The sequence below is a fragment of the Calidris pugnax genome, unplaced genomic scaffold (genome assembly GCF_001431845.1).
Source record: "Calidris pugnax isolate Ruff unplaced genomic scaffold, ASM143184v1 scaffold89, whole genome shotgun sequence".
In the NCBI taxonomy this organism is placed as follows: Eukaryota; Metazoa; Chordata; class Aves; order Charadriiformes; family Scolopacidae; genus Calidris; species Calidris pugnax.
Genome location: NW_015090865.1, coordinates 2,591,675 through 2,735,853, shown reverse-complemented (window position 1 = coordinate 2,735,853; position 144,179 = coordinate 2,591,675). Strand labels below are relative to the sequence as shown.

The 144,179-nt window shown below is 43.2% G+C and overlaps 1 protein-coding gene across 12 annotated transcripts; it reads left to right on the top strand.

The window, feature by feature from the left end:
• Positions 1 to 45,756: 45,756 nt before the first annotated feature.
• On the top strand, positions 45,757 to 136,627 carry FGFR2 (fibroblast growth factor receptor 2). Of its 12 annotated transcripts, none has more exons than XM_014945297.1 (18): positions 45,757 to 46,043; positions 50,869 to 51,122; positions 72,442 to 72,708; positions 73,387 to 73,461; positions 80,496 to 80,665; positions 87,180 to 87,303; positions 104,692 to 104,882; positions 105,812 to 105,959; positions 109,939 to 110,141; positions 118,907 to 119,058; positions 122,491 to 122,612; positions 123,224 to 123,334; positions 124,097 to 124,287; positions 127,737 to 127,859; positions 129,196 to 129,266; positions 131,506 to 131,643; positions 132,615 to 132,720; positions 136,411 to 136,627. In XM_014945297.1, the coding sequence occupies exons 2-18, from the start codon at positions 50,951 to 50,953 to the stop codon at positions 136,573 to 136,575; spliced, it is 2,529 nt and encodes an 842-aa protein (XP_014800783.1). In that variant the 5' UTR covers positions 45,757 to 46,043; positions 50,869 to 50,950; the 3' UTR covers positions 136,576 to 136,627. The 12 variants fall into 12 exon arrangements, with proteins under 12 accessions (XP_014800783.1, XP_014800785.1, XP_014800784.1 ...); XM_014945292.1 differs by having other exon boundaries at positions 45,924 to 46,043; positions 50,872 to 51,122; XM_014945291.1 differs by lacking the exon at positions 45,757 to 46,043 and adding an exon at positions 48,237 to 48,626.
• The last annotated feature ends 7,552 nt before the right edge of the window (positions 136,628 to 144,179 follow it).

Genomic DNA, 144,179 nt, shown 5'->3' with positions numbered 1-144,179 from the left:
GGTAACGGAAACTAAATGTGTCAGGCATCATCTTTCTAATCCAATGTGGGGTCTGTTTAATCTCTTTCAAAAGATGTCTTAAGAACTCCCAGCGTCTTCATTGAGCTCTGGGCTTTCTCCGCTGCCCCCGTGGGGGCTGGGGCTGATGCCTGGTGGGGCTCTGCCGGCCCTGGTGAGCTGCCCTAGATGGAGCTTTGCTTAATTAACACATAGGGCCACGTCTCTTGCTAACGCATCCTTCCCTCTTGCTTCAGCCAGGGCAGAAGCCTGATACGTGGTCTGGAGGAAGCGTCTGTAATCCTATAAGCAGCTCGTTGAGGGGCAGGAGGAGAGAACTGTGAGTTCCTTCTCTTTCTGTCTCAACTAGGAGAAACAGAAAAATCCATGGACCTGATACCACCAGGGCAGAAAGTGTGACACCATCCCAGCTCCAGTGATGCTGGCACTGAGCTCCAACACCTCGACACGTCTGTGTTTTCACAGGCACTGCCTCAGTTTACAAAAATTTAAGGCCTCAAGCTCTAGACTCATGATTCACTTTATGCTTTTTCCCATGCAAATGTCAGTCTCCCAAAACAGCTACAGAAAGCCATGGGAAAGTGGGACACTGCGGAGGGAGAAATGTGTGTTGAATAGTAATAATGAAGTCTTATGGCCCCAAAAGCTCTAGCAAGCCTGTAACTCCTGTTGGCTTCTGGAGGAGTAGCATTAGCATTAACTTCATGGAGTCATGTTCTGTTATGACGTTATGTTATATTATGTTGTGTGTTCTACTAGAACCTGGGGAGGAGAAAGTTCTGTGTTCTTGGAGGACTTACTGTGATATTAACCAGTAGTAAAATAAGAGCAACACACCAGGAAGAACATGGATGTGTTGAGCAAGCAGAAGTGGATGAAAACTGAAGAATTGGTACAGGCAGGCCCAACTTTTATCACTATTGACCTATACCTGCTTCTGTAGTTTCACCAGAGTAACTTTTGGCTAGTTTGGACAGCATAATGTGTGAGGAAAGAGTAAAAATAAGGATCACAGAGGCAGATAAAGACAGCCCAGAGTAACTTTTGGCTAGTTTGGACAGCAAAATGTGTGTGTGAGGAAAGAGCAAAAATAAGGATCATGGCGGCAGATAAAGACAGTGATGAATAAATCAAGTGACCTTTCTTTCTCTGTACTCAGTGATCATCTTTATTGTAAACCTCTGAGTGAGCCTAGGAAGAAAATCTGAATACTTAAAATCAGCAAAGGACACATAGTTCAGAGAAGAGTACACAGCTTGCGGTAATTAGGAGCTGGCTGTACTGGTTTTGACTCAGTTGAGCTACATTATGTCCATGTATAAAAAGCTGTAGACTTTGCAAAGACACAAAAGAAGGGGAGAGGTAGGAGAAAAATGCAGAATCCCTTTCTTTTAATCCTCCTTCCACTGTTTGGCTTAGCTGCAGTGTAAGTAATAACAAAAGAACACTGTGTATTTATTAACCGAACTCTAAAACTTGTATATAAACATCTATAGAAAGAAGAAAACCATAACACTTGTGAAACCAGTCAAGCTCTGTCTCTCCTTATTGGCACTGGGATCTTCAGATTTGTCCAATGGCTGGCTGACAGGTCTTCAGGTGTGCTCCTAGGACAAAGGAGCTACGTCTTTTGACCACCACCACCATCACCAATCTACATTCCCTCAGACAAAGCTTCTTGGTCTCAGTCCCTGTGGCCGTGCCCAGGGAAAACCCACCCCAGCTTCCGTGAGGATGGGCCCATCTCTGCATTCAGCCCAGAACAGAGATTGGAGCAGAGCCTTTGTGCATCATCAGTCTCAAATTGCCTTAACCATTGCACCTCCCACCTTCGTCGTTCAACTTTCAATAGCCAGAAAGTGCCTCTTCGTGTGGCCAGAGCCTGAAACATTGGAAGGGTTTCAGGGATGTCAATCAGCACGTGGGCCTTGATCTTCAAAAAACCTATGTGGAGTCTTAAGTTACTTTTTTAAGTGGTGTTTAGGGCGATGTGTGGAGTCTTAAGTTACTTTTTTAAGTGGTGCTTAGGGCGATGTGGTGGTAGATACACCAGGAATGCCCAGCAGAAAGAGGCTACAGCTGTTAATGTTGGAACCAGTGTGTCGATAAAGCTATATATCAATAACTATTTGAAGGTTGACACTTTGGGACAAATTCTGGACTTTAAATGTTCCAGTCAATGCGTTGGCACTGGTCTTCACCACTCGAGGGCAGAGGCCCCAGGGTTTACTAGCAGGGCTTTTAGTTTCAGTTGATGACAGACAACCGGAGCATACAACGTATTGCCCTTCTATATCTCTTCCGGCTGTTTCTGATGGTGTTCTGTGGCCAGAGCTGATGGAAAAGATTCAATTGCAGAAGAAAATGTGAAAATCCATTGAACATTTTTTAAAAATCCAGACTTTAATAAAAATGTAGCTATCTCTTCATTTATTTGTTTTAAATAGCTCTTTCATGTGTTGGGACAAAGGGACATTGTATTAATTGTGAAGTGTGAAATGTTTTTCTTGTTTGCTTGGGACAACAACTGGGAATACATGGATGTGCCTATTCACGCTTTATTGTTATGACAACATTTTTTCACAAAGTATTTGAAAGCCAGCTCTGTGAAAGGAGTAAAGTTGGCTATAAATCTGGAGGAGTTTCATGCTTTTGTTTTAAGCTTGCATGTATGAGCTTTGTCAAAGTTGTGAGTCTTTCATCCATGGTGTCTGTCTGATTCAAGGGTTCTTTTCTTGTTCAAATATCCTTTGGTAAAACCCATTTGACTGAAAGGCTGTGCAAACATGAGCTGGCTATGATAAGAGTCCTACACGAAATCTTTAACGTGCTTTGTCAGCATGAGTTTTTTTCAGCTGTGGGCCCTAGTAAACATTTATTTTTCCCCCTCTACAGTGAGTTCATTTTCTTGAAGTGCATTTCTTATTTATAATTGCTGTAATTTTGTGATGGATTTATGACAATTAGCCATTATGCTTTAGGTGAAATGTTAATCCACTGTGGATTAGTGTTACTTGAAAAATACTGCCCGAGTCCAAGCTGTGTTGCTAAAACAAGCTGCATCAGAATTTATGTCCCAGCCACCACTGAGTTTGCAACAGAACTATTTTCTAGGTCTCTCTTTCCGAAGTGAGCTGCCTTTCAGGCTCTCTTTAACACTGAAATGCTAAAAGACATCCCAAGGAACCTAATCCTGTGACTTTGCTAAGCACTGAAAAGGTGCTAGAAAAGAACACATTAATCAGCTTAATCAAAATTGAAAGACACATTTTTCTTTCAAACGGGGTCATCATATGCAAGGGCATCATCGCACAGGAGGGAACTGGGAACAGAAGGGTTCATTTAAATCCTGTCTCAGCTCTGTAACATCCAGGATAGCTGTTTTTTTTAAAAAAAATAGCCATTTGTCCTATAACAAACTATTTGTATCATGCAATATGCAACTTGTTTTCTCTAGCTAGTTTGGTTCTGCAACTGGTTTATAGGAGGAAAACTAAAACTTTTCTTTGAAAAATTCTTTGTTTTTCTGCTGTTAACTCCTGTGTTGCTGTTTTAAAATCTGAGCTTTTCCAACTCCTATTCATCTCCACTCACCTTTGCTTTTCTTGGTAAAAGTCTGCATTGGCATACAGCTCTAAGACAGGAAAAAAAGGGAAATTTCACCACATGTCTCTGCTAAACACTAACGAATAACATGCTGGATACTTTCCACTCCACCCAAGCTGCATAATTGTTCACTATATGAAATGAAGTTAATTCTGTGTAATGTTTTGATGAGTAATTTTAATCAGGGTTGAGGAGAAACTGCTCTCAAGTCTGGAAATGTAAGTGCTTCCTGTAGTAAACAAATCTTGTGGTTTTAGCATTTCAGTTACTTTGATTTTTTCAGGTGACAGAACACGTTCCTTCTCCTGCCCTATGGTCTTCAAGGCTTAGGAGCACTTTTGTAGCCCAATTTAATTTGTTCCTCCCTCAAACCAGTTAAAGGGGATAGAGAAAAAAGGTGGGTTTCATCCTTTGGCAAGTCAGGAGACACTCTTGATTGTGACTTCTTTCATTTTACCTGTCCTTCAGGCAAGTACATGAGTCTGCAGTGATGTCCTCTGAAAATAAGTGGTTTCTTTGCAAAGTCCACAGTAGATCAGTGTCTTGTTGGAAGAATCCGTGAGGAAATGGGTGAGTGTGAGTTGATTTGATGCTTTTCAGCACATGGCAATGACTGCAGACACCTGGAGCCAAATGGATCTACCAAGTGAATCTCTTCTGGCAGTGGCTGCCAGGATGAATGTGGTCCTTAGGTCTTAAGCAATCTTTACGGCATGTCCTGAGCTCCCTGGTGCTTTCAAGGCTCCTCAATACAGAAGCTCTGTCCCAGTCTAACATTTGAGAGCAGTAGGAAGTTGCAAAATGGGTGGCTGGTAAAAGTATTTCTGTTGCATAGCAGTTAACAAGGAGTTGCTTGTATTTGGGATGGAAGACCCTGGTCTGTTCTTTTCCTCAGCTGTCCCAGACAATCTGTGGCTAAAAAGGCCAAGGTATTTAGGTATTTATATAATTTCATTATATTTTAATGAAATTTATATCAATTAAATTTATCACAGGCAAATGAAATAGGTTGTAAGTTCTGTAAGAACCGTAAGAATACATTACGGAAAAAATACCCAGATTGTCTAGCTATTCATTTATTATAGCTTTATTACAGTTTCAGGCTCCCTATTCCTAATGGCTCCAGTGTGCCGCCAGGCAAGGTACCAAAGTGAAGGGGGAGCAGGGAAGAAGGGACCACAGATCTCTGTGGATGCAGTGTGTGTATTTGTGTCAACACCCGACACTGCTCACAAATATAACTCTTGGGAGCAGATTTCCTGAAAAAATGGGAATGGTTGCACATTAGGAATTCACATTTTCAAAAATGGGTTCCAACACTTCCATGTAATTCTTTATTTTTTATGAATTTTCCATTAATAATCTCATCTGCCAGAATGTTTCTGGAGAGGAAAGACAAGCAGGAAAGCCATGGTCATTTTAATATATATGTAAATAGGAAGGCAGTGTTGTGATGTGGTGGTTACTAACATTTAGAAATACTCCTCCATTTACTATCAGTAAGCACCATTTCACACCCCTGGTGGAAGTTTAAAGTACCAGTCCCATGAGCTATCCTGTCTCCCTCTTTTATTAAATTCTTTGTCATAGATTTGTCCTTTGCCAAACACATTACCTGCTGTTTTAAAACTGAGAATCTCCAGATGTTAATTTTTTTGCTAAGGCAGACTTAATGTTCCCCCTGAAAAATACCACGGCAAACAAGAGACGCATGCTGCTACAGAAATGACAGGTTTCTTTTTTTGGCAGGTATTCAGTCGGGTGGGAGTGCAGGGAGCGCCTGCTGAAGTTTATGATTCCCAAATTGCAAGAAGTGTCTTTTCATTCCACACTGCAGTAAGTAAGGATGTGTGGCTTTTGCTACCGTGCAGCATCCATGGTGCAGGCTTGGACCTGATGAGGGCAACGGGGGAGAAACTGTCCTACCTCCCCCTACAAACAGCCCTAGAAAAAATTACATGAAATCTCCTCAAGTCTTGAGTTTAATTCAGCCTTTATTTGCTAAGAAAACATCCGTGAACAGTTCACAGAATCATAGAATCACAGAATGCTATGGGGTTGGAAGGGACCTCTGGAGATCATCCAGTCCAACCCCCTGCCAGAGCAGGTCCACCCAGAGCAGGTTGCACAGAACATGTCCAAGTGGGTTTTGAATGTCTCCAGAGATGGAGACTCCACCACTTCTCTGGGCAGCCTGTTCCAGGGCTCTGCCACCCTCAAAGGAAAGAAGTTCCTCCTCATGTTTAGATGGAACTTCCTATGTTCCAGTTTGTGCCCATTTCCTCTTGTCCTGTCACTGGACACCACTGAAAAAAGGCTCATCCTCCTGACACCCACCAAGTATTTATAGGCATTGATCAGATCCCCCCCTCAGTCTTCTCCAGGCTAAAGACCCAAGTCCCTCAGCCTTTGCTCATAAGAGAGATGTTCTTGTCCCCTAATCATCTAATCATCTTTGTAGCCCTTTGACTTGCTGCATTGTGCTGTGACATCCAGCAGCCGTGTAGCCCCAAACGTCAGAACTGCTCCTCGTGGGGCAGGTCAGCTACGAGCAAATGTGTTAAAACACTGCCAGGCTTTAAAGGGCTTGAAACTTCTAGTCATTGGACTTCATACCTTCAAGCCCTTCTCTCTAGTAATCATTGTCCCTATTTGTGCAGCCTCTGCCACCTGATGACTTTCTTGCCGTTGCACCTCCCTCCATTTGGGAGGGAGAACTGCACTGCTCCCATTTTACAAAGACCTGAAAAGCAGAATTAAATGGCTTTGTTCAGTGTCTCAAAGAGGCAGAGGGGAATTTTGAACTTTGGTCTCCCAAGACCCTCACCAGCATCTAATTTCTTCTCTTGTTCCAAAGGTTACTGCTAAATCACCCCAAATGGACATAATCATCCTGGGATGGTTTGCAGCCTCTTCTGCTTGGCTTGGAAAACGCTGCTGACTGGTTGGGTGAGGTTTGAGAAGGTTTTCCAAAAGCCTGCTGTCCAGGCAGTGCTGGGTAGGGGTTTGTGTCACATCTGAAGCACTTGTCAAATGCTCAAGACAGTAAGTTGGGATGTGGAGATTGTGATAAGGTCATTGGGCTGAAAGGGAGTCCAGGGCATGCACACTGCCCAGGTGGAGTGTGCGTGAAACAGATATTTAACAGAAGAGTACAACACTCATTTTCTAGGACCTGGATGATTTCACAAATTATTTTGGCACTACCTTTTGTTACCTAAGCTGTTTAAGGAGATAACTGCGTGTCTGTTAAAAAAACCTTGTAGTGCAGCCTTCTCTTGTCCTTCACAGCATAAGCACATCCGAGCTGTACCCCTTTCCTCTCAAAAGCATCCTCCAATGCTGCCCTCCCCATGTGTTAACATGATTTCTCTCTTCCTACATGAAACACTGATTTTCTTGTCATTGGTGTTTTCTTTGGTTCTGTTAGAGCAAAACAGACGATTTGATAATATTTTAGTATATTGGTTTCTTAGACATTGAGGAACTCAAACCTGCATTTTCTACAGGCAAAGTAGGTTCTGGTTCTGTCTGCAACGTAGAGCTTTAACTTCGGTGAGGATGGGAGATGTGCCTTAACTGTGCCCTTTGGTCTCCTTCCTCTCCCTTCACAAGTGACCTTCAGAGCACATCTGCTGGTGGAGGGGCTCGGCTAGAGGACATGAGCCTGGCTGCTTCATTTGTGTGCAGAAGCACTGGATCAACACCTGCAGGACACAGCCAGGAACGGAGACCACATCTTGTAGCATTCGCTTCCCGGAGCTCCCCTGCCTACGTGGGGACAGAACAGATTGTCAGCTTCTGCTGCAGCCATCTAATAACCCACCATCTGTTCTTCATTTTTAATTTAGACACGAGCAGTAGACCTGAGTCAAAACCACGCTTCCAGGTCCCACGAGGGTTGCTAGAAATTCTTCTGAGTTTAATAATTAAATAAACAAAAAATTATTTAATCTCTCAGCAGAAATCCTCTGAGCTGTGCACGTGCCTGCCATGAGCAACTGCTCACTCATTACCTCATTCATTCCAGCCCCCGCGCTGTTAGGACTTGTTCCTTATCACATCGCAAGTCTGCACCATAATTTCTTCAGGGCAAGGACTGTGTATGTTTGCCTGGTAATGTATCTATGGGAATAACATAAAAATACTAATGGTATTAACAGCAAGTGTGAAAGGTAATTTGGAAACTGGATTAATTTTCAAGTTTGGCTCTTCATCTCGTGTAATCAGGCAGAAAACAAGGAGCAGAAAGAAACATCCTGCCCCAATGGAATTAAAACTAGGATTTGAAGTTAGAAATGACACCAAAGACATAATTGCCATCAAGGAAATGGCCAGTGAAATCAGCAGTTCATGCCTGCGCTCCTCATGAGCCCAGCTCAACACCCCTCAACGTGGACACCAGGACATCTGCTTCCTTTTGGTGTCTCAGGGCTACAAGCAAGGGTGATGTGACCGGGTGGGCATAGTGCAGATCCAACCAGGGATGTGGCAAACAGCTTAGGTAAGAAAGGAGGAGAGGTCGTGTTGGACTGCGGTGTTGTCTTTGGAGCCTGGTTTTGGGGATCAATCCGTCCTGCTGGGTGGAAGCAATGACTCAGAGGGACCGCTCCTCCTCTGGATTCCTCTCCTGTCCAGACGTGGTTCTCTCCCTACAGTCTCTGTCATCACCTTCTCCTCTTCAGCCCTGTTGATAGATTCCCAGCCTGCCTGCTGGCACCCCGGGTCAGAAAAACTGAAGGAGCATTGGTATAAGAGAATAATATTATCAAAATACAAGACTTGAGGGTGAGGCTTTCCAGGGACTGTGTCAAGCTACCAAGGACTGAAGGGTCATCAGGTCAAGCTTTAAAAAGGAGCTAGTTCCTAAAATACCTCTTCTGCTGCATAAAGTGGTAAAGCTAACAGGAGAAAGGGGAAAAATCTATGCTCCTGATGTACATCACTTGGAGATAAGAAAAAGCTGAACGAGCTCATGTCGCTCCATGGACTTTAATGGCATCAGGCTGCTTTACATAAACTAAAAATGATCTCCAGAGATACTGCTCTTCTGGTAAATGCTAGACTTCAGCTTCTGGATTGCTACCAGTGCCTCCAAATTTGTATAAAGTGAAACTATTTCAGATAGTTTCAAAATCAATCAGATTTTGATTCTAGAATTAATTGTGTTAACCTGGGCATTGCAGCACATAAACCTGGCAGATCTAAGGGCTCAATGATTCTAGAATTAATTGTGTTAACCTGGGCATTGCAGCACATAAACCTGGCAGATCTAAGGGCTGGGGCATCTTAGCTCAACTTCTGGGTTTCCAGAAGCCTGACATTCCCAGTGTCTCTTCTCCTGTGTCAAAATGAATGAAGGAGTTAATCGGTGGTGTCAGAGGGTCAAAAAGCATTTATGGGGTGAACAGGTGACATCCTCCTCAAGGGGGACAGTGAATGGCCCAGTCCTTGGGTCCCTAAGCATAATGCATGTATTGACTATTGCGGGTCTACAGTGCCCACAACAGCTCTGTCTCCAGTTTGGGGAACCAAGTGCTACCTTGGGATTCTCAGCAGCATCTCAGACAGCTGCCAGTCCTCAGTCAACACGTGGGTGTCATCAAACAGGGTAGACCTTCCAAAGGATGCCATTCCAGACATGGCTGCAGGGACTTCTCCTTTGGGCAGCGAACAGGGCAGAAACCAGACTTCATGGAGGGGAGCCAGGTCACAGGGGTGAAGCAGAGCTGGATTTGCTGCAAGGCCTTCACCTGAAGAACTGCCGGTGGGAGAAGTCGGCTGGAACTGCATGGCTAGATGTTGGCACAGCTTTGGGAGACATCTTTCTCTCTCTCTCTCTCTCCTTTTGGCATCATGAGTAGCTTTGTCTGTCTTGCCTCTCCCCTGACACACCAGCATGGAGAACAAGCTGACAGCGTGAGTCTAGTGCGAGTGCCAGCGGAGGAGACGGGGAGCGGAGCAGCAGAACCGCTGAGAGTCATGAGGAAATTATGTGGGGCTGGGACAGACTGCCCTCTGGGTCTGAGCTACGTTTTAAAACCTGGAATGTAGCCTCGGCGCTGATTAGAGGGAGCTTCTACCTTCCCCCAGCTCCAGCCGTGCCCAGGAGACAACATCTGAGCTGCTGAGCTGGAGGGACTATTGTCATCCCGGCGTCTCCGCTGTTATTTCCCCCCTTGGAAAACAAGCTCTGGGCATGGCGAGGGAGGATCTGAGCGTTGGATCTCTGAACGGAAAGACTGAGCTCTGCTCACCACCGAGAGAAGCTCCTTGCAGCTTTCTGCCCAGAAGCTGTCTCTGCTCTGCCAGCTCTCAGCCATGCCCGGCTTGCTCCCAGAACGTTGTGCAAACCCCCACCCTGACTCTCTGCTCCTAATTGCAAGCAGCTCAAAATGAGGAGTAGGATGTGTGGGTGCTGTCATGGTCCAGCTTTGGAAAAGCTGGTTGATAGGAGCACACCTCCAAAAATACCCTCCTGCAGAGGTCATCTCATGTGAAAGAAACAGCTTTTGTCTGAGTCTGCCAGACAAGAAACAAAAAGAGATTTTTTTTAATTTTTTTTTTTCGTTATTATTTAAACCATTTCAGCTTCTGCCTGACTGTTGCAACCGTCCTATTATTCGCTGCATCATTCTTCATCCTTCAGCGGGAGGGAGGGCAGCCCTGCTGTTTAATCACTTGCCTTTACTGCTCACTTGTGGCTAATGCCTGCTCCTCAGCATGGCCAGTGGAATGCAGTAGCACGGCTTTGCCTTACCGCCCTGGAGCCCAGAGCCAGGCCAATACCATCAAAATTCAAGGCATTCCTTTCCCAAACAGGGTTTAGAGGGAGAAGTACCCTTAACTCTCTCTAGCCCTGAACACCAGGACTCGTTACCTGCCAAGGATGCTGGGCCAGCTTTCAGCCCAGATAAATCACGAGGCAGCTGGGGAATGGGCGGTGGCTCTCCTTTCACCACTTGAAAGGCAACTTTTCAAAATGGGTTGGAATTCAGCCTTTAATTCTGCGCCCACAGATTTGAACCCGTAATCAGACGTGAGGCTGGATCTGCAGATCTCATCCGCTGCAGGACTAATGCCGTCGCCACGCACGTTGCCTGCCTCGTCCGAACAAACAGTTAGATAATTAAAAGTCTAAATGTCTTCAGGTTTTTTTTTTTTTCCCACCACTAGTTACAAACAGAGAATTAAAAGGCATTGGGTCCTGGTTCGGTGTCTGGAAGCTCTCCCTGCAGCTTTCCCATTTATCCTGCTTTCCTCCGACGCGCTACCCCCAAATGGAATTGTTTGTTTTAAAATTAAAAACAAAAACCCAAACCCACACGCTTCCGCAAACCAGACTTAATTTAGAGGGGATTCTTTAAAACGTGTTTATTTCCTTTCCTTTCCCAAATCCAGACTTCAGGAACGTTTCAAAGGCAGGGTTCACAGCTCGGGGCCGTGCCCGGGGGCAGCCGGAGCCTCGGCATCGCTTCCAGGGGAACGCTGCTCTGGGCAGCCCGGCAGAAAAATGTCATTTTTACTGGCATTTCTGCTGCAGCGGAATCTGGAGGAAGTCACGGAGGGGCTTTATGGCACAGCCTTGTTGTTCTTGTTGCCACCGTTGCGAAAAACCGGTTTAAATTAAAATCCTGCAGCCTCTGTTCTCCACTAACGATGGGAAAATGGTCCCTTGGTCTGCTTCCTGACTTGAAATGTCATTTCGCACCTGAAAGAAAAAGTAATGGAAGTAAAATGAAAAACAAGAAACATGTTTTTGCATTTCTTTCCTGAGTGTATGTAATATGTATGAAAGGGGAAGGTAGATTTTTGCTGGGACACTCTTTGAAGTAATCACTGAAATTTGCATTTGCTGCTGGATGATGTCATATTGAAACAACTTCATTCACAGAGTGAGGGACTTCACTTATAGAATGAAGTTGAATGGAGCAAAATAACTGGACTTACCTTGCAGTAAGTGATTCTCCCAAGTACTGTTTTATTTTACTAAGAAAAGATTAACATTTCTGCAGAGAAGCAACCGGCTCTTGGTGAGGTTTTGGATGTCTGCTCACCTCTTTTTTCCTGGGAGCATGATCTCAGTGATCTGGCTGATTTCCAGCTGGAAGTGAAGGTCGTCTGGGTGTGATTCCAGTGCCCAAACACACCAACCGTGGATGGTGGATAGAGACTTCTCCAGAGAGGCCAGCCCATGCCAGGAAGACATCACTTGCAATGAGGTCATTGGGTGGGAGTTGCATTTTGTTGTGAGGTCTCCGCTGCCTTTCTCAGTCTGGGTCATGATTAATTCTGTGTCCGGGCTAAAAATTCAGATTTTTTCATAACTGGACATTGAATTTGCTTCTTCTGTTTCCTGACTCATTTGAACCTGTGTCAGGCAAAGCCTTTTTCCTCCCCTGGAACACCTCTGTAAATCTCCTATCACACATCCTAAGCTTCTGATCTTCCTCTCCATCTTGCCTTTCACTCGGGAACTTGCAGCACACGTGTATTTGTAACAAACACATACTTCTTTCTGTGCCTTGAGATTAATTTTCTTCTTTCTGTCCTTCAGCTGCATTCATCATGTTGCTTTGTTGCAATTTAAGTTGTAAAATCTAAGGGGTAGAAATTTTACGTCTGTGTGCAAAACACTCCCACGGCAGTAAGCAAGCAACAATGCAGAAGACATATTTTTTATTTTCATGGGCTACCAGGTTGTTTTCAGCAAAAACATTTATTTTGCAGTTGGACAAACAGCACGGAAACCAACTGGAATTTGGATCTTTGTAATAAGCTCCCAGAGATTGATTACTTTGTGTTCTTTGTTGCGTTCAAACTACATGGAACACCAAGACAATATCAGATATCATACAGGTGGTAGGTAGGTGGAAGATCACTCACAAAAGCTCCAGGATTTGGATGTTCATACTCTTAAATTTAATGTTCATTAATTTGCTAGGAGCAATGAAGTGCTGGAGGTAGCCACCTCCCCGAGGAGCTGCTGCAACAGGACCCTGGTCGCTCGCAGCCCACCGAGGGATGCTCACTGCAGCCTCTTGGCCCATTTCCCAGTAAGGATAATTGGATTTTTTTAATTTTTTTTCCTACCTGCATTTCCACTGCTTGTTAAATGTCATACGTTTTTTACTCCACATTTTCTGGCCTTAACTGTTGGGCGGCGTTGCTGGATGCTGTTACCTGTCCCAGTGGTGGAAGTGGTGGGGGGTTTGTGAGGCTGTGCAGGCTCCTTCAAGATGAAAGACCCTGTCCTAGGGATATCGGGTTTTATTATTTATTTAAAGGATGTTTTCATGACACTGCAATTTCTAACCCAGCATGGTGAGGCCATAAAATAATAGCGGGCCTGTTTAGAAGAATGTGTTTTATTTGGCACATTTTGGGAATAGCAGTACAAAGGAAGAAAATAAAGTTGCAATGTTTATGGTAGCTGGGTTCTCTGTCCGTTGGTAACCACTTACCACAAATAACTGCTTGCTGGTGCCCACACATGATATTTTAAGATCCGAGCTCTTAAAAAGAAGCTCTTAAACATCAGCAATATTTAGTGCTGTACAGCCTTCTGGCCACCACATAATGACTGCAGTGTTTTTTATGAAAATGAAACTCATCACATTCTGGGCTTTGCTTTAAGACCTCACATCAATCACTCAACCCCAAGCTGTGCCTCACACCTTTTCAATTCCCACAGCCTTGTTCTTTCCGTTACATTAATGTCTCTTTTCTGCCTTCCTCCTTGCTGCCTGCTCCTTGAGGAAATATGCTCCCCCCAAAGCTGTTTGCTGAACAATCCTCTCACTGATCTGGAGGAGAGAGGGAAAGGTGGTCAAGTCTACAAGGCAGACACAACTAGAGCACAGTTATTGACTTTTTCTTACAATACAAAGAGCACAGGGAGTGAAAAGATCAAGCAGCAGGTAAGATAAGTAAAGGAAAAAAATACTTTGGTCCCACACAAAATTAACTGTGGGACTCATTGCCACGGGATATTGTGAAGAACAGAAATAGAAAGGCTTTAAATAATGAACTAAGCAGGTGACTGAAGGCTGGATTCATCACTCGTTATGAAACACAATGACTCAGATGAAACAAACCGCTGAGAAAGCCCCCGGGAGGCTGGTAGGAGCTGTGAGGACCAGGCACCCACTGCTATGGATGCCATCCCGCATCCGCTACGGGAAGTGGGATGGATCCAACACAGGCTCACTCTTATGTACTTTTCAATCATGCCACCCATGAGTAAAGCAATTGCAAAACATAAATACAAACTGTTACAAACTGTGTAAATGCAGTTAATTTAAGGTAAGGTTTTGCCTTACTAAGTGACCCAGTTCTTTAATTTTGTAATCCCTCAGTTTCCTCCTTTCTGCATAATGTTATCTTTCTCCTTCTGTGCCATGATGAGTTTTGTTTGTGTGCTCCTCAGGGCTCTGACTGTGTCTTTCTTTCCGTAAGGTTGTCTCATGCAACTAAAAAAAGTGCAGCAGCTTTTATTCATCCGCTCTTACTTTCTCTCATTCCTTGACAGCCCCCTGCACTATGGCTCTCCCTTGCTCCTTAGTCTCTTTTCTCTGAAAGAGCGGACCATAAATGCAGCACAAAGTCTTTCTATCAAGAGGGCAAATTCATTGAGCCTTTCCAACACGCTTGGTCCTGGCTTAGTCCCTTGTCACAGCCTCTCCTGGTGAAACTGGGGTTCAACAAGCAGGGTGCCTGAAAACTCTTCCCACCAGTTTGTTTTGCTTTGGAAACCTCCCACCCACTAGTTGCTTTGAGTGAGGGTTTTGGCCTGGGATCCCTGAATTACATGACATGGCATGAGAATATATATTGCAAACGGGACACAAAGCTGGTCTGTGGTTGTTCGTTGCAGGTGAGGTGCCTTAGTGTCACTCTATATGTTGTGGTTTGGGTAGTGCAGGCTGCAGTCAACTGAATGGACTTCTTGCACCAAGGCTGTGGTCCTTCCTCTCTGGGGTTACGATACCGCGAAGGAAACGAAAGGAAAGAGGAGCCTCCCCTCCAGAAAACCTCCTTTATCTGGTCCCTTCTCATCTGAGATGCTGCCACACAAAGAGATACTGATGGGCTTTGTTTCAGGGCCTGGCTGGGTGATGCTCAGTGCTGCTAGTCACCAGATGTCCCCACGCTGCCGAGCCCCACTGTGCCCTCAGTAAACAACCCAGGGACAATGGGGACCCTTAGGAGGAGGAATGGGTTTGTACCAGGGCTAGTGACTGTACCTGAAATAACAAAGGGGCGATTCAGCTCCTCGGGACGGCGCACTGCGGCCGCGGTGCAGGGAGAATGAATGAGGAGAGATTAGCAAGGCTTGGCTTGTGCGGGCTGGCACATGATAACGTTATTGGGTCTGTCATTTGATGCTGGGGGAAGAATGCAGAAAGAAAGTGCTTTTAGTCAGCTAAGCTAGCAGATGATGTTGGTAAGGTTGGTATTTTCTGCTCCGTCCCCCTTTTCTGTCCCCCGACTCATTCCACTTCTCCTTTCATCCCCTGGTATTCCTGGTTATCAGGCAGCAACAGGACGGCGGGATTCCTGGCATAGCAGAGTCAGTGCAGGGATCGATAGGCTCACAAATTCCTGGGGTGGCTTACCAGCAGCTCGGGCAGGCTTCAAACGGATCAAAAAGTGGGTGTCTGGCCTGGGGCATTCGTAGTGGAGGAAAAAAAGAAAAAAAAAAAAGAAAAAAAAAGATCCGATGGAGTTTTGTACTCTGAGGAACTGGATAGCTCTGCTTTAGGAGGGTGAGCACACGGTGAGAAACCCAACGTTTGGCATCTGGGCTTGAAGATGTTGGTTTGTACTCTCCGTGACATGCTTTGTAAAACAGAAATCTTAATGTAAATAGTAGCAGATAAAGGATTTTTTCAAATGGCCCACTGCCATGGAGAAAAGGAGTCGGGCAGGCAAACAAGCAAACGCAGCTGAGGGAATGAAGGTCCCATAACTCACGGTGCATTTGTTTACTTACTTTGGCATGAGACGCAGGTGTGAGTTGGTTCTTTGTTTCTCTCTGCAGGCTGGAAGAAAGCCTGCCTGCTCCTTGCCTTGCAGGTAAAATAACTCGAGTACTGAAGAATACTCTTTAAAGCCATGCTTTGCCACCTTTTTTTAATGAAAAGACACATGCCTCTTGCACAAAGAAGGCCAAGGACCAGCTAAAGTTAAATAAATAAAATCCACAAACTGTTTCATGCAAGGCTCTAACAATGATTTTCATTTATTCTCCTCACCTCTCCCTGAAATAAACTAAACTTTGAACGTCTATGGATTACTCTCCTCAGTTTTGCTTCCTGGCATGGATCTTTGCACATTTTCACCTCTCAGGTGTTGCAAATCCCTACGGTCCCCCGATCAGAGCCTGCAGACTCTTTATACACTCCCTTCTTGGTTATATTAGTCTTTTGTACTTTAAACCTTTTAAGAATGTTTTTATAAATGCTTTTTGATTTTGGCCACCTTAGACCCTAGACCTAGAGCTTAATGGTGTCTTCTCTGAGAGCACAGAGAGTTTGGGAGAGGGCAAAGAGCAGGAGAGGAGTGGGGATGGGTGAGCAGAGCCCAGGTAGGAGCTCCAGCTGCAGAGGAACTGGTTTTGGGGAGGGCCGGACACATGAAGCCTCAGAGCTTTAGTTTTCAGAACTAAACCCAGCTGTGGGCAAGTCCCTCCTGGAGCTTCAGGTGGGAGGAGGTGGGCTTCCAGGGCCATGCTGGACCATAAGAAGACTCAGGCCAGCTGTGTAACATCAATACCTCTCCGATGGGAGGGATAATGGGGAATAGAACTGGGAGATAGTAACCTGGGTGGGCTGGGAAGCAGTGTCTGGTGTGTGGAGACACTGAGGCTGGAGAGCCGGGAGAGAGGGGAAGAGCAGAAGCTGCTCTGTGGATGGCCCCTGTATTTGGCTAATGATGGTAATAAAACAGGATTAGCTGCTGGTCCTGGGTTGACGGCCATGGCAATTGCCAGACACTCTGCTTCCCTTCTGTGGTGGCACGTGGAAATTACTTTTTAGAGCTAATTAGCTGGGTGTTAAGTCTCATCAGACAGTTAACGTTTCAGGCAAGTACAACCTGGCTATAATTGCAGCCCCAGTAAATTTGTTTGCCCCATTAATACCTGTCACTATCAATTATTCAACTCCTCCTCAGCTGTTTGAATGCTTGTTTCAAACCAGGCTTTACGTGGCTTGATTAGTTTCTGGTGTTGCCAGAAGATATCAGGAGCTCTTCAAACCAGAAGGAGATGTGTTTCCTGCTTCATGGGCTCTGTGATCTGAAGGTAAGAGATTAAGAGGGGGATTGAGGGAGGATAGAGAGGAGGTTGTGCTTTGGTTTGATGCTACAAAATCTGTGGGACACTTCTAGGGTGAGGGCAAGCCTAGGTCTGGAAGTTTTGGTGTTTGGAGGACCTAGTAGAGGTCTCACAGATGTGACTTGGAGCTCCCACCAAAGAAAATGGAGCTCAAGTCACGCAGGAGACTCCTGCTCCTGTTTATACCAGCAACAGGAGAACCATAGCAGCAGGAAAACAAACTCTGGGAGAGAGGAGAGACAGAGGAGACAGCCCCTGGGAGCAGAGTGAGAAAGAGCTGGATAGGGAGGACGGAGGGGAGAGAGGGTCACCTGTCCTGGGGCACCAGGGAAGTGCAAGGGAGGTGAATTGTCCCTGCCAGCCTGATAGGGAAAATAATAATCAGCAAAAATCTTTATTAGAGCTGACTCAAACATTTTTGCCATATCTTAAATCGGAATGTTTGCTTTTACTACTGTTGATTTTTTTTTTTGCTGTGTTTTTTTTTTTTTTTTTATTCTGGCTGCTGTGTTGCTGCTGAAATTTTTGTGGCACAGATGGCTCCCTGGTAACTAGTGTGTACATCCTTTCAGGAATAATATGCTCCTCCAGGACAAACTTTTTTTTATTATTATTTTTTTTAAAGAGACACCTGTTTGATGCGAGTTTTAATTGGAGAGAGCAGTAACGAAGCGGGCTGACAGGTGAAAGCCCTTCTCTTGATCTCCCTGTGCTTATCTTTAATGCTTTTAAGCTTATAGCAGCAAAATAATTAATTGGGGCGGCGTTTCTGTGGTGGAAGGGAGAGTGCTCCTTTGGCTCGTGGCTCTTTGCAGCTGCTGGGCTGGTTCTGTGCAGTGTGGATGTGGCACGCTGCAGCCCTGGCCACCGAGCCTGGGAGTTTGTTTTGGAAACTGCTAATGGCTTTGTTTGCACGTTTATTCCCTGCGCTGAGAGAGGCTGCAAACTCTTACTGTGAGCTTTTTGTGTTCCTATGATAAGAAGCTGTTTTGGGGGGGGAACTCGGTCTGGTCTTTGGATGCTCAGGAGCCTCTGCAGAGGTTTTCAGCCCGTCCATGTGATGCTCTCTGCGGCTGGAATCTATAGGCTTGATGATATTTTCTGGGGTAAATATTTAGAATTTAGGCATAAAATTTTAGAAACGTAAAGAGGCTAATGTATATACTTACTCAAGACCCTGGATTGCTCATTTTGAGGGTGTAGTTATGGAGGCATCTCCAGGACTAGTTCAAGTTGGCTTCCAATGGGGCAGAGAGACACACGCGGAGGGGAAAGCGCCTTCCTCCCTTTCTCGCTGTGGAGCCCTGCGAAGCTGTCAAATGCCAAACGGGGGCTTTTTGGTTTCTAAAAAGGGAACTAGCAAACCACCAGAGCAGCAGCAGACCTCACAAAGTGTTCTTCTGTCTTCAGACCATCTCTTGAACATAGCTGCAAAAAATTAACACTTGAATTTCTTCTTTTTTTTTTTTATATGCGAAACAAACTATAAATTGTGCTTGTTCTTTATTTTGACGCTGGAGCTGCAAACGAGGCATGTCATATTGCCTTCATAAATTAACCCCAAACAATTAGTTCTAATTGATTTTTAAGTCTTGGTAACGTTAGTTTCCTTATATGTCCCCAACTTCTACAAGTAGGAAAAGTCTATTCACATGAATCACAATTTATGACAGGGAAAATGGAATTATGAAGACTTACTGAAAGTCCTGTGTGTTTTCATGTTGTGTTTTTTTTTTTTTTTCTCTTGGTTAAATAAGCAGCTTCAAACTATTCATTTCAAAAAGAAAGAGCAGTGCGTGTTGCTTCTGCAGTGTCCTTTTCAGATTGTGCATATAATAATATATAAACGGAGGCGTATTTCCATAGCTGCCATGAACAAAGCCTGTTATTAGATGTCTAGCCTGGTTTGTTTGATTTGAGCAGCAGGCAGAGGGATGAGTGCATGCTTGACATTTCTGCCGCAGTAAAATGTCTAAAGCAATGCCAGCCCAGCTCCATCATGGGAAACTAGTGAAATCCATTCAGCATGTTCATGAACAACAATTCTAACTTTTTCATAAACTTACAAAGTATATAACCGCTTTTGGCCGCATATGCTCCACTTCTCTACTTTTTGATGTTTAAAAAAAAAAAATAGTTTAGGTTTTCATAGATATGGAAAAAACCACTAGTAAAATCCATATTTGTTTTATGCAGCTGTTATGAGCCTGTTTATCTTGCCCATGCTAAGGATTATGTGCCCTCAAACGAGGGAGGGATCTTGTCCATAGCTGTTGTGGAGAGTCATTATTGTGAAAGATGATGGAGAAAAAATGAATAACTTTTTAAATGAATATATAAATAATGAGAATAGAAGAGATACCAGAAACAGTGTATTCAGCTCAGTTCCTTGAACCCTGGAAGTACTTTAAGCACATCCCTGAGCTGATCCCTGTTGAACAAATAACGTGAGCATATCTTTAACTTTTATTAGCTTCAGTGGGCTTACCCATGTGTAATGTACAATAAACGCTCTGCTGAACTGGGGCTCCAGGTCTGCTTTTTAAGCCATGGATAATGATATTTGTCCAGCCTGTCCTGATAGTTACAGATAAAACCACTCACTGTGTTCAAAGTAGTATTACCAATGCTTAAAAATGTTAAAGACATGGACAAAGTGTATTTCTCCCTCTCGGATTCCCTGGAGATGCCTGTCTCATTTGACCAATAGTTTGCCATCCTTGCTGGTGTTTCTCAGTGCGTCAACTTGAAGTATGGTGCTACTTAAAAGATCTCTGACTTGCCCTCTCTTTTAAGCCATAAGATCTCCACACCAAGGATGCTCTATTTCCAGCTCTCAGTCCAAGCTCCAGTAGGCAGTGGTATTTCATTAAGGTTGCTGAGAAGCCACCCAAAGGTGGATATTTTTTTGGTAAATAAAGTATGTGTGTAGCTTGCTTTACCTTGGTAAATAAAGCATGAGTATGTGCGTAAGATTGATGCTAGTGCAGAATTTGTGACTTTGAGAGGCTGGTCTGGCAGCTGGGGAGCCGCCACAACCTGGTTTTAGGGTTCCAGCCTTTGCAAGTAAAGGTGGCAGTAGTGATGCAATCAAGGCTGATGGAAGAGCACAACAACCATAGCGGACGTTAACAAGATCAGTGCAGAGAAGATAATAATGGATCAAAACCAAGTAGCCTATATATATGTGAGATCCAACTGGAAGAGGAATGGTGACCTATAAGGTGCCTTCCAACCTGACCTGTTCTATGATTCTATAAAAAGAGACATTTCCATGATGACCACACTAGCACATAAGCAAGCCTGGCACAGCAGGAACATATCATCCCAGCCTTCCCAGCACCCTGGTTAGGGATCTGCCTTCCCACCACAGGGTTCTTACCTGCAATGGCTTTTTCTAATCACTTCCCTCCTGATTAAGTGAGCCATTTTGGCCTAGCTCTGTAATGCAAATGTCTCAGCAAGAGCACTGATGTGATGGAAATCTTTCATGCACAGTCAACCCCTTGGTAGGTGGCAAGATCCCTGCCAGGCTGCTGAAGGATGATTCCAAATATGCCAAATAATAGGAATAATCAATAAAAACTCCAGTTGAGGAGAAGCAAACTGGTGGCAGAATGGCACTGCTGGATGATGTAATTAATCTGTGGTACTATGTGGCGAGTGCACCATAACAGCAAATCTCTACCTTTTCCTGAAATTCTGGAAGAAGTTGGGTAGATGGGAACATCTATGAAGCTGCTTTTGCATTTAAGTCTGGATCGTGAATACATAAAGTAATTGGGTTGGTTTCACTTAAGGAACGAGTCACAGATCACTGTAGCACATGCAGCAAATCGGGGCTCTTAGTCATCGTTGGTTGTTTTTCTGGTGGTTGGCAGATATCACTTGAATTTTCCTAACAAACTAGATTGAGCCCAAATCAATTAGTTATGGAGAAGAGACTGAGCTCTTCATGCATAAAGATGTTTTTTTAATCACTGTGAATTCATGTTTCCTTCATGATATCCCCACTTTGGGATGTCTGTGGTGTCTTTAAAGCATCTGTTTCAAAGCATTTATATAAAGGTTCAAGGTTAGTACTGCTAGTAGTAGTTTTCCTTAGCACTTCACATCAGACAGTGTAACTAACATTTTACATATTTATTGGTTTGCTGTCTAGGGGGAACTTTACTAATTTTTTTTTTCTGAAGATTAATCAGGTCATCCAAAACATGCATTAATATGAGGATGAAAACTTCTGTAAACAGAATTATGTTTAATGTTTTCACTTCCAAGTGGTTCTCAGCACTGTGGCATTTCTTAAATCCTCGCTGTGGACTTCTTAATGGTTCATGATGTTTTCGGTCTCTGCCATTTCTGCTGTCAGCTGCTAGTCTGTATTCACCGCTCCTTGAGTGCAATTAATTTTTGCATAAGGCTTCTGTTTTTCTGAAGATAAACTAATACAGTTTGTGTGCGCTTCCATTCTTTTTATAGACTTTTTTTTTGGTGCATTTTGATTGAGATAATCTGGCAAATAAGTGTGTGACGGGCAGTGACAAACCGACCCTTGTGCTGTCATTGATTCTTCTTGGGATCTTTTCAGTAGTGGTCTCACAGTGTTAAAGATGGAGATGAAGGAAGACAATATGGCCTCAATGAATCTAATTGGAAAAACTCCCATAAACTCCAGCAGAATCAGGATTTAATCCCTGCTATTTTACAGCAAAGCAAAGCTTCATGGGAGAGAACCCTTTAAAAAAAAATTATTAGAGAACAGTCATGATCTTGCATGTCAAATGTATTTAATTATAAGGATTTTTCCAGTATCTCTAGAGAATTTAGGGACATTCAGTGGGACCTTCTTTTCTATTTGGAAAATACTTTGCCCATTGTGGGCACTAGGAGAGGAAAAAATTGAAATAAGCTGTCTCCAATTGCAGTTGGAAATGTAATACAATGGGAGAGGGCTGGGACCCACAGGGAAGCCAGTGGCAGCACTCCCATTGACCTTAATGGGAGCTGGACCACGTCCCACATGGCCTCGGAGACATTTGTGGGAAAAAAAACCCCGTCTACTGTAAAACTGAAAGATGAGAATGAAGAAACGCATGAATTTCAAAACTTTGTGGCTCAAGTGGGGTCAGCGCCAAAACCCGCTGAAGCAAACACAAAGTCAACGGTCAGGCTGACTTTTTTTTGACTCACTTATGTCTGTCTTTTTGTTCTGTGGAAAACTTTGTCAGCTCATTAGCTTAGAAAATACCTGTTCGTTGAGCAGATGATATACGTTAGCAACATTTCTCCTTTGTGTAACTGAGACACTGGAATTTCTCCAAAATCATAAGAGAGAGGTCATTTGTGTGTTCACAGTCCTCAGTAACGAAGTCCATCAGGAGCTTCTGACCTCTGCTCTCCTGCAGTTCCCCACCTGGAGGTCCTTGGGGTTGTCTCCCATGGGATCAGGCAACATGTGATGTGATGAGACTGTGGGCAAGGGCTGGGTCACCTTGCAGACTGGGGGGAGGCTGACAAAAAGGGGTCCTACAATGAAGAGGTCTATATTAGTGCAAGGCAAGGTAGACCATGGTGGTCTACAAATGCTGCCATCTCATTGGTTTCAAAGACAGCAGCAAAATGAGGAGGAATTTTCATTAGAGAAAAAATATTTTCTGGGTTTGAATTGCAGCTGAGGAAAGGTTTAATGGTGAAAAGGCATTTGCTTCACGTAGAAGAAAAGGAATGCCTGAAGGACTGCAGAAAAGGGGTGAAAATGTCTCCTGTGTCAGCAGTTTAGGGCCAGCAAGCCCTCAAGCTCCGATTGTCTGCTTGCCATTTTGGCAACTTATGGGCAAAGGTCTCCACCTGGCTCGGTTCCCAGCAATCAGGTGTCTGATGTATGAGTGTGGGCAACAGAGAGCTGAAGACAGCATGAGCACAGAGCCTGAGGTACAGGGACTGATTTTGCTCTGTGTCTCTCTGAGTGTGAGAGCTGAAGACAGCATGAGCACAGAGCCTAAGCTGAGGTACAGGGACTGGCTTTGCTCTGTGTCTCTCCCAGTGTGTTCACAGAATCATAGAATGGTTTGGGTTGGAAGGGACCTTTAAGATCATTGAGTTCCACCCCCCTGCCCTGGGAGGGTTTTCTCCCACCAGACCAGGTTGCTCCAAGCCCCATCCAGCCTGGCCTTGAACCCCTCCAGGGATGGGGCAGCCACAGCTTCTCTGGGCAACCTGGCCCAGGCTCTCACCACCCTCAGAGTAAAGAATTTCTTCCTAATATCTGGTCTGAATCTCCCATCATTTGCTTTAAAATTTGGTGTTAATTCTCCAAACTACACAGACCAGTTTCATGAACTTTCAACAGGCTCAGTGACACCAGCTTTGTAGGAAATTAGGAGGGTCCTCACCCCAAAAGAGCACCGGGGTGGGCAAAGACTGAATCAGGCCCAGCAGCACGCAGGGAGAGCAGAGCTCCCAAGAAAAGGGTTGCTTGTGCTTTCCGAAGAACTTGCTAGAAGCTGCAACGCATCTTGGAAGGAACGAGGATCATGTTTCAGCCTTGGATTTTAGGCACACGTTGTGACAGCCCGCGGCAGACATGCCAGGAACTTCATTCCGTAAATCACATTTCTTGCAAAGGAGGCCTCTGTGCTCAGTAGTAGTAGCATTTGTTTCTTCTTTTTCTTGGCTGCTTTGCTTGGAAGTAGTGTAAAGACTTAACCCTGGTGAGAAGGACCTGCAGAGAAATAATGGAGTATGTGAGAGCTCCGGCTTTTGCCTTGTTAAATGAAACTTGGTCTATATAAACACCCTTGAAAAAACCCACTGGTAAATGCTGCAAACACAGGATTCAGCAGCGGGCTGTTTTCATTTAGCCTTTTGGCAGCATTTTTAACAAGACTGTGGGTTTTTTTTGTGACTTTCAAACCAGACACATCATCTTGGATGAACTATAATGGCAATAAAAGCATTGCAAATATCTCTATTTCTAACCCAGGTTTTGCTGGAAACATCTCGCTGCTCAGAGGAGAAATAGAGCCTTCATGTATTGAGCAAAGCACACACTCACTTCTAAGCAAGTTGTTAAAGAATGTTCCTGTCTCTGCTCACACCTTAGCTTTGCTCTTAAGGTTCCTCCTTTGGTTTGCTCGGTATCACCCCATCTTGCTATGGGTGGCTTTGGCTTTCATCTAGCCACGCTGCAGAAACTTCAGAAGACAGTGACCTTATGTACCTTGCCTCTTCCCTCTGAAGTATGTGATGTGTTTAGGGTGCTAGTGTTTCGTATACACAAAGGCTAGAATCTCCGTGAAGGATTTGTTTGTAGAGAAAAGTCTGGTTGGTTGGTTTGATGGTGAGGGTGAGGAAGATCTCTGCTGTCAGGCAAGAAGATGCTGCCTTCTGGAGCAAGGTCTGCTTTGAACCCTTCTGAGTAAATATTTTGCAAATAAATGTATATATGGAGCTATGATGTTCAACTTGACTATAGTGGTGTTCCTAAAAAAAAAAAGTAGAAAATATTAGTGGAGATAGTCATTGTGAATTTGTTTGTAGAGAAAAGTCTGGTTGGTTGGTTTGATGGTGAGGGTGAGGAAGATCTCTGCTGTCAGGCAAGAAGATGCTGCAGTTTGGAGCAAGGTCTGCTTTGAACCCTTCTGAGTAAATATTTTGCAAATAAATGTATATATGGAGCTATGATGTTCAACTTGACTATAGTGGTGTTCCTAAAAAAAAAAAGTAGAAAATATTAGTGGAGATAGTCATTGTGAAAAGGGTTTAATTAGCAAAAGCACAGGCAACGGGCACAAACTGGAACCCAGGAAATTCCATTTCAACACAGAGAAAAACTTTACTTTTGGGGTTTTGGAGCCCCAGAACAGGCTGTCTGAAAAGGGTTTAATTAGCAAAAGCACAGGCAATGGGCACAAACTGGAACCCAGCAAGTTCCATTTCAACGGAGGGAAAAACTTTACTTTCGGGACTTTGGAGCCCTGGAACAGGCTGCCTGGAGAGGCTGTAAAGTCTCCTTCTCTGGAGATATTCAAACCCCACCTGGATGGGTTCCTGTCCAACCTGTTCTTGGTGACCTTGCTCCGGAAGAGGGGTTGGACTAGATGATCCCCAAAGGTCCCTTCCAACCCTGACCATTCTGTGTGATTAGCAGAACAGATGTGAGCGGCTACGACTCTAAGTTCCTGCCTCTACCAGAAATACTGAACCCCATCATCAGCTCTCACAGGCAACCACCTCATGTAATCCTCTGCGTATCTGCTTAGCTCCAGACTAGGGTTAGGTAGGAATTTGTCCTCATCTGGAAAGATACTTCAGAATCTCTCTCAATAGCTAGGCACTTTCTAGCTTCCAGCTAACCTCCATGTCTTCTAGGAGCTATGATGTTCAACTTGACTATAGTGGTGTTCCTAAAAAAAAAAAGTAGAAAATATTAGTGGAGATAGTCATTGTGAAAAGGGTTTAATTAGCAAAAGCACAGGCAACGGGCACAAACTGGAACCCAGGAAATTCCATTTCAACACAGAGAAAAACTTTACTTTTGGGGTTTTGGAGCCCCAGAACAGGCTGTCTGGAGAGGCTGTGGAGTCTCCTTCTCCGGAGATATTCAAACCCCACCTGGATGGGTTCCTGTCCAACCTGTTCTTGGTGACCTTGCTCCGGAAGAGGGGTTGGACTAGATGATCCCCAAAGGTCCCTTCCAACCCTGACCATTCTGTGTGATTAGCAGAACAGATGTGAGCGGCTACGACTCTAAGTTCCTGCCTCTACCAGAAATACTGAACCCCATCATCAGCTCTCACAGGCAACCACCTCATGTAATCCTCTGCGTATCTGCTTAGCTCCAGACTAGGGTTAGGTAGGAATTTGTCCTCATCTGGAAAGATACTTCAGAATCTCTCTCAATAGCTAGGCACTTTCTAGCTTCCAGCTAACCTCCATGTCTTCTATGTTTTCTTGTCATTTTCAGCAGATAAGCTTGACATAAATTGTCACTATTAATCTTGAGCAGCACAGCTCTATTCACTGTACTAAAATTCACTTTACTTTTGTATTCTGGTCTGTTCTGATCCCATTCTCCCAGAATGGACGTTCCCATCTTACTCTATTTGACAGTCCTTCCCAATATTACATTATCAGCACAATTCATCAACATGCTCTTGTTTCTCGTGCCAAGAATATTAATGAAAATATCTAATATATTCAGCCCCAAGACCAAGCTTCTGGGAGCTCTCCTCTTTGACTCCCTCCATGCTGATGGCCCCCTTTCATTTTCAGATGACAATTCCAGCTTCTCTAAGAATTTGCCTTTGCCTCTCTGGTCAAGGAGTTGCTAGAAGTGCTGAGCTCTGCCTATTGTTCTGCTGAAAAGTTGGGGGAAGCCCCACCAGACCTGGGGTGAGACTGACAGCTTGCTGTGCCCCAACATGCTCCTCCATCACTCATACCTCATGCCTTGGCTGCTAGTTAAGTCTGGTGGGTCACCAGACTTAAAATGGTCGAGGGTTTGATTTGTGTTTTGATTATTTTGCTATACAAAATACTGTAGGGATGACAAGAAGCTCTAAAAAGTCATAATTTCCATAATGAGTGCTATTTTGGTACAGAAATGAGAAAAATAACTGACTGTTGACTCGAGAGGCTATGATGAAAACAAAATTGAAGGCAGTCTGGAAACAGGTAAATGGGGGAGTGGATGGGGAGATGACTTACGTGAGCTAAGTGCAGAGATGCTGCTGCATTTTATAGTCTCCTGAGGTGGCTGAAATATGCTGCAAGCCTCTTCCCCCCATTTGACATGCAAGAAACAGTCTCTGGCTCTGTAATGTAAAGCCAAGAAGTACATCTTTTTAAAATAAAGATGACTGGAAAATGCAGAACTCTTGAAGCTGGAGCTGTCTCAGAGCCAAAACACATTTGTTTGTTATCAGCCTTAGTACTGAAGAGCTGAGTGTGAAAATAAATGGCCTCTTCCACCAAAATGTTTGGTTTATAAGAACCGTGGGTAACGGGATGCTCGTCACCAAGAGCCCTCCAGTACCTTGATTAAAACACAGCCTTGCTGTCTATGATGGTATGTCATCAAACCAAAAGCTGCTTGTTACCAACGCAGCTTTTCTTCCTTGAAAATGTGGCATCTGCAACATCCCATGGTTTGGAGCAGAGCTTCCCTCTGAGGATGCCCATGGTGTGCACCCACAGCAACTGCAAATGTGGCCACCGTTGACCACAGCAGAAATCATCACCTCCCAACTCATCCCATGTGGAAAACCAGAGACCTTGTTGTGCCCAGAGCTGTGAGTTTCCTTGTTCATCTCTGTCCCCTTCACGCAGCAGGGAGAAAAGCTCTCCAATCCCAATGAATCACTGCGCCTTGCAGGATGTGTGAGCGTCACAGCCTGAAGGAGTAAGAGGGCAGTGTGTTGTGCCCATCATTATTGTACCTCGTGCAGGGTGCCACGAGGCACGCAGTGAGTTAACTTTGTGCTCTGCTCTCCCTTGGAGTTACGAGTCAGGCTCTTCAAGCTGCAACACGCCAGAGACACCAAGACACACCTATTGGAACGGTGCTTCGCCTCCCCCTTCGCCTTTCCTTGCTTTAGCCTTCAAAAGTTGCATGGAAAATAACAATCAGGTACTGTGTTGTTTATTTTGAAAGTTTTCTGTGCCAAACACAACAAACGTTCCCAGTGCTGTGAGGTGTAGATGGTCACAGAAACAGCCTCCTTGCTGGTTCTGATCCCATTCTCCCAGAATGGATGTTCCCATCTTACTCTATTTGACAGTCCTTCCCAATATTACATTATCAGCACAATTCATCAACATGCTCTTGTTTCTCGTGCCAAGAATATTAATGAAAATATCTAATATATTCAGCCCCAAGACCAAGCTTCTGGGAGCTCTCCTCTTTGACTCCCTCCATGCTGATGGCCCCCTTTCATTTTCAGATGACAATTCCAGCTTCTCTAAGAATTTGCCTTTGCCTCTCTGGTCAAGGAGTTGCTAGAAGTGCTGAGCTCTGCCTATTGTTCTGCTGAAAAGTTGGGGGAAGCCCCACCAGACCTGGGGTGAGACTGACAGCTTGCTGTGCCCCAACATGCTCCTCCATCACTCATACCTCATGCCTTGGCTGCTAGTTAAGTCTGGTGGGTCACCAGACTTAAAATGGTCGAGGGTTTGATTTGTGTTTTGATTATTTTGCTATACAAAATACTGTAGGGATGACAAGAAGCTCTAAAAAGTCATAATTTCCATAATGAGTGCTATTTTGGTACAGAAATGAGAAAAATAACTGACTGTTGACTCGAGAGGCTATGATGAAAACAAAATTGAAGGCAGTCTGGAAACAGGTAAATGGGGGAGTGGATGGGGAGATGACTTACGTGAGCTAAGTGCAGAGATGCTGCTGCATTTTATAGTCTCCTGAGGTGGCTGAAATATGCTGCAAGCCTCTTCCCCCCATTTGACATGCAAGAAACAGTCTCTGGCTCTGTAATGTAAAGCCAAGAAGTACATCTTTTTAAAATAAAGATGACTGGAAAATGCAGAACTCTTGAAGCTGGAGCTGTCTCAGAGCCAAAACACATTTGTTTGTTATCAGCCTTAGTACTGAAGAGCTGAGTGTGAAAATAAATGGCCTCTTCCACCAAAATGTTTGGTTTATAAGAACCGTGGGTAACGGGATGCTCGTCACCAAGAGCCCTCCAGTACCTTGATTAAAACACAGCCTTGCTGTCTATGATGGTATGTCATCAAACCAAAAGCTGCTTGTTACCAACGCAGCTTTTCTTCCTTGAAAATGTGGCATCTGCAACATCCCATGGTTTGGAGCAGAGCTTCCCTCTGAGGATGCCCATGGTGTGCACCCACAGCAACTGCAAATGTGGCCACCGTTGACCACAGCAGAAATCATCACCTCCCAACTCATCCCATGTGGAAAACCAGAGACCTTGTTGTGCCCAGAGCTGTGAGTTTCCTTGTTCATCTCTGTCCCCTTCACGCAGCAGGGAGAAAAGCTCTCCAATCCCAATGAATCACTGCGCCTTGCAGGATGTGTGAGCGTCACAGCCTGAAGGAGTAAGAGGGCAGTGTGTTGTGCCCATCATTATTGTACCTCGTGCAGGGTGCCACGAGGCACGCAGTGAGTTAACTTTGTGCTCTGCTCTCCCTTGGAGTTACGAGTCAGGCTCTTCAAGCTGCAACACGCCAGAGACACCAAGACACACCTATTGGAACGGTGCTTCGCCTCCCCCTTCGCCTTTCCTTGCTTTAGCCTTCAAAAGTTGCATGGAAAATAACAATCAGGTACTGTGTTGTTTATTTTGAAAGTTTTCTGTGCCAAACACAACAAACGTTCCCAGTGCTGTGAGGTGTAGATGGTCACAGAAACAGCCTCCTTGCTGTGCCTTTTCCTGCTGATCTGTGGCTGTGCATGGCCAAGGCTTTTTGCCCTTTGGGCTTGTGGTGACACTTGTGCCTTTTCCTGCTGATCTGTGGCTGTGCCTTTCAGGCTTGTGGTGACACCAGCAGCCACAGCCCTGTATATGCTTAATATTGCAGTTTAATGATATTTGATGCAGTTTGGTCTATTGTAACACGGGAGATGGGATGGGGGAGGCTCTCAGAGAGGCGCCCGTGCCCTCCTGCATGAGCTGTGATGGTCTCAGCACATCACGGGGGGCCAGGAACTGCTGAGACACAGCTTCACCCCAAGAAGAGATGCTGTAGCACTACTCTGTGTCTGCTTCCATAAGCCATTTGTTGCAAATCACCTCTCTCCTCTGGTCTGTTGAGATATTTAATTGAAAAAGAAAATGGTTGCAATAGGGCTATAGTTGTGCAACCCTAGGCTTTGCAGAGGGAGATGGACAGTGACACAGTGTGTGAGGGTAACCTCTGAGAACAGGGACTAAGAAAGACATTGAGGTGCTGGAGCGTGTCCAGAGTTGGGCAACAAAGCTGGTGAGGGGTCTGGTGAGGAGAGGCTGGGGGTGTTCAGCCTGGAGAAAAGAAGGCTGTGGAGGGACCTTCTCGCTCTCTACAACTGCGTGAAAGAAGGGTGTAGCAAGATGCGGGTTGGTCTCTTCTCCCAAGTAACAGGTGATGGAACAAGAGGAAATGGCCTCAAGTTGCACCAAGGGAGGTTTACACTAGATATTAGGAAAAACCTTTACACTGAAAGGGTTACCAAGCATTGGAGCAGGCTGCCCAGGGAAGTGGTGGAATCATCATTAAAAGCCAGGTAGACGTGGTGCTTAGTGATACGGTTTAGTGATGGTTTTTGTCAGTGTTAGGTTGATAGTTGGACTCGATGATCTTAAAAGTCCCTTCCAATTGAGACAATTCTATGGCTGTACAAGGAGCAGTTGGTGGTGGGAACAAGCCCCCCATGAGCACCGCCCTGTGTGGCGTGTGTGATCAAGGTTGGAGATGGCTGGGGCTGCATCTGGCCCTGGGATGGTGCCCTTGGCTGGAGTGTGGGGTCCAGGGAGGGAAACGGGAGCAGGAGTGACGTGTGGCCACGAGGGCTCTTTCCCACCTGGAGCCACCAGCAAACTTGGGATGTGCTGTTGGTCGTATGGCACAGCTGGAGCATCCTCCCACCGCACTGACCATGCTTCATTTTCTTTTAAATATTAAATCGGCCAAAATAAAAGATTGGATAACCAACCTTAATTGAGGTTACCTAGGAAATTCCTGTACAGTAAATTTACACTGGGTTTACTGGCTATTCCGTGCGAAGGCTCTCCAGCAGTGTGTGCATCATTCTTTGCTTCTCTTGTGGACAAACCATTAGTGTGAGAGTACTGGTGTGGGGAAAGGGCTCTTTAATGAAGCAAAGTTATAATGAGGTTCTGTGGCTGAAAGCTGAAGCTGAAGAATTCAGACCAGTAATAAGGTGTGCATTCTTGGCCACTGGAGAATTTAATATCTGAAACAATTTGCCTAGGGACATGATGAATTCTCTCTTTGAAAACTTAAATTAAGATGGGGTTATTTTTTTCTAAACAATCTGGTTCAACCAGAAGTTATGGGCTTGATGCTGGAGCTACTGGGAACAAGTATACGACCCGGGCGATGCAAGAGTTCAGACCAGACCCTGCAAGTCTCCACTTGGGTGAAATAAAATGTTTTGAATGTTATATTAAAGCATTGCTTACCTTCTTGTTTTGAATCTTAACCTCTCCTGCGTGAAAAAGTAGGGAAAAAGTGAGAACAAATGACATATTCTGAATTGTTTGTTCTGAGATTTATTTTTTTTTTAATCTATTCTTCCAATAATTTCTCACTGACATTAAATGTGCTTGACCTAAAAGGAGTCAGAGCACCTCTGTAGAGCTTCCTGTACCCTTTCTTGTCCTGGGGAAGGGGTTACTGCCTGCCTGTTAGAATACCAGCACTAAGGAATAATTCACCAGGAAATATCCCAGGCCAAGCAATGAGCTGCACAGTACAGCAGCCCTCTTTCTACTCATTTTCCTGGAAAAACAATCCCTGGGCTTAAATATTTAAGGAATGCAAAATAAAATGGTGGTAGTGACTGTGAGCTATTAAGTATATTTTTCTACTCTTCCCGTAGTATGCTGCTGTGTAGAGGGGAGCTTTACAAAAGGCCCTGTGTCTGGCAGAGCAGAGACCTCCCTGGCTGGAGCAGGACCTCTCCTTCTCCTGGTCCCTTGTAGAGGAGCTGTGGCTCCAACGCAGCAGCACCCAAACCACACCTACCTGCCCTGGTGGCCCCCCGATCCATGATCCCCTGCAGATGAGCTGGGATGAGTATGGGCATGGAAATGTTTCCTACACCGCTGGAAACACCTTGGCTGACAGGACCTAACAAGGCTGTTACCCAGGTTGTGCTGAGTGCTTAGTAACAGGTTTTTGATGAGAAGGAAGAAAAAGGCAAGTGAGAAGAAGATCTTTGATTGATATGATCCCATAGAAGCATCCCGCACAACCCAAGAGTACCCTCCATACTCTCAGCATTGTATAGATCTTCTAGATTAATCTGGTAATGATGATCTAGATGAATCCTTGTGCTTATTTCAGCTCTTCCTACACAGGAGCCTCGAAGAAAAAGGAACAGAAAGACCTATATATGAGGTCTACTTGACTATTCTGTGTCACTAATCATAGTGGTGAATGAGTGTATACAGGGAGTGCCAGACTTGTGTTGTATGTGAATAGTAAGTCTTCTCTTAATACTGTGGAATTAGTAGGTAAACAAGAAAGTGCTTTTCTGGGGGGAAATGAACATTGTGATTCTAGTATTTCCCATGATTTTACATTTAAATTTTTTCAGTCAGTTGGTTTGATTAGCCCTCAGACAGTGTCCCCACAGCTACATCAGTCAGACTCCCTTTCAGTCAGTTGGTTTGATTAGCCCTCAGACCGTGTCCCCACAACTATATCAGTCAGACTCCCTCTTGTGCTTTAGGAAACCGTTCTACTAAGTGTTGCTAGTTATTTTAACTTGTTATTTTGCTGTGAAAAGAGCAGGGCTAGAGGAGAGATGATTTGCTAATTTACTTCGTGTGAAGATCTTGTGAAAAGCAGGTAATGCCAAAGGGATAAAATACTGGAAAATAGTTCTTTGATTTGTTACTGTGCTAAAGTCAGAATCCATCCTTTTGCCAGTACTAAATTATTCCTCATTGTGTATAATGCAGCTTCACAAATTTGTGGGACTTTTTTGAGCTTATTGCCCAGTAGCTATTGAAACCAACAGAAAAATCAATGCTTTCGTTTCAAAAATGGCACACTGCTGGGAAAAAATCCTATAACTGACAAGTATTTTCATTTTTAGAAGGAAAAGTGCACTTTAGTTTTCAAAAATGGCACACTGCTGGGAAAAAAACCTATAACTTACAAGTATTTTCATTTTTAGAAGGAAAGAGCACTTTATTGAAGAGTGTCTTGGGGAAAAATACATATGTTTATCTCCCTGCGTTTACTGAAAATAAAGGAGAGAGAAGAATTTTCTTTCCAGAAGTTCCCTTTACTGGCAATGAGGCGTGGACCTGAAAAGCTCTGCTGGGTTGTGATCCCTGGTTGGCACTCGGGGCTGGCAGCTGGGAAAGCTCTTATGTTCTTCTGCCTTCATGGCTTTCGTCAGCAGAGACAGGCAGAGTGGCATTTTAAGGTTGTAGCTCGCCAGGAGACTATGTACTAAGTTGGGAAGAATACCCTCTAGACAAGCGAGGCTTTGAGATTTATACAAGGAGTTTCAAAGCACGCAATTGAGAACTGCGGGTAGGTAATTTTTGCTGGGCAGATGTTTCTTTATTGGCCTGAGACACACACTGCATTTTATAAATGCTTCGTGCTGTTTGGCCAGTAAATTATTTAATGGAACAAACAGTTAATCTTCAGTGTCCTAGCCTTGACTCTGGCTCTGCTCTTCAGGCTCGTACTTACTCTAGAGCAAATGTTTCTGCTGACAAATTCACAGTGATTTTTCATGTTGTTGGCATGGTCTGGCACTTTTCTTCAAGGAAAACAAATCTTGATATCAAAAGGGAAATATTCACCTAAGGAGAAACTGAATAAAGGCTGGATATCTGGGTGCAGAGAAAGAAAGAAGAAACTCATCCTTATGTTTAAATCTGGAAAGATTTTGTTGACTTCAAACAGAAAGAAAAAAAAAAAATCTAGTTAAAAAGAAAGAGCACACCATAAGCTCCTGATAAGTATGTAAAAGCCTGTGTATTTATGCCCCTTCACAGAGCAGAGCTAGAACCAAGCAATTAATAAAGACAATCGCTAAACTTCCAGTAGATGAGGCAGGTGTGCAATGACCAGAAACCCTAATCATTGACATACTAGATGATATTGCCAACTAGCTGCTTATGCCTTTCCTTTTTAATGTTATTGTCAGTTGTAGATGGCCTGGCATGCTGGATACATGCAAATATTGTATAAGAGACTCTCCTGATAAATGTGTAAAAGCCTGTGTATTTGTACCCCTTCACAGAGCAGAGCTAGAACCAAGCAATGAATAGAGACAATCACTAAACTTCCAGTAGATGAGGCATGTGTGCAATGGCCAGAAACCCTAATTATTGACATACTAGATGATATTGCCAACTAGCTGCTTGTGCCTTTCTTTTTTAATGTTATTGTCAGATGTAGATGGCCTGGCATGGATACATGCAAATATTGTATAAGAGACCGACCCATCTCCAATGAGTTTATAGTGTCCCCAGGACAGACAGCAACAGAGCTGGCACTAGACCCCAAGTCATGTCCAGACATTTTTGAGATTAGCACACAAATATTTCTTCCTCCTGCTGTTGAAAGGATTCCCTATTTCACGTTTTAGTCCAGCAGGTGGTAAAATATCCGTGTTCTAACTCGTGAGGAGTGCTGATGTGGGAAAGGTGGTCAGCTGGGTGATGAGGTGTGACTTGGGATGTGGGTTCCCCCGTGACTAAGACTCATGACCAGCACTGGTGCTGTCACCGTTCACGGTGATACTGTATGAATGAAGGGAGCCGTGCCCTGAGATGCTCCTGAGCAAGAGGGTCCACTCAGTAATAAATTGATGGGTGCAGCCATCACTGAGTGTGTGGAACTGAGCCTTCCCCCTGCACAATGGTGTGTTGAATGGAAAACTGATCTCAGGGAGATCAGTTGTATGAAAGCGATACCCTGCCCTCACACGGAAATAATTTCCATTGCTTATCTGGGAGCCCCTCTGCCGTGAGGGTGGATTGAAGTCAAATATTACACTTTAAAAGACAATTACGTGTCCTTCGCTTCCTCGAGCCCCTCGAAAGCCAAATAGTGCTATCTAATCTAAACCACCCCAGCTCTTCTCCATCCCCTCAGACACATGCTGTGCATTACGTTTCGGCAGAAATTCATTGCAGTCTGGTTCAGCAATCCCTTTGAAGTCCTCGGGAGCTTATCTGTACTCCGGCAAGCAAGGGTGTGTCTCCTGGCCAGCTTGCAGGCGACCATAAAGCAGAAATTTATCCCAGTGGCTGCAGGTGACTCTCTGGATGTCTTGTGTTTTTGTTTTTTTTTTTTTAATGAGTATCAAGAAATCTCCAGAATTCACCCCAGGATTAAGGGCTGCATCCTGAGGCGCTGCTGAGGGTGAGTGGGGATGTAACGTGGGAACGTATCACAGTGTCTTCTGGGCATGGTCCGTAAGAGCTTCAAAAAGAAACAAACAAAAAAGCTGTGAGGGTGAGTGGGGATGTAACGTGGGAACGCATCACAGCGTCTTCTGGGCATGGTCTGTAAGAGCTTCAAAAATAAACAAACAAAAAAAGCTTCAAGAAAGCACTGAAAATGGTCAAAGCTGCCTTTTTGGTACAACTGAGCAGGTAGAAACAAAGGGGAGCTGGCAGGATGTTGGCTCCCCACCAAATTCTGTCAAATCCTGGTATTTTGGAGCACCGTAACCCACCAGGTGCACCCACCAGCATCGACCTTTCCCTGCCCAGCTCCGCTCCTGCTCTCTGGAGGGTGTCCAGACTCCACTCCCCCTGCTTCTACCCCCAGGGTCCTACATCCATCACCATTCCCACCCCCTTTCCTGGCAATGCCTTCCCTAAAAAAAAGCTGGAAAATGGTTTTTACTGCCACAGGACAGAAGAAAAAAAAATAAAAATCTGACTTTAATCCTGAGATGAAAATGGCTGAGCAAGTATTTATGTTGATTTAAGGCTGTTCTTGTTACATTCTTGAAACTCCTGAGGTTATCTTGTAATCCATCTGAATTGCAGCTTGTGGCATTTTGAGCTAAATTTCAATTGTGCTGCATTTAACTATTACTCCTTCTGCCTCCCAGTATATGTGGAAAACAAAGGTACATTAGGTTTTGGAACCCAAAACCTATGGCCTCTGAGGCGTCTCTGCATCAGAAAATGGGGACAGGGCGTTCCTTGAGAAGGGAAATTTGGGGGGCTGCTGAGACTTTTGACTCTGCTGAAAGGGGACAGCTTTCCAGCGCTGGGTTTTGGCTGGAGGAAGGTTCGGTCGGGCAGCACTCTTTCTGTTTATTTTCTGAATGTTTTGAGTGAATGCACGTCTCTGTAGATGTTTAGAGAGCGGCAGCGCTGGAGATGAGGTTTATTTATTCACGAGATACGTATCATGCAAACAGCTGTGAACTGCTTCTCCTCACTGCTCCGCTGATGCAGTTCAGCTCCCACCCCAGCCCACCACCCGATCCGTCTGGAGGCTCCTGCCTCTTCCCCAGCACGTATCATCCTGGTGGGCTCATCACCTGCTGGACCTGGAGCTCTGCAGCAGGCTGAAAAGTGGATGAAAAGCTGGATATGAGATGACTTGTGCACTGGCGGTCCAGAAAACCAACCACATCCTGGGCTGCATCCCCAGCAGTGTGGCCAGCAGGGCAAGGGAGGGGATTCCACCCCTCTGCTTCACTTTGGTGAGACCCCATCTGGAGTTCTGCATCCAACTCTGGGGACACCAACATAAGAAGGACATGGACCTGTTGGAGCAGGTCCAGAGGAGGCCACAAAGATGCTCCTAGGGCTGGAGCACCTCTGCTATAAGGACAGGCTGAGAGAGTTGCGGCTCCTTTGCTTTTAGCTCGATTTTTCACCATTTGCTTCCCTCCCCACCCCTCCTCTTGGTTGTGCATTGGAGATCACAGTAGTTTCTGTTTAAAGTGTTTCAGCTTCTCTGTTTTCCAGAATTTAATTGGGAGCCTGTTGCTACACGCTGAGTAGGGTGGGACTGCCGAGTCTTTTTTTTTTTTTTTTTTCTTCCCCCCTCAGAAAGTAGATTGCTGAATGTAAGGCTTCAGGGAATAAAATTTACAGGAGAGAAATTGCCTCGTATGTTTTTACCGTAGAGCTACCTCACAGGCCAACACGGTATTTCACCCTTTGCGTGCCACGAGAGGCTCTTACTAGTGCTAAGACTTTCTATAACCAAGGTTTCAACGTTTCTCCAATCCCTGGCTCCTTACTACACTTTTTTCCTCGTCCTCTGTGGTGAAAATGAAACTTGTTGCTTTCAGATTTATTACTGGATTGCTCTTATTTGCATGTAATGGGGCTGAATACGCCAGTAGAAAAATTGGAGTCTCGTGTAAAAAGCTTCTTTTGGGAGATTTGTCATCTGTCACTTGTCATCATTACGGCCCTTTTCAAAGGATGTGCAATTTTTTGGGACCCATCCAGCCCGGGGAGATGAGGGGAGGAGATGGTTTGTAAGAGGCCACCTCTTGTGAAGCAGCCCCCTGTGGGGACACCCATGGGACGGGGTCCTGCGGGTCCCCAGCCAGGAGCCAGCACTGCCCGTCTGTGCCCAGAGCAAGGAGCGATAACGGTTGGAATTGGTGATCTTAAAGGTCTTTTCCAACCAAAATGATTCGATGATTCCATGACTCTACGACAGGGGACAGCACAGCTGGCCGCCCCCGTCCTCCCGCACACGCCGCTTCCTCGCAGGAAGCAAAGTGGGGGATCTGCTGGGATATTTTACCTTTTTTCCTTTTTGGGGTGGGATGAGCAGCGTGAGGGCTTCATGGGCATCTGGTCACATCCCCCAGCTGGGATGTGGCAATCTGGGACCCGGCCATCGCCTTTTCACAACAGAGTGCCACCGGGGGTCAGTTCTCCGTGGGGTTTTCTTGGTCTCCAGGCTTTTGTGCGCCTTGTTTGTGGTCTTTGCACCCAGGGTTATTTCAAACGGAAGGAGCAACAGCTCTAAGGCTTCCCAAACCTTGTTTATAACACTCCTCTTGCCCAAAGTGCTCAGGTTACCTGCTCATCAAATGCAAGGTGGTCAGATAATGAAGTCCTGTCGGCTCTCCTTGGCAAATCCAAGGAGCACTACCTGTAGCTAACATCAACCACCAGCATCCGCACAGACCTGCTGTATTTTCTATGATTCCATGATTCCTCCCACTAGAGGACAGTAGCTGGTGTGCGCAGCCCTCAGTAGCCTTTTACAACAGAAGCAAGGATAAAACAGCTCTACCCTTCCTGCAGAAACATGTTCCTTTCTAGTGGTTTTCACATAATGAATCCCAGTGAATATTTAACTAAGTCTCCCCTGTAATCAAGTTCCTGGCCTCCTCGCTTGTATCCACAATGTAAAACATTTCCTGATCCAGGGTGTTCAGCAGCCCTGGGACTCTCTGGCAGGGTCTGCTTCTCTGCTCAGTTGACATCAGAAGAGATGCATGATTTTTATTCCATTTTTCTCAGCCAGCAATCCCCAGTACGACCTTTGCTATCTTGTAAGAGACGGAAAGCACCTCAACCTGGCCACTTAAATCAAAACCAGCCCTGAAATGTTGCTGTATATTCATACATATATGAATATTCATTGGTACGTGTATGAATATTCAGTAATGCAAGTCTAGATTTCATGCAAACTGAGCTTCCCCGCAGCCCTCCCTTTGAAAGACGAAAGAATGAAAGAGAAAAGTGTGTTTCTGGGTCTGTGTGAGCTGGGAAAGAGGATGGTTTGGGTCTGCGTGGTGACTTGGGGAACCTTTCTATGATGAAACCTGATTTATTGAACATTGGAACGGGCTGCCTGGGGAAATGGTGGAGTCACCATCCCTGGAGGTATTTAAAAGCCGTGTAGATGTGGCACTTAGGGACATAGGTTAGTGGTGGACTGGTCAGTGTTAGGTTTACAGTTGGATTCGATGAACTTAAAGGTCTTTTCGAACCTAAACGATTCTATGATTTCATGATTCTATGACTTTTGTTTAAGGAACTCTGCGTGCCTCTATCAAATAGCAAATCCCTGTTTGTGTTTGGGCTTTACCTGCCTGACCTTTTTATCCCACTTTTGGACTGCAGCTTGTGAATGTGGTGACAGAGTTAACAAACAAGGGCTGTTAAACCTGGATGCACCTCTATTACCATGGAGGCTTTCTTGGGCAGGTCACTGGCTTCTCTCCAAGGCAATCCAGTTTCTCAAGTGAAATTGTGGGCACCTTAATCACCTGGCAAAGTGGAGGAGGAGGTCACCTTACAGTGGGGACTGGAGCTTATAAAAGACATGGCTTTCCCTGAGAGAGAGAGACACACAGGAAGAAGCAAATCCCTGTGAAAACTATGGTAGGAGATAGAGAAGTAAAATTACGTGCAAAGGATGGGGAGACGAGAAAGGTTATGAACTGCTTGGGGAATGCTGGCTTAAAGATGTTTGAGGGATGAGAAGAAGGAGGCAGGGAATCAGTCGGAGGCATTTAGTGCTTCATTAACCAGGGTTGTGGAAAGTAAAGAAAAGACATTTATTTCATCTTTTTTTTTAATTGCTACAGAGTGATTGTGCCTGGTTGTGTCTGCAGCTGGGTCTCTGAAAGAGTGAACTGGAAACGTGGAGCTTGGCACCGCAGCCAAGGATGTGGGAAGCAGAAGGGGTCTGCAGGGATTCGGTGGTGTGGGACGGCTGGGTCACAGCACCCTGCCCAGAAAGACCACTGTGGGTCCCTGCCATATAGTTTTCTGCCCCTTCCAGGGTTTAAACTTTACCAGGAACCCTGGTGTAAGCCTGACTTCACACCTTCTGCCCTGAGGTTGTGCCTGAAAGCTGGAGCAGGCTTGCTGAACCCTGTGGTGTCACCAGAGAAAAATCTGATCTGATGTAATGTTGCCTGGGGAAGCTGCCACAGCCACCAGTGGGTCTAGTCAGCCAACAGAGCTTCAGTAAAAGAAACCAGCATGTATTGATCAACTGGAAGCAAAAATAAGAAGCGCATGGGACAACCAGCCAAATATATCCAAGATCCGTAACAGAAAGACAAATTGTCTTTGCAGCCTTTGTCTTCTCATTTTTATAAGTCTGGCTCTGTCTCGCTGTGCCCTGCTCGGTGCTGAAAAGGGGTTTATTCACATGGTTTCTCTGAGGCCTGCTTTAGGGGAGCTCGCTGTTAAAAGATAGTCTCCAATGGATGCTGCTTTCCACTCTTTTAGAAAAGATGCTGTGCCCCGAGAGCCAGAGGTGCTCTACCAGGACAGCGTGTGACAAATTCTTTATGAGGGAATACATAATAAATTGAGGATTTTCTTTTATTTTGATTATTTAGTATTCAATATTTGCATTATGGAAGTGCCTGGAGGTTCCAGCTGAGATCAGTGTCCTATTGTTCTAAGCCATGCATAAAAACATGGTCAGAGATGAGGAGCTTACCATCTAAATAGATGAACTGGATAAAGGGTGGGAGACAGGAAGCGTCTATTATTCTCATTTCATAGCTGGAGAGCTTGGACACAGACAAATTAAGTGCCTTTCCCAGGGCTGCGTAGGAAAGGCGTCGTAGAAGGGCAGAAAACATCAGATGTCCCCAGTCCCAGCCTAATACCCTGCTCATAACACACCACATTTCCTGTTTAAATATATCTTGCAACAGCGTAATCATAACAACAAATATCTTTTCCTTAAGACACACAAAATGAGAGGAGCACCAGAAAGGTTACATGGCTACGAGGCACAACAGTCTGGAGGGAGCTTTGACACTCAAAATGCCATTACAAGACATTGACACGATAGCAGTGAAAATAATCTCTTTTTTTTTTTTTTCCAACTGCCTGAAGAAGTAGCTGCCAGAAGATTCTGCTGTGCATAATGCGGAGAGAGATAAAAAATTTATAGGCAAAAGTAGTTAATTTGCCACATTCTGTAGGTTAACCAAAATGAGAGGGTTTTTTGTTGCTGAACACCCAGTAAAACTATCCCTTTATGGGCTGGGAACTGCAGCCCCCTCCTTCCTGTATACATTTTGCTGCAGAAGACCTTGGTAGCCCATCTGCTTCACACTTTTATGGATAATTGTTGGATCCACTGGCGCTAAAATAAAGGCATTCTTATCTCAGTTTTTCAGTTTAGCAGCATCTTGAAGTAATACAGGGAGAGGACTAGTGATGGAAGTCTCTCAGTGGCAGTTTTTGTGTTAGAAAGGGTTCACTTTTAGATGAATATGAGGTGACTTTCCCCTAAGACACTGACAAACAGAGCAATTTCACCTATCTTTGAAAAGAAGATTTTCAGAAGTGGATTCCTATGATTTGCTTCTTTGGCACCCTAAAAAAAAAGTTCAAAGCTGCCAGGAAAGGGAGCCATAAATACTTTGGAAACCAGGTAAACACTTTAGCTGCCAGAGTTTGGGTTTAGGCACTTAGCTTTAGAAGAACTTTAAAATAAAATAAATCTTGGACAAGTATTTAATAGTATCGAGTGTGGGCAAGCAAAAATTTTGGACAGGACAGCTTGAATAACAGGGAAGGATTGTTGCTTCCCATTGTTTTCTGTGGAGAAGCTAAACCCTCAGCGATGGGCGTGGCTGAATGAGGACCTAGACGATGTCTAAAACTTTAAAGGTTTAGAAGTTCTCTAAAACTTTAACGTGCGGGTTTGCTTTTACAAATTTAGTTAGTTAGTTTTCTGCGTTACATTCCTATTTTTATCAGATAGAAACGTGACACGCTAGCAGGTCCAGCACCTGGAGAATAGATGAGTGCTGGAGAATTTGCTTGGCTCAGGCACCTGTGGCCTCCCTCACCATCTGCCCGTGATGAGGCAGGGGCTGGGGCTTGCTCCTCACTTGGCTGCCATGGAGGAGCTGGGTTCCGTGGGGCCCTGCCTACACTCACATCTCCAGCACTAGAAAGAAATGTCAGAAGCTCTGCAAGGATTAGAGATGAGAAGGGCTCAGATGTTCTGCGTTAGGTTTTGCTTCTAAGGTGACTTTTCCCACATTGCTCGGGGGCTGCCTGTCTCACCTCTCCTCTCCATAGACACAACTCCTTGGTCTTCTGCTTAACCTTCTGCCTTGGTCCCTCAGGGGCTGCCTTCGTCCCCTTGAGTTGGGCTCTTGCAGATGGAGCCCAGGAGCAGCCTGGCATCAGGCACAGCTTCCCCTTGCCCTGCCCAGGTGAAAGAGGTGCCAGGTGGAAATGAAATGAGAGGGGTCTGGAGAATAAGTCTTATGAGGAGAGGCTGAGGGAACTGGGGTTATTCAGCCTGGAGAAGAGGAGGCTGAGGGGAGACCTTATTGCTCTCTACAACTACCTGAAAGGAGGGTGTAGAGAGATGGGGGTCGGTCTCTTTTCTCAAGTCACAGGCGACAGGACAAGAGGAAATGGCCTCAAGTTGCGCCAAGGGAGGTTCAGGCTGGATATTAGGAAAAATTTTTTCACTGAAAGGGTTATCAGGCATTGGAATGGGCTGCCCAGGGAGGTGGTTGAGGCATCATCCCTGGAGGTGTTCAAAAGACGGGTTGATGTAGTGCTGGGAGGTCTGGTTTAGTGATGATGCTCCTTGTTTGTTGTGTGGGTGTCTATTTTTGTCAGTTAGGTTGACGATTGGACAAGATGATCTTTAAGGTCCCTTCCAACCTAGAAGATTCTGTGATTCTGTGAATTTGTCTCCTCACCTCTTTGGTTGAGCCCAGCTGTGCCCTCCCTGCAGCTGGAGCCCCTCTCTTCTCCCCTGCCCCTGTTGAACATTAACTGTATCCCCGCCTGCGTGCGGAGAGGGGGACCAGGGTCCAGCTGACAGCGGTGACAAAGAGCTGGCAGGGCTGAAAGATTCAATTTAACTTTCTTTCTCCTCCCCCCCTCTCCCATGTGCGAGGGGGGACAGCGCTGGTCCTGCTTTTGAAACTTGCGGTGCAAAGGAGCACATTGGTGTCCTCATTTTCCTTCCTCCCTATTGATGTATCATTGCCAGGATGAAAAAGGACGTCTCAAGAGCTTTTGAAAAAATGGGTGACTACTCAAGACATTTTATAAAGGAGGAAGAATGGGAAAGAAAATAGGACTCGGTAGGGGGTAGAAGGAGCCTGAATGTGTGCCTTGTCTGTCTATTCTTTCGCTTGAAACCTGGAGCTGTTGTTCCTATTTCAGTTCAAACTGTCACCTTTAGTTCATGATGGCTTTACTGCCCTTGCTCCTGAACCTCAACAGATTGGGGCTTATTTACCTATTCACACTCCGCTGTGGAACCTCATTAATAGGCTTATTAGCCACACCATTCACGTGCAGGAGGGCTCACAGAAAAGATCCCAGCCACTTTGAGAGGAGGAGGAAAAAACTGTAAAGAGATTATGCTCTCATTCAGCAGCCTAACTGCTATGAAAGGCTCCCTGGGCCCACTGAGATCTCTTGAAGCCTAAATATGATGACAGAATTGATCCCCCCCCTCGACCCCCCCCTTTTAATTCCAAACATGCTTCTGCTTTTCTCAGATTGAGGAGTTGGGCTGTTGTGGGCCACTTTAGGAGAATGTGGCTCATTTAAGAGAAAAGGCTGCTATTGATAGACTGCTATCTTTTCATCCCCAAAAAGAATAAATTCTGACAAGTGCTTCCAGACATTGGAAATAGGTGTTCTGATTTGTCATTTTTAGTGGAATGCTTCCTTTTCTTTCACAGTATGCAAAGATATGGATGAATGGGGAAAGGTATTGCAGTTTCCTGTGCCGGACAATAATTTATGTGAGAATGCACTAACAATGTTTTCAATGGGCGATGGACATGCTCGGAGCTGGGAAAATTGGATCTTGACTGTGACATCTCAGCTTCTCAATTAGAACATTCAGATGTCTGTTGCTTTAGGAGTGGGAAAAAAAAAAAAAAAAAAAAATTAAACCTGTGTTTCTAATCAATTACAAATTTGCCTGCCGGCCCTCATAAAGCCTGCATTACTGCTGGGGATGGTGGGAAAGTGCTTTCTGGGAGGTAAGTGCATATTCTACAGAAAACTTGTTTTCAAGTTTTCAGCGTCTGAAAGTATGTAAATAGAGAGTTACTCTGTGCCCAGCAGCCGCAGTCCTTGAAAATCCCCCTGGTCAATATCGCACACAACGTATCAAATGTACAGCAGGGCTGTGCTTAAACAAAGTAACATTAAATTGATCAACGCTGATTTAATTTGAGGCAACCGCCGCTTATTGATTGTGTTGTCCAGCTGATTGTACAAAGCAAGCATTACAGGGACTCAGCATTAGCAGCCTTCCTCTAATGGTGTCTAAAGCAAGTGTTTTATTAAGTATCAGCTTAATTTCTAGTGAATTTTGAGTATTATTATGCAGCTTTAAATCTGTGCGTGCAGGCAAATGATGTTTGGGACAACATTTGCACAACTGTTGGGCAGCTTCCCCTGCTTGGGCAGTGCACACTCAGTGCATACACCAGTGCACACCCAGCACACACACCAGTGCACACCCAGCACACACCAGTGCACACCCAGCACACACCAGTGCACACACCAGTGCACACCCAGCACACACCAGTGCATACCCAGCACACACACCAGTGCACACCCAGCACACACCAGTGCATACACCAGTGCATACCCAGCACACACACCAGTGCACACCCAGCACACACCAGTGCATACACCAGTGCATACCCAGCACACACACCAGTGCACACCCAGCACACACCAGTGCATACACCAGTGCATACCCAGCACACACACCAGTGCACACACCAGTGCACACCCAGTACACACACCAGTGCACGCACCAGTGCACACACCAGTGCACACCCAGCACGCACCAGTGCACGCACCAGTGCACACACCAGTGCATACACCACTGCACACCCAGCACACACCACTGCACACACCAGTGCACACCCAGCACACACCAGTGCATACACCAGTGCATAGACCAGTGCACGCCCAGCGCACACACCAGTGCATACCCAGCACACCCAGCACACACCAGTGCATACGCAGTGCACGCACCAGTGCACACACCAGTGCATACACCACTGCACACCCAGCACACACCACTGCACACACCAGTGCACACCCAGCGAACACGCAGCGCACACCCAACGCACGCACCAGTGCACACCCAACGCACACACCAGTGCACACCCAGAGCACACGCACCCAGCACACACCAGTGCACACACCAGTGCACGCCCAGTGCACACCCAGCACACACCAGCGCACACACCAGTGCACGCCCAGCGCACACACCAGCGCACACCCAGCACACACCAGTGCATACACCAGTGCACACCCAGCGAACACGCAGCGCACACCAGTGCACACACCAGTGCACACCCAACGCACATACCAGTGCACACCCGGCACACAAACCAGTGCACACACCAGTGCACCCTCAGCACACACCAGTGCACCCTCAGGCCAACTCCCCCGGCAGCTGAAATCGGGCTTTTCACTGAAAAGCTCCTAAACCGCGGGTGATTTTTTGGAGTGGGTGCTCTCTGCTCCCCCTCAAGCCGTAACGCGCCGTGATTTCTGAGCCAAAAATAAAACTTTTGGAGAGTTTTTTTTGGTTTTTGACTTGGGAGCGTGGGGGGGTGAAAATTGTTGAGCTTGTACCGGTTTTGGGATGCCGCCCTGACCATCGATGTGCGGGGGCGGGGGGGGCGGCCCCGACGCTCCGGGCTGAGCCGGGAGCGGGACCGGGGGTCTGGGCTGTGGGTTCCCCGCACCGAGCCGGGCCGGGCCGTGCGGGGGAAGGGTCTCCCCGCCGCCGCCGCCGCGATTGGCAGAGCCGAGCAGCGCCGTCCAGGAAACGGCTCGGATTGCAGCGGGGGGAGTGACCAGGGGAGGGAGGAAGGGAGCCGGAGGAGTGCGCCGAGAGAGGGAGAAGGAAAAAAAGGGGGGGGGAGGAAAGAGAGAGAGAGAGAGGGGGGGAAAAAAAAAAAAAAAAAAAAAAGAAAACCACCCACCCACCGGAGGGGGGTTGTCGGCTCGACAAAGCTCGGGGAGGGCGGCTGGATGGAGCGGAGCGGGACCCGCGGCGATGCCCGGGCGGGGGAGGAGGCTGCTGGCGCCGGGCACGGCGGGCTCGTCCCTCTGAGGCGGTAGCGGCTGCAGCCCAGCCCGGGGACGGGACGGACGGGACGGGACGGGACGGGAGCTCCGGGCCGGCTCCTCGCCTTCCTCATCTCTTCGTCTTCCTCTTCATCTCCTCGCTTTTCCCCTCCCGTTCGCTTTCCCGCGGGGGATGCGCCCCGCTGCGCCTCTGCGGGTTTCCCAACCCGCCCCCCCGGGGCCGCCCGCGGAGTGACCGCGGCCGCCGAGGATTTTCCGCCGTCCCTCAGCCCCGCCGGCGGCGGGGGGAGCCGGAGCCGGACCGCCGAGCGTCCTCACCGCAGGTAACGGCACCGCGGGGAAAGGGTAGCCCCCCCACTTCCCCCCCAAAAAAACCGGGGGCGGTTGGAAGGTGGTGGTGGTGTGGGGGGAGCACCGGGGCTTCGCTCCGGCTGCCCGCGGTGGGGCCTCGCACCTGGGGCGGGATGCGGGGGTAGGGTCCCTCCCGGTGCGGGGCTGGGTCACCCCCCGGGGAGAGCTGTGCCCGGTGCGGGGCTGGGGCACCCACTGGGGCGAGTTGTGCCCTGTGCGGGGCTCGGTCTCCCCCGCCACCGGTGCGGGATACGGTTCGGGGCTCGGTCTCCCAGCCCCCGATGCGGGATACGGTTCGGGGGTTGGTCTCCCCCCAACCCTGGCGCGGGATGCGGTGCGGGGCTCGGTCTCCCCCGCCACCGGTGCGGGATACGGTTCGGGGCTCGGTCTCCCAGCCCCCGATGCGGGATACGGTTCGGGGGTTGGTCTCCCCCCAACCCTGGCGCGGGATGCGGTGCGGGGCTCGGTCTCCCCCGCCCCCTGTGCGGGATGCGGTTCGGGGCTCAGTCTCCCCCTCTCCGCCCCCGGTGCGGGATACGGTTCGGGGTCCCCCCTCCGAGGCGGGATGCAGGGCTCTGTCTCTCCCCCAGTACGGTTTGCGGGGTTCCGGCACCCTGCGGGGCGAGATGCGGTGCGGGGCTCCTTTCACTCTCTGTCACTTGCTCCGCGGTGCGGGAAACGGCGCGGGGGGGGGGAAGCCTGAGCGACACGGTTACCCGCTGGGTCGCTGCCGGTCCCCCCCCCGCTACTCCCCATCTCCCGGTCGCGGGATGCAGGGATGTCGCGGGGGACGGTGGCCGGCGGTGACAGCGGGGGCTGAGGAAGGGAGGCTCAGCCTCCGGGGACCGACACTCCCCCGATCCGGAGACCGGCACCGCCTCGACGGGCCGCCCGGAGCCCGGGGAGCGGGAGGTCCCTGCCCGCCGGGGGGCCGGGGGAGCGGAGCCTGAGATCAGGGAGAAAAAGTAAAAATCCTCAATGAAATATATACATATATATATATATTTAAATGCAAAACGGCCCGTTCAAACAGGGACCCATTATGCGTTGGGTGTGAAACGCTATCAACATTTAAAACTTCATTGTCGCCTTTGTACCAAATCCCTGTAAATCTTCCACTAGCCTTTACTCATTTTCATCTGAAAAGCCTGTTTGGGCTGAATAGACAGCAATCAGCAGCCTCTGGACTTCTCTCTCTCTGTGGAATGTCAATTAAAATGCAGATTTTTTTTTTCTTTTTTTTTTTTTTCTCTTTCCCCCCCCTGATCTCTTGGTGGCAAAAGACTTGAGAAAAACAGGATAGTCCTGGAAAGCAAATGAAAGAAGTTCAAACAATGCAAAAGTACTGAAGTTGCCAGCCGGTTCCCATTAGTCCTCCAGAATTAATGTTTAATAGCTGTGATGCTCAGATTTGCTTGGAGATTGACATACGATGAAGAGTCTTGTTAGATATTTATGTGTGTGTATATATATATATATAGAGAGAGAGGCATATATATTTGTGTATACATACAAATATATTGTGTATATACAAATATATATATGTGTATACAAAGCTGTTAGCTTTAAAGCTTCACATACCTGGGTTTTTCTGATGAAGCTACTGGGCTTTTTAGGAGGCTTGAGATTTCCTTGGGGAGGGAAGATCCATGTTTCATTCAGATTTTGCTGTCCCCTGCCTAATGGAGAAAGATGCTGAGGAGTGGTACAATGAGCAATGTATTGATTGGGTTAACATACTCTACAAATTGTGCTCTCCCCGGGGAGTGATAAACATCTTATAAACAACAATGGAAGTAGATTAAAAAGAACACTGAGCATTGAATTTAATTAATGCCACTGCTGAACAAGTACTACTTGTTTGTGTGTGTGAGTGTGTTTAAACTGAAGGACGGCTTGGAGGAATTTGGTTGGGCTCCCAAACCAGTCTGCTTTCCCATGCTTGTCAGTTTGGCAAAGAAATTTGGGCAGGTATGTGACGAGGTGAAAATTGACTTGATGAGCGAGTGGCAAGGAGAGCCATCAATCATTGGAGGCTGACAACTCCTCCCCAAAGTGTAGGCTGAGAAGAGAGACAGAGTTCCCTTTCAAGGGGAAAAATAAACACTACGTGTGGCTTTCACTGAGTCTGAGACTCCAGGAGGGATTATGGTATTGTAGTCAGGAAGCCAGAATTGTGGAGGCCAAAAAGCATGCTGGGGCTGTGTTCCAAACATTGAGATAGAGGTACATAATTATCCAGCACAGGAGGTCTTTCCAGAGACTCGTCCCCCAGAAACTGTGGCGATTAAACTATGAAAAGAATTTGGTTTCGTTTCATCTTCCTTGGACTCTCCTTCTTCTGGGAAAGGGCCATCCTCGAAGGCTGGTCGCTGTCGTGGTGGTAGAAGGTGGTTTGGCTCCATGGATGGGACCAGAGCTCTGATTTTTGCTTTGCTGCCCCTTTGCAAGCCGCGGTTTTGAATTTTTTTCGGCTGTCCTGTGGATGAAGAGCCCCTTCTTTCTGCTGGCAGATGTTCAGGTGCAGAAGCTGGCAAAAATCTTCAGGTGAGAAGGTGCGTGGTGTGGTAGCCTTGTGTTGCACTTCAGGACTTAGGGGATAAGGGTAGGAACCACAAAAGTGCCGTCAGTGGCATTTAATATAGCCTGAAAATCTGAAACAGCTGAAATATAAGTGGAATTAATGATGGTAAAAAAGAATCTGGAATATATGGTGGCATTCTGGTATGTTTTCTTTTTTTTTTGGCAAAATTATGGTTAAACTTTGCAAACTTGCAAAATTGTGATAAACTAAAATCGGGGGTTTTACAGGATGATTTATGGCAATTAAATTAGCATTACATCCAGTCTGTTAATTAGCGTTTCTACCCGCTCTACAGCTGGATAAACTGAGCTGCGGAGCTGTGGCTCTTGGACAGAGCCGGGTGGTGACCTGGGCGGTGGGGTCCAGGAGGGCTCGCTCTGGTCCTTCACCCAATGTAAACCGGTCCCAGAGACAGAGCTCTCTTCAGGTCTCCACCTGGTTGTTTAGAGAAGTGCTTGGAAAGCTCTTTGCAAATGTTTTTGCAGTGGTCTGGTGGTGTTTTCACTGGAGATTTAATGGTAGTTGCTCGCTTGTGGTCTGGGATGCTCAGGCTGTGCTTACGTCTGTAAAGGAAGGACAGAGCTCTGAGCCGAGAGCAGCTGAGGGGAGTAAAGCTCACCCTGAAGTATCAGGGTTTCACCTGAAATACCGTGAATTAATTTTCCCCAAGTCCCTTCCCTATGTCATCTAAAATCTGTTTTTATGGACTTCAGAAGTCACTGTATGTCGTACCCAGGATAAAAGATGCCTCACGAGCGTTTCTGTCCCTGGCACTGTGAGCTTGGTTTGTATGTGCAGGTAGCAAAGGGCTAATAAAATCTGATTTTTGATGGTTGGCTTTAAAAAGGGAGAGTATTTGTGTGTGTTTCTGTGTACTGTATGCTGAGGTACCATATCCAAACGATGGGGAGTTTGGAGGAGTTTGCCTTTATGGCTACACTTTCCCCTCCCTCTTTTCTTGTTTGTTTGTTTGTTTTTAAAGAGGGAGGGCAGGAGGAAAAAAGAGGTTTCTATGTTATTTTTCCCTTCAAGATGAGTGCTCTCTAAGCATTAGTTGGGTTTCATCACATCTGAGGTGAATCATTGGCCAGATTAGAGCAACTGCTGCAGTTAGTTATTCTGTCTATTTACTGAGGTTTACCACCTTTTATTTTTGAAGCGGAAAATCAGGTCTAATTTTCCGGTTGAGCTGTTAAATCACCCTGTGAGGATGCTCTTCTGACCCTCACCTGGCATCTTAGTGTGGTGGCAACAGGGTCCCCTGAAGGGAGTTGCCAGTTCCTTCGTACCACTTCTGTCTTCCACCAGCCCATGCCTGGATTACCAGTTAACTCCATCCATTTAATAAATTAGTTTTACTGTGAATAAAATAGACTTTTTTACCTCCCCATCTGAAACAGTAGATATCAACAAGCATCGTTGAAAGAGAGAGAAATGTCTGTGAACACAGTTTAGCATATATGAATGGAAAACGATGCTGGGGAGGTCTCTTGTGAAATTATAGTCTGTACCAGACTCTAAACAGGTTTTAATTGCCTGTAATGCAGTGTAGCTAACCAGTATCCCTGCAAAGACTGGAGCCTTTCACCTGTACAGGACCCTCAGGCTTTAAGAGGACACTGAACTGAGTCAGAAGAAGGTACATCCACAGGGGAGCTGGAAGTCCTGAGGTGAAATAGAAGTTTTACAGGTTATCCAGGTCTAAAGAGTATTTTTCAGCTGTTTTTCTTCCTTTTTTTTCTTGTGGAAAATTCTTGCAAATTCAGCTGGCTGCAGAACTGCCTCGATGAAGGACTGAAAAACAAGGCAAACTTACATAAACCTTCAAACAATAACAAGAATATAATTTGTATAATTGTGGTAATTTTGTAACATTACAGGTTATGTGCCTGCACATGTGTGCACCTCTTGTGTGTTTTTTTTTTAAACTGTATATTTTTCTGTCAGTAAAATAGCTCTCTAAATATGTGCTGAGAAGTGATTTTGTGAAAACAAGGAGGACTTGGTTACGCCTCAGGTGATGATGGAAACTGCTAACAGAAAATGAAAAGTCACTCACTTTTCACATATTCTTGAAGCTGGAAAACTATTTTTCCCATCCTCCTCCTCCTCCCCCTCTCACCTCAGCTCAGTTCGGGGCTTTCTGAAGTTTTTCTTGGTCGGTGTTTTAAGATGTTTTCGCTGACGGTGTTAAATCTCTCTCCTCCCCACAGCAGCAGCCGTCGTTCCAAGGGAGGAGGCATTACCCTGGCCGAAGGCACTGCTTTCTCTCCATGCTTCTCTAGAGGTGTTCAGATGGGATTAAAGTCCACATGGAGATATGGAAATGGACCAGGAATTTACTCTAAAAAGATGGTCAGCTGGGATTCGGGTTGCCTTATCGGCCTGGTGGTGGTCACCATGGCTGGACTTTGCCTGGCTCGACCTTCGTTTAATTTAGTTGAAGATGCCACGCTGGAACCTGAAGGTAAATCACTCTAGAATCCTTAAATCCGCAAAATGAGTTAATTTTAAATGCCTGAACAGTTGAAAGAGAAGCCAACGTCTTTATGTGCTTTGGTAAATCTAAGGCAAGTAACAGATTAGCCCTCAAGAGTTATGTTTTTTGACTTTTCCTGCTCGTACCTGGGCTGTGTTCATGTGAGCGTGCCTTTATTTAATCTTATGCAAGTGAGTGGTGTCAGTGATTTCACTTGGGACTGTCATCACGTTGTACAATCAAAGAGTGTGGCTGAAAGTTTTCAGGAATGGGTCTTTAAGGAAACCAGTCCAGTGCTCTTACATATGTGTTACGTGTTGCTGTCCCGAGGAAGGACACGGCTGTTTGGCCGCGTGTCTCTATCATTGCCTTAACCTGAGAAGTTCAGGGAAAAAGAAATCCAATAGTTTTCATGTGGCCTGAATGTTTAATTTTGCCAGGCGCTCTGCGGAAAAACGGTGTTGCAGCTTTATTGGTGTTTGCACTCGGGATAAATTCCCCTTTTGCTGTTAATATCCAAGAACAATCGGTACAGTGTCTGGATTGCAAGTTCTGGAAGTGTAGATGTTGAGATCTGAATGGCAGGGATTGCAGTTCACTACTGTGAAAGCAGAGGTTAATTGAGCCCCTCGCACTGGAAGAGGTGTTTTGACAAAAATCTCCTATTTTGAGCCTGCACCTGTTGGTACGTTCTTCCAGCTATATCCCTTCCTCGAGCTTTGCAAAGTGGTTTTCTTCTCTAAGGAGCTAAGAAAGGACTGCTTTTTTTTTTTTTTTAATTGTCTGATTGTATTTAAGAATGATTTTACTGTATTGAGTAGGATCTGTCCTGCTCTCTGAGCACCTTAGGGGGAAAGCAGGGCGTCCTTCCTAAGGTTTTTATCTGTCCTTCGGAGGAGCGACTAAATTTCTAATAACTGAACTGTCAAACCAATAGAGCATTTCTCATCCAGCCAGCTCACTGGAGAGAATTTGGCCTTTACACGTTCTACTACTCATGTCCACGGATACAGCTTTGTTTTTATTTAATACATTTTCATGCAAAACTTATTTGTTTCTATCCACTGCCTCTAAAAATAGACGTCACCAGCTAACACATTTTTAGAATCCGTTCCAAGTACATTTTTATTGATGGCAGGGGATGAACTATTTAGAGACGATGAGCCCTCCTCCCTAGCAAGCATTCTTGAAAAAAAATTAACAAAGTATAGCAATATTGTCATCTGTCAGCCATAGATGTTGTTGATAGCAAAGATTTTTTTTGTTGTTGTTTTTCCTTTTGAAGGTAACTCGAGACTTAAAAAAGAAAGCCCAACTCTCATCACCACTTGCTGTATGATTTGTTAATTGCACATCTGGTGCCTTTTTGGCTTTTCAGAGGAATGACAAAATCATGAATAATTCTGGTTTCAGATTAGCTCTTTGTAGTGAGGTCCCCTAGTTTTAGGGTTACATCGGAAAGAATGTGGTTGCATGATTGGTGGAGTATTTTACAAGGAGAAGAGTAATATTTTTTGAATGATGCCTGATAGTTTTTCACATTTTCAGGGAAAGAATAGCTTCTATTATTTTAAAAAGCACAGTATAAAAATATGTTTCTTCCACCGTGAATATCCAGGGGGTAGAATCTGGGTTTTATCAAAGAGTAAATTGTTAAAGAGGTTTTAAAACTTCTTCCCTGGGCAGGAATGTTACTGACATGAAACAATTTTAGATGTGAGAACCCGAATGATTACCAGAAACGAGGAAAAAAAAAAAAAACCACCATGCTTCTAAGTTAATGGTATAATAAGAGCTTTTATGCTGCAGAATTGTGTGGGATTTATATCTGAGATTTGGGAAATAAAACCTCCTTTATGTACTTTGTTAAACCCCTTTAAAAAAAAAAAAACCTCAAGTTTTTACACAATCACCTTCTCTGGGTTCCATCACTGCCACCCACAAGCTCTCCAAGCTGAAAACAAAACAAAAAACCCTTCAAAAAATCTCTTCAAAGACAAAGCAGACTTCTTTTTTTAATTTAGTAGATGCCAAACATTTTGGCCACAGCTAATTTGGGGGGTCAGGTGCTCTAATAATGTACATTTTCGGTAGGGCTGCTGACTGTGCAGTCATTAGAGCTATGACATTTCATCCCAGCTGAGAAGGTCGACGGGGCCATGACCTTTGGTGACATGTGTTGATCTGTTCCTTAGTCTTTCTTCAGGGATATGCCCCAAATTTTGTCCTTTTTTTTTTTTTTTATGTTAGGTGCATTTATAGTTACTATTTATTATCTTAGTGACTCAGAATATTCAAAAAAACCGTATGCAATGTTAACAGGAATTGAGATTGTGGCTTTTCGTTCCTTTGATTGTAATGGAGAATATCCTCTTGTCCCTTGGCTAAACAGAACTTTAGGGACATTTGCAATCATATTCTTCAGAGCACCTGGTTAATTATGCAGTTTAGTACAAGCAGTACTTATTTAATAGGGTAATCAACTAGATGGGTGCATGCAAGAGGTTGTTGTGCATCGAGGTGCTTTGCTTTGGGTTACCTGCAGTCCATCTGATCTCTTTGGTGGCATGTTTTGCTTGGGTGCTTCTATAAAATGCTGGACTGGTTGAGCTCTGGATCTCTCCTGTGACCGTCAGATATTGCTCTGGTGCACATGGAAGTATTGACGCTGACGATGGGATGTTGAACCATTTTAATCTTGAAGTATTGATATCACAAGTGTTCACTGAGGGCTGGATCCCAGGTGTGGTGGTTACTGGTTGTGGTGCTTTCATCCTTGAGCTGTGTGAGCAGAAACAGGACCCGGAGGAGTTCGTTTGGGGACTGTCAACTATCAAATTAGAGCTTGCATCAAGTGTTTAGGTGTATGTTTTTTATCCTAGGGAGTATAAAGACTTTCTGCTTTTAAATATTTAGAAATAATTCTACCCCAGCGTGTACAAAGGAGCCATTCTCTTTCTGTGTACGTGGGCTACGAAGGCCTTTGATGATAGCCAACGTTTCAAAAGGGCTCTGACCGCACACATAGGTTGAAGGGTTACTTTGTGAACTGAATAATTAGTTTAGACATATATTTGATAAATAGCAAGCTCTCCCTTGACCTTCCCTTGCCCAGGCTGTGTGTTATCGTTCTGCTGGGTGGCTAATTTAGTCTCCACCCCACATGCGATGCCTTGACGCTGTCCTTGGAGCACCCACTCAGAGCCCTCGCCTGGTGCAGTGACAATGTGTTTCAGTTCTCTTAATTTAGGTCAAATTTCAAAGGACTAATTGAAGCTTTCCACAAGGGACAGCCTAATTCTGTGTCCTGTGAAAAAACACAGTAGTTCAAAATGGGCTTAAATGTGCATTTGGGAGGTTCCTAGGAGCAGCAGTGAAGGGAAGAGACCTTTTATAATGGGCAATGGGTGCTCATGGTGGGCTCTGACCTGAGTAAAGAGTTGTCATTTGGGTTTTAGCCCAGTCACAGCTATTTGGCACCCAACAACGTATAAATATAAACACGTTCAGTGCAGTACCCAGAGCAATACCTCCCTTTTGGTAAAAAATGTTGGCAGTGCTTAAAGGTTAACATCACCTGTGGTCACAGTGGTGAGCACAGTCCACTTGGAGATCCTTTATTAGCCACCGTGACCTGCGTGTGGAGGAGGGATGCTGTGGTGGTGGCATGACCTGAGTAAGGAGTTGACCCCATGGCTCTCTTCTGTGCCGGTGCCACCCTGCTGCAAGGTTGGGGGGCTGGTGGGACCCTGCATGGTGGTCATCTTCCTGGGGCAGAGGCAGAGGAGAAGCACCAGGATGCTGCTTCCGATTTGGTAGTAAAAATAAAGCAAAAGGTTCACCCAGGGTTCCATTGTTACCTTTTTATTTTTAATTTTTTTTAACAAGAGCAGTGGCTTTGCTATCTGCAAATTATGATTAACAATTCAAACCGAGTTAAATCAGAAAGACTTTTTTTTTTTTCCTTTTTGAAGGAAGGGCAATTATCACAGCCCATTATGGAAGAATGTGACATCCCCACAGCTTCGGGTGAGGGCTGGATGCCCTTTCAGGGATCCGGTTCAGTAAGTTATTTGGCCCGGTACAGGAATTGCTAGCTGAGATTCTGGGGAACTGTACAAGCAGCCAGATTAAATCAGTCTTAATGTGTCCATTCTGCGTTTAAAATCCCCAGTCCTTTAGCAGAGGCATGGTCTTGAGCTGCAGACTAATTGGGCATGGGTAGGGTTGTTATTTACAGTCGGTGTTGATGAGACACTGGGAGTTGGTAATGTGTCAGCGTGGCAACTATTTTGCAAAGTAGCACAAATAATTGCACATTTCAGGCTTATCTGCTGTATTTTACAATTGTAGCTTTTTAAAGAAAAAAAAAGGAGTTAACTTTTAGGAATTTGATTCCTTTAGTGAATTTTTTCTTTTTTTTTTTTTTTTTTTTTTTTTTTTTTTGAGCCAGAAGATTTTCAAAGATGCTGAGTTGTGGGGTTTTTCATTTTTTTAATCTTTTTTTTTTAAAACCACTCGTAGAGATAAAGCGCCAAACCAGCCACCAACTCCAATGGATACATAGTTTTCTAATCTTAAAATAGTTCTTCCTTGGCAGAGAACTTGCAACAAATTTCAGGCTATAGTAACTTTTTTTTTTTTTAACAGACAAGTTAAAAACCTTTGGAAGCAGAATTTACAATGAAAATGCTGACAACTCCAGTTATGCAAGGTTGTGTACGCATGAGACGATGGACTATTGTGGTGTTTTAATAATAACCATAGCATAGCTCTTAATGAGCATATTTCTATATCCAGCTTCCCAGCTTCATTAGAATTGATCACTTGCCTTTATACAAATACATTCAAAGATTAGTATTTTCTTGGAATAAATATTTAGTTCAGGAACAGATGGGAGTGTGAGAAAAACACTGAACTGTCCCTTTTTCTATCATTAATAGAGAAAAATTTAGTACTGGAAGGGTCAGATTTTTGCGTGTTAAACATTTGTGAGTCCTCAAGGTTGAAGGTTTAGAGTGAAAGGGGAGACTTCCTTCAAAGCAGCACTCCTTAGCGATATAAATCTGTGTTTTCAGAGAACCATCACCCACTTGGGCAAGTTAAGTCCTGTCTATTTGTAACAGTGCACCTGGTTTAACTAGAAGAGAAAATTTATTTCAGTGTAGTTAAACAAGTGAAAAACTCCTGCTGAAAAGACATCAGGAACCCAAAGCACATCTGAAATGGTGAAGAGATGGGAGTTTTGAAGCAGTGTGGCACTGAGGGTTTGGGACCTGGTCGCAGGGTGGGCTCCTCCGCTGCAGATGGGAGCATCTTCTGTGGAGATGATGTGGATGCACCAGTTTATGTTGGTGGTGGCTGTAGAAAAGTGGGCAGTACCTCATAGAATCCTGGAATACCAGGTTGGAAGGACCTCGAGGATCATCTGGTCCAACCTTTTTTGGCAAAAAGCACGGTCTAGACAAGATGGCCCAGCACCCTGTCCAGCCGAATCCTAAAAGCGTCCAGTGTTGGGTAAACTTCATCTGGCATGGAGCCTGCTGGGGCAAAGTTATCCTTACAGCAATTTGGGAACCAATCTGAAATTCAGACCTTTGAATTTAAGTTTGGGCTGTGTTTCTGTAGCGTTGCAAAGTTATCCTTACAGCAATTTGGGAACCGGTTTGAAATTCAGACCTTTGAATTTAAGTTCAGGCTGTATTTCTGTAGCAGTTTTTTTTTGAGAGGGATTTGGCACAGCGTGCCCCCAAAATCAGAGATGCTGTCTTGCAGTACCCGGGACTAAACTGGCTTTTAAACTGATTGAAAGAGAAGTTGGAGCAACTTTGAGTACAGGCAAATCTTAAATAAAGACCAGATTTGCAAGAGTGCAGCAGCCAACAGCTCCTGTTATAATTACGAAACGTGCGCTGGGGGCGCCGAGCTGTTCTGGAAGTTTGGCCCTTTGGGTTTCAGTCAGAGTGGAGACGTCAGCGAAACTGCGTCGGCATTTACTGCTCGGGGACTGCGCCTCTCAACAGGGACAGTTGCAAAATGAGATGTTCTGGGTACATATTTTGGTGGATTTTTTTTAAAAAAACCCCTTTTTAAAAACGGCTTGCAATTCATATACTAATCATGCACATCTCCAGGTTATACTTTCCCATCTCTTATCACTGCTGTGGGGTTTTTATTTCTTTTCTGTTTGTTTGTTTGTTTCTTTTTGGAAAAGAACCCTTTTTTTTTTTTTTTAGGGGTTTGATTTTCTTGGACCTACTTCTGAGAATCAGAGTAGTCAGCACCTGGTACAGAGATGTGTCTCATGGGTTTCACTTTCTGCTGGTTCAGGTCCTCTTGCTGCCTGTCACCACACAAATGACATTATCCATATCAAAGAGAGGGACATAAAGGCAAACCAAGCGCTAGCTGAATTCTACCCTGCCGCTTCCTTCGCTTGCCATGCTATTATTATTTTAATTGTATTTTTAAAATGACTGTAAGTGAAAGCATTTGGTGAACCTCAGCGAAGCCGAGGAGTTGTGAGATCTGACCTACTTTCATTCCCCTCCTCACATGCCGTTGCAAGTTGTGTGTAATTATTGCTTTTCCTCCCCCGCAAAAGAACTGGCTCATGGGTTTGGGACATTAACTGATGTGGAGCAGCCTCGCAACGCTTTGCCTTACGGTAGCAAAGCCACAAGAACTGAGAGGAGGGGAAAATTCCTTTGTAGCAAGGAAACGGGGCTTGTGTTCATGAGGGTTTACTGGGAAGGGCAATGTGCTGGGGACTGGAAGGGAGAAAAAGGATGAGAAGCTGGTTGGAGAGGAGAAAATCATCATTTGTTTGCATTTTATTTTATTTTTTCTCTTAGCTTTTCATGAGTTTCTGTTTAAAAAGGAGTTTTGTGTTGTGGTAGTTCCCACCTCAGGCTTTCTCCCAGGTGGCTGGTGGCTGTTTCTCAGTAGGGTTGGGAGTTGGGTGCTGGGGCTGGACATGCCTGACCCGGGATGGGTCTGTAGGAGGTTAAATTGCAGCCGGATGGAACAGAGCTTGACCCAAGCAACCATGCTGCAACTTAGTTTTGCACGTAATAAAATGTTGTGGGGTAGAAAAGCTACATCAGGTTCATGGTCCTCCTCCTTCAGGCCGGGCTGTGGGTGCACGGGGTGCAGGTGAGCTGGGCAGCAGGGCAGAGCCTGCTTTCGTGGGACTGGCTTTGCCAGTTGCTGAAGTGCCCTGCTCAGTGTCTCCGTGTCGCAATGTTTAATTTGTTTCAAGGAAAGCAATATGATTTACGGTTCTGAAAAGCCGCCCAACAGTTCTTAAAAATCATTTTGCAACCCCAGTTTAAGTTTTGAGCCATTTCTTGAGCTTGGTTCTATTAAACATAGTTTAATCATGAAAAATAATCCTGCTTAGATATTACAGAGTTGGAACGCACAGATTTATCTGATATTGTTTGCTCACAGGTATTTCAGCTGTGCAGGATTAACACAGAGGCTGTGTAATAAATCTGCAGCGCACCGCTGCCGGGTAATAGCCCTTCTCCCAACAATTCAGAAGCATTTGAACCATCTTCCATTAGCGTGGCAAAGTGCCCACAGCCACTGCTGCAGTGAGGAGTGATGGAGGTGTCAGCAAGTTAAAAATAACCCCTGCCATGTAAATGGTTGTGGGCCACCTGGAAGTGCAGATAGCCAGCCTAGTTTTTGACTTCAAGGCTTGTTCTGCCACTCCTTCCTTGTCCCCAGGTACCACCAGTGATGTTTCTTGGTGTGGAGCTGGAATTAAATGAGCTCTGATGCCTTTTGACTAGATGTTGCTCTCAGTTGGTCTGGTATGTCTTCAAGCTTTGAAGTATTTGGAGAATATCCACTGGTTGTGGATAAGACTTTCAAAAGTGCTGGGGGGATGTTCTGGGGGATATTGTTTCTAGTGCCTTTTTTTTCAAATCCCACTTTAGGAAGTGAGAGAAGATGAATTTCAAGGGAACAGGCAAGATGAGACTTCCAGATGAGCTGCTAAAATTAAGAGGATTTGTATAGTCAAGTAAAAATGGGACCGTGTACAAAAGAAACAACTGCTGACTTGCTTATAGAGAATCTGAATAGATGTTCTCTGCATCCAGAACTAACACTCGAACATGAAATTGTGCAATTTTTAACCTCACATTTTTAATTTATTTCTTTTGCTTGTTGAGTAGTAATAGTCCGGAGTATGGCCTTTGGCAAACCTGGAAGAAAAAGGTTGTGTTTTTATGTTTTGATTTATGCTATATTCTGCTATGTTTTCATGTTGCTCTTGAAATGCAAATAAAGAACCTGAAAAAGGCTACAGGTTGGAATAGATGCAAGGAAATACTAAAACCAAGAAAAATCCTTTGCGACTAAACATACATGCTTGTACTTTTCCCCAAGGCTGTATGTCTTAAATGGGGCCTTTCCCAAGCAGGCTTTAATGTGAAGTTGGACAATGGGAGTTGATTAAATTGCTCTGCCACTTGGTTATGTGCAGTCAGGAAGATTTGATGTTCTGCTGTTGCTGAAAGTAGAAAACAGTGAGAAAATGATCCCTGTCTTGGATTCTGCTTTTGAGAGAGAGAAGGTTAATTTTATTTTTTTTTTTTCAGCTTTTCATTTGAGGTTCTGGCAAAAGGTGATACATTTCCCCTTTGTATTGTATAATAGATTACATGAGAAGCTTTTTCTGTAATGAGATTGAAGAGTAGTTAATTATTTTTGAGATTGTGTTACATGTGTGTAAGGCTTATATTGTACTCCCCAGAACACTCAGCAGAGAGACTATCACTCTATTACTTTAGGCAGCTGATGGAGCTTACGGCTTGAACAGAAATGGTCAAGATTTGGTCCCTGGAACCAAAAGGTTCAAATGATAAAAGGCAGCACAATAATTTTGGGGGTTTTGGTGTAGCTACTCAGGTTGGGGGTGTTTTCTCCCTCCTTGGTTACCAAGTCTTTGTGCAGAAGAGGTACTGATGCTTTGCTGTTTCTTCCTCTGTCCTGTACCTGGCGATAAATCCTCTGGTGGCTGTTGTATAAAGAAGTCTTCATCCTGCAAGGAGCAGACCGTGAAGAATGGGGACAAACAGGAAGAAATTGCAGGGCAGTTCCCAGCAGCAGGAGGTGGCCTCGCTGGTCTCTCTGCTGTTTACTTTGAACTTGGCATGCTCCGAGTCTTCCCTGGCTTGGCTTCCAAAAGCATAAAGCACACAGCCAAGCCCATGAGCATGTGATACTTGGCATTTTTGATGCATGTTGCGTGGCCGTGCAGCCATAACTCAACGATCACAACTATAAAGACAGGTAGGAGCAAGCAGGCTACAAGTTGTAGGAATTTTTAATCTCTACATGGAGCCTAGACAAGTACAACTTCTTTTTTTTTTTTTTTTTTTTCTTTTGTCTGTTGAGAAGGAGTTGCTGTCTGTCTGTTAACCACAGGAGGAGACACATCAACCCATCTTCTTTGCAGCCATCAAAGCCATGCTGAAGTAGTTCATGCACCTCGCCCCATGGCAGCCAACACACCAACAAGGCAGGGGACCTCATGAGGTTTGCCCTCTTCTGCTGGGTGTGATGAGGCCTGTGTGTCTGTAGCCAGGGCTAAATGCAGCCTGGGGGTGGTTACCTCAAGGAGCTGCAGTTCCGTAATTGCTCCTCTGCCAAAGAGTGTTACACAAGGCAGATAGATGTGATCGGTGGGGATAACTTTGAGGTGCAGATGCAAAGCTTTTCTCTTGGCCAGGGGCTTCCACAAGCGGTGAAACTCTTTGCTGCTCACCAGAATTATTTATTTTTCTAAGTCTTCAAAGCTTAGGAAAACAAGTGAGTGCAGTGTAATATTTTCCCCTGCCCATGATGACATTGGCGAGTGCTTCAATTGGAGGAGGTTCACTTCTTTTTATGATCTTAGTATATGTAACGCTCAATAAGAGTTGACATGGTGCTGGAGGTCCATGCTCTAGCAAGTCAGCGTGGTTGGAAGCTACACGCTTGCTAGAGCACCAGGCATGTATGATGTGGCAGCACTTTGTTTTGCAAGTTTTCCCTTCCAGGGTAAAAGCATTCTTCCTGCTCCTTGGATTTTTATTTTCATTCTATTTTTGTCTCTCGTCCAGCCATCAGATGAGTAGGTCCTTATAGAATAAGGATAACAGGGTTAAAGAAGATGCCAGGAAAAAATACCTTGATTTATTTTAGAGAGTCTGCTGCTTAGCACTTTGTGAAAGTCACTGCTTTCATATAGAACAGCCCAGGAGCTTGTTTTAAAGGAACAAGTGAAGGTTTAGAATCTGCCATGTATTTATGGTTGTATCTATCAGGGATATCTCTTTGATGCTTTGAGTTTGATGAAACTTTTCTACAAGATCTTCATCTTTTGTTGTCGCGTTTGAGCTCTTAATGTTTTTATACATTGGAGAGAGGGGCGAAATGATTCCTGCTCTTTGGAGTGTTGTTCAGTGACAAAGCTTTTCTACAAGATCTTCATCTTTTGTTGTCACGTTTGAACACTTAATGTTTTTATACGTTGGAGAGAGCAGAGAATTGATTCTTACTCTTTGGAGTGTTGTTCAGTGGCAAAGGTTCGGGTTTTTTGTTTGTTTAGGGTTTTTTATTTTTTTATTTTTTTATTAATATTAAAATTATAGAAGGAACTGTAGTAACTTGGAAAGGAAAGTATTTTATCAGAACAGAGACTTCCTGATAATGCCTGGCGGAGGCAGAGCTGGGCAGAGCTGGCAGCTAGTGGACGGAAACGCAGTACAAATAAGTCAGCAGGAATCCAGAGACTTTGGAGAAACAGATGGATGAATTGCAAATGCTATTCTTTCCCCCTTTGTATAAGGAGACGTGCTCAGCCTCTGTGGCTTTGGTTTGCTGTTGGCTAATGGGAGTCACTGTGGCCAGGAAGGACTCTTAGCACGTTTAAACCGGTGGCTGTGTCTTTTGTAGGCTGAATTTATCATCCATCACCAGAAAAGAACATAGAGCTACTGTTAATAATAGCCTGCCAACTTCAGTTGAGGGAGAAGCCCATCAGCTTGTAGCTGGGAGGGAAGGTTGCAGACCTGAGTGATGATCCCTGGGCATCCTGATCCTGCAGAGGCTGCTTCCTGGAGCAAGGAGAAAGCCTTGGGTTCTGCTCCCAAAGCCGTGGGGCCCGTGGCTATTCTGCTTCAGGCATAGCTCTGCATCCCCATTCCGTGTGGCTCATCCAGTGTGGTCCTGCTGGATCTTCCTCAATGGCAGGACACACAGGAGAAGGGGTAGGAGAAGCAGGAGCAGTGGTAGTGGTTGGCAGCCTGGTGTTCCCCGTGGAGACATTCAGTTTTGCAATGAACCTCTTGGATTCTTGACGGGTCAGGTCTGTTGACCCTTCTGGGCACACTATGGTAAGTGTTTAGTTATTTACTAAAGCCTTTTGAAGGGAAAGTGGCTTGATGGGGTCTGAGGCTTTTGTGTTGTGGAGAGTTGTGTGAGAATCTTTGCTGGGGTTAGCTATTAGCTGATTGTTTAATTATTTGGCTCTGTAACTAAGTAACTAAATGCCTTGAGCCTTAAGATAAGCAGCTCTTTGTTAACATTTTAATAAATGGAGACAAATAATAATAATTTAAAACCTAAGGAAATGTAAATCTCCCGTTTCAGTGACCAAATCTTGAACGGCAGCATGATTTGGAATATAACTGCATATCTCATAATAACCTGAAATAGAGCATTCAGAATGTCCCCAGCCCTCAGTTGAGGCCATGGCTTTTGTACAAATGGTATTTACTCCGTTTGATGGCTGGATGGCATAAACCATGCTGCGAGACTGCATGAGCAGGCAAGGAAAAAGTTCACGTCTGTTTATTTAACAGCAGCTTGGTGTTCCATGGCTGTATTGTTCAATAGCTCCACCTATAAAGTTAAAATACATTGTGTGCACCGCTATTACAAATAAGGATGTAGCTGAGAGCAGACAATAGCAGAAGCAGCGTGTCCTCCCTTGTCCCCCAGTGTTTAAGAACACCACCAGGAATTTCATGCGTGCCTTTGTTGCTTGTTTGTTTTTTCAGAGGTGATGGACGGGTGTTATTCACAGCAGGTAATGCACCTTTGCAGCGGGAACTAATGCTACAATTATAGGATTTGCAGGAGAACCTGCTAAGAAAGGCATCTCGTGCCACCTTCCTGTGGCTGTGCAGAGCTCACCCAGCAAAGGGATGATGATGATGGCTGAGGGATGGAGTTTCAAGGCAGAGCTTCAGAGAGGGCTGGAGGAGCATGGCTGTGATAGCAGATCACAGAATTAAGAATCACATGGGGTTGGAAGGGACCTCTGGAGATCATCTAGTCCAACCCACCTGCCAAAACAGGTCCACCCAGAGCAGGTTGCACAGGAACTTGGCCAGGTGGGTTTTGAATGTCTTCAGAGAAGGAGACTCTACCACCTCTCTGGACAGCCTACTCCTGTGCTCTGCCACCCTCAAAGTAAAGAAGTTCCTCCTCATGTCAAGCCAAGATCATCAAGCCTTGCTTGGTGCTGCAGGCTTGACGGGGGGATTGTCCCCTTCTCCCATCCGTGTATTTGCACTGAGGGAAAATTCAAGAGGATGTGGGCGAAAACACCAGAGGATGGGTACGAGTGAGGGCTGAGCAAACTTTGCAGCCTTATTTCTCTAGTACACTCAAAAGACGTGGAAACAAGGAAAGAATGCTGATATCAGCCCCAGGGGAACCATTGGTATGATTGTACAGCGTTCCCAGGAGCTCAACACTTGTCCCTAAATTTCAGAGCAGTGTAAAAATCCTCGTGAGGTGTCCCGGAGAGAGAGTTAACTTTGCAGCATAGGTTGTTTATGTGGTGCCGGGAATTTTTTTTTAACAGTTTAAACTGGTTGATTTTTGCAGCGAAGCTGTTGGGCGGACTCATGCCTCAGAATCCCACCTGTTCTCTGTTTGCTTTTGGGCACCATTTCAAACCCACACTGGAAAAAGTTTATAGGCAAACATTATAAAAAGTGACAGTCTTAAGTGCTGCTACATTCTAGTTTGGCAACACAAAGGCTTACCTGAAATAACTTGCTATTTCCAAACATGACTTCATTATTTCATGACAACACTTTGTGCTGTATCTTTGCTGATACTCAAGAGAGAAAGAAATGGAGGAGGATAATATTTACCAAATGCTAATATCTATCTGAAAGTTGTTTTTCTTCAGTGTACTAGTAATTCTCCTTGTAAAAGGAATTTTTTTCTAATTTTGAAATAAATTGCTGTTCTTGAGTTTCAATTTAGATTTGTATTGAAAGACTCAGGGTAAATTTGGAGGTAATAGTTAAAAAGAACAGGATGGGAGGTTGAAAACTATTTCCCTTGTAATTGCATGAGAGCAACTGATCTGCCCGGGAGGAGGCTGTGACCATCCTGTGAGTTTCCTGGGGCTCCTCAGCAAAAGCCGCTAAAGCACTTAAAGGAAGGTTGGGTTATCTTCACCCTCAGTGGCTTTTAAAAGGTTAAACAAAGACATTTTTAAAGACTCCTGTACATTGTTGGCACAGCGTAAACTCTGTAAAAGAAATTTTCTTTGCAGGTAGAGCATTACAGAGAAGTCTTAAAAACTTCAAAGTAAATTAGCTAGCTGGCTTCAGCTACTTTTTTTTATTATATTACAGTGGAATCTGAATTGAAAAAAAATCTCAAGCAGACTCATATATACTCATTACTGTTACAAAATGTATGTAGAAAGGAGCCCTTGCTCCTTCTGGAAATTAGCAGCATAGTATATTGCTCAGTGAAACACCTGCAGTGCAAATCGTGCAGATCAGTGAGACTGAGTTAGTTTATAAGGAGTATGAGGCTGTATTGTATCTTGTCCTAGACTCTGAGGTGGAACTTTGCATACTAGAAAGTTGAGAGAACTTGTTATAAAATCTAAATCCAAGAATCTTTACAGTCTCCGTAACTGGTCTTGTTTAAATGGCTTTATGTACTTGTCCTGCCCACCTTCTTGATGTGATGCGTGTGTCAAATCTATTGTTTGAAAAACCATATTTGCCCTAAGGAAAAAGCCAGGAGGAGCTTTGCCAAGGGCACATCCCTGGACCTGTTCCCCCTTGGCTTCAGGCAAACTCCCACTGAACTCCCTGAAATGACATGATTCCAGGATGAGTGGGAGGAGAAATTGGGCACGCTGCTTTCAAGTGCATCCATATAACCCAATATTTAAGTGCATGAGTGTCCCCCTGTGGTGGCCACTTCTGGTGCTCATAGAATCATAGACTGTTCTTGAGTTGGAAGGGACTCGTAAAGATCATGAAAAGGTCACGGATTTGAGAAGCTGCGGCTGCCCCATCCCTGGAGGGGTTCAAGGCCAGGTTGGATGGGGTTTTGAGCAACCTGGTCTGGTGGGAGGGGTCCTTGCCCAGGGCAGGGGGTTGGAACTGGATCATCTTTAAGGTGCCTTCCAACCCAAACCATTCTATGATCCTTAAGTTCAACTCTCTCCTCTCTGAAGGACCACCTGAAGCTGAAGCAGAGCTTCAGCATTTCTTTCCAAACTCCTGCCCACAGGCTAGCTCAGATGTGATGCTTGTTTCAGACTTCTCTGTTGAAGGTGTGACGCAAGCAATGAGAACACTGTGCCCAAGGACAAGGAACACGGGTTTCAGGGTTTCAATATTCTTAGAAGCAAGGGTGGACACCGAGGAGTTGCCTGTTTGAATATTCCCTCAGACTCTCAAACAAACAGAAAGAGGTGTGTGTTTTATTTATATATGCCCAGAGGGGTGCACAGTTGGTGCCTGCGTGGGGAAGGATGTGTGCCGGGGAGCAGCTGTCTGTGTGATGTGACCCTCCTTCTGAGCAAACAGAAGATGCCTTCATGCTGCTCTCCCTTATTTACTTTTCATGGAAAGCCATGCTGAAGTAGTTCATGCACCTCGCCCCATGGCAGCCAACACACCAACAAGGCAGGGGACCTCATGAGGTTTGCCCTCTTCTGCTGGGTGTGATGAGGCCTGTGTGTCTGTAGCCAGGGCTAAATGCAGCCTGGGGGTGGTTACCTCAAGGAGCTGCAGTTCCGTAATTGCTCCTCTGCCAAAGAGTGTTACACAAGGCAGATAGATGTGATCGGTGGGGATAACTTTGAGGTGCAGATGCAAAGCTTTTCTCTTGGCCAGGGGCTTCCACAAGCGGTGAAACTCTTTGCTGCTCACCAGAATTATTTATTTTTCTAAGTCTTCAAAGCTTAGGAAAACAAGTGAGTGCAGTGTAATATTTTCCCCTGCCCATGATGACATTGGCGAGTGCTTCAATTGGAGGAGGTTCACTTCTTTTTATGATCTTAGTATATGTAACGCTCAATAAGAGTTGACATGGTGCTGGAGGTCCATGCTCTAGCAAGTCAGCGTGGTTGGAAGCTACACGCTTGCTAGAGCACCAGGCATGTATGATGTGGCAGCACTTTGTTTTGCAAGTTTTCCCTTCCAGGGTAAAAGCATTCTTCCTGCTCCTTGGATTTTTATTTTCATTCTATTTTTGTCTCTCGTCCAGCCATCAGATGAGTAGGTCCTTATAGAATAAGGATAACAGGGTTAAAGAAGATGCCAAGAAAAAATACCTTGATTTATTTTAGAGAGTCTGCTGCTTAGCACTTTGTGAAAGTCACTGCTTTCATATAGAACAGCCCAGGAGCTTGTTTTAAAGGAACAAGTGAAGGTTTAGAATCTGCCATGTATTTATGGTTGTATCTATCAGGGATATCTCTTTGATGCTTTGAGTTTGATGAAACTTTTCTACAAGATCTTCATCTTTTGTTGTCGCGTTTGAGCTCTTAATGTTTTTATACATTGGAGAGAGGGGCGAAATGATTCCTGCTCTTTGGAGTGTTGTTCAGTGACAAAGGTTTGGGTTTTTTGTTTGTTTGGGGTTTTTTATTTTTTTATTTTTTTTTAATATTAAAATTATAGAAGGAACTGTAGTAACTTGGAAAGGAAAGTATTTTATCAGAACAGAGACTTCCTGATAATGCCTGGCGGAGGCAGAGCTGGGCAGAGCTGGCAGCTAGTGGACGGAAACGCAGTACAAATAAGTCAGCAGGAATCCAGAGACTTTGGAGAAACAGATGGATGAATTGCAAATGCTATTCTTTCCCCCTTTGTATAAGGAGACGTGCTCAGCCTCTGTGGCTTTGGTTTGCTGTTGGCTAATGGGAGTCACTGTGGCCAGGAAGGACTCTTAGCACGTTTAAACCGGTGGCTGTGTCTTTTGTAGGCTGAATTTATCATCCATCACCAGAAAAGAACATAGAGCTACTGTTAATAATAGCCTGCCAACTTCAGTTGAGGGAGAAGCCCATTAGCTTGTAGCTGGGAGGGAAGGTTGCAGACCTGAGTGATGATCCCTGGGCATCCTGATCCTGCAGAGGCTGCTTCCTGGAGCAAGGAGAAAGCCTTGGGTTCTGCTCCCAAAGCTGTTGGGCCCGTGGCTATTCTGCTTCAGGCATAGCTCTGCATCCCCATTCCGTGTGGCTCATCCAGTGTGGTCCTGCTGGATCTTCCTCAATGGCAGGACACACAGGAGAAGGGGTAGGAGAAGCAGGAGCAGTGGTAGTGGTTGGCAGCCTGGTGTTCCCCGTGGAGACATTCAGTTTTGCAATGAACCTCTTGGATTCTTGACGGGTCAGGTCTGTTGACCCTTCTGGGCACACTATGGTAAGTGTTTAGTTATTTACTAAAGCCTTTTGAAGGGAAAGTGGCTTGATGGGGTCTGAGGCTTTTGTGTTGTGGAGAGTTGTGTGAGAATCTTTGCTGGGGTTAGCTATTAGCTGATTGTTTAATTATTTGGCTCTGTAACTAAGTAACTAAATGCCTTGAGCCTTAAGATAAGCAGCTCTTTGTTAACATTTTAATAAATGGAGACAAATAATAATAATTTAAAACCTAAGGAAATGTAAATCTCCCGTTTCAGTGACCAAATCTTGAACGGCAGCATGATTTGGAATATAACTGCATATCTCATAATAACCTGAAATAGAGCATTCAGAATGTCCCCAGCCCTCAGTTGAGGCCATGGCTTTTGTACAAATGGTATTTACTCCGTTTGATGGCTGGATGGCATAAACCATGCTGCAAGACTGCATGAGCAGGCAAGGAAAAAGTTCACGTCTGTTTATTTAACAGCAGCTTGGTGTTCCATGGCTGTATTGTTCAATAGCTCCACCTATAAAGTTAAAATACATTGTGTGCACCACTATTACAAATAAGGATGTAGCTGAGAGCAGACAATAGCAGAAGCAGCGTGTCCTCCCTTGTCCCCCAGTGTTTAAGAACACCACCAGGAATTTCATGCGTGCCTTTGTTGCTTGTTTGTTTTTTCAGAGGTGATGGACGGGTGTTATTCACAGCAGGTAATGCACCTTTGCAGCGGGAACTAATGCTACAATTATAGGATTTGCAGGAGAACCTGCTAAGAAAGGCATCTCGTGCCACCTTCCTGTGGCTGTGCAGAGCTCACCCAGCAAAGGGATGATGATGATGGCTGAGGGATGGAGTTTCAAGGCAGAGCTTCAGAGAGGGCTGGAGGAGCATGGCTGTGATAGCAGATCACAGAATTAAGAATCACATGGGGTTGGAAGGGACCTCTGGAGATCATCTAGTCCAACCCCCCTGCCAAAACAGGTCCACCCAGAGCAGGTTGCACAGGAACTTGGCCAGGTGGGTTTTGAATGTCTTCAGAGAAGGAGACTCTACCACCTCTCTGGACAGCCTACTCCTGTGCTCTGCCACCCTCAAAGTAAAGAAGTTCCTCCTCATGTCAAGCCAAGATCATCAAGCCTTGCTTGGTGTTGCAGGCTCGACAAGGGGATTTTCCCCTTCTCCCATCCGGGTATTTGCACTAAGGGAAAATTCAAGAGGATGTGGGTGAAAACACCAGAGGATGGGTACGAGTGAGGGCTGAGCAAACTTTGCAGCCTTATTTCTCTAGTACACTCAAAAGACGTGGAAACAAGGAAAGAATGCTGATATCAGCCCCAGGGGAACCATTGGTATGATTGTACAGCGTTCCCAGGAGCTCAACACTTGTCCCTAAATTTCAGAGCAGTGTAAAAATCCTCGTGAGGTGTCCCGGAGAGAGAGTTAACTTTGCAGCATAGGTTGTTTATGTGGTGCCGGGAATTTTTTTTTAACAGTTTAAACTGGTTGATTTTTGCAGCGAAGCTGTTGGGCGGACTCATGCCTCAGAATCCCACCTGTTCTCTGTTTGCTTTTGGGCACCATTTCAAACCCACACTGGAAAAAGTTTATAGGCAAACATTATAAAAAGTGACAGTCTTAAGTGCTGCTACATTCTAGTTTGGCAACACAAAGGCTTACCTGAAATAACTTGCTATTTCCAAACATGACTTCATTATTTCATGACAACACTTTGTGCTGTATCTTTGCTGATACTCAAGAGAGAAAGAAATGGAGGAGGATAATATTTACCAAATGCTAATATCTATCTGAAAGTTGTTTTTCTTCAGTGTACTAGTAATTCTCCTTGTAAAAGGAATTTTTTTCTAATTTTGAAATAAATTGCTGTTCTTGAGTTTCAATTTAGATTTGTATTGAAAGACTCAGTATAAATTTGGAGGTAATAGTTAAAAAGAGCAGGATGGGAGGTTGAAAACTATTTCCCTTGTAATTGCATGAGAGCAACTGATCTGCCCGGGAGGAGGCTGTGACCATCCTGTGAGTTTCCTGGGGCTCCTCAGCAAAAGCCGCTAAAGCACTTAAAGGAAGGTTGGGTTATCTTCACCCTCAGTGGCTTTTAAAAGGTTAAACAAAGACATTTTTAAAGACTCCTGTACATTGTTGGCACAGCGTAAACTCTGTAAAAGAAATTTTCTTTGCAGGTAGAGCATTACAGAGAAGTCTTAAAAACTTCAAAGTAAATTAGCTAGCTGGCTTCAGCTACTTTTTTTTATTATATTACAGTGGAATCTGAATTGAAAAAAAATCTCAAGCAGACTCATATATACTCATTACTGTTACAAAATGTATGTAGAAAGGAGCCCTTGCTCCTTCTGGAAATTAGCAGCATAGCATATTGCTCAGTGAAACACCTGCATTGCAGATCGTGCAGACGAGTGAGGCTGAATTAGTTTATAAGGAGTATGAGGCTGTATTGTATCTTGTCCTAGACTCTGAGGTGGAACTTTGCATGCTAGAAAGTTGAGAGAACTTGATATAAAATCTAAATCCAAGAATCTTTACAGTCTCCGTAACTGGTCTTGTTTAAATGGCTTTATGTACTTGTCCTGCCCACCTTCTTGATGTGATGCGTGTGTCAAATCTATTGTTTGAAAAACCATATTTGCCCTAAGGAAAAAGCCAGGAGGAGCTTTGCCAAGGGCACATCCCTGGACCTGTTCCCCCTTGGCTTCAGGCAAACTCCCACTGAACTCCCTGAAATGACATGATTCCAGGATGAGTGGGAGGAGAAATTGGGCACGCTGCTTTCAAGTGCATCCATATAACCCAATATTTAAGTGCATGAGTGTCCCCCTGTGGTGGCCACTTCTGGTGCTCATAGAATCATAGACTGTTCTTGAGTTGGAAGGGACTCGTAAAGATCATGAAAAGGTCACGGATTTGAGAAGCTGCGGCTGCCCCATCCCTGGAGGGGTTCAAGGCCAGGTTGGATGGGGTTTTGAGCAACCTGGTCTGGTGGGAGGGGTCCTTGCCCAGGGCAGGGGGTTGGAACTGGATCATCTTTAAGGTGCCTTCCAACCCAAACCATTCTATGATCCTTAAGTTCAACTCTCTCCTCTCTGAAGGACCACCTGAAGCTGAAGCAGAGCTTCAGCATTTCTTTCCAAACTCCTGCCCACAGGCTAGCTCAGATGTGATGCTTGTTTCAGACTTCTCTGTTGAAGGTGTGACGCAAGCAATGAGAACACTGTGCCCAAGGACAAGGAACACGGGTTTCAGGGTTTCAATATTCTTAGAAGCAAGGGTGGACACCGAGGAGTTGCCTGTTTGAATATTCCCTCAGACTCTCAAACAAACAGAAAGAGGTGTGTGTTTTATTTATATATGCCCAGAGGGGTGCACAGTTGGTGCCTGCGTGGGGAAGGATGTGTGCCGGGGAGCAGCTGTCTGTGTGATGTGACCCTCCTTCTGAGCAAACAGAAGATGCCTTCATGCTGCTCTCCCTTATTTACTTTTCATGGTGGCATTGGCCAGGCTAGGAGTCATGGGAGAGGGATATTGTGGTTGGAGGGAGAAACCAGTACAAAAGCAGTCCCTATACTGGGCACAGCTCGAGTGTGGTATAGGTGTGGTGTGGGGAGTCCCTCCACGCTGTGCCCAACCATCCTGGGTGCCCAGGGCCACGGTTCTCTTCTCCCTGCTCAGAGCTGGCCTTGGAAGGGGGTGGTGAAGCCCCAGTAACTACAGTCAGATGTAGTTTTCCAAGGATGTTTTTTTGGAAAAAGGCTGTGGTTTGACATTCTTCTCATTATTTAGTTACAAAAAGGAACTGATGGATGAGCCATTTTGTTTTGAACTTCTGTGTAAGCTGTGACTTTGAAAGCTTTGTTTGTGTTCCCGGGTTTCTGCTGTGTTCCTTCAGAAGAGGCTGCGAAATAAGAAATGAAAAAAAAAAATAAATTAAAGAAAAACGTTACTATCACTGGGACCAGAGTTGGCAGTGTAGAAGGCAAATATAGAGACTTTGGAAAAGGTGCAGGGAGGAAAAAAAAAAGGATATAATATATGCTGTGTTTAGGAAATCATGTTTATTAGCTTAGCTAGTGAAGGGTGTTTGGCCTTCATTTTTGTCTAACACAGCTCTTTTCTTTCTCTTTTTAAATTTTTTTTCTTTTAAAAAATCGGAAGGGGAAACATAAATGTTTGTTCAAATCATAGACACGGATACTAAGATATAAAACTGAATTTGCTTTCTGAACTCCTCCTGGCTCCTCCAAATCCGTTGAAGCCCCCGGGTTCAGCAGCACTCATCTCCCCAGGGTTGGCTCGCTGTGACCAGCGAGAAGGGTAGTGCCTTTGCGTGACACTTGGGACAAGGCACGTGCCAAGACACCAATGAAAAGAGACCGAGCTTTCTTTGTGGTGGACTTCTTGAAAATAAAGCCTATCCCATACCTGCATATGGTTCAGTTTTATGAGACAGGTAGCTGGGCTAATCTGGATGCAACTTTTTTTATTGAACGTAACTTGATTTCTGTGGATGAAAAGGGCCTTCACTGACTTTTGTTGGAAATTCTCTCCTTTCCCTTCTCTTTCTTCTTTTTCCTCCTTTCCTTCCACCTTCGCAGAGCCGCCAACCAAATACCAAATCTCTCAGCCAGATGTTTATTCAGCACTTCCAGGAGAACCGCTTGAGTTGCGCTGTCAATTGAAAGACGCCGTCATGATCAGTTGGACTAAGGATGGGCTCCCTTTGGGGCCCGACAATAGGACAGTGATTATTGGGGAGTACTTACAAATTAAGGATGCTACACCCAGAGATTCGGGCCTCTATGCTTGCACTGCTGTTAGGACCCTAGACAGTGATACTCTGTACTTCATTGTAAATGTTACAGGTGAGTGAGTTAAACATAGGTTTTTTGCATGTAGAAGCTGTAAAATGTGATATAAAGACACATTTTGATTTAACATGAAACAGTCCACTCGGGCACAGGGAAGTTGAGTTGAGTTCTGTAGTTAATTCAGGTATTTTCCCCCTTGTCCTGACCCTGAAAGGGACTCTGTATATATTCCTTTTACTTCACGGGATCTATAGTGATTAACAGCTGCTGAAGAGCACTCTGTTTTATGCCACTATGACAGGATTAAATTATACAGAGTCACTGTGATGATGATAAAGCCAGTAAAATGAACACAAGTTTAATCACCTCGCATCAGAAGAGGAACAGGGGTGTCCTACACCCTTTAAGTTGAGAGATAAATTGTTGTGGAGACGCTCAGTTCTGCTCAACTGAATGTCTTAAAGAAAAATAAAAATTGTAAGTGGAAAGATATTTTTTTGGAGTTAGCAAACTCCCTTTGGTAACCTTGTAGCATTTTGGGATTATTAGCTAGTTTTGTTAGCATTTTATAAGAATAACACACATTTTGTGGCTGGATTTTCTTCTTCTATAGCTTCTGCACAACTAACACAACATCCGTTCTCCTTGCTAGATAATCAAAGATGTAGCGTATTGGTTTATTTGTCTGGAAAAATAGGCTGGTTTAAAGACTTGATTATTTTTAATGTGCAGATGCTCTTTCTTCTGGGGATGATGAAGACGACAATGATGGGTCCGAGGACTTTGTGAATGACAGCAACCAGATGAGTAAGTAACAGCGAGCTGCCAGAAGTCACTGTAGCAAGATCCACGTGGAAAATAATGTCCCATCTCTCGCACTCCTGCCTTCAGAGCTTCTTGATTGTTAACTGCATGGGCTGTCAAATAGTGGCATCTTTGTCCTTCTCTGTTTCCTGTTTCACGTAGTCCATAACTTGGAAAAGAAAAAGAAAAATAAACTAATATTCTTCTAAACACACTTTACTGGTCTGTACTTTCTTTCTCCCTTCTTGCTAGCTTTTCTGTGGTTCCCTTTCTTCTTGTATTGAAGTTCAGTCTTTGGTTTAGCCTCTCTCTAACTTTCCCTGAACCTGAGCTGAAATTTAACAGGAGCAGCAAAGATCCAGCTCACTTTGTTAAAAGGTGGTATGGAAACTTTAAAAATAAAATTAAGTTGTAAAGAGGTAAATCCTTCGATCCTTAATCTTGGCAGAAATCTCCCCGGGGAGAATGAATTTGGAGACAATGAGGTTCTTTTGTCTGCGAAGAACCTCAAGGTTTTGTCACAAAGAAAGCAATCCAGCACTGAAACCACATTTTATGTTACTTATGCATGATGAAAATGGGCTAAAAGAGTCTTAAACCTATCTGAATGTTAAACTTCAGTCCCTTCAGAGAATTTGGAAAGCTATTAATAGGCTCTAAATAGAGCAGTTGCTAAGAAAAAAAATATGTAAAATTCATATTGGTTCCTTATGCCCCTGTGCACTGTTGCAAAATCCCCGTGGTGCCTGGTAGTTTGCTATCACTCGTGCTTCGTAAAGTCAATAACGGGCAGAACACAGAAATCCTTCATGCGAGATGTCAGGTACCTGCCGGACGCCGTAGCCAGGTAGTATATTTTCTCCTCAGCCTGATTAGTAATTAGCAGCTCTACTGTATGCTCGAAGCACTTGCTCAGATGATCAAGTTAGGAGCCCTTTCAGCTCCCCTAGTTAGTTACCGTTGTATACGACTGCCCCTGGTCTGAAGCTGTGAAACATTAGATGCTCTTTAAAATGATATAAGTTCTGAGCTGCCTGTTTGGCCCCTGCCATCTGTTAGTGTGATTAGCCCGGCCTGATTCACAGGTGCAGCTTGAAGTGGCTGAGATTAAGCAGCTGGAGGTTGCTCTGACAAAGGAATGTGGTGGCAAAGATAATTGGTGAGTTTGGGAAAGGGACACTGCTTTTAAAAGAACTTTTCTGGGCAAAGCCAACCGACCTGGGCAATGTCAGCGTTTTCCTCTGAAAGGGGACTCGTGGGTAGAAGTTCTTTTTAGGAAACATCCCTATGTCTGTTATGGCTTCAGAGCCGGTCAGAAAAAGGACTAGCAATATTTTTGGTGTGTTAGAGAAGACAATCATGCGTCTAATCCTGATGGCTTTGGAGATTCATGGTGAGTGCAAGTGGATTTTGGAAGCGCCTATAGCGAGAGAAAAAGGAAAAGGACCTGATCTCAAGGCATCTGCGCTCTGTGACATCGTGGTGAGGATCCCTGCCCTTCCACACAACGGGGAAGAACTACCCCGTGGTGTCCTCTGTAACGTGAGTGATGTCCTTGCTATGGGAGCTATCATTTTAAGCTACTGGTAATCAATCTTGATTCAGGAGCTGCTGAAAGGCCATTGACTGTTTCCGTCGGGCAGGGACGGGCTGTGTACTTTAGCAGGGGTCAGTCACACTTTCCCTGCTCAGAATGAAAGATGCCTCTAGAGCGTGAACGTTCAAACATCTCAGATGGTGGGGAGAGCACCAGCTCTTGTGGTGCGGAAGGGAGGAAACTACAAGAAGACAGATTGCTCCCGAGCGGAGCGTTGTACAAACAAATCCTCGTGAGTTTGCACTTATCGAGGTGCCCAGGAACTTCTCGCAAGCTTCAGAGGGACACGGGGAGCAGCACAGTCGTCCTTCTCGTTTCTGGGAGCTCAGCGGGAAGAACTGGAACCAGAGGAATGGTGGTGGCACCGCATCCCTACAAGCCATCTGTTTTCAATGAGAAGTTGCATCACAGCCACTTGATTGGATTAATACAATTTTGCTGAAAGAGAGTTGTGTTTTGGCAAGATCAGAGCGGCATGAAAGTTGGGATGGGACTGAAGCTTGCGTATCTAACGTCTCTTAAGCTTTTCCATCAGTATTATTTGGTATTCCTCTTCTAGATGTTTATATCTAGTTTAAGAAACTGTTGCAAGACAGAGTGAAGAGTGAATGAGGAGTTGAGGAATAGTGTCCCTGAGCCTGTCACGTGGCAGATGTGTAGTGGCCAAGTGCCCTTTACCGCCTTCTCCTGCCTGGGGAAGTCCAGGCTCTCAGAAGAGCCCCTGGTTGCTGCTCTGTAAGAGAAGAAGTCTTTAAGTGTTTCCTGAATCATGGTTTGAGCTTTGCAGATCTAAAACAATTTAACTGATAATTTACATACAAATTACAGCTGTGATCATTAAGGATAAGCAATGGAAATTGGCCTGGTTATGCCTTTACTGATGGAAACAAAAGGCCATAGTCTTCAAAGGTTGTTGCTTTTTGATGAAACAATTCTGATAAAGTCCAGCTGTCCTGGCATGTTAATTATGATGTGATGAGGCAGGAAATGGCTGTAGTGCCTTCCACAGGAAACTGAACCTTGGCATTCTCATTCCTGCATATTTAAAACTAAAGCGAACCTTTTAGAGCTGTTTTATTTACAATGGTAAGTATTCTTTTAAGCTTTTTTTTTTTATTTCCTTTGCCTCTGTTACAAATATATTTTCAGAGGCCAAGGTTTTCCAGTGCAGGCAGAGAGGCTGGTGAGGAAATCTAGCCTAATTTTCAAGGCTGCCCAGAAAAGATAACTGCACTTGAAGGCAACGGGGGCTGTAAGTGGCTCGGTAGCTGCGAGGAACAACTTGCTCTTGGGAGAGGAGGGCACTCGTGTGTACACGTGTGCGTTTGACCATTTGCCCTGTGTGTATTTTTAAGTAAAAGGCATGCATCGCAGATTTCACTCTGCGTTTGGTGTCCTTCTAGCTTGACAGATATTTTAACTGTCTGAAAAAACACTGTGGTAGATTTGTTCCAGACTGCATCCTGCATAGCTTTTTATTACTTCCAGCTTTTGTTGAAGGGATTAGTGCTTGTGGGGAAGGTGCAGGATTGGTTCCACTGCAAAATAGTCCTCTCTCTCCACAAAACGACTTTGTTGGCAGCTCAGTTTTTCCCTTCGTTGCCCTAAAGAGGGGCTTCAGCTTGGTTCTGGAGGGTCACCTCCAAGGACGTTGACCTGGGACTTCCTTTTACAAAGCCAAGGGCTGATCATGGTCAGTTCCTGCTGGCAGTGGTGGAAAACATATTGCTGGTGCTTGTTGCCTTGTCCTCATCGTGATTTTGAGAGGTAGCCCTAATTTAAGGGACTTCTATAATCCTGGCTTGGTGCTGGCAAGGCAACAGCTGTCGTGATGGTTGCACTGAGGTCCACGAATGTTAATTTAGTCTGGAGACCCCTGGGTAGCCCTGAAGATGTTGCTTTTCTGCCTTGAATTCTGGTCAGGTGACTGGAAGCTTTATGGCTTTTTTCCTTATCACCCTTTAAACAATTTCTTCTGGGCCAAGCAATGGTAAATTGGCACCGAGAACAAAAAGTATCTAAATGTAATCCACATGCTGTTCTTTTCATGCCTTGAAGAATTTCAGAAAGGATGAAACAAGGTTCAAATTCATCAAATCCTGTAGAGTGGAAACCCACTCAAGGGAGCAGCAAAAATTGGATGTTGCCTAGAAGTGTTTTTTAATTAAAGGTCAAATACAATAGTACTGAAAACCTTGGGAGGGGGTGTGTTGATGTGGTCATTTCGGTCGCGCTATTGTCTGCTCGAGGTGCTTGTCAGGCAGGCTTGGAGTTGTATGTCTTTGTATTAGATAAGTCCAAATAAAAATTGAGGAGTCCTGAAGTGAAGTGGTCCCCTGGGCTGCCTAATTTCAATTTCACATGCAGGAGATTTGCCTGATTAGATGTAATGTATTTGCAGTGGAGTGCAGTGTGGGTCAGCAGGATATTTTCTTCACTAATGAGAGCTCTAAAAAGCAATCAGGAATTCCCACCCGTTCCCCTGCTGCTCGTTACTGCTACGGGCCGGAGTCTGCCCTGTTGTTACTGTGATCTTTTAACAGTGGTGCTACCTTCTTCCACCTGTCCTGTTGGCAAAGAGGGGATGCCATGGACATTGTCTGTAAGAGGAGTCGGCACTTGGTGCTATCTACTTCTCAACCACGTTCCTTCTTGCTTTTAATCAATCTGGATGTTTTCCCTCTCAAGACAAACAGAAGCAGTAAAAGCTGCTTTTAGGTTTTGGCAATTTAATGGATAAAGAGAAATCAGTTAATCGAATTGTGCGTTAATCGAATCAGTTGCTGTACGAAAGCACAAAACGAGGGTGAGTGTTAGGGTTTGTGGATGTTGCTGCCTTTTTCTCTTTTCCCTTAAACATACTCAGGAGCTGCCAATATACGTTGCTACTGCCTAGTGAAAAATGATGGGATGGCTTGAAGCGTTTTCAACATGTGATGTCCGCATGTTTTTCTCCAAGCTCCCCTGTAATTCCGGAGCATTGCAGGTTACTCTGAGGGTTGTGTGAGGGGAAGCTTTCCAAGTAGAGCCCTTTTTCCCAGCCCAGGGAGTTTCCTTTCCCCTTCTCTCCGTGGCACAGAACTGAGCCACTTCTCTCCATTCTCTTCATTCCTCTCCATCCTCTTCTCTGCTCCCACCTCTTCCATAGAGCAAAGTCTTTCCTCCCTGTGCATTAGCTGTATATGAGGCTTATTAGAGCACTTGTTTTCCATGAGCAGAGTTGTTTTCTTTCAAGGGGTGTATGTTGATGAAAGAGGGAGGGTTACATGCAAGAAAACCAGAGGATGAGCTGCACCATAATGCAGTAGAAACCTGGCTGCACAAAGCAGCCTTGTTTGGGGAACTTGGTGGTTGGATCCTGACCCTGGTCCTGGGCTACACACTGATGGGAGCTTCTCTGGAGCTGGGTCCATCCAGCCTGTGCTCACCTGGGCAAGCTGAGGAGCCTGTGGTTCAGCAGTTGTGCTTGCTGGTGGCTGCTTCTATAGACATGAGAAGGCACATGTGGTGAATGTGATGAGAAGCGACCGTGCTGGCTGCAAAGTTGCTGGGTTGGCATTGCCCATTTGGGGTCAAATTAGGCACTCTGCTCCATTTGAGGTACCAATATAACTGGTTCAGATGGTTGATTGGCTTTGACCTGCCACAGTTTACTTTGACTTTGTGGGAATTGTGGGTAGGGCCGACTAGTGGTCACCTTATATTGCCTTGTGGAAGATGTTTAGCGATCCAGAGAAAATACCCTCTTAAAACATCAGTACCAACATATAATTCCGCCTTTGCCTGGTATACTTGTAACGTAATTTGGTCTTTGCGTGCAGTAGTTAATTCCTTTGGTTGGCTTTCTTTGAAGTCTTCTGTTATTTTAATGCAATCCTGGTTTTAGCAAATAATGTTAACAGTGATTTTCCTTGCATCCCTAATTCACTTTAGTCCATGTAACAATTTCTTAGTGTTGCAGTTAAATTTTCAATAGTTACCTGATTTTCTGTTTTGATTACATGCACAAATTTGCTTTGCTTTTCTACTTCATTAATTTTAACAGTAATTGCCACTTCGGGCAAAAAAAAAATATCACTTATCGGTCTTAGCATCATTATAAGGCTTGCTTTTGGAATGTTTTCTTTATACTGAGAGAGACGTTGTTAAAGGATTTATTCCTGTATTTTCTATCCAGCTGTATTTTTATTTAGAGAGGGGGGTGGCAGGATTTCTGAGTTTGCAGTGATTGTAAGAACTGCTATAAATATTTGAGGAACGGAAGAGTTTATTTATAGTGGAGTGTTAGGCTGCTAATGAAGGAAATGAAACAGGGCTGAGAGAAATGGAGTTATTTTTCTGGACCCCTCTAGTCCTAAAAATTCCACACTAATCTGATTTGCTTCAGGAAAACTCCATTGTAAAATAAATTAATGTTTCCTACTATTAAAAAGATCTTGAATCTTTAACTTTTTAAAAACTGTTATGGTGAGACAACTGAAGTGATGCCATGAAGACACTGTGTAATGTGGCCAAAGTGTTGTGTGGATCCAGAGCATGAAATAACCTTGTGCGTGGATCTGTCTTTCCAAATTTACTTCTTGGGGGGTAAAAACCGATGGGTAGTTGTATGGTTTTGTTCTGCTGTGTTTGCTATACTGGTATTTGACAAACTGTTGAGAACCTGGACAAGAGAGGGGTTTTCCAAGGGCTCCTCATGTGGGCATGGGAAGGAGTGAGTGACACCTTGCCAGGAGCCGGTAAAAGTGATTGCTCCAGTAAACATGGGCTCAGAGAGACACTCCTGTTTTATGCCATGGTGTTGGACATCAGTGAACATTTGGCCTTCAGCAGGCTCACAAGAGTGGGAAATCCCTGCAAAATGATCAGTGGTATGGCTGAGTTTTGCTGATCCTCCATTTGTAAATATATTGTAGTGGTTTCTGTGACAGTAACGGCACAGCTCCCATTGCCGTGGTACACTGTAGGGTTTAGCACACTCCTGGGCAGGTAGGTGTGTTTATCCCCTTTCTAACAGATGGGGCAAGGTTAAGGCTGACACTTCCAACAGGTCTTCTGGCTTGGTCTGAGTGGCTTCAGAGCTGGGGTCCAAGAATCCAAAGCTTGCCAAACGCACGTGGTAACTCAACTTGAGGTCTAAAGCGCCCGATTGTTTGAGTCTGCTGAAAACTCAGTACCTCTGTTGTACTTGACGTGCACAAACCAAAGGATATCTGTGGTTCATTAGTGGAATTTTTTCATAAATTATCCACTCAAGACTACAGACTTGCAAAAACTCTGGTCACCACTTGTGGCACGTGATTTCCAGTCGTGTACTCTTTCTAAACCCTGCTGTCTCTGCTAAAAGGAATGCACGCAGCACTTTGTGTCTTTGGAAAGGGCTGGAAAGGGAGCTTAGTTTCCAAGTACTGATATTTCTGGATGTATCTCTTTGAAACAGGGGCACCCTATTGGACACATACAGACAAAATGGAGAAGAGGCTACACGCGGTGCCAGCGGCAAACACGGTCAAGTTTCGTTGCCCAGCAATGGGGAACCCAACACCGACCATGCGATGGCTGAAAAATGGGAAAGAGTTTAAACAAGAGCATCGTATTGGTGGATACAAGGTATGTTCTCATGATATGATTTTGCAATTTCTGTTCTTGACCAAGCCTATGAAAAGGACAAACCAAAAAACAACTTGCTCAACTCAACAGAAATTCTTTTAATGGCCTTGGATCAAATGTAGAAGCAAAAATAAATAAATAATTGTTTTCTTCTGGGGAAGGGTGGGTGGTTTCTTTGGCGGTTACTGAGCACTAATTCTATATATATTTTTTTTTTTCTCAAATTCAAGTTTGTAGCATAGCAGTGGAGCTAAGGATTATTTATAGAGATTTATTTGGAAAACTAAAGACTGGCTTTGCAAAGTAGAGTAAGACTTTTGCTCTATTCACTTTCAGCCACATTGTTAAAAACATGGCCATCCACTCTGGTGATTGTAGACAGTTTAATAAAAGAAGGGTTGGAAGTCAAAAGTTATTATTTTCTGTGGAGTTTATGGTCTGTGAAACTGAAATGGGAAGCAGAATTTGAGGGAAAGTAACAGCAATTACTTACAAGGGTTTGTTTGAATTTTAAACAGCTTCAGATTAGATGGTTCCTTCTAAATTGGTGGTTACTGATTAAGAGAGAGTTTTAGGGAGGCCAGCTTGCTCTGGGGGTTAGTGCACAGACCTTTAACCTCCCGGTATCTGCCTAGGTCAGGTCAGAAGTCAGGGTTCGGTCATCTTATCCCACTCCTCACGGGGAATGGCAGTGTGTGACTTTGATGGGAAATTGCTGTTCAAGCACTACCTTCGCCATCCTGCGTTACCATAAACTCCTTTGTGGACCCTCTGTCAGTGGCTTCCTCCTTCCTCGCCCACCCAACACCTCAGCAACTTCAATCCAAAGATGAGAAATTTCCCAGTTAGTCACCTTGTGTCACGGTTGTAAGCCCCAGCCTAGAACATCTGCTGAGGAGCTCAGAGCAATTTGTAATGGTAATTAAGACAGAAGTTAACTGACTTTTCCAGACGACACAGTAAGCTCAAGAGTGAGTCCTGGGGGCTGCTTTACCCCAGTGATTACCCCAGTATTTTCAGGGTGCGGTGTTTTGCAATACCCCGATGGAGTCAGGGTGTATATTGCTTCATGGGCTGTTGACTCAGATCCTGCTTGGTACAAAAAAATATGTTTTCCAGTGCAGAGGAGGACAAGCCTTAGTCTCCTTTCCTCTCTAGTTAGATTTACTGTAGAAAGTGTCAAATTTTCCAACATTTGTGTTAGCAGAGAGCGAAGCCCAGAAAATCTCCCTGCATGAACGCTAATTATCTAAGTAGACTTTTCCATCTATGTTTGCTTACACCATAAATTACTGTTGCTTATGAGTCTACACCTGGCAACACCTTCTGCCTTTCATAACGCTGTGGAGTGTTAACGAATTGGCTACAATTCAGTGATTTTCACCTTTCTCAGCGTGTATTTAAAAACAAAACAAAAATGCCAATTAAAAATCCCCTGCAAACTAATCCAGACTTGGAAAATAATAGTAACTGTTTCAATACTAACTGAGACATTATTTGAACACTTTACATCTCATGAAGGAGAAATTCAGATGCCACTCTTGAAAACAGTGAAGGAAAACATGTGTCTTGCAAGGCAGGATGGAGGTACTTGGTGTCCTTGATGTACATGTAATTCTAGATCATAACTTACGTCTCTTTAGTCTAAAGGAAAAAGAAAGGGGGAACAGACATGGATTTTAGACTTTGTTGTTGCTCAGAAATACAGCAGACTGTAAATGATCTGATAGCTTTTATATATCGTTGTCATTCTGCTTACCAAACCCATGTAGAGTCCAGATTCTGTTGGTGTTTTGAATAACCATCTTTTTAAGGTGGAAAGCTTGCTTTTGGTGAATGGGTGTTAAAGAGCAAGGTCTCCAGAGCTTCTGGAGGCTGTGTCCTCTTCTTGTTAGAGGGGTAGGATGAGGTCACTGTGGGCTTAGTTCAAAATTATTTTGGAATAAAGAGAGGATTGTATTCTTTTGACATCTTTATACTGACAAACTCGTAATGAAGGAATCCTCAGAAAGGACTAAATCTTTCCTTGTTGGTCTGTTGTCAGCCAGATATCACAGCAAGTCATGGTAATTCTTGCACGCCAGCTTGTCTTCAATCTGGGCGTTACTATATGTAAAGCATTTCTGCCTGAGATCTTCATATTCGTAATACTTTGAGGGACTAGAATTGCTGGAACCAAACTTGGCCGTATCTGCTATCACCAGTTGATGTAACCCCATTCGTATCTTTCGGAAGAGACAATCATGCCTTGAAGACTTTAAGAACAAAGTAAAGGGAAGGAAAATGTGAAGCTTTACAGTAATCCTCCAGCCACCTCTCTCCTGCTGCCTTGAGCTCAGAAATCTCTTCTTTGTATTCTCTTTATCGCAATCAGATAGTGGCCTGTAGCACTTTGTCCAGCTGCCTGGGGAATGTCTTGAGTCAATTTGCACTCGGGCAGGCTAGCAGGAGGGTGTATATGCTGGCCAAGATAGCTTCCAGAGTGAAATTCCTCCACCATGACTAATTCTGGGTGGTGAATTTCAAAATCGAACCTTTGATGATTTTTCAAGGTATACCCAAAGTTCCTACAGCAAGGAGAAAGGAATCAGTTATTGAATGGCTAAACCCTGTTTAGTCTTGTTTATTTATTTATTTATTTATCCTTTTCTAAAGTGATGAGAGCTCTTGTCTTATTTATTTATTTATTTATTTATTTATCCATTTCTAAAGTGATGAGAGCTCGCTCTTGTGCATTTAAAGGCATTTTATAATTTCTTTGAGTGAACAATCTAAATCCTCTATGAGACACCACAGGAGCCTTTACTTTTCTGTACGCCACCCAGAAAGCAAATGTACTTCTATCAGTTATTACTGTTTAACAGGTGTGTGTTTTTACATGCATTTTGATAAGTTTCATCACTATGGTCATCTTATACACATTTAAAGACAGAGCAAAGACAGAGTTCTGACTCTATAGGAGCTGTAAAAGCCTATGGATTTTGCATGGATGTTCTGCACTTATTCTCTGCTGAGCAGTATATGTCTGAACAGTGTTGATTTTGTGGGGAATCCTTCCTTCACTTGAAATTGATTTACAATTGACCCCTTTAAATAATTTTTTGCTTGGTATTTTTCATGGTATACCTGTTCACTGAAGAGGTGTATTTTAAAATTAAACAGAACTGTCCACAATTTTTTGTATGATATTCCAAAAGCAAAACACTTCTGGGAAATGCTACTTGCTCTTTCCTAGTTTTCTGACCAATATTTCTTGGCATTTTGATTCCAGTTTAGATTTCCACCTCCAAGTTATATCTTAAGGGTGCAGTTGTATGCAGTTGATATTGATAATTTAATTTAAAAATTGAATTGTTTGGAGAGATTCTTTGGGAAGAATTAGTTAAAAATTTGATGGAGAAGATTGCCAAAGAAACTACCTCAGTAATTTGGTAGAAGTGTCCATAGCTGGTCAGGAAAAAAAAAATGTTGAGATTACTTTATTGAGATAATAAAAATATTATTTTTGAGTATGAAGGACAGATAAAATATGAAAATAGGTATTGCAAAGCAATAAAAACAAAAAAAAAAAGAGGGCAAAACCAGTTAAACTCTGTTGACAAAGTGTCTGAAGGGTCAAGCTGTGAATCAGGATATTTGGAATGTGTTTTTGTCCCTGAATTTCCCTGTCAAGAAACAGCAATGACAAATTGGAAGGGGTACCCTGAAGACCAGGTGATGAAGTAGGTGGGACTGGGGGGGTATTCTCTGGGATTTTGGAAGAACTCAATATGAAGTAAGGCTTCAGGGTAGAAATAGTCAAAATAACAGGATAATAGCTGTCAAGGAGCTAGTCAGGTTGGGGAGTTGGAGGAGTTTCCTACAACTGATAAATCTCTGGCTGTGGACACTTGTCCTTTGCTGGACCCCATGTGCCTGGTGAGGATGCTCCTGCTTGTTGCTGCCCTTGTGTTTTTTCCTAGTGGGTTGGTTCACATGAGCTCCCTAATATGTTCTGTCTGCCAGAGGAGCCATCTATTTAAACAGCTTCAAGGGACATAGTTGGCAAAATTTATTAGGCAATATTTGGAGAGCTGTACTGGGACTAGGGACTGACGACAGGTGACTTAAAAAGACCATGTTACCAAAGCCTGGCCAACCAGGGTGTTGTGAGCTTGCGTGGTTGTGGGGACGTGGCAGGACTGTTGCGTGTCTGAGAATGAAAGGTTCAATTTGGGAATCTTCAGCAGAAGATGCCGTCATCCCCAGCAAAGGGGAGCTTTTCTGGGCTTGGCGGTGCTGCACTTGTAACCAGAAAGCACCAAGCCAACAAGCTGAATCTAGTTGAATCCAGATCCATGACATAAATCCAGTTTCGTGACGATGTGTCATAAATGCTTTGGGCCTTTGCAGCAGTTGTTTAGCTTGAACTGAAGAGGCTTAAGCTGTTGTTTTATTATAAAGATATTATCTCTTCTCATTGGAGTTACAAAAAGGGAAATTGCGCAAATACTTTTTAATATTGCCATCCACTTGTGGCTATGAGTTAGTTGTGTTTTCTTATTGAATGCTAAACAATGTCTTGTGTTTTCCTATCAAATTAATTACTTACAGCTTGTTACCAATTTTTATTTTGTTTTAACTTCCGCAGAACCATGATCTGTTCTTCCTGTTTTGCAGTCAAATAGGTTAAAAATGCTTGCTCTGATTCTTAGAAGTGTGATGTAACTTGTAATGGCAAAAAGACAGGTCACTTTGACCAAGTCTCCCACAAAATAGCTCATAAAGAAGTAAAATATTCAGAATATGTAGCTGCTGTATGTGTTATTTACCAGCAGTTTATGGTAGTTATGCTTCCTGATCCAAACTTTGACTTTCAAGGTTGCTTAGCAGAATGATGAGACAATAAAATAACCCTGATAAACTCTATCTAGCTTTATAAACTTATCTTTTAGATCTTCATAGCGTGGAAAAAAAAAATCAATATATATTCCTTTGATATATACCATCAAGAAGTGGGGGCTGGGAAGAGGAGCTGTAAGTTTGGGCTGGAGATTTTGAGGTCATGTTGTCACATATTTCTGCAACACTTGGGTAGCATCCATGCCCTTCACCTGCTGCTGGAGTCTTGTCTACATTTCCTTTGCTTTTCAAAGCCCTCATGGCCATTCATTAGCTAAAATATAATATTTTATATTATATATAAAATAATAATTAGCCCATAACAGACATTACAATAATAGTAAAGTCTGGCTAATGAGCTAATTACTAGCTGGGAGGACTAGGAAATCCAGGAGCCCCTTTCAGAGAGGACTCTCTTCTTCCAAGCTTTGAACTGACAGCATTTTTACCTCCAGCAAGTGTGGGAGCTCAGCTCTTGGCACCGGGGCCAAAGCCCCGCACAGCCTTTTCCTGCTGGATAAGGACCTACGCAACCATCAGGCACGAAGCAGGATTTCAGACCTGTGGTTGTAATGGTCTTTTAAGAATGTATAGTTACTGGAAGTGTCACCGAATGGTCCATAAATTTTTCTGGTGTACAGCACTGAATTACCACTTTCCATTTGGCTGATTAAAATGACTGTACCAGATTGTATTTTTATTCCATTTGCTAAAATACGTACTTTGCAGTTTAGAATTTGTACGTTACAGCTACACAATGTTAAGATCTTTGAGCGCTTTGTCAAAAATGTAATGCTAAAACAAGGGATTAGTGGATAGCCAGCAAAAGGTCATTTTGGGAGCCAACTTATGATGCAGGAAATATATATGTGTACCGGATGACTCTATATCCTTCCAGTATTGGGCTGGATCCTATTTTCTGCAAGACCAATGCCAACGCGCCTTTTGAGTTCAAGTGGGAACAGAATCAGCACCTTTAATACATTCTGTCCGACCGGGATTGTAGGAAATAAATGTATATCCTTATGTGCTGTTTCCATGAGGATTTTCTTCAGGCGTTTTTCCTCAGGCAGCATCTTTGTTTCTGTCTTGTGGTACCCCAGAGCAGCAGGAGATGTGGCTGCTCTGTGTTATCTGTTGGAGAGATCCCAACCCTTGCCCTTCTGTACTTTGTTTTATCCAAAATGTGTGATTGAGCTATTAAAGAAAGACTTAGATGTTAGGGGGGGGTCATATCCATCACTTAATGTTGATGGGGTAGTTAATGTTATCAGATGATTGTTTGGAGACAGATGGGATTGAGAGGTAAAGCCTGGTAAGACAAACTGCTGCTGATTGGTGCCATCCTTGTGGGCATGATAGGACTGAGCATGCATCAACATCTGCAGTGCTCAGGTTGGTGACGAGGTAAATTTATAGCAGAACACCTGAAAATTTTCACTGCTGCAGCCATGCTGTTCTGCATCAGGTATAAATAGAGTATTTCTGTGTCCAGGACTGTCAAACGAGCACAGAAGTGGCTTTTAAACACGGATTACAAAAGGTTAACTCTTCAGAAAACAGTTCTTTTGGAGGGAGCGAGGGTGAAGCTGTGCTAGAGAAGTTTCCAACCTCTCTGGTTACAACCTTCCAGGTCCGCAACCAGCACTGGAGTCTCATCATGGAGAGCGTGGTCCCGTCTGACAAAGGAAATTATACATGCATAGTGGAAAACCAGTATGGATCCATCAATCACACGTACCACCTCGATGTTGTTGGTAAGTAAAACTCAGTCACGTGTAAGACTATGTTTTTAATGAATTAATTTCTCCTTTGAAACATTCAGAACTAAGCCGATGCATTTTGCATTAATTTTGAAGATGATTTCACAGTAGTCTAAAGATAAGATTTGACTACGTAACCAATTGCTATGTAACTTAATTTATTCATCTGTCTGACTCGTGCCTGTAGGACTAATCTACCCATGTCTTGGCAAAGATGTAGTATTCATGTGTGCAAGTGAGTTTGTGTTGCTGTGATACACCTACAAGCTTACCGTGCAGAACGAATAATAAATACTGATGCAATTTTAATCATTAGCATTACAATTTAATTATTACTTGTACCGTTGTGCTAACGCAAATTTTAATAACTGCAGTTATGGAACTGTCGAGTGATCCTTTAGATTGCTGTTATTATAGCGGAAACAATTTTATTGTTTTTAATGCAAAGCTAGATATTGACTTTGAAGCTAGTGGAGGTCTGGAGCTTCAGGAAAGGTGCTTTGCATTCACAGCAGTAGAACAGAGATGTGACTGTAGCCTGTTGTGTGAGCTCTGAGCAGTCCCTGAAACACAGATGACAAAAATTGTGAAGAAGTGTTTTACCTGAGGACAAATACTAAACAGTGTGTGGATTCTTAGTAGTAGCAAAGCTGTGATTCAGCAGGACTATTAAGCACATGCTTAATGTTAACTTAATAATACCAACCTAATAATACCAAAATCCTGTTGACTTTAATAAGGCTTACACATATTTAAGTGCTTAGCTAAATTAGGGCTTGAAATCTCAGAAACTAATTCCATTCACCCCCTACTCTTGCTGATTAGCCTGGATGGGCGTGAGCAGTTTTATTGACTCTGAAGGCATTGGTGTCCCAAAGAGATCAGTTTGGCTGATATAATAAGACCTGCTGGTAGTACCTTTGGGGATCTGAGCTGCAGCTTCTGAAGTATGTCTTGAGTGGGCTTTGCTCTCTCCAGGCTTGTGAGGTGACCTGAGAGTCACAAGCTCTTTGAGTAAAACTTCTGATTAATCAATCGAAAGCAAAAATGAATTTGATTGTTATAAACTATTTTTGTCTGACAGCCCTACTTACCTTCAGTGGAGACCCTTACTGTGAGTTTGGGTTTATATAATCAGAGCAGTGACAAAATTTTCATTTCCCTATTTCTTGATTGGTTTTAATATGAATAAAAATGCATCTCTCACGTTGTTTTGGATGCTCTTTAAAAGTAGCGTCTTATTTTGTCTGGGACCGTTTAAATCTGCGGAAGCTCCCAGATCCAAGTGCTCTCAGGCAGCAAGAAATGAAAACTTTCCCCATGAAAATGCCAGTGGGAGCCATTCTTCATGGAGCAGAGAACAACAGAAGGATTTTGTGGTGGGGATGTCATCAGACTGAAGTCCTACCACCAGCCCCATATGTTTAAGTTTTCAAAGGCAGTCAGTGAACCACCCAGCTCACCTCCACTTGGTTTTAAGTAGCCAACTCCGAAAGTGGTGAGGACTTCTATAGCCTTGGTCATATTTTTGTCATCCTTTATAGAGCAAGCTACAGGTATTGTTGAGGTGAACCGAGTGACTGTCAGAGCCATTTTTGTTTGAACACTTGGTGAAACAAAGTTTATGATGGGTGCAACAGCAACAGTTGCTGGAGATGGTAGTAAATCGTGTTCTGCACACCTTGGTCCTCTGGTGACCATCTTGCCAGAGGACGCGGGCTGCTCGCATGGGCTCACCAGGGATGAGGCTTGGCTTACAGAGCCTGGTCCAGGATGAATGCAAGGGAGATGGTAGTAAATTGTGTTCTGCACGCCTTGGTCCTCTGGTGACCATCTTGCCAGAGGACGCGGGCTGCTCGCATGGGCTCACCAGGGATGAGGCTTGGCTTACAGAGCCTGGTCCAGGAACAATGTAAGGGGTTGGTAAATTGTGGCTTTTTCTGAGTTTATTTCATTTTGATATATTTTTTTTCTTAATCCTCTAGGGAGCCTAGATTGATTCAACTTTGTTTTTACTTAGAACTGTGTTTTCATAGGCTACATGGGAGGGAAAAGCTACTTTTGGGATGCTGGGAGTTTTTCTTGCTGAAACAAAAATGGTTAAAAATTCCCCTTCCCTTCTCTGTCCCCTGCTCCTTTTCCTCCTTACCACCCCAGTCCCAATCTGGCATGTTTCATGTTGATCATAAATTTCTTCACCCATTTTTTTCTGGCAAATGTGTTCATAGATGATGCGGTCACTTGAGCAAATATTTGTCAGAAGTCCTCTCGCCTCCTTTCCCCCTCTGAGCCTTTTGAATGTCTTACATTGAGGAATATTATGCAGAAGTTTATTTTTCCTGGCAGTAAATTCTAGTGACCTGCATGAATGAATGGAATGGTAATAAGGATTATGTCATTTATTTAAATGTCTATTCCTTTCTTATAGAGAAGCAGAAAAGTAAATAATGAGGTTTTTCAAAAGTGAGTAGGGATTTGGGGTGCTAGGTACCCAGCTGGTGGGACCCATAGGAGCCCAGATTTTCCCTGGGCAAATATTCATTTCTGATGCTCAAACCCAATGAGAATAGCAAACCAGAAGTCCAAAAATTCCTTCTGCAAATCCCAGCCTGCATCTTGGAGTTCATCATACTTAATCATTTTACTACTTTTTATTTAACAAGTTAAAGGGTGCAATTGCTAGTTTACTTGGAAAACGTATGGGTGGGAACACTCACCTTAAGATACCTGTGTGGAATTTAGTGTGATTCTCTCAAGAGATGCTGCATTGGGAACTTAACCCAAAAGGGGGATTGATGTTAGAGAGCTCAGCCATTTCTGTGTTGCCAAAAGCTTGTAATAATTCTGGAGGCTGGGCATAAAGTTGCTGAAGCAGTAAATTAAGGCCGGCCAGAAGGGGAAACTCTGACAGTTTTTCTAGTTAAAACAGTCTTACAGAAGTTAATTTTGTGCCTTTTTTCTCCCCTGTTTTCATATGAATTTTCAGTTCCCACAGGGTTGTGGAGTTATGAATGTTTGTTTAGAGGCAATTGCGTTTGTAGACCACCTCTTAGAAATTTCAGTTTGTAATTTTAGATCAAGTTGTGTGTGGAAAACTGTCAGTTGAAAGCCTCTGAAATTGCTTTTCCTATATGGTTTAACTGGTTCCAGAGTTGATTAAGTGTAAGTAATAGCAAATGGTATTAAACATGGTAACATATTACACCAACATGAGCATCTGACTATATGGTGTAATGTAGAGAACCCTCTGATTATGTCACAGATTTGGGAGGTATCCCAGCAAAAATCATGCCAAGTAATGACACAATGCTAGTTAGGAATATCCAGTATTACTTGATGCCAATAACTTTCCAAACCTTGAACTCTTTTGACAATTAAAAGCCTGGAGCCAGCAGGGCTGAGTAGTTTTCAGTCAGAATGTAGGTGTGAAGTATTCTCGTTTTTACCTTGTAATTACTTGCAAGAACCCTCTTAAAATAGTCAACTCAGCTCAGATGGTCTCATTCAAATTTACAAACCTGGCAAAACTGTTGCACTGAATTTTTTTTTTTTTATTTTTTTACAATGGGAGTAGAAAATACTGAAGCAAAAAGCAGCAAGTCATTGGCAGCCCCTCTGTATCGCGCAGGAGACTTGTACACATTGACAGTGAGAGCGGAGAATCGTCCAGTTGAGTTGGCCAAGGATATTCCGGGTTGGGCAATGCTATTCTTTAAATGTTTGGGATACCCCAATCGATTGTTTTTTCCTCTCTCCTCCATTTCAAAACAAGGACTTAGGCTGCTTGCAGGGCTTTGCTCGGGGATACAAGCGTGTTGGATTGCAGTAGCGGCAAATGGTGGCGATACAAAACTCCGTTAGGACCCAGTGAAAAGAGACAAGTTGGTTTTTGCTTTTTATTGGAGTACTACCCAGAGGCTTCAATTAATATCGGATACTTATTGTCCGAGGCAACATGCCAGCGCACAGTAATTGCTTACAACCGAAATGCAGAGAGACCGGGAGAAGGAAATGTCACTGTCCATTTTATAGATGAAAAACCGAGCTGTGGAGCGATGAAATTTCTTGCCCTGGGTCACACAGGAAGCTTGGTGGCAGAGCCAAAAAGTAAAGCTGGTACTCGAATCCTAATCCAGTACCTTAATTAAAAGAATGTTCTTTCCCTTGTACAGTTTAGCCCATCAGCTGGTTTTTACATGCAGTTGAAGTGCCTTTCTGTTCTTTTGTATTTAACAGTAGGTAGAAACTCGCATTTTTATAGTAAGCTTACTAATAGACTAACGCCGTTCTCATTAAACGTATGTAAAGTCATGCAGTCTTAAGGGAGAATGAATGAAAACGATGTGGTTTTCACTTATGAGTTGTATTGTAGTGAATCCGGGTTGTAGGAAGCAACGTGGGAATGCAGCCACTGAGACTTGTATATAATTAGATCACTCTTGGATTGCAATTATCGCTAGAGTACAATTTCAGCAGCAGCAGTTCTGTTTAAGCATGGAAGTAACTAATTGAATTTGTGTTTTAATGGCAAAAAAAAAGGTTAGTCTTTGAACACTTCTAGTGCAGGTAGCCATGTCTGTCCTATTTAATGTCATCATCCAGGGAAACAAAAGATGGTTTGATTTCAGTTGAAGTTCGGCACATTACCTCATTTACTGGGTTTTATAAGCAGCTGCTATAGCACGACACATCTTCCAAGAATGTGTAAGAGGACCCTGCTGTTTACTATAAAAATGAACATAACTTGTCACAAATATATATTTTTTTAAACAGCCCTTTTGCAGCCAGTTTAGCTGTGCTTTGACCAGTGTCTAATTTGCCTAATAGCCGTACCTTTGGTTCTTGTTACTGAGGAGTGAACTCCAGAGGTGGGAGAGTACCACGCTGTTGCCCCTTAACAGTAATTCCTATTTTCATATGAAAACAGTGTGAGAATAACTTCTCATCCAGGAAGCATTTTAAATGGCTCAGTTTAAAGCTTGTGCCCCAGAAATCTCATGTATGAGTGGTTTTACTGATGGGTGTGCAGAAAAGTGCTTTTATTCTGAACTCTTGGAGGTTTTAGAGGGCTTGAAGATGAATTTTACTCTTGCTTTTTACAGCACATTATTAAAAAATATACGATTAAAATGGAATCAATGTTTTGCTATTGGTACTTCACTGTTTATATTTCCCGTAGTTTAGGCAGAGGAAAAAACGTTGCCTTTGTTTCTAGTCAGTTTTATTTTTGGATCTTCATGTGCTCTCAGAGTCTCTAGCTGTGAACATGGCACGGACACACATATATATTTTTTTTTAAAAGACATGTTTCCATTTTGTCATTCCCGCATTCACAAAAACACATGCATTGTTATTTGCTCTTTGCCAAGGTTTCTTTTGTCGACATAAAGGTCAGAATTAGTTTGACTGAACTATAGTACTTTCCTTAATTTCCAAAGAATTGTTTTTAGGATTCGGGTTACGTACGAAAAAGGAACTGACACCAGCTAAATACATGCCTTGGGCGTTGCATCACTAATGTCTGGCAGGAGTTAAGTGTAGGTATTACAACCAAGCCTAAACTTGCCTTGCTGGCAGATGTGCTCGTGGTTGTTGACGGGCTCTTTACATGGACAAGCTTTGGCTTGACGTCTTCACCCAAGCGCTCGCGGCGCGGGACATGATGAGACAGGGGCTGGAAGAAGCATGAAGGAATCCACACTGATGCTTGCCCTCAGGTGTTTGGTTAGGCCGAGAGGGAAGAAGATTTTATTTAATGTGCTGATAAGCCCGAGTGTGGACTTTACACCTGGCACTAGGCTTTTGGCAAGGTGTGTGCATCTGAGAAGAAATTACTCAAATTGTTCAGTGCTGGAGGCTGTGAGCTTCACTCCTGAAAACAAAGACCACAGTGTGATGGTTCAGCTAAGGGGAAAATGAAAACTTATGGGGTTTTTATCCCCTTTCTTAATAAGGTAAAAATATTCCAACCCCCTAGTTTTATAGTGTTAAAGCTTCTGATTTCATTGGTGTAGTCTGGCTAAATTACATTTTTATGGACAAATACTAGTGTCATTACTTCATCTGCTGGGTGAACAGTGAATTTGTCATGTTTGGAATGTTTCCTGCAGAGTCTGCTGGGGGAGGACTGGTCTCCCTGTCCCACTTTCTGTCTTATTACAGCCCCAAGGCAGGTATTTCTCTCTCTTTTGATGAATGATGAACAGGATATTGTTTCAGCTCTGTTATTATCATTTTTAATCGTGCCTTCTAATTCGTGCCGAATCCTACTCATGGAAATGCAAGTAGGAATTTGCAGGAGTTGTCTGAAGATGCTAACAAGACTGTTGCCTTGTTAAATGTGCTATTGGCATGTGTCGAAAGCCGTGTCTGTGCCTAATCAGAGGAGCTTTTTGACCTGGGCTGGTCTCTTCTCAACTGTTACTGAAAAATTTGGCAGTGTATTTGGCAGTAAATTGGTAAAGTTACATCCTCTTATAAACAAAAACAAAATAAAAGAGGAAAAAGAAAAGCTTGAATTATCACAAATACAGAAAAATCATAAATGAACCGTGATACAGACTGGATGAATAAACTCCAGAGGAGTTTACACCTGCACTTCTTCATGTTGTCCCCAAGTGTGGGAGGAAACATAGGGGTGGGACAACCCCATGGGGTAGCTGCCTGTAACAGGTGAGACGGATCTGAATTGAGACCACCACACAAGTGATTTTGGAATTAAACTGACATTAAAAGAGAGGTAGCAGAGGTGGAAATGGATGGAGATGGCACTCGGCAATAGGCATCAGGGGTTGTACATGATTGTAATGAGCCCAGGCTGGGGTTGATGGCACTGGGAAGATAAAAGAGTGAAAAGGTGTATGATGGTCTATCCATTGTGGTTTATAATGCAGGAGAGAAAAAACCTCATGGGATGGGTACGGGGGTAAGATAGGTGAGGAGGTGTGAGATCTTGGCAGTACCAAAGTGTGGACAAATCAGTAAAACGTGAAATTCTGTGGCTGTTATAGAAAAGGTTGCACTTACAACCTTTGTGTTGGTGTCCCCTCCTCTCGTTGCCCTGCAAACTGCTTTGTGACTTGAAATCCAGTGGTGGCTGTATTTTACAGGTTTTCAGGATTGTAAGTCATTAGATCATCTTTGGATTACTACCATTCCCACGATGCAGCTTCAACAGCAGTTGCTTCATTTAAACATGAAAATAAAGTAAAATCTAATTTAATTATAATTTAAAAGCCACATTCAAAGTCATAGTTTGTTGAGCTCTTGAATACCGAACTGCTCTGTAAATATAAAATATTAGGATTATTTTTTCAGGTTGCTCTTTAAAAAGGCTGCATGGATTTGTTGAAATATTTAACTGTTCATGAAAGAAAAACACTGATACTGTCAGAACTTCAGCTGAGTGAAGAACTCGACATGACAGTATTAGTTGGAATAATGTTAGTTGTTACCATTTTGACAAGATGCTTCTGAAAGGAAAACATTATATACATTTGGGGATTTTTAACCACAGTCATAAATTAGGTGATCACAACAGTTGCTATTAGGTTGTATTCTGCCTTTACAAGTGAATATGCGTGTGTTGGTTGATGTTTCATTTGTTATTTACTAGGGAGTTACGGCAGTAATTCTTCCTGATCCAAACGTTGATTTTGAGGTTGCTTAGCAGAATGAACAGACAACATCCAATGGTTTGTGTGTCACAGCAGTGAGCATGGTCCTGACGGAGGGACATCTCCCCTCCTGGCATGGGATCACACGTGATGACAAACTCCATCACTGGGCGAGGTGGGCCAGAAGGCTGAGTGAGGTCCAACAGAGATGTGACCTGAGGCTGATGGTCCAGCACAGAGCATTGAAACTCTGGGAGCAGGAGCATCTCTGCTACCCTGAGAGCCTGTGCATGGGTATGGGCAGTCAGCTGTGTCTGGCAGGGGAGGCAGAACGCCATGGTCCTTCCAATAACTCCACACCTGCATTCCTCAGCAGAGTGAGCGTGCTGTGTAAGGAAAGGGGGAGAAGTGTAGAAAGGTAAGAGGGTTTTTAAAGGTTGACATAATCTTTTCCATTTTACTTTAAAGGCAGAGCTGTTCTCAGCAAAGGAAATTTGGGGGATGAAAGACATGCAGTCAGGTCACAATAACAACAGCAGTAATAACTCCCACTGTGTGCTTTATGGCATGGCTGGGTGCGCTGGTGAGTTAAAGCCACCGCAGCTGGGAGAGGACATCATCCCTGTGGGAGAGGTGCTTTCTGCCAGGCGTACGGCAAACCCTTGGCAGAGCCTACTGGAGAGCCCAGGCCAAGGGTGCTGGACCATTGTCTCTGGGTATTGTGAAGCAGCCGAGTGGTGGGAGCTGTGCACAGTGCAAAGGGTGATGTCTCTGGGCGTGAAAATTGATGCAGTCTCTGGAAATGGCCAGAACAATAAAAAATTTACCACTTGTCTGTGAGAAGTCTCAAGCTGTTTTTCACATGCTCTTGGAGCCTCGTTCTTTTAGGGCACGCTGAAGAGAATTTCAGCAAAAATTTGAGCTCCTCATTGTTCTGTTTCCCGGTGTGTTTTTCAAACCAAAATAAGGCCTCTCCTCTCTTTGTTCAGACACGCACGAAGCTTTTGCTTACGCCTGCACTGTGTGAGGAACACTGCAAGCGAAATCCAAGATTGATGTTGTACAACTCTGGCTGCTCTGACTTTTTCTGCTCCGTGGGGCTGATGAAACCCACGCTGTGTCAGCCTGACAACAGGCTTTGCTTTAAAGACAAACTGGTCTTAAAGCCCTGTTGATAATTTCATGTTTTAAAACAAGAGTGTTCATGTTGCCTGCCTTAGCCCTGGGCTTGCTGGATGTTCCTGTCTCTTTTAACCCTCTGATAGAAGTGTGATTTGAAAGGATAGATTTTAACTGCTTCTGATTGTGATTGTTTTGGGTTTTTTTCCCCCTACTGTTTTCACTGATATCAGTGGGCTTTGTATCAAGCCAAATAAGCCAGTCTTGCTTGCTTTCTTTTCCCCGGCTTGCTGCCATATGAGGAAGGAGTGTGCAGATGAGTTTACGCTGTAGAGGTGTTGTGTGAAGATGAATTTTAGCTAAAATGCAGATTGGACAGAAGCTGAAGCTATGCTGTAGAGCTATCCAAAGAAACAGATGGGATAACATCAGTGGGAGCTTTGCCTGCCGGAGAAACTGTGCCATTACTTCAAATCAGAGGTGAAGGTGGTGAAGCCAAGGACAAAGAGTTTGAATAGACCTGATTAGTTCCTCTAAAGATTTTAAAAAGACGTTGCCTTTTACTTTTTACTACTTGCTGGTCTTGGTAAGTAGGAGGGCTTGGGTGGTAAAGGCTTTGCTGTGGGTAGGAGGCTGCCTGATTCTGGTATCTGTGTCAAAGTTTCAACCTTTAGAACAGAAATTCGTGAATAGCCAGTATTAAATGTTTAATTTTATGAGAAAGCATTCAGGGACAGCAGGGAACATATGGAGTCTGGTTCCCTGCTGTCTCACTGTATGCTGGTTGCTGATACTGGTCCACAAACCAAAGCAGAGGTGGATGTTTGGGCCCATCAGTTTGCAGTGATGAAGCATGTGACACAGCAGCAGAAAGAAATGCCTCAAGTTTATATAAAAGGCTTCTAAATTTGAGGATGGATGGAGTTTAGAAAGTGGCTGTGGAGGTTAGTCCCTCACTCTCGTCTGCGTGAGCAGATCCCTGTGGACTCTGTTCACTTGTGAGGGCCAGGAGCTCCAGCTGCCCTTTGAGCTCTTGGCCAGTGAGATGACTTCTTCAAGTAGCATTGGGCTGATAGGAAATGCTATACATGGAGACTCCTGCTGTACAGGAGCATTGAATAATATGAAGGTTTGTTGGCTAATGCCTACTGATAAAAGATGCCAAAATTTGTAAGGCATGAGTTCATCAGCACCGGTAATGCTGGTCTGGTCCATAAGCTATTCTGCTACTCTGCCTGAAAGGCTCCTGTTCTTTATCAAGCGTCCTTGCCAGGGATGGTCTTTATCTCTTAGTGTTTAATGAAGTGATCCTTGTAGCCTTAAAACGTTTTCTCATTTGGCAGAGTTTGGGACGAGGGCATTGTCCCCAACTTGCTGTGGGTGCTACCTTGGCGTGTATAAATAATCTAACAAGCGGTGATTTGAGGGGTGTGTACGTATGTACGTATAAATGGAACATGACAGTTCAGCAGCACTCCTGAATTGGCTATAAACAACATGCAGTGCTTCATATTATGCAGAAAGGAAACCAAACTGACGTGCAGCTGGTAGAAGCTGCTCAGCTCCTGGCTCACATATATATAGTGTATGACATTAATTAGTAGAGGCGTTTTGCCTACACCTGCTCAGTTGTTTCTGATCTTTTGAAAGAGCAGCCAGCACTCAACCCTTACTCCTCCACGCCATGGAGAAAATCGTGGAATTAGCAGTGTTTTCCTTCCAGCATTTCATGGACCCATAAGCAATTGCTTATTGCTGGAGAAAGGAAGTGAAGGTTTGGCTTGGCCCGGGTGTAGAAAGCTACCTTGAAGGAGGAAATTCCTGTGGGGACTCTGACATCTGTTTGGTTAGACCCCTCCTACACCACTCCACCTAGGGGTATGGAGACCAAGCGTAGTTTCAAATCGAGTCCTTTGTATGAACTTGGATAATGCTGGATTTATAGGGAAACCTGAATTGCAATTCCTCATGGCTTGGCTGCTCCTGGAACTCTCCTCAAAAGAGCTCTCTAATTCAGAGAGCAATAATTAATCCAGCCTCTGAGTGCTCGTGAACTGAGGCCAGATTTGCAGCTTGTGTAGGTGGGATCTTTCATGAAGGACAGTGATCCTTGTGTCTCTCCTTCCAAATGGCTTCCTTTGCTGTCAGCTAGAGCAGGATAGAAACTTGAAAGGCCTTCATTCACTGGAGGGTGAGAGATTGATAAGGATTTAATCTTTCTTTTAATGGTTGATATTTAGCCCAAATAGGTAGTGATCAGAGATTGATATCCCGTGGTTGGCCCAGTGGCTTTAGTAAGTGCCTTCACCCGGTGGTAGGTATCCAACACCACCAAAAAACATCATCAGAGCCAGCAATAATGGTATGCATGTGTACAGTCTCAACAGGGGTGCCAAAAATTGAGTGCAGAAACAGAGCAGCTTGCACGGGTAGAGTTATTTCCTCAAGCTGTGGGTGAAATGGCCGTCAGTGCCACTTCTGAGAAGAAACTGTATTTCAGCTTTGAGGTGGCACGGGGTGTGCTGGGCCCTGTGGGAAGCTGGAGATGTACCTGACAGGTTTCACCGCCCAGTCTGCTCCAGGCAGTGGTTAAGTCACCTTAGAAGCTACCACATTTTCTGTTGAGGCAGTTTTGGTAATTCCATGAAGGAGGGTCTGAGGAGTGTGAGGGGGCTCTGGGTGTCCCAGGGATGGGTGACACCACACAAGACTTGCCTGTGGATCAGTTGGTGGTGTGAGGTACGGTCACCTTAGAAGCTACCACATTTTCTGTTGGAGCAGTTTTGTCCCAGGGATGGGTGACACCGCACAAAACTTGCCTGTGGGTCAGTTGGTGGTGTGAGGTACATGCTGGGCAGACATGCATCTGTGTGAAAAGTACCTGCCAGGGATATCCTCAGACATGACACGTTGGATGGGATACATGCAGTTAATTTGGGGACGGAGCCATGTAGAAACACATTTTTCCATCAGCAGCGCTGCTCCCTCAGCTTGGTGGCCATCAGGGACCTCCTGTGTCAGGCACATGGCTCAGTGGAAATGGTGGGAGAGCACTGTGTGCTGAAATACAGGGAGAAATATTTCATTCCAAGTGTATGATGAAAAGGCCGTGATTGATGAGAGTCAGTCTTGCAAGTTTGGGACGCTAAGCCAAAGACAAGGCAAGAGCCTGTGATTACAGTCTGGCCTAAAACGCTGTAGGATGCTTTTGAGACCCATAATTTACAGGATAATCAGCATTTGCCAAAGGAACAGATGTTGCACGATCAGAAAGAAGGTGGTTGGGAATGGGCAGTGTTTTCACCCAATGGGGTCCAGCTTGCTGCTGAAGGCTTCCCACGCTCGGAAATAAGGCAAAATAAGCAACTAGAGCTGAACGTGCTGTGCTGACCAGGGCAAGCAAAGAAGGCATGGCAGGTCTGTGTTTTCAGTTAAGCAGAGAGACAGCTGGAGCTGCTTCATTTTTTATTCAGGGATGACTGAATACACAGAACCTCTACCAGGGACTATTGATCCAGAACGGTTACTGGTGCCCTGAGAGGCATTGGTTGAAGGACCCCTCTGTAGCTTCACAGTGGCAGCCATCAAGACGATTCCACAGGAGTCAGTAACATTTCAAAACTGCTATTAAAGACTCTGATAAATGTGTCTAATTAAAAATTGTGGAAAAGAATTGGGTAACTTTTTCTTCCCTCTCCTCCTCTCCCCGCTTTATTGAGCATCTCTCCCCGTTGTCCCCAGAACTCGTGTTTGGTCCTGCATTTGCTATTCAGCTTTTATTTTCCTGGGCTGCACTTGAATCATACATTTGCAAGGAGAGGAAACAAGCACATTCAAAAGGAGAAAATAAGAGTAGTTTTCATTTTTTTGGAAATGAATCGAATGCCTTATCCAAAGCCCATTGAATTCCATGTGAGTTTCCCCCCTGACTTCAATGGGCTTTGGTTCTGGCTTTTAGCTCTCATGAAAGGTCCTGAACTGTCTGTGCTGGGGTGACAAGGAGGCTTGGATAGACAATTACCAGAGCTCTTCTCGGCCCCTGGCACAGCCAGGTTGCTAAGGAGACTTGGCCTCAGGATGGGCCCCCGAGTTCACCCCTTCCGGGGTTATTGTCTCCTCTCCCTGCCAAGGCACTCCAGTAGCGGCAGAGCCACTCTTTCCGTCACAATACGCTCTACTTTGGCCTCTGGCAGCAGCAAATCCTGCCCTACATCTTCCCTGTTCTTGGCGAGCAGTCCTCTCTTCCCGCAGTTTTTCCATCCCTGCACCCCCTGCACTAGGGCCCGAGTGGTGGGATTGCGTTTTCTGGGTTCTGCTGGCTTGCTTTTTCAGTCCCTGTTGACCACATCTTCACCTTGTGCATTGGTCTCATGACTTTCCTGTCTCTCTCATCTCAGAGCTCCCTCTGTTTCGGCTGCAACTGCTCAACAAAAAAGAGATTGGAGGAGATAAAGCCAGGGATGGGAGAGGGATGAGTCCCTTTTGTAGCAACTGCCTGTCCAGGGACTTAAACTTCCAAAGGAGGAGTCTTAGGACCCTTGTGAAGTATGCAGACCCAGTAGTCATTTCCAGAAAGTTCTTCCAGTCTCTTCTCCCTCCATCATCTGTGGCAGGATGGCCTCCCACCCATCTCTAGGTGTCCTCCAGGGCTGGGAGCTTCCTGGGCAGCTCCTTCCATTGTGCCAGTTTTTCAGAAACTTGGAATTTTCCAGCTTTCCTGGATTCTTTGCAATTTTCTCTCTTGGAGAAAGGTATTCTGAAGTTTTAACATTAACAGGCTAAATGACAGTTTCTTCTAAGCCATTGGACAGGTCTCTTTGTCAGTCGTCTTCAGATAGCAAGTCTGTTTGCCTATAGATAAGGAACCAGAATTGCTCAAGCAATTCTGAATTCTGCTCAAGCAAAACGCTCAATCCCTGGGCACTTTTATGGTGGTGTAAAATTTAGATGTTTGTAGCCTTGAGTATGATATTCCTCACGTGAGCAATCATTTTCACTCTGCCTTTGTAGATAATTGACTCCTCAAACAGGGTTGATGTTGGGTTTGTATCTAAACAGCAAGTTGGAGAAAGAAAGCTGGTGTCTGTCTCTTAAGGTGGGATCCAGCATTAAACGTGCCTTGTCTTTAAAATTAGAAAGTTAGACTTTGAGAAGAACTAGAATAAAAATGAAAGATAACAGGTGGGGGTTTACATGTAATTATAAGTTTGGCTCAATTACTTTTAGATCAATATACAGAAAAAAATTTAAAAATTTTCTAAACATCCATTACATTTGCTTTTAAACTTCTATTACGCTTCAGTTGACCCAGGAAGGTCTGTTAAAATAAGCAGGGCATATCTATGAAAAACCTTGTAGATCTGTATGTAGTTCACTGAGTAACTAATATTTATGGTAATAAAATTAGTATCTACTACTTTATATGGTCCTTATGATGTAGTGTTTGGTACACTTGAGGACAGCTAATCTACAGGGAGATTTTCTGTATTATAGCATATGCTGTTGACTTGTTTTTGAATCATGTTAGGAATGAGAGTGAAACACTAGCATTTCAGTGGTCAAGTAGTAAAGATTTATTTCTTGAGGTTCTGATTCAATTCAATATTAATGAGCAAGGGGAATATTGAAATCAGTAAGTCTATGGAGCTATGAGATTGGTTGCCAACTTGTTTTGTACAAAGATATTTTTTGTCTGAGTTAAATAACTAGAGATGTATGTGATCACTATAGGTTAGTGATGATCCTGGTTGTTAGGTTATCTAAGGCTCTTTTTTAAAGGTAACTTTTGGCTTTTGCTAGTCTTTAGTAAAAAAGAACACACCGTTTCCATCTAATATTAGTGTAGCCAGTTGTTTGAGTGATGATTTCTGCTTACAAATGCACGGCTTGTATTTTAAATGCTAAATAGTGACATGAGATTTATGAACATGATTTTGACAGTACCTTATGCTTAAGTGGAATTCTTAGGTGTGGTTTGCAGGGATAGACAGGAAAACATCCTGAAATTACTATTTCCAAGAAATGATACTGTGCAGAATTATACTTGGTCACTTGTAATTAGTGGAAGTTTCTTCATGTTTGGTTATTTTCCCCATAATGAGTGTATTTCTTGTGGTCCTTGGACTCCAGGATTGTGATGAAGCCCCAGTGAATTTGCATCATGATGGTTACGTTGCTCTGTGCTGTTTGCCTGCCTGGGTGTAGGAATACTCCCTTCTGCCTCTAGCGGGTCCACCCCTAACCTGTATATACTCCCTTTTGCTGGAGTCAGGGAGCTGATGAACACTAACCATAACTCCATATGTTGGAGGGCAAATAGAGTTTGTTTTTTAACACATTTACCCTTAGAGAAGAAATTTCACAAATGGCTATACATACACACCTATGCATATGCACGTGCTTTATTTAATATTTTTTTAAAAGGAATTTGTGACCAAGAATGTAATAACTTTGCTTTTACTTCTTTGCTCTGCCTACTCTTTTTTGGTAGAGGAAACGTTTGACAGTCATCAATAAAAGATTAAATCATTGATGGCTATCGGGATAAACTAAACACATTTCGTGTGTTGATGCTGGCATAGTAGGAACTTTTCCAAGATGTTTCAGGCCTCATTCTCTGGTTTGTTTAAGGGCAGAGAATAAGGTCACAAAGGAAATCAAACCCTGATGTGGAGAAATGAAACATGAGGCCTACTGACTTCTAAAAACCATTTTAAATAACATTCTCTAAGGTTTCATTTTATACTGAAGGCAGCTGTAATAAGTTTTGGAAGATGGTGTAAGGTTTCTATTAAAGAGAGATTTTTTGCTTGCTGTTTTTGTACCCAAATGAAGGAGGGAGAGAGATGGAATTAGAGCTTATTTAGCATAAGGTGAGAAACTAAAAGTTCTCTCCAGAACTGTAAAAGAGTAATTTATATGTTCTACTGTAATTTACAAATTAAAAAATATTAAACTGTTCCTAGATCTTTGAAAATGACACACGTAGCCATGGAATAATTTAATAAGTGCAACACAAACGCACTTTTGCCACAAGTAAAATAAGACTGCTGCTTTGTAGTATGCTGCCAGCGTAGCCTCAGCAAGTAAATTCCCAGTAGATGTTTGCCGCATGCCAAATATATTGGACTGTATAAAGATCCCATTGTTCCATGGGCAGCATTATTTGCTATTACACTCGCAATGTTTGCTTGTGAAACAATTTATTGGAAACGAGTATGTTTAAGAAGGAACGCTTGATTTGAAATTCAGTTGATTTGGCTCATAACGTCAAAGCTTTTACAGCGTACAGCCTCTAAAAATAAATATTTAGGTCTGCTGGTTTTTGACTTATCTTCAAAAGAATTCCTGGAGCAGGGGAGAATGGACAGCTTGAGCTGGGGATGGGCAATGGGCTTTTTCACTTCTAATTCATATGTTGAAAGTATATGTAGGTCAGTATTAACTTTACATTCTTATAAAGAGAAAGGGGCAGAGTTAAGTTGGCACGAGGAGGGCGGTGAGTTCCCAGCCAGGCTGATGAAACTGCAGCTCTCAGAAGGTTTTCTGGGGAGGGTGGTATTGTCCACCCTGCTCACTGGATAATAAAGAAATTTGGTAACCAGGGTTGTCATTTTGAGGGCTTTCTCTTTTGTGATGTTTGAATGAAAAGTTTGTATGCTTTGCCCACTTGCCTTTTCCAGCAAAAACTAGGCTGTTGGTGGCCCAGGAGGCTGGGGAGCTGGGCTCGTGCCCTGCCCACCACTCAGAAGATGTCAACAGCTTTTAGTCAGGCTTAGTGAGGGTGGTGGAAGGCCACCCTGCTGTCACAGCCGAGGGCAAGGCCCCCATCGATGCTCTGCCCAAAGGCTCTGCATACTGCAGAAAATTTGGCTTTCTGGGTACCCAGAGGGTACAGGGTGCAGTCAGTGTTTCTGGTGATCTAAGTTTGACCACGAACATTTGGTAAGTGCTGAAGCAAGTCCATTGGTTGACATTAAATACTTTGCAGTTTTCTGGAGAACCCTCTATTTCCTGTGTCTTGCTCAGAATAAGAAAGAACTGGTATTTCTGCTGCTGTGTCTGGGTGAAGTAGAGAGGATCTATCATGGTAGTACTGGACAGAGTGCTTTGAAAGGTCAAGCCCTCTGGTATGGGCATCCTGCGTGGGGTGTTTCAGTGCTGAGGCTTCTGCTGCTAGTTTTGAAAAATTACTTTTGGTTTACTTTAATATGTTAATCAATTTTAAAAATTAATCAATAGTCTTTCTTCCTATTTTGTGGTGGTTTAGTCCAGTCGGAATGTTTCAAAACTCAGACATACTTATTACAATAGCTTAAAAAAAAAGAAAAAAAGATATTCTATCTAATTCTTTCTATGGACTATGAAAAATGCTTAAAGTTTTTAAGCAAGGTTTCTCCCCTCCCCCCCCCCAAATAGGGATTCTTTATCTTACAAGTGTAGTGCTCAAGTCGTCTCCTTTGAACTGCAGTTTTTGTTATACGTTTTGGCTGCAGTGTTATTTCGGAGGAGTCAGCCAACAGGCTTACAGGGCTTTTTGGCTGGAGTTCACTTACAGTTTTCTTGGCAGCTCTGCTTATTTATGCATCTTTATTCCTCTTTCTCTCTCTCTCGTGCTCTTTCTCGCTCCCCCTCCCCACCCGACCAGAGCGATCCCCGCACAGACCCATCCTCCAGGCTGGCCTCCCAGCAAACGCCTCTGCAGTCGTCGGAGGTGACGTCGAGTTTGTCTGCAAAGTCTACAGTGATGCTCAACCTCACATCCAGTGGATAAAACATGTAGAGAAGAATGGCAGTAAATACGGACCAGATGGACTGCCCTATCTCCAGGTTTTAAAGGTGAGGCTTTACAGATGCCGGCGATGGTGATGACTTCTTTAAAGCCTCCAATTTATTTGATGTAAATCCAAGAACTTTGAGAACTGAACTTCTTTTGAGAATGGAAGTGTTTATGTTACAAATGAAATAATGAGTTAGATAAACATTTGATTCTCTAATGCTAATTGTGCAGCTTATAAACACTTTTGCTCTTTTTTTTACTTCAGTGAAGTCCTTTATCTCTAAATGTTTCAGGCGTGACTTATTCAGAAAAAATGAAAACCCTCTCAAAGAACATCATTGACATTTACATTTTGATAGAGCACATCCAAAACATACCTGGGAGAATCTACTCCATTTCTTTCACATTTCTTTATTTCGAAGTAACATGGCACCTGCTGCCAAAGCCTGTTGGCAGGGTTGGATTTGCTGGATGCTGAGCCTGCAGAGATGTCAATTTTTTTGCTGGTGTGTGGTGGTGTATAGGTGGTGTCATTCCCACTGGCAGGCGTTTTGACCAAGCCTGACCAAGGAAACCCCAAAACTTTCCAAGCTCAGCATGTTGGCAGGCAGCTTTATACCATCATGTTCCATGCAGCTGGTACACCAGCCCAGGTGCTTTTCTTTTTTAAACTTTCCAAGCTCAGCATGTTGGCAGGCATCTTTATACCATCATGTTCCACGCAGCTGGTGCACCAGCCCAGGTGCTTTTTTTTTTTTTCCCCCCTGATGATGCTGTTTTCTAACTCATCATGTGATGCTTCGTCTTTAAAAAAAACACCTAACAAAGACCCCAAACAACCCCCAAACCCTCAATGTTTTGACACTGATACCTGTATGAAGTGGAAGGCATATTCTTTTGTCGTGTTGGTGGTGGGACCGTAGACAGATCGGTGTCCGTTTTGGGCAGCAGTGACGTTGTTCTCCTGTGTTATTGGTCTCTATTCTAGCATTCGGGGATAAATAGTTCCAATGCTGAAGTGCTGACACTGTACAATGTGACAGAGGCGGACGCTGGAGAATATATTTGTAAGGTCTCCAATTATATAGGGGAGGCCAACCAGTCTGCCTGGCTCTCTGTTCTGCCGAGTAAACAAGGTAACAATGTTTTTTAAAGCAAGCTGGATGTAGAAGCTGGAAAAAATGGTGCTTTGGGAGACTGCAGGCAGCTTGTAGGATAACTCTTTGGCCTTGTGGTATATGTGTAATCCTCCTTCGGTGATGCAACTGGTATTACACCAGCAGCCATGGAAAAATTCCCACAGTATTCCCTGTGTACCATAAGCACTGATTTCTGATGCTGATCTTTCCATTTTCTCTTGTGTTTGATGTCTTTGTGTCTGTGTGTTTACGTCTAGTTTTGTTGTTAATTCTGCATACTTTGCAGTTCATATATAGCATACGCATTGAATAATGCAATTACGACCTAATTAGTGTATATTTATATATATACATATGTATATATATACAAAAAGCTCACATATGTACTCACTGAAGCATAAGTCAGGTCAGTTTAGTCTTCTGTAACTTCCCTCATCACCTGTGACTGTGCAGGGTGGGAGGGTTTTCTGTTGCTGTTCACCCCTTATTAACTGGTAATAACCCATCAATAGCAATAAAAACTGGCAACAATGTGACTACAGCTCACAACTAAATTTACTTTAAAATGACCCAGTAAAAAATGTGTTTATGCCCTCATCGTGTATTTCAAAGTAACATTTTTGAATGGAAAAAGAGACAAAAAGCAGCAAACGATGGATGATTTCTCTAAATCTCCGTCATCAAGACCTTGATGCTGGTGTCCTGCTGCACCCATCTTGGGACAGCTGGAAAGTTGCAGCTCTAAGATTTACTCTGTTTGTATGAGTTTAGATAATCACTGATACGCTGATTGGTTTGGTGCATAATGACTTGTCAAGCCAGAGATTTAGCAGGTCTGGAAGGAGAACAGAATAAAAACCTTCCAGATTATTAATTTTTTTTAACTCTCTAAAATTTAGAAAAATGTATTTTATTTTCATCTCCTGGTTTTTTCAACTTTTGAGGTCCAGTTTTTCTCCACATCTCTGAGCTGCAAATGATCTATTTTGAACAAGTCCTGAGCTACCATCCTACTCTCTCCACTGTGCTTCTAAGCAAGGCACCGAATATTACCAGACTTCAGATTAAACTGAAGTTTGGCAACACTGCCCAATGTATGATATTTGACTGCAGTGCAGTGAAGGATGTAAGGACCATACACTGCTTAAGACAGCTACCAAGTTGTGTCTTTTGGAGCAGAATTTGGTCCTTTTTCTTTTTTAACCTTTGAGAGCATATTTTCATAGTAAATTCTTCCCTCTGAAACAGGTAACTACATGTGAAGGAGGCTGCATTCTGTCCTACTTTGTTTTCTCTTTGTGTTTCTTTCAACTTCCTTTTATTAAAAAAGAAGAAGAAAAAAAAAAAAAAGCCTTGTGGGTTAATTTTTCCATGTCATTTGATTGCATGCATGTTTAGGTGGTGAGTTTAGGTCTGGTGAAGGGTGTTGATTACTTTCTGAGGTGAGCTGGGACCTGTTGGTAAACGCCTTTTAGATGAGGGATTGTGGATGGGGAAGGAGCTTTGCATCTCTACACCTCTGCCTTTACAAAGTGCAAAGCCCTGTGGCTCCATCTCCCTATCCACAAGAATTCTCTCAATGTCTAGCTTTTTTTCTCTTGCTTCCCTCTTTTGTTTTTTTCTAGGCTGCCGGTGTTAACACCACGGACAAAGAAATTGAGGTTCTCTATATACGGAATGTAACTTTTGAGGATGCTGGGGAGTATACATGCTTGGCGGGTAATTCTATTGGGATATCCTTTCACACTGCATGGTTGACAGTTCTGCCAGGTATACACTGCTCTCTTTCTGTGGTTTTTCCTCTTTTTATTTTCCCCTTTGTTGATTGCTGCAGAATTAGCACGGCTTCTGTCTCAGAAAAGGATTTTTACAATGATTTACTTTAAACATGGTTGTCTCAAGCCAATGAATTGTCTTGTCATGTATTTGCAACTCCAAAAACCTAACAACAAAAAAAGGTGGGGGGAATGCCTATTGAATTCAATTGAAATATTTTTACACAACAAAAAAAGGTGGGGGGAATGCCTATTGCACTCAATTGAAATATTTTTACATCTGTTAAATGTTCACCAGAAATGCTAAGGAGCTGCATTTCCTTAGCACTTCAGTGAGAAGTCAGCACAATAATCATTGTAAACTTTTTCAAGAGGAGGAAATTCAAAGTTTCTTATGAAGCTTTGGGACTAATTTGGCCACAATTATGTACTGGCTCATCAGAATCCCTGAGCTATTTAGTGTGCTTAAATTCACATTTACCTAGTGTCCAAATCCATCCTGGAAATTCTAATTGTGATGCCAACAGACCGTGTACAGAAGCAGTGCCTTCCATATCTTGGGAATCGGCTCCGTGCATCTTTAAACATTGCATGCTCTGAGAAAACAGGTAGTCGTTTGCTTTTACTGCAAAGCATGTCTCGCTGTTCTGGGGTTGATGATGTTTCTGTCCTTAAAAGAAACAAACATCAATGCGCTTTATTGCCTGAAAATTGTTATCAGCTGTTAGAAGATGTAACTGTAGTTGGTTTTGACACTAGTCAAATTTTCTCATTTATAACTGTTGGCAGCTGCCTTAGGAGTTCCTTTGAAAAAAAAACGTGAACCACCTGAGGTTTGCTGGGTCATCTTGTGCTTACCATTTATTAATTGTTAATCCTAAGTAAAAGGTACAAAACCTGCATGTGCATATTGCTGAGGTTCACATTGTGGGAGTGAAGCGTTCCCACTTTCTGCAGATAATTTCTTACCCTTTATTAAAAAATGCTGAACGAGGCAACTTTATTACATCTCCCTCTTATGTGAACACTGAGCCTGCGTGGTCTGTCACTGAGCAGGCAAAACGAGCTTGCTTCTGCTAGCAGTGGTTGCATTTTGCAAGTGCTTGAATGGCATTTTTTATTATTTTTTTTTTAACCAATTTTCTTGAATGAGATATTTTTACAAGCCTAGAATGAGGCACAATAAAATTTTGGCTTGACCGTGCATTGCTTGCGGAGTGACCGCTGATTGCTGTGGAATGCTGTTTATCCCAGGGGGGGTTGAGTCCCAGATAAGGGATTAGGGACAGTGTTTGCACATATAACTGTCTTGAAGATAATTTCAAAAGGGTTTCAATCAGAGCAGCAGCTCTGGAGAACCACTCCCACTAAAATCTAACCTCTTAGACTGGTAACCGCGGATGAGGTTGCTTGACATAGGCAGTCCTCGCAGAAGAGGACTCATTAATTAATGTAATGCTACCAATTCAACTTTTGCTTGCCTTATGCTTTTTAATCTGATGCTGGGCTCTTCAAAGGACCTCAGGGGAGTCGGGCACCCGGCATGAACCACAGCGAGTTAAGCATCCGGGTCCTCAAAACGCTTGAAATCCCTACCCTGAATTTAGAAACATGATGAGGGACCCGTTCATCCTGCCCTCCCTCTGTATTTTGAGATCCCAGTGAAAAATTTGGATAAACAGGCAATGCAGACTCAAGCCCAAACATCTTTTTGCAAATTTAGACACTTTTCTTTTAGGCTAGTTAATTCAATATTTTATCTTTAGATATGTCTTTATGTGGTTAAAAAGAATTACAGTGCTTTTGAAGTTTGACTTGAGCAACAAAATGAACCTGATCCTAGTTTGGACACCTCAGATTTTTCTTTTCCCCTCATGTTATGCTTGATCACCCAATATTTCAAAGTATATGTATGTACCTATCTAGGCAGGCACATGTATATGTCTGTATATGTATACATGCATGCACAAACTCTCACTCAGTGGCAAACTGAGAAGTCAAAGCAGTGATCTAGAGAGAGGAATTACTCTCAGATTGCAAGATGGCCTAAACACCCACAGTATTCTGTATGTCATGCAGCCACCTTGAGAATTGTGGATATTTTACCATTTTATGTTGTTCCAAGCACTGTACTGAACTATGCTTGTACCGTGTGCTAAATCTGTGGCATGATTGTTCCCTCCTAAAAACTTCCAATCCAGCTCCTGAGAAAGAAAAAGAATACCCGACGTCTCCAGACTACGTGGAAATAGCAATTTACTGCATAGGGGTCTTCTTAATTATCTGCATGGTGCTGACTGTCATCCTGTGTCGCATGAAGAACACCACCAAGAAGCCGGATTTCAGCAGCCAGCCCGCTGTCCATAAGCTGACAAAACGAATCCCTCTGCGCAGACAGGTAACAGAAAGTAGATAAAGAGTTAAAAAAACCTTTTACCAAACCACCAAGCCAGCCCGTCCTTCCCCTGAATGCTTTGGCAAGGGGAATAAATAAGCATTAAACCAAATAGCAGTAGGGGTGGGATTTAATCCGGCACCTGGGGAGACCGGCATGGGAGGAAGAAAGTGCGTCTTGACACAGCAGTGTGTGTCTAGAGGCAAGGAAATTAGGGCAGGGATTTCAGAGGAGAAATGTGAAAAATGGAATATGGTCTGTATAGGGGGGAAAAAAAAAATGTATTTGAAGTATTTTGGGGCCTGATCCCACAGCTCGTTGAAGTCAATGGAAAAATTTTTACTGACTTAATGGACTTTGGAAAGGAATCCTATTTAATTGCGTATTTATAATGTTTCTAAGGTGACTATTATTGCAGTAACTAAGTACCAGATACAGAGAGGTATTTTCCAGGAAGAATTTTGAAGACTGAGGGGAGGGAATTTCATAGCCAAGCATCCTGAACCACCCCAAAATAGAAAAAAGACTGTAATAAAGTAAAAATAGGGGAGATACTACATCAGGTCTTGAACAGTTTGATTAAGATGCTGATGCTTTTGAGTGAGGAACAAAAGCAAATGCCAGATTTAGAATGCACACAACAGCATCACATAAAATATATTTCACAATAGCTTGTGGCTGGCAACGGGTGTTTCTGGAGAGGGCAATACCACAAGCAGCAAACCAGTTGAACATGTAACAGGCCTTTGGCTTTGTCAGAGGCCATCGCTTGCCAAAATAACCTTCATTCCCACATACTACCCTCTCCTGAAAGACTTGTTTCTTTTGAAGCTGGAGTTTAACATGTTGTGATTTTTTTTTTTTTTTTTTCCTTGCAGTAGGTCTTCAGGGTAGACCTCTAAATCCATCAAATTCCTCCCCCCATCCAGGTTTCAGCCCAGGGAGGTGGAGGGGTGTTGGCATCTGAGGCTTTGGTTCACCTTGTTATTCACAATTGGGACCATCTGCAGGGGTTGGATCCAGGGGTTTGGATCTGAGGGTTTAGATCAGGTTCCATCTGCACCACGAACAGGTTTCACAGAACTTCTGCAGGTTGTTTCTACAACCTGTCCAGAATATTATAACTACCAGTGATACACGTAGCTTAAAAATCGTTCTTCGGTGTAAGTGAAATTTTAGAGGTGCAATCGATCAGAGTTAGGGTAGGGCTTGGTCTTGGGATTTGGGGCATTATTACTTTTTTCTGAACCCTTTTTTCAGGGTTTGTGAATCTCCTTGGTTAGAAATGCTGCAGAGAAATCCCCCTGGTAATGCTTTAGCCATCTTCCTCTAAAGTGCAGTATTTTACAAAATCTTGAGGTGGGGGGGCGTGAACTCTGATCTGAAAAATACTCGGTTTGTTTTATGAACAAAAATGTTAATTCTTATTCTGTCTGACTTGGCTAATTCTGGGGGGCTTTGTTGTAATTTTATGATTTTATTCATTTGTTTGAAGAGCACTGGGAAAGAGAGGGACTTTTAACTCAGTATATGAGAGAGACTGATGAGAAGCCCTCAGTTCAATTTACACATCACTGTGGCTAAAATTCTGTGCAGCTTTCTAGACAAAGAAAATGCTTTTCAAGTGTTGTGTACCAAACCAGAGAGAGATACATATCAGCTGCTTAGATAAAAGACATCTATTAGATTTCTGCCTGAATATAAAAACATCGTAATGACTCAGAGATAAGTTGACGGCATAAAAAATACCTAAGGTTTGGTGTGAGCTCAGTTGTGTCAGTTGGAAATGGCTCCTCAGGAGGACAGTGTTATTTCATTGCGTGTGACAGCAGTGCCAACCACTGCCCTCAGTTCAGTTATTTATCATTAAATGATGCAATATGGACCTTCTCCAAAGCTATTGTTTTCACAGAGGGGAAAAAAAAAAAATCTCTGTCTTATAACATGCTTGTCAGATCAGGTTTTATCAGTTTATTTTAGTTTTCTACCCTAGATTTTCTTAGCAAAAATAGCATTTTGCTTTTAAAAGTGGGGAATAATTTTTTGAAAAACAGTATATATTTAAAAGTGTGAATCCTGTTTCAACCCTGAAGCAAAAATTCCACTACTTTCCAGTCTCTCGAGTGCTTTTTTTATTAACAGGATTTTCTCACTGAAGGGCTCTCTGCTTTCATACCTTCATAGACGAGAGTATAACTAATATAAGTGTTAAAAGAAATTTATATTTCTGTTTTGATGACTTCACTGGTCATTTCAGTAATTGTTTGTAGTAGCTTGCAAGGCAGGATGACATGAGTGGTCCCTGAAGACTTGCTCATACACAGTGAAGATTCCTTAATTTTTCAGTTGGCATCTCCTTGGTCTTTAAGGCTGCAGCAGTTGTCCAGTTTCTGCAGCTTTTAAAGCTGGTTTTGGATTTCAGAATCATTGTTGCAAATCAAGAATCAAAAAATAAGTCAGGAGGTGTTTTATTTAATGGGTGTGTGTTTCTGGATTATTCGACTCTGTTTTGTTCTACCGCCAGGCTTACCTTTGTGTTTCAGTTTATTTGTATGTCAGAGGACTGTATTTAAAGCCTGGTGGGGTTTTGTCACTAAACTTCTATTTATCTGTTGAATGAAGATTCTCCCTTGACTTTGTGCTGTGCATGGGAGGAATAAAGACAGTGGCCAAGTTGTGGAGAGGATGGGTGAGAGCGGGCAGGGGAGATGCTCATGGCAGGTATAGACTGTGAGAGCCAGGCAGGGATCTGGGGCTGGGTGCTGGGATTTGTTGGAATTCCAGAGGAATGAGGCCATAGATTGGGGAATTCTTGATATTGTTTTCGAAGCTCTCTGCTGCTGGGTCAAGCTCCCTAAGGATCTGGAGATGAAAATAATCCTGGTTTACGAAGAGGCATTTGCATGGCTGTGATGCCATCTTGTCTGAGCAGGATAAGAGTCTTGCTGAGTAACATATGGTTTGGTTTGCAGGCCTGGATCCTCCTACACTATTTAGTCTGAGCTACTACAGGATTTTATCATTCCCCACATGCAGGCATTTTTTTCCTGCCAAAATGCGGTTCTTTTCACATTCGTAGGAAGGGTCATGACGAAGTCAGGAATTATCAGTTCCCTCCCCCTACAATCCTCAGCCTCACTAGGATCTGGTACCAGGTTTTGGAAATGGAAACTGCTTACAGGGAAATCCAGCAAACGGCTCCCCTTCTTAACATAAAAGCAGAGCCCTGCAGTGCTCTGTAGGTATTAGCCATGTTCTGCGTGGCAGCCCCAGCTCACAAGGGAGGGGGAAGAAGTATTTGTAGGATTGACCATCACAAACCAATTTGCAGCGTAGGCTTTAGGTGACAGGTTCACTGAATCAAAAGGTAAAGAGTAGCCTTTGATAGGATATTGCATCTGTTTTGTAGAACCTTTGTTTTTCTTTTAACAGGCAAAAAGACAGTGCTGCTCTAGTGATTATAGGAGGTCTCATCTCTTGTGACTTGCCCAGTCAAATTCGTGTACAAGTTTTTTTCATCACTACAGCATTTCATTAGGGCTACCACAGTTAATGTATCAAATTTGGACCCCCTCACCTTGGATGTATATATGTGTTTTAAATCAGGGAGGGCTGATTTCTTATGCTTAGTATTTTAAATACATTCCCATTATTTTATATCTGCTGTTTATATACTTTAATAAGTATTTTAGTTTCTTGTGTTATCCTTGAATTTCTGTAGATGGAATCTGTTGACTTCCCTAGTAGGATTTGTTTGCTATTTTGTTGTATAAGTGTTTCAAAAGGAGCACTTTTCTTGAAGGAGCTGTGCTTGTGTTTAAAACGCCAGTACTTATGTTAGGAATCCCCAGTTTCATGTATTTAACCATGCATTTATTTATCATATTTATCATATTTTCCTAGATCCAGTCACTCAGAAGGACCGTTTCTATCAACAGCTAATAGCATTACTTACTTATTATATTTATATACACATATGCATATGACTTCAAATTAACTTTTATAGCAGAGCCTTCAAAAAGACTGACAAATCACTGCGTGGCTGCTAAAATCTCGCAGCATGAGTGCCAGAACTGACAGATCTAGGCTTTGGGATATGGTATAAATCATCAGTGGAGGAAAACACCCTTCATAATCAATTACAGACAATTACACACTGCTCTGCAGCTGATTCTGCCACATGGCATTTAAAGATTCCAGCAAAGATTTGCTTGTTTTAAATGTTCCACTGCTTAGAAATGCTTGCAAAGCATTATCTCAGAGCTGATTAAATACAGTGTTGGCCAAAGGAAAAACATGTTGTTAAAATGGGGATATAATAATGCATTGGTGCATGAAGTTTGAGCACAGTGGGCTTTTTTCCTTCTGAAGTGCAAATATGGAGCTAAAGTTCTACCTGAGGCTGGTACTTTTCCTTGGTTATGGCCTCCTAAAAGCAGAAAAGAAGCACAAAAAAATATTTTATGGTAGGGATCTACCGTCCTGTTGAGGTTAAATTATATCACAATAGTCCTTTTGGTCTTCTGCTCAAGTCAAGCTGACTTCTGCCTTCCTGGCTTTAATTAAACACTCAAAGTGCCTCCTTAGTGTCATGTCATCATTGAAAATAGGCATCACCAACACAGTGAGTAGACCTTGAAGATTTACAATTCACGTACATCAGGTGCCCTCCCTTGTGTCTCTGTCCTGACTCTATTTTGTTACTTTATCTCTCAGAAGCCCACGTTGGTGAGTTGGGTGATTGCCCAAGAAGCTCATGTATTTTGACAAGGTGTCCAGCTGCTGCTTCTTGGCACCTGGTAAACCCAAAAGTGGCCCTGAAGTCTGTATATTGGCCATGTGCACTTACAAGCTTGCTGCAAAAACTCAACCTGGCCTCTGTTATGCCTGTGTTCTATGTACCTTGAATGTTTGCATAACTGAAAGCAAAAAGAGCATCCACGTACTTGAAAGCAGCTCCACATGCTGAAATATAGGGTCCACGGCAGGAGTGTCACTGGTTCTTGAACCTGCATGGTAACAGGTTGGAGAGAGCAAGGCTGCAAGTAGCAAACTGGAAAAAGGCTTTCTATATGCTGTTACTTAAATGTATACATGTAGATTAAAGTTGACCATGTCTACTGACCTTGAAGTAGGTAGGGTTTTCCTCATTGTTTTATAGTGCACTCTAAGGCAATAAAAAAAGATGCTTAAGGGATGAGTTCAAAGGTTAATTCTTTACTATTGCAGAAAAGGTGAAAGGCCATTTTGAAACAGAAGTTCTCCTCCAACCATGGGCCAGCCTGGGTTGGCTTCATCTTTTCTGGACCAGATTTTTATAGCCCTTGAGCTCTTGTAACTCCTTGTGCTGCTCAAGTTAATCAATCAGAAGAATATTCCCTGGGAGTACAGTCCATTTTTCTTCTCCCAGACACTGAGTAGTTCCTCTGGATTTCTCATCATTCCTATCCTCGTTAATGCGCTTTGGTTACTTATGGCATCTCTGGCCAATCATCCAGTTATCGTGTGAAGTAAACATGTGCAATTGTGTTAAAAGGGAAATTGGCAGAGTCTTTCATCTGCTTTTTCTATGCATTATTACTATTTAACTTCAGTGTTTGAAATGCATCACCAGAGTATTTCAGTTTATTGCCAGTTTACATTTATAGGTTTGAACCATGCTAAGACTGCTGAATTGTGAGTGTAAGAGCTAGTGAGAAGATGGAACTCTGGCAGAGATCTGAACAGTATCTAATGCAAATATGGTATTAGTTGGGGGGAAAAAAAAAGTCCCTTATGTTTCAGAAATATTCCAAAATGTTCTGGGGTCTATCTAAATTTTGCAGCTTCACTTCTATGGCTTCTTGCTATCCCAAGAAAACAATGGCTATAATGACAAAGAAAAATGAGAAAGTAAAGGCAACATGAATAAATAAATTGATAAATAAATCAGGACTTGAATAAAGATCTTGGTGGAATGGTTGGTGGGTGGATTTTGGAAAAGACCTTAAGATCATTGAGTCCAGCTGTTAACCTAGCATTGCCAAGTCCACTGCTAAACCATGTATTTAAGCTTCTACATGTCTTAAGATCATTGAGTCCAGCTGTTAACCTAGCATTGCCAAGTCCAAGGGGGGACCATGTATTTAAGCTTCTACATGTCTTCTACAAGTCTTCTAAATACCTCCAGGGATGGTGACTCCACCACTTCACTGGGCAGCCTGTTCCAAGGCTTTTCAACCCTTTTGGTGAAATTTTTTTCCTAATATCCATCCTAAACCTCCCCTGGCACAACTTGAGGCCATTTCCTCTTGTCCTATCGCCTGTTACTTGGGAGAAGAAACCGACCCTGCCTCGCTGCACCCTCCTTTCAGGGAGTTGTAGAGAGTGAGAAAGTCTCCCCTCAGCCTCCTTCTCTCCAGGCTGAACACCCCCAGCTCCCTCAGCCGCTCCTCATAAGACTTATGCTCCAGACTCCTCACCAGATTTGTTGCTCGTCTCTGGACTTGCTCCAGCACCTCAACATCTTTCTTGTAGTGAGAGCTCTGTAGTATGTCTTAATAGTAGTTTTCTGTTTATATCCCAAGTGGTCACCATATTTATTAGGCTAGAGGAATGTGCCAGGTACTTATATGTGCTGAAAGTAAATATAAACATTAACAACGGTTGGATGGACAAGGAGGAAAACAGTCTCCCTCTCTTATTTGAACAAGTAGCCCTATTTGTGCAGTTATACCCTCTTGTTCCACAGATGCTACACCTCCAACGCAGAAGCTGGAGCTTCTGATGCTGAGAAAGGTTTGTTAGTCAGCTGCAAAACCAATTACTAAGATTATTTTTTTGATAGCAGTCCTTAACGTTTTCTTCCTTATGAAACCTCTTTCCAGTCTTTATCTCTGGTCCTAGAAAAATGTGTTGAGAAGCCAACTCAAAGATGAGATGGGTTTGAGGATGTCGACCTGCAAAAAGACCTCTCAAACAAAACAGGTTGTCAGAATCATGATGAGAAATTCATTTGAGCACCTTAGTATTGTCATATCAAAATACGTTGTGTAAGAGCATGACGTGGCTGCAAAAGCCTTTCAGCCCCATTCTGATGAGCTCAAGTAATTCCGAGGGCTGGGACACTGTAATTGTTAATTGGACTTGAAATAAGGGAGCACTAAGTTGCACTTAACAGGTGTCAGAGGGACAAGAGGATTTTGTGTTCATATCCCTGTATGTTGCTGATTTGCACTCTAATGCTATTAGGATATATTTGCTTTTAATTGCTTTTTTTATCTAGTTGTAAAAAGTCTGGAACAAAAGTGTACCCTGGTGGTACTTTACATAAGCAAACTTGGTGTCAAAGTTAACTCAAGGTGATGAGGACAAAGGCCAAGAGTGGTAGTTACTCTACTCGGATGCTCTAGGCTTTCAGCGTGGGGATGGTTGTAAAAAGTCTGGAACAAAAGTGTACCCTGGTGGTACTTTACATAAGCAAACTTGGTGTCAAAGTTAACTCAAGGTGATGAGGACAAAGGCCAAGAGTGGTAGTTACTGGGATGTTCTAGGCTTTCAGCGTGGGGATGCGTTAACTCCAGGTGATGAGGACAAAGGCCAAGAGTGGTAGTTACTCTACTCGGATGCTCTAGGCTTTCAGCGTGGGGATGGTCCGAACAATGCTGGCCAAGAAGAATCTCCTGCCACCTGATGTGAGGACAGGTACCAGCGATGGCATTGTGAAAGAACCTTCATCCTGCCTTGGCCACCAGATTTGGGCTTGGCCAGCACTGTGACAGCCTGAATAGAAGAGGATTCACATTTAAAGGAGGAGACAGAGTGGCAATACAAGGGGTTTTGTTTGGTGTTGCTATTCACTTAAAACTCCGAGGTCAGCAGAGAAGCAGGCTGCTGCTTGCAGGTTTGAGGAAAGAGCCTTATGGAAGATGCACCGTTCACACCAAGACAAGTTTTGTAACGTGGATGGAGTGTGTTTTGGTGTTGAGGCTGATGAGAAATCATACTCCAAAGTAAATTACATTTCAAAGCATTGGACATGAAATAATTTTTATGAGCTCTTCTCCACATTACCTGTGAAATCTTTAATTAAGAATGTAGTTAACTGAAAACTTTAATATCCCCCAATTATTGTCACACTTTTTTGATGCTTTCAATATTGAATGCTTAGAAAATACGTGAGAAAATCCAGCATTTCCTACACAGTAATAGGCATGTGACCTTGATCATTGGTGCTGATGAAAAGTATGTGAGCTATTGAAAAATTAACATTTTTCAATTAAAAATTAAAGATTTCAATTTAATAGTAGCACCAAAAAATAATAAATTGTCTGCTGATTTGGGAAAAGAAGTGGTAACATGGACAACTAGAAATGAGTGGAAAAAGAGAGCTTATTGGTAACCTCTGCTCATGGTATAAGCTGCCCACACAGGTATCTGAGTGTGGTGATATAAATACTCTCAGTTGATTTAAAAAAAAATATTAATTTGATATAGAAGAAGAGGGGAAAGTTTATTTAATTTATCTTCTGAGTGAAGGTATTTTAAAACTTAAATGGTTTTTCACCTATGGAACAGACTTACAGCCTTGGCAGCAATCAGAGTCAGTGTTGTGTTTAAAGGGAGGGTAACTGGGTGAGAACAGTGCACTAGAAACAGGACCCACTTTTTCCTAATACCACTGTTCTGAGCTGGCTTGGTTAGCAGGACCTGCTGTTTTTCGGTTATTGGGTCAAGATTACATCTCTGTCTTTTTTTTCTTCTTTCCTTTTCTGCATCTTGCATTGCAAAACCAGGTGTCAGCCGACTCGAGCTCCTCCATGAATTCCAACACGCCGCTGGTGAGGATAACGACTCGCCTCTCCTCCACCGCCGATGCCCCCATGCTGGCTGGAGTCTCAGAGTACGAATTGCCAGAAGACCCCAAATGGGAATTTCCAAGAGATAAGTATGTATCCTGTTTCCCTTAGCACTACCTACCCGTGTCTGAAAAACATGGCATAGTATGAGAGAAAACATCTTTCCCAGTGTCTCCCAGTTTCTTTACTTAAACGAAACCCTCAATTCTGTGAAACTCTGAAGATGAAGATCCAATTCGATTATCTGAAATCAGTTTTTTTTTTAAATAGAAGCTGCCTGTCACTCTGGTTTTATGTTCAGATTTCGGGTATATTTTCAGACACCCTGCTGAAAAGCAACTCCTCCATAATGGAAGGAGTGAATCTGAAATGTTATTTCAAAATAGATATGATTTATCCTGGGAGAGATGTTCACATACAAATATTGTTGAGGGGCATTTGAGATTTCCCCAAGTAATACCTCTGAACTTTAAACCATGTTTTTTAGTTGAAATATTAAACTTGATTGTTTAATATTTATAAAATAGGTAATAAAATATCATGTAGAAGATAGAGAAAGTCTAGAATATTGTATTAGACAATCTCTTCTTTCTGTCAGGACCTTCTGGGTAGGATTTTATGTTGGTTTTATAGCAGCCTGTATTAATGGAGATTATGGGTTTTGAGTTAGTGGTACATTTTGCATATTGTGTACATATATATGCAACTTGTGTGGCTTAAAAGTATTAGGTTTCAAGCAGAGCGTATTGAATCTTGATATATGTAAATTCATATGGCTACATAATATTTTCTTCAAAGCCTGTTGACTAATGTACAAAATGAGCTGCTGAATAGTCTAATTAAAACTGTAACTATATTTATATTTCTTAATATAAAAAAGACATGTAAAAGACAGAGAATATTAACACAGGTAGAACCATGATTATATATATTAAAGTTAGCACTAACTCTAAGAAGTCTTCAGGTGGCCTTGAGAAAATAACACCTTTTATCATGAACAGTTCTTTTAAAGTTCAGCGTCGAAACTTTTGGATAGAGGAGCTGTAATTTTGAACTTTCTGACAACTGTTCTGGAAATTATTTTAATGATGTAGCTGAAAACTAGTGCAAAATGCTGTAATTGCCACCTGCAGTATTCTAGTCAACAGTGGGGGCCTGTATATGTACTTCTGTCAGCCCGTACCCTGGGGGGATACACTAAATGCGGAAAATTTTAGTGCGCTAAACATTTAAACCCAGCATTCAGCACAAATGTAGGTGGAGCAGATTTGCAATGAAAGGAGGCTATTTAGAGGCGGTTTATTAGGTTGGGGGGCAGGAGGCACACAATGAGGGGTTTGTTACTCTAGTCCTAGCAGGGCAATAGCACATAAATTAACCGGTTTCCAATGCAAATGTTTGTTCTCTGCCAAGATCCTAAATTCAATTTTAGTTCTGGAGAAAACGCAGGATGACCTCAGCATAGCGTACGCTGCCCTTCAGTCTTTGCACCTTTTTAAACTCGCCTTTGCTTTAGAAACCAATCCCAAACAGCTCGAGGAATTCTCACCCAGGCAAAGACCGCGTTTGACAAGGACTCTGCCCTCAGGAGGAGCCACCTCTCGCTTCTGGCTTGTGCCTGAGCAGATCAGCGGGGTTTTCAAACTGCTCAGCCCTGGGCTGACACTCTTCTCTTGATGATATGACAACCTCTCCCTGTATTTCACGCTGGAAGACACAAGTCCGTGCTTTGAAGAACAAGTCCCTGCATATATCTTATCTGTGAATCCTGCTTTTTGACCATGGAAAGCTTGCTTATGAAAATGCTTGTCTGAATCTGGCCCCTACACTGGGTAACATTAACAACATCAAAGTCGCTGAAAACCCTCCCTGATTTCTTCCATGGCACTGCTTCTGGACATTAGATGATGTTCTCTGCCAGTAAAGGAGCCCAAATCTGGCCCTGGAGTGCGCTGAGGTTGGAACCAGAAAGATTTTGCTCACAGACATTCCTTTTTTATTTTCTCTCTTTATCCTCCTAAAGTTGAGATAGACATCTCTGTGTCCGGCTGTTATAGATGAGCAGTTTTGCAACCAGGTGCTTGCCCCAAAAAATGTACTTTGCACAGCCCATTTAACAACTCCTCTTTTTAAAAGGTTTCTTACATTGATGCTGTTACTACAACGGAGTTTTAGTTTCCCCCCCTCTCCGAGCAGAGCCCGGGTGCTGCAGACAGGAGGCATCTGCTGTGACCCTCACACATGACACTTGTGGCAGCCAAGAGCCCCTAGCCAAGAGTCAGCATCTGTGCTAGACCCAGCTGGGGGTAAATAAGGCGTCCCGTCTCGCCCCTTGAAGGATCAAAGAGCCAAGGAATGTATGGGGATGTCAGAAGAACGAGGCTGTGGAAGAAGGTGGCTGGCAGGGGATGCTGAGCCCGCCAACTGCTGTGTCCCATGGGGGTGATGCCTTTGTGCTGCTGCTGGTCGAGCATTGCCTTGGCTGAGCCACATCGGATCAAGCAGCAGAAATGTGGGGCTGGTGGCCGTGGTGGCTCCTGGCCACCATCCCCGGTGCCTTCACCCAGGCTTTTGCAGCAATAAACCCTCCTTTCCCCTCCCTTTCTCTCTAATTCATCCTCTCTTCTCTCCCCCCCAAGAAGGCGGCTGTCTGGCCGCCTCATCAGCCACGCAAAAAGAGAAATGGGTGTGATAATTACCCACAGCTGCACCCAAACGGTGTCTACTGACTTGCCGGCTCTGTCCTGTCTAATCCCTTCGGCACAAGAGAACATTAGGCAAATGTTCACAGCCCACAGCCCCAGACAGAAAGCAAGAATATGAATTTTGAGCTACAATTAAGCTGCCGGAGAGCACATTCGATTTCCCTTTCTGTTTGCACTGTGCCGTTATATCACGGGAGTTAATAACATTTAAAACATCCCCCTGCTCTTAATACCACTCGGATTATGGGCTGCTTGAAAGCGACCACAGGGCAGCACACGGAAAGAAACTTTTCTTTCATCCCCTCGCAATCAAGGTGGAAATGATGATGACCGTCTGTGTTACAGTGACAGGAGAAGCTTGTGTCTTGCTGGCTGCTCCCGAATTTCAGCCCCACTCTGACGTTTTTGGAAAGCTCTGCCCCTCCAGGCTGTGTCTCACCTCTAGCCATCGGGTATGGCCTCTTGTTACAAGGAGGTGGAGAGCTTAAAAGCTGGATTTAGCAGCAGATCTGCCCTTCTGATACTTGCTATACCATCCCTAAGAAAGCACGCTGCGGCGTGCGTGAAAACCGTGGATTTAGCAGCAGATCTGCCCTTCTGATACTTGCTATACCATCCCTAAGAAAACACGCTGAGCGTGCGTGAAAACCAATGCGCGCCCAGAGTCTCATTAGTTCCATGTGATAAACGCTTCGTGCTACAGCGAGTTGTTGAAAGCTTTTTTTTTTAATATATAATATTTAGCCCTGGAATTTCACTGGCTGCATCCATCCCTTCACCAGATGCTGTGTGTTAATCTCCTGTTTACACCTCCAGGCTGACGCTGGGTAAACCCCTGGGAGAAGGTTGCTTTGGGCAAGTCGTCATGGCCGAAGCGGTGGGGATTGACAAAGACAGGCCAAAAGAAGCGGTGACCGTGGCGGTGAAGATGTTGAAAGGTAAGAAAATTGGGTGATTAGGGATCAGAATGGGCGATATGGCAGTTCTTATCCACGAAAAGTTTATTTTGTGGCATCTGAACTCTGTCATCGTTGGAGGGGTCAAAGAGCACATAGCTGACCTCAGCCTTCAGCAGTTTGGGGTGTAAATCTGTGCCCTTGACAGCCTGTTTATCTTGAGCTATGAGTATTTAAGAGCCAGGAGACGTATTAGCATCGTGTGGGTCTCTCTGCTTTTAGTTTACTTCATGTCAGAGGCTGTCCATGTGTAGATCCTAGCCCATTCAGTCCAGGTGGTTGGTGCCTATTTATTTTGAATTTAATTGTAAGGCTAGTTTGTAGGAAAGGCACAGTTATTGGAGGTTTGATAGCTGAGGACAGCATTTTTATGTCTGATATTACTGTGTTGCCTCTTACAAATAAGACTGAAGAGATGGTCAGTCTATCAAAGAGGTTGGAGACTATTTTTTGTTAGGGCATAACATATGGCTTTGTATAAACATGCAGTGTATACTGGAAAGGAAATCCCATATTCTGCCTTTTGAAGCATGTTTTAGTGAAGTTTGGGCTGGCATGCTAGAAAATGTGACCTGAACTTGTGTCTTGTACAGATGATGCTACAGAAAAAGATCTATCCGACCTGGTGTCGGAGATGGAGATGATGAAGATGATTGGGAAGCATAAAAATATCATCAATCTTCTGGGAGCCTGTACCCAGGATGGTGAGTAGAGAAAAGAACGTAAACCAGGACTTTCCAACAGGTCTCTGAAAGTCTCATTAATCATGATTTTTTCAAGAGTTTTTAAGGAAGCAGTCATGCCGTGATGGGATTTTTAGATATTTCCCTAGCTTAGCAGCAATATTTTAGCTTCTGTCTCTCATTATACTTGCAGCTTTAATATGAGAAAGGGTACTATATCATACGAAAACTCTCTAATCCCTTGCTGTAGAGAAAAAAAGACATTTTAAAGGGGCTTTACCCATGCCTGTTGTTCTGAATTGTCAGTCCTGCTTTAGCGGAACCTGTATCCCATGAAATTGAAATAAGCACTTTACCCTCTAAAGACCACAGTGTTTTTATTAAAAGCTAATTATGTCATGTAAAGTGATGCAGAATGGCATAAACCTCTGGAAATTAAAAATCTTAAGAAGCACTTTGCCCTTGTTTGAGATCTTATGGCATTTTTTGATGGAAAGTGCTTGCTTCTCAGTAAATGGCGTGGAGGGAATAGGCACTGGGTCAGGGTTTAGGTCCTTTCAGCCATTAATTGTAGCTCTGCCACTATCCTGCTGGGGAGCTTTGGGACAGTCACTTTGCCAAGTCCAGACCTCTTTTTCTTTCAAGTTGCGCTTACTGGTTTCACAGTTAAACATTTATTAATTCAGTTCATTTATTATAGAACACTGAAAGCCTCTTTATATCAAAACATTTTCCCTTTCGACCTTATTCCAGTTTTCACATGATGGTTCTGTTTATCCAAAGGTCCTTTGTACGTGATAGTGGAATATGCTTCCAAAGGAAACCTGCGTGAGTACCTGCGAGCACGCCGCCCCCCGGGGATGGAGTATTCCTTTGATATTAACAGGGTACCAGAGGAGCAGATGACATTCAAGGACTTGGTGTCATGCACATACCAGCTGGCAAGAGGCATGGAGTACCTGGCTTCACAAAAAGTAGGTAGAACTCAGCAAATACTGCACAAAGCACATGCTGCCTGTTTGTTTTGCTCTTTTTTTGGTTTAGTTTTGTTCTCATCTTGTTTGCGTTCAAGAATTTGGGAGAAGGACCTTTCCCACACGGGTTGCATAATCCATACTCTTGAAAATCGGTGGGAAAATTCATAAAGTTTTTAATCACCATTTAATGACATTGCTAAAATGAGGCCCAGAATGGATCATTTAAAGTAAATATTGAATTCATAAGCACAGGTGGTCACTTGATTACACAAGTCACATTACTCCACCCATGAGACAGCAGGCACCGTTTGCCTTCTGTTTCCAGTCAAATCGACCAAATCAGCTCACGTAGTGATGAGAAATAATTTGATTCTGTTAGCGAAAGGATTTACGGAATGATAACAGGCAGAGTGGAGAAGACCACAAGATGCCAGGGCAAAAATTTTAAACAGAAAAGGCAAAAATAAGTGGAGTGAATTAGTCACTGTAAAATTATGCACTTCACTTAAAACTGGTGTTTGTCAGAAGACCAAGCTTGTTGAAAGAATTTATTTATCCTCCCCTGTCCCTGGACACTTACTTCTTCAACTTTTCTTCAAATATTTTTTTAAAACCAGTAATTTGATTAAATTACAGTTATGAAACCTTAAATAGCCCTGTGTAACTAAGCCTGTAAACACGCTGTGGCTTGGTGGACAAAGGATCATGAATACCCTGGGTGGTGTTTGGCCCCGATGGCTAAACCAGAGCACCCGATATTGATAAGCATTTCCTGCAAGGTGTGGTGTGGTTCGTGGGATTTATACTGATTTCCAGTTGTGTCCACTCCCAAATATGGAGCTTGTTTTTAACCAAAGAGCAGAGCTGAGTGTAAACCTCCACTCCTTTTTCACAGAGTCATGATTCTTTTATAGCTTTTCTGGACTTCTAGAGGTTGGCGGGGGAATAGAGGTCTAATTTTGCTTTTATTCTTTTGTTTTGAAACAGTAATTCTTACCATAGTAGAGTGTGACATGCATGACACCAAGACAAAATCTTCCTAATGGAGTATGCATGAGTATTGTATTAGGTAAAGCACCTTAGGATATCTCTTTCTAAGATTAATGAAACATTTGCCTGGCAAGGAGCCGTGTCCCAAGAAATAGAACTGTTGTGAAAGGAAAAAAAAAAAAAAAGAAATCTTTTGGTTGGCAAACCTTGAGAACCAGTGTCCGCCTGAGAAGCTCTGAGCTCTGAAGCTCTTGACACTGCCAAGAAGGTGTGTGAGCTCACACAACACGGCAGAGCCATTTCATCCATGATCCAGGTCCTTCGCAAAAACACTGGGTCAGCGCTGCGCTGAACTTGACAGAGAGTGAGGCGTTGCACAAGGCAGAGGGAAAACAAAGGCAGCACATAGTAAAACTGCGCATTCCGGTTCTTCAGATATCCCACCATTTCTGTTTGTATTTCACTACTACTTTTCCCCTTAGGGATCCGTTTATTGAGCTGGAATAATAAGAGAGCTGGGCTTCTCATGGTATTTCCATCGTGCAGGAACTGTGAGAAGGCCAGTGTTCTTGTTATTTCAATCCAATTAATGGCTCACTGAGACCTCAAAAAAGAAAGAAAAAAAAAAAGAATTACGTAAAGAAGATTTTGGGCATCTATTTTTTGCCTTACATGAAGTTTTTGCCTTACAAGCAACTGTGTATTGGAAATGGGATGTTGTTTCTAAGTTGGATGGATGCTTTTCAAAATTCTGTTGGCGTGTCCTCTCCATTGCTCCAGTACTGTGCAAGAACCTCAGGGGAGCTGCAGATACGAGGACTGGCCCAGATCACTCCAAAGAGACCAGAGGGCTGGCTCTGAAACCTGTCACAGAGGGAAATCAGTAATGGCAGCATTTTGAAGATGGGAAGAGTCTCAGTTGTAAAACTGTAGGGTATGAGAAAACAGAAATATGCTGCCAGAAGGTGCCAGGGTTTGAATCACTTGGTGTATTCACCCAGAAGTGTTACATGCTGTTTGAGATGCTCTGTGGTACCCCCAGCCTGCTGCTCTGGAAAGGCTTGGATCTGCTGTAGGTCCTGCATTGTCCCTGGTAGTTTCATCCAGACACCTTAGATATCACAGCACATCTCAGATGACAACGTGTACTTCTGTTTGGGCAACTGAATTGAGTTCCTGATGTCTCGGAGGATGTTCTTTGCAGGGTTTGAGCACAGGGACAGGGAAGCAGGAAGGTTGGCCTATGTTGCTTCTGCTACCATAGCTGTGCTGATGCTGAATTAAAAGACTGATTTGATGCTGAAAGCATGTGCTGTTGTCTGGTCCCGCGCACATGAAGGCATTGCTGGAGCAGGTTTTTCCTGGCAGTTCCCCATGACTAACCCAGTGAGAAGCAGAAGCTTTGTAGGCTCATTTTGCCCTTGCAGGATAAGAGATCTCAGAAAATTGCTGGGGCAAGTTATAATGCAAGAAAGAAATTGGCTGTTGTACAGTTTTTTTGTAGTGGTTCAGTCCAGCATGTCTATGCACATGCTGAAATAAAGAGGACAACATAAAGAGTAACCCAAAATTAAGAAGAGGGGAAAAAAACCCAAGGATATTTAACTTGAAAAGAAGTAGAATATCCTGGGCGGATTCCAAATGCAGTGTTTCTTACCATGTCCCTGCTGCCATCAACCCCATAAGGCTGCTTAAACTCAGGAATATTATCCAGAGCAATCACAACGTCCTCTCAGTGTCAAGAATCAGTTGCAAGTTCTCAGGATAGTGCTGGCACGAAGTAAAAATCTCTGAGGAGATAACATTTTTAGCCTTAGTATCAAAGCTGTTTAAGAAGGCAACAGCCCAGCCCAGATTGAGTTGGTTTGGTGGTTTTTTGCTTTATTTTTTTTAAATTAAAATGTTATACTCTCATGGTTGAAGTAAATACAGACACCCTAGACATCTAGTTTCAAATTATATACTGTGGATATATCTCGTATTCAGATCTTTTATATTAAAAATGGTTGCACTGATCCAGACTGTCAGGTTTTAGCTCTGCTGAGGTGATGCAATTTGAGAGAAGCAACTTGATTAAATGCTCATTAAGAGTATTTGCAATGAAAGTGCTGCAACAGCTGTACCTGGGCACGTGTAACGGAGGGTGAATCACAAACAGCTCGGCACAGTTTGGGTCACCACCCAAGCTTTCAGCCTTAGCAAAATATAAGTCTTAAATAAACCAGGCTTTTCTAAAAGGCTTCTTAGGGCTGTTGTTCACCTTGGAAACACCAGCGGAGGGGATGGATTGCAGTAATTAAGACAATCATATTTCACAGGCTTGTAGTAAATGTGTAGCTCTCCCACCTTGTGATTTAGGTTAAAATTTGTAAAGGAGACTTATGGGCTAAGAGTAATTTCACTTTTACAGCCGTTTATTTCAGTGTTCCTTTTTTTTTCTTTTCTTCTCCATCTAGTGTATCCATCGAGACTTGGCTGCAAGAAATGTTTTGGTAACTGAAAATAATGTCATGAAAATAGCAGACTTTGGTTTAGCCAGAGACATCAACAATATAGATTATTATAAAAAGACTACTAATGTAAGTGGATGGTTTTCTTTTCTCTGAAAACAAGTATTTCTTGTAATGATTCACTTCAAAACTATGGAGTTAAACTTAATGGGTTCCTTGTACAGCAGCCTCACTTCATCGCAGACAGAAAACAGGGGTAAAGGACATAAGCATTTCTGTCCCCTCTTACAGTGACAGTTAGTTAAGAAGGTAACCAAAGAGGCTGTATATTTTCTGATTTATTAGAAATGCTAAAATACAAGAATTGTTTTCTGTGTGTCCCTGAATATACTGAAATACTGAAAGTATTCCTGTTGATTCCAGCCCTAGGATCTTGAAAAACACTGTATAAACAGAGCTAGCAAATAACCACAATAAAAATCCTGGTTATGTGTGGTAACACCACATACAGCTCTGTGCCTTCTGCCTCTACTTGGCTTGTTCTGTGCAAGTTATGGCGGTAGTTTCAAAGTGGGGCTAAAGGTTGAGAAAATGGATTTTTACTCCCTGCTCTGTCACCGTGTTTCTGTTTAACCTGCACCAAATCAAGAAGATAAAACGTTTCAGATGGAGTTACTGATGCCTGGCTTGAACAGCTTACACTTACACCTCCTCCTTGGGCTGTCTCTTCAGATCCTGATGAACTATACTGGGGTTTTGATGGGAACTTTGCAGAGCTCATTCAGTTCTGCAGAATTTAATATTTTGTGTAAATATTAATTATTGATAACTATCATGTTAAGTGGCTTATCTAGGAAAATAGAGCACTAAGTGATTAATGGCATTTTAATGGAAATATTGCAGAAGATGGAGTAACCAGTTACAGGTCCATCAGTACTGGAGGGAATTGAACCATCAAAAGTTCTGCCATTCCTGGGCTCTGAGCAGTCCAGACCTTGTGTGCAAAGCAACCAGCAGTTGTGACACTGAGTTTTGGGTCACTGCGAAAGGTGGAACAGGAAAACAAATTCTTGGGTTTAGCTATCAGCTTATTTTTGCAGGCAGGTCTATTTTTAAGGTGATTATTGATTGGAGATTTTTTGCTTTAAAGAGCTGTAGTGGAATGATCTTTTTGATTTTGATCTGCTTATCTTATCATTCTCTTCACAAGCAGTCTGGGAACTTTTGGGGGACCATCAATGCTTTTAATTTTATCCTCAATCTTTTTATCCATTCCTCTTAATGGCTTCCCTACTTTGACTCATTATCTTTTTCCCAAAAAACTTTAAAGGTAGATTTTGTGCTGGTTTACATTAGCAGGCTGTTTTCTGAGAATCATTTAGTACTTTTAAAAAAACTGGTGTTGAAATCATCCTGTAAATTGCTACCATTTTGATTTTCCTTCCTTTCCCCTCCAAAATTCCAGGGACGGCTTCCAGTAAAGTGGATGGCTCCAGAAGCTCTGTTTGACAGAGTTTACACGCACCAAAGTGATGTGTAAGTGGCCTTACTTGAATGGGGGTTTTTTGGAGGGTGGGAAGGAAGGTTGTTTTGGTTGGTATTTGTTAAAGTTTGGGATATTTTAAATGTGTTTTTCTGTTGTCCTTTACCTTTAAGTGTTTTCATTTTGTTTCACGTATTAATAGATGGAACAGGACTTGCCCTTAGAAAGTGAGGATTTTATGGTAGACTGCTAACCAGTGCTCTGTTACTAATCTGCCCAGCTTCAAAGCACATGAAAGGTGGAAAATGCTAACCTCCTTCTGTCAGTGCGGAAGTTTCCCCCCTTGAACTTATTTACGGATGTGCAGCTACAAAGAGTCTATCTAATTTGCTTGGCTTTTGACATACTCTGGACTTCCTTCAAGTTTTGTTTTGTTTTTTTTTTAAAGAAAAAGAAAGGGAAAGAGAAAAGAGAGAAAGAAAATAAAGTTCCTGAAAACTGCTTCTAAAAATTTGTGCTAAGATTAGGTATGATAAAGCATAGAATGGGTATACTGGAAAAGTTTTCTCTGATTTTTAGCAGCGTTATGGCTTCCCAGCAGTACTTCACATGTAGTAGGAAATCATTGGACTCTGACACTTCAAAATCTTTTAATGTGTGCGCAGAGTTGCTGGCTGATGCAACCGCTCAGGATTTATTCTGCTTCCTATTACAGTTTCCTAGACCCATCTACGGTGCTCGCGTGCGTTCTGTTTGAAGAAGACATGTATTTTTTATGCAGTGCAGATGAATTGCTTATGGTTTTTATTTCTCCAAGAGAAGCTGTTAACTGTAAAGGGCTGGATGCTTCCCAGCGCAGGTGTAAAAGGTTATGTTTGTCAGTGCAGGGTTAAAAAGAAAAAGGGCAGGGTGGAGAAAATAAGAGGTGTCTCATTCTATACCCTGGGTGCGCTTCCTGAGCCGCTCTCTCCTTAAGAAAAGCATTTGCTGAGGCTTTTCCTGCAATCTTTACGTTATTTACAAAGGAAGTTATATACACAGGTTAAGGATGGATTAAAATTTTATTTTAAAATAACATCTTGGCAAACATTTAAGTGAACGTGAAGTAAACTACTCCACTGGTTCAGGACTGGAAGTCAGGCCAAGCTCCTCAGCAGCCACGGAGCACCGAGGGTTTCAGTGCTGGACCTTGGAGGCCCTCGGCCCCGTGGTGGCTTTGGAGATGGCTAAAGATAATATTATTGTAAGTTTGTGCAAACAGTTTACTAAAATGCATTGCTGCATGGCCAAGAGAGCTGCAGAGAGGCTCAGAAGCCAGGGCAAGCTGTGTGCTGTTGCTCACCTGGCAATGCCGCCTGCCAAAGAGCCCTGGGTTGCCAACAAGGCGTGATGAGGTAGGCTCTGGAGGAGGTGACAAGCAGGCAGGAAAGCTGGCTTAAAACTATCCTCCTTCACTTCGTAGCAAAAATTAATAAAAATATAAAAAAAAAAAAGAAAGAGCAGAATGATGCAAAATATTTTTGTTTTGAACAGTCTGTTTTTCCCAAAATATTCCGCCACATAATTGCAATCAGCTTGGCTGTGAGTGTTCTGTAAATAATCAAGCTGTGAAGATGCAGTTCTTTGCAGTAGCCCTGGAAACTTGGGTGCTCAGAGCACCTCAGACAAAGTCAAAGGGTGTGTTTGAGAACATGTTGAGGTCTGTCCCTATTCCATATGCTGCCCGTGCACCTGATGGACTTCATAGATTGATCTCCCACTCAGGGCGGTTGGAGTTGGGCAGATACTGGTTTAATCATCTCCTAAGATCATAGAATCATAGAATGGTTTGGGTTGGAAGGGACCTTAAAGATCATCAAGTTCCAACCCCCTGCCCTGGGCAGGGACACCTCCCACCAGACCAGGTTGCTCCAAGCCCCATCCAGCCTGGCCTTGAACCCCTCCAGGGATGGGGCAGCCACAACTTCTCTGGACAACCTGGGCCAGGCTCTCACCATTCTCACAGGAAAGAATTTCTTCCTGAGATCTCATCTAAATCTCCCTTCTTTCATTTTAAAACCATCCCCCCTCATCCCATCGCTCTACTCTCCGATCAAGAGTCCCTCCTAAATCTCCCTTCTTTCATTTTAAAACCATTCCCCTCATCCCATTGTTCTACTCCCTGATCAGGAGTCCCTCGCCATCTCCTGTAGACCCCCTTCAGATGGATTTGCAACTGTTGCTGCAGACATGTCTCTTTCTTTTTTGGTAATAAGACAGATCTTCTAATGGCTCTTTCTCCTTGATTCGTAGTTGGTCATTTGGTGTGTTAATGTGGGAGATCTTCACGTTAGGAGGATCGCCTTACCCAGGAATCCCAGTGGAGGAACTTTTTAAGCTGCTTAAAGAAGGGCACCGAATGGATAAACCTGCCAACTGCACCAATGAGCTGTAAGGACCCTTACTTGTTGTACCAGGGTGGAAGGGCACAAACTGTACTGCATTCGTGTGGATAATGCTTCCCCTGAGAGAATCAAACATTTTCAGAATTGCTTGACTCTAAAAATTTTGCATAAATGTGTGCGTATAGATATGTAAAGAAAGGGTGTGAAAACATCTTCAGGAAATGTTTGACAGAGAGTACTTCTCTACACTCCCTGGTGTGATCCCATTGAAAAAAGAAAAGATCATCTTCAAGCCAGTCTTGGTCAGAGTTTTTACACCCATATTTGCTTAATTTCATTAACATGAAAATTCCTAAATGGCAAATACACCACTAATCATGTGTATGCTACATCAGGCTGGTTTTGTACACAATAAAACACATCTGGGAACTTCTGCATTAGCACAGCACTATCTCCTGGTGATGAGGGGAGAGCGTTTTCCCTTTCTGATATTTCTGTTTAATCCTGACACATCTGGGAACTTCTGCATTAGCACAGCACTATCTCCTGGTGATGAGGGGAGAGCGTTTTCCCTTTTGATATTTCTGTTTAATTATTTTTAATTTTTTTCCCCATTTTAATTTCTTCACGAAGACTGCAATCCATAACATGCAAAAATATTTAGTATTTTATGATGTTTTTAATACCTTCTGGGGCAGAATTCCCCATTTTAATTTCTTCACAAAGACTGCAATCCATAAGATGCAAAAATATTTAGTATTTTATGATGTTTTCAATACCTTCTGGGACAGGCGGCTACAGAATTGGGTCCACAAAAAGGTAATTTAGACATTGAGCAAGAGAGATGCAGGAGTAGAAATGCACCTTTGAGGGTAGTAGTGCAGAATTTGGGTAAAGTCAGTGGTGCATGTGTAGGGCTGTGGGTGCTCACTGCTTTCCTTGTGATGAAGAACATTGAGTACGTATGAAAAGGACGCGTGATTTTAATTAAGCCAAGAAAATGTGCATTTCTTACAGCTATATGATGATGAGAGATTGCTGGCATGCTGTGCCTTCACAGAGACCGACTTTTAAACAGTTGGTAGAAGACTTGGATCGGATTCTCACTCTCACAACTAATGAGGTAGGTAAATTGTTACCCTCCATAAGCTGCTGATCTGGACAACTGGTTCAGGAGACAGATGGAATTTATTCAATTATGAAATCCTGCTCAAGTTCTCTTCTTGTTCTGTTTGTCGTTGTCCTCTGAGGTTACACGCAGCTAAACTATGTATCCTATGAAATCCTTGGTTTCTTGCCATTTATGTAACTAAACAGAAACACATCTTTAAAGTGTTTTTGTTTATTTCTCATTGCATCTTTTGATGTTTTTAGCATAGCAGTATCGAGTACACGTGGCAGGTCGAGAGGCAGTGTTTATGTTTCAACACGAATCTCGTGTGAGGGAGAGATTCATGGTGTTTTTCATTTATGAACTCAGTTTGATTCCCAGCCATGATATCTAGGTCAGAAGAGGAGAAATCGTCAATGGTAGATTTCAGAATATATGTCTGAGAGTGAATTAGGTTCAGTGAAATAGCTCTCTGTGGAGAGAACGAGGACCCACGGGGAACATGCAAACAGCCATCCAATTATCCAAAGGTCCTGCCTAACACTGCTTCAGGTTGGCATATTTGAATGGAAAAGGTTTTCTTTGAAGTGCATTCTTTTAGAGGCCCGAGATATTATTAGTTTCAGCAAGGAACACGCTGATTAGGGTATTCACACAGGGATCGGTTCTCTTATCACTGAATCACATGCACCTTTGATGAAGATCACAGGTGAGGGAAATGTTGATTCTTTTGGTGGAAACTTCTTTTGAGAGAAAATGCTTGGTTGTTACAGAAACATTTTACAAGTTCTTGTAATTTCTGAGATATTACATGTAAAATGGAAGAGGGAAAAAAAAAAAGAACAAAACCCTTAGAAAGGAAAGTTGCAACAACTTGTTTTGACCATTTAAAAATATGTTTTTCGGATTTTTCTATAATTATAGCACTTGTTGATATGTGGGGGAGAGGTAGAAAAAAATGATTTGGATCGCTTTATATTGGTGCTCAACATTACTTTGTAAATTTTAAGAATTGTTGGAGAAATAAAAAATGGATTATTAAGCAGCATTAGGAAAGGCTGCATGCAATAGAAGAGACAGGAGAACCTGAGTAAAGAATTGCCATTTTTTATGATCATTATCAATAGAGCCAGTTGAAAAAGATTCTTTGGCTTCAGTAGCAATTATAAATTTATTTGGATTCTGGTTGTAAGGTTTACTCTAAAAAAAAATGGTACCTTTGAAGGTGGGGCAGGAATCTGTGCTCCCTACAGAGTCGGTGTCACAGCTCTGCATACTGTTACCTTTTTCCCCTCATCCAATCCTGACTGCATCTTTTCCTGCCTAATTTATATATGATTTCACAAGAGCAGTTGGAGGTGGGCTGGCTGCCATTGTAGAGTGCTGGGTGGCTTGGACTGGATATGCCTTTGCAAACTGAAGAGGGAGGTGTTCTGGGCTTGTGTGTGTGTGTGTGCGTGTGTGTAACCATCTTGCCTTCCCCATTCTGTACTGCTCATGGACCTGGAATGAGTTCAAAGGTAACCTGAAAAGGCCTTTAAGGTTATGTAAATTACTTTAGACTAGAATCATAGGAAAAACGGCTGGAAAAAGCTCAGGAACACATCCAGTCCATCTGATGGGCCTGTGGCAGGACACACTATACGTTTGTCATTCCTGACACATGTTTATGTAATTTGTCCTTAAAGATCTCCACTGCTGTGTTTCTGCATCGCCCCTTGACAGTCCATTGCTTTGTTTCATTAGCCCGACTTCTGGAAAGATTTCCCTAATCTCTCTAATCTTTCAACATAAGATAATGCTTTTGTCCTATTTACCCTGGACAAAGAAAGGAAATTATTTCACTTGTCTTTGCGGCGTATCTTATGTTCCTGAAAACTCCTCGTGTTCTTGCTCAGTGTCTGCTGAGAACTCCAGTGTGTCTCATTTTCCTCCATATATTTGGAGACCTCTGATTTTGTGCAATCTGCCCAGTTTTCCCACAGTGCAGGCCCTTTGGGCATCAGTGTGTCAATACTTCTGCTTATCCTTTCCACAGTGGCCCTTTCCCTTTTCCCCCAGACAGGGTGAGCTTGATTCACCCAACAACTCAAAAAATTGCTAGGGCAGTCAATAATATCATCCTCTGCACTTGTGCAAGTAATTATTTCTGGTTAAATGGTCGTGTCTTGCTCCTCTCCGTGTTGAATCGTCACCTGTTGGGGTTTTTTTAGTGGTGTTTTGCATTTTGAGGGTTTTTTTTGAAGTTTTTTCCCTCCAAAGGCCCTATTTCCCCAGTTTCCCAGAGCAACGTACAATGATTCCCTGCTCCACGTGAGCAGAAGTCACCAAGAGTCAGCCTCATCTCCGTGTCATTATATCAGGAACCATCCTGACACTGGAAACTTCTTCTGCCTCTTTCTGTGTCTCTGGCCCTTGACATGGGATCAGGAGGCTGGAGAAGGTATAAGGATCCCACCTTGATTAAGGAATTCAGAACTGAATTTTATCAAGCCTTTTATATGACGAGCCGTGTCTGATACCCCACAAGAAAGCCCTGTTTCTTCAAATACTGGACTGCTTTCCTCTTCTGTCTGCCTAGAAAGTGGTTGATTATTTCTGGTCACGTAGGACTGGTTTGCTTATATATAAATAAGGGTGAAGATTGTCCTCATGGATCTTTTAAAAGCCTGGGCAGCGAGATAGGCAGTCATCATAGATCCAAACTGCCTTCTCCTGCTCCCTACGGTATTTGTTGGCATTTTAAAACTTACCTTTTCCCCCGTCTCTTTTAAAATGGTGACCATTTTTTAACTATAATATGGTAATGATTGAATTTCTGACTTTAAAAAAATATGTTAACCAAAGAACTAAATCGCCCCAAACCCAAGCACAGCAGCATAAAATACTGACTGAGGTGGAAGACTTGTCTCGTCAGTACGATCATAACTTGTGGTTTAGCAAATGAAGAGATTGCATTTAAATGAATGCAGCTGCCTTTAGAAGTTGAAAGAGAAGGAACATTTCAAGGGGAAAAATAACTTTATTCTCCTGCCAAAACTGTTGTTTCTAGCAAAAGAGCCTTAACCCAAAACTTGGATTCAGCAGATATTATTTCCTTTTTTAATGACTGCTTTGGTTATGGCTACTCTGGGACACACAGGCACACACACACACATGAATATGTAGTGTAAAAACCCAAATCTAGTGAATTTCATATTGTTTTCCTTTCAGTTCTCTTTTTGCATGTATGCCACTGCATGTTTAAACACAAACTTAATATCACAGAATATAAAACAGATATTCAAAGTGACCAAAGGAATATAAAGTTGGAAGTATCTTTCCCTCTCCAAATCATTACCATGTGCTAAAGAAAAATGGTTCTATTTAGGATGAAATTTCATTTTTATCATTGCGAGTGAAAAGTCCTCTTTTGATGTGGTTGGCATGTTTATTTCCACTGACGCGGCGAATGCTGGTGATGTTGGACGTCAGAAAAGTACCGTGTTATTGCTTTGGTTTTTCTTTCTCTATTTAAGCTTCTTGTTTTATGAGATGTTTACGCAACAGGCAGTTTTTAGTGCAATTGTGTTACAGGAATGAGTGTCATTTTTAAAATGCTCTTTTACCCACGATACAATCAAGCCAAATCAGAGCAGTGGTAAGGTGTTATTGTCAGTTTTACTCACTGTCTAAAAAGTCAATTTATTTTCTTTTTCATAGGAGTATCTGGACCTCAGTGGGCCTCTGGAACAGTATTCACCTAGTTACCCTGACACCAGGAGTTCGTGTTCTTCAGGTGATGACTCTGTTTTTTCTCCCGATCCAATGCCTTATGAACCTTGTCTTCCCAAGTACCAACACATGAATGGAAGTGTTAAAACATGAAAAGAAATCATGCAGATCATGCAGATGGATAAAGAAACAAAAACATCAAGCTACCTACCATATACAAAACAAAATCTTTTCTCCAGGACCTTAATGTTTCTGCTTGTACATATGAAATACGGAGGAAATAAGAAGAAAAAGGAAAAAAAAAAAAAAAAAAGAAAACTTGGAGGAAAGCAGTCATCAAGAATCTCATAATTTGCAATTTCTAAATATTCCCAACAAAGAAGAATGTTTATGAGCTGTGTCTAGATGCCCACTGCGATCAATTTTCTGGCTTCCTGTGAGCTGCAACAGACTTTGTTTGTACAATGGACCAGTTGGACTTGAGGCAAACTCTGGGTCTGCCTTTCTTGTTTATTTTGTAATATTTGGAGAAAATATATGTTGGCACACACTTACGGAGCACAAGTGCGATATATAGGTGCTGGATGTATGTAAATATATTCAAAATATGTATAAATATATATTATATATATTTACAATGAATTATTTTTTGTATTGATTTAAAAATGGATGTCCCAATCCACCTAGCAAATTAGTCTCTTTTTTAACAGCTATTTGCTAAATGCTGTTCTTACACAGAATTTCTTAATTTTCACCATCCAAAGGTGGAAAATACTTTGCTTTCAGGGAAAATGGTATATCATTAATTTATTAACTAATTGGTAATGTACAAAACAGTTAATCGTTTATAGGGTTGTTGTGTTTTTGTAATTTAAATGGCATTTCTATGCAGGCAGCACAGAGAACTAGTAGATATATTGCGCAGACTTTACTAGTTTTCAGATCTTTAAAAAGAAGAAATATTTACAGTATATAACTAATTTGGGGGAATTAAACTTTTGATTTATTTGTGTTAAAAACTGCAGTGTCAGATGATTATTCTTATCAAAACTGAATCCTTTAACGAGAAAGTCTTTTATTCTCAATAGCTGTCATTTTAACAATTTAACTCTTCAGCAGTGTTTCCCATGGCCAAAAAGCAGAATCATTCCATTTACAAAAAGAGAAAGGAGAAAAAAAGAAAAAAAGAAAAAAAGAAAAAAAAACATATTAAAGAAGGTTCCTAAAGTAAGGAAAGACATTACTTTGTCTATAACCATAGCAGAACGTACTGCTCTAAAAGGAGCTGAGCTTCTAGCCTGAGTTGCACATGCATCAAATTAAGTACAATTCTCTTCCCTGAGCTGGATAATAGATTCCAGATCTTTTGGCCTAGATTTTTTGCCTTTTAGACTATTCCTCTATTGTAACTTAAGTTAAAAAGAGAGAAGTTGTTTATAATGACAATTTGCCATAGGAATATCAGCATCTTTTTAAAGGATTAATTCATGCTGACTCCAGTATTTCCTTCTAATCCATTCCATAACAGTAGGTATAGCACTGGCCTCTGCTAAAATATCACTGTTGTTTGTACCTTTGTACGGAAGTCTTGTGTTTTTACTTTCAGAACACTCACACTGATATGGCCATGCAATATGAATGCAAATTACACTGTTTTATGTGGTGGTGTTTTTGTTTTGTTTTGTTTTGTTTTTTTAATTGGGTAAAAGAAGTATTGAAATCTGTTAACTTTTGTACTGACAATAAAATGTTTCTACAGATATTAATGTTAAAATTACAAAATAAATGTCATGCAGCTTATTTTTCCTAATCCTTTGTGTCATACAAAATGGTTTCCTGAACATCAAGTGATGGAACACGTCCAGAAATGCTTCCTTTTGACCTTATCATAGATCCTATATTACAAAGCAATTCTTTCAGGAATTATACTTATGCCTCTGTCTTATAAAATGTCTGCTCATGAATAACATGGGTTATTTGAGTAAACATACGTACAATCTTTGGTGTTTGTAGAGTGGGGCACTATTTGCTGGAAAATGGTTTGAAGTGTTCACAGTGTAGGCATAAAATATACTCTTTTATTTAGTGAGGCTGTATCCTTTAATTAGTGAGGTTTCTCATTCATACTGGGGAGGCTGGAGAACCATTTGTATAGGAGATTTTAAAAAAATCATAACAAATGGAAAGAGAGTCAATATGTTAAGAGAATAAAAGTCTTCCTTTTTTTTTTTTTTTTTTTTTTAACTTGCAAACTGAAGGAAGACACACCAAAACAGCTAGTGCTTGAGACAAAAATGGGAACTTTATGGTCACATTACTGTTGCAGGTCAGCAGGAAAAGGATTCTTGAATCCGGTCTTCACCAAATGCTGTAAAAGTGCTGCAGACACCAAACTATTCTTTTGGTTTCTTTCCATCTCTTTCTACTTTGACCAGAAATCCCGTACCAATCCCCAGAAACTTTCTAAAAAAGTGCCTGTTAAAAACTGGTGTTTTCCAACTAAGAGTTATCTGTTTGAAAAATTCCCACTGGCTATACCAAAAAATAACAATTCCCTTTCCCCACGACATCTATTACTATTAGCAGCAATGGTAGCTACTGTCTGACAGAAACCACAATATTCTTAATTACACGTCTGGTTTTTAGATTCTCTTAAGGGGTATTGGAAGATCTTGAAACTTGCTCAGCTTGTATTGAACTTAAAAGCATCTACTTTGATATCTTTTTAAAATCAAAGTACATAAATGATTAGAAATGCGATGGAAAACTACTAAATAATGTAAACTTATTTGGTTAACTTTTTGTTTTAAATAGTTTATTTGCTTTTCCTTTGTTCATTTTTATTTTAGTTCTCAATGATTTAGATTGGCACTTTGGAGATGAGATTAGACTGCAATTTCACAAATTCGGTTTCTGGGGAGAGGCAGACCATCCTCCGTGTGTGGAGTTGCAAGAGGAAATTAGCAGAAAACAAACCCCAGCATTGAAATTTGTCTGAAGGGCCGTATTCTTTATTGCCCTGCCTACCTTTGGCTCCTTCATGAGAAGAAGGGGTTAGGAATTTGGATTGCTATCTATCTATCTCATCTAAAAATAATGTTGCCATTAATAACAGGAGCAATAATGAAGAGTAGCATTATGTCAGGAAATGAATTTATATTGATGTGGATAATGAGGATTAAGTTCTGTTTATAATCAGTTTCCTGCAGCATCTAATTATTTCTTGTCTCTTGTTTAAGTATTGATTCAAATCAGCTCTGTGTAATATATGAGAAAATATGGATATAGAACCCAAATTTATTATGGCTCAAGTCCATAAAGAAGTTAATGTTGTCTGTTTATGTTTAGTTTCAGTTTTTTACTGTAATGTAACAAGTAGCGTGTGCTCTATACATCAGAGAAGAGGAGAGATCTATTCTGTCACTGTGCCTGTTGGTTTGATACCATTCAGTATCTGATTTGTTTTGCTTTTACAAAAGCAAGAGTTGAACTGTGTTCTGAGTTTCAAATTTGTTACAAGTCAAGTAAGTATGGTTTTATCTCTGGAAGTAAAATGAGCAAATCTTTGTAGAAAATCTAGTAATTTTCATGCCTTTGAAAGTATATTGAAAAAAAAACACTAAAAAACCCCTGCAGTCTGGAGACAACCTTTTTAATGAAAGATTCAGTGATCTCAATGCAATTAATTAATCCAAGAAAGGTTGAGAGTTGTCTTGATCAGGGTATATAAACTGCTCTTAGAATAAAATACTTTTTAGTAATAAAGGTCTCTGCCATAAAAGCTCCAGATCCAGTGCCTGAAAGGTGGAGCAAGACTCACACTGGCTAGGTGGACAGCCATGCCTTTCAGGTGGTGGTAGTAACCAGTAGTAGGAGCAGCATAATGATGGGTGCTATTGACCTTCCCCAGTTGGAGTGAACGTGAGCTCCTGTGACTCATTTCCTTGTGTCCTCAACATCTGTGATGGGAAAGCTTGTGTCATGCAGATACTGAAGAACAAGTTGTAGAGACTTTCTGTAGTCCAGGAAATTTCAAGTGTGTGCAGAGAGTGACTGCTCGAATCAGTGTCTGATGGTTATTGTTAATGGAAGGTAAAGAACCGTTTAGAAGTCCTTTAGCAAATCTTTCAGAAACCTTCATATGCTTTAGTTTCATTGGGATTTTTTTAAGTAGCCTAATGTACTTAAGAGAAAAATTGAGGCAAAAAGCTTGCTATTCACAGAAGAGAAAAAAGAGACAGAAAGGGAGAAAAGAAAAGCCAAGCAACGCCTGTTTTTGAAAGGTCATCTGTCCATTCTGTAATCAGGAAGTTCTGCATCTCCATAATTTGATCTAATTATTAGAAAAATATTTCATTGATTTTTCCACGGTAAATGTAGTAAGTTTGTTTTGATGAAGCATAAGCTACTTCCAACAATTTGTGTGGACAGAAACACTGTTGGTCCTTTTACACCTGTAAATACCTCTGTGTACTTCTGAGCTTTTGTCACCGTGAGTCCTGAATGTTGCAAGCAGCTTAAATGCAATAGATTCTGTGGAGCAAGTTATCTTTTTTATCCCCTTTTACCTAGGCAAAACTCCCATTAACCAGATTTTCCATGAAAGTCCTAAAGGGGAGAGAAGAAGGAAGCAGTCATTCTCTTCACAAGAATGCACAGAGACAGAAAAAGGAGCAAGAGGCCCCAGTTGCTCCAGGGTATTTCTGTCTGGATTTTAGAAACAATTTTTTCACTGTGAGACCACTTGGACACTGGGCTAAGATGCCCAGAGAAGCAGCGGAATCTTCCTGGCCGTAGATATTCAAGACTTGGCTTGACAGGGACCATGGATAACCTAATCTCAGGCCCTGCTTTCAGCAAAAGGTTGGCCAAGATGATCTTCTGGGTCCCTTCCAGCTGAAACTTTTCTGTGATTTTGCAAATCTGCATTATTGGCCAAAGGTAACCCAGGTCTGCAGAGGAGTTCTGGAAAGCTGCACTGGCTCGTGCTGAGGTTGTCAGTGGGATGTATTGTTCGGTAAAATCAATTTAGTGATGCATTTAACAAGAGAGAGATCCCTCTCTATTAAGGCATCTGGATTTTAAAAGTCGGGTCCTGGCTGTTGATTATCAGAGCCAGCCAAAAATTTTCTGATTGAATTCCTATGCAGTGGAAAACACTGTTTCGTCAGAAGCTTTCTGAAGTATGAGAGTCTTGCAGAAGATAAAGTATTTTGACCTTATCAGAGTGACACGACCCTATCCGAGGCAGCTTGTCAGAAGGAAATGAAGTCATTTTATGTTGCAACTATTTAGTAGTAGACAATAATGTATGAAGTCAAAGTAAGAATTGAGTACTTGGATTTTCTCAAAACAGAATGGTTCGACTAACTCAAAGTGACACCCATGTACTGCCAATAACTGCACTTTTAAAATGCTTTATTTCCACTTCAGGCTGCTGCTGAGTTTTCCTTCAAGTACCAGAATTTCTTGAGGAATACATTTCTAAGTATCAATGATGTTTACATTGCTCAGAGCACATATTGATACTTTGTCAGGCTTTTTTACTGATGCACCAGCTATTGGTCCCTTCAGCCAGACCACTGTGAGCGAGGTCAGGAGCCAGTAAATCTCAGGAAGGTTTGTGAGGAGCCTGGTACCATTTCCACCAGGTTGCCTCCCCTCAAGTAGTGAATTACTGGGAAAGCTTTTCCAAAGCCTCAAGCGATTTCCAGGGAGGACTAATATTTCCTTGTGGCAGAGAAGCAACTCATCTCTTCTGCTGTGGCATCATGCCTTTGAGTTGTCTGAGGCAGTAAGGAGAGAGCAGAGAAATAGGACAGCAACCAAAGCCCCAGTGTCACTGCTGTCTGGAGAAATCTATGGCCCATTATACTGGAATCAAATTGAATTACAATTTTGGAAAAAAGATCAATACTGCCAAGGACTGTTTTAAAGACATCTCAGAGAAGGTAGCTAAGGTGCAATATATTGTCAGACCTGTTTCCCTGGCAGAGCTGTAATTTGTTTTAGGTTATTCAGCAGCATACAGTACTTTTTTTCCAAAAGTTTGTTGTCACAGAGGTGCACAAACTGACAGCTGAATGCTGGTGTATCGTTAAATTCAGTAAGTGAAGGATCTGCCATGGGAATGATGGTTTGGGTATTCAGAAGAGCAAGATACATCCAAGTCTGGAAAGAGTGGGTGTGGCACCACTGGAGAAAAGAGAAAATGGAGTTGCATCTTCTTACATCATGCCTGAATGTCACACATTACATTATAAGTCTTAAGTGCCAAGAGCAGTTGAGAACAGTTTGCCACCACGAAAGGTTGGTGCCAGTGCTCCTGAAGAAACTCCAACCACGTGTATCTGCAGCTGGGCTGTGATGAAGTTTCCTGAAGAGAGCAATTAAGCGCCGTGGCAGAAGGATGCCTTTGTTTTTTGCTCAACCAGCTGTTTTTGGAGAGGATAGGGCAGAGCCCACAGTGCGCATCTTCTACTGGTGCAAAATTAGTTTGGAGATGAGGGATCTTTACAGTGCAACCTTCGAAAGGGAGTGCAGAAGATGCATGGAGAGGCCTTCAGCTGAAGGCAGAGCGATGGTCGGCCGCAGGCGAGAAAAGAGGTGAGAGAAGAAAACTTGTTCAGTTGGCACTGGCTCTTAATTCAAAGTGTTTCCTTATGAAACTGTTCATTTTCTCCTCATCAGCTCCAGGAAGCTGCCAACCCAAATGCCTCTCTGCTCATCTCCTGTGGAGCTGCCAATGGGGTTGAAATGAAACTGCCAGCACGCAACTTGCCTGGCGCATCCAACTTTTCGGAAGCATTTTCTTTCATGAATACTCCCTTTTCTTACCAGTTTTCTTGGCTATGTTTCATTTACTTATAAATAAGGGGTTTTTTATAAAGTATTTGCATTTTTCAGGTCACAGATTGGTAAAAAAACCAAACACAATCAAGGGTTTCTACTAGGCAATTGTAAGTATTAAAAGTCCTCTCTATATATTTTTCCAAATTTATATTTTCCCTCTCATTTAAAATTTCCAAGTCCCTGACAGCTGTTACAAATGATGGACTTCTTCAGCTGATGTAATCCAGGACTTCTTTCACGTCAGAGGACATGTAATATTTATTTATCAGCTGGTCAACAGAGTATGATCCATTGGGTTGTTTTTAAATGTTCAGTAGCCCTTTTTTTTAAATTTATTTTTCAGTAAAAATAGTATATTCATTCCTAATTTTATATATATAGACTAAACCTGTACAAGAATTTTTCTACATCCAGCCCTACAAGTTGCTAAATCATGAAGCTAATGCCATATAAATGTTCAGTAGTGTTGTAACAGACGTAATCATGACAGGGTTCTGGAAAAGTAAATAAGAATGTTACTAACCAGATAAAAATTGTGAAGGAGAAATGTTTTTATTGTGATTTAAGTATTGTGGGGTGTTTTTCTTCCACCTTAGTGTTTGGCAGTGCTTTGCTTGCTCCTCATTTGACTTTTTGCTTCGTTGTTCACAAATACACTGTGGATCCTCATCTGACTTAATAGTTGGGAAACAACAGTTATATTTAGGGTGGTTCCAACAAGTCTTAAAATCACCCCAGAATTTCATGCCTGATCTCTCTTCCAATACCTACTGCCCTAAATATGAAGGATGTCACTTGGATGCAGACTTGGATCTTGTAGCCTCTATTTTTCTGCCTGTGTAAGTTGGCTTCACAGTTGTGTAGTATGTGTGCTGAGCTCCCTTCATTCTTGATGTTGCAATAAA

Bases quoted from the DNA above. Each gene is read 5' to 3' on its own strand.
- FGFR2 (XM_014945297.1), top strand. From the start codon at position 50,951: ATGGGATTAAAGTCCACATGGAGATATGGAAATGGACCAGGAATTTAC. The intron at 51,123-72,441 runs GTAAATCACTCT...CCACCTTCGCAG, and splicing joins TGCCACGCTGGAACCTGAAG to AGCCGCCAACCAAATACCAA. The intron at 119,059-122,490 runs GTATGTATCCTG...TTACACCTCCAG, and splicing joins TGGGAATTTCCAAGAGATAA to GCTGACGCTGGGTAAACCCC.